We start from the raw sequence: 121,896 nt of genomic DNA, 5'->3' as shown, positions 1-121,896 counted from the left end.
GGGGGCGTGTCTTTGCCTTTAAACTCTTTTTGCAAATGCGGGCTGTGCACAGACAGACCTGAAGTAGGACCTTCTGAGCTTCGCGCAGCCGGGCTCGTGCGGACCCTTCCTTCCCGCACCCCCCTCCCCACTAGCAGCCTCCTCCCCGAAGCCACGTTCAACACGATGCATAATTGATAGTGTTAGCAGAGCGCCTCACCCTCCCTGCTATTTTTGCTTGGATCTGGGTAGATGCAAGCCCTGGTCTCCCCTGCCACCCCGCCAGTCCAACCCCAAGAAGAGAGCGCACGACCCCGCGGGGCGCGCGGGGTAGCGACGTCTGCACCCCAGCCCACCGCCGCCCCTGCGCAGCCTCTGAAGCCCCACTCTTAAAGTCTCGTTTTTTTGGTAGCTAAACCAGCGCTTGAAGCCCACGGCCCAACACGCCGACCTGTGCGCATCGCCAGGTGCGGTGCGTGCGCAGTGTCAGCCTCCGCCTCACCCTCGGGTCTTGCCAGCTACGAGAGAATGGGGCACGGGGGCTGCGGCAGACAACAGCAACCCAAAGGGATGGTTACAAAACGTCTGCTCCTCCAGACCAGTGTGGGCTGGGAACTTAAGGCCCGAGCATCTCTCTCCCTGTCCCTCCCTCACCAACGTCTTCACAGCCTCACCAGCAAACGCACCGTCAACCCCACACACTTAGCCCCCAAAGCCTCCGCGGCCCGCCACCGCCAGCATGTCTCACACCCTCACACAACAGCCGGCCTCAGCAGATTCGAATACTCGCTGTTCCCGACTCCCGCTCCCTGTCTCTGGCGAAACCCCGACATTTCTTTTAGCGACGAGGAGGTGGAGGCGCAGGAATGTCGAGGCATTTGGCTAAAACTCTCCTGCACTGCCCATTGCAGCCCTGGAGAGAGAGTTGCTGGCCAGCATCGGGAAGGGGATACAGGCTCCGGGAGAGTCCCGGAGAGCCCCCCACCTTCCCCGGTCCTTTCCGTAGACATTGAGCTCTCAGGGCACGCGCGGCCCCCAAGCCCTCACCCGGGCGGGGGGATTCTCTGGCGGTGGGTCGATGGCCCGGGTTTGGGAACTCAGAGGAGATCAATCTCCCGATTTGAGTGTTGAGCATTTTAATGAGCTGGGGAGGTGGGGAAGAGAGACGGGCACGGAGCGCGGCAGCTAGACTACGACCAGGCGTTCCGAGGATCCTTTGTAAATTAAATATGAACCCACCCGCGCACGCACACTCCGCATCCTTCCCTCTGTCCTACTCCTGCGGTCGCTGCAGGTGGCCCAGCGGGCTGAGACCAGCACCTCTCATTCGGACCAGAACTTCACTCCACCTGCCTGGGCCTGTGGTCCCCCCAGACGACGTAGGGGGAGGGCACAGGGGTGCCCTGAGAGGGATGGTGTCTTCAAGGAGGGTGGAAGGGTGAGAGTGCCTTGACTATGCAGTGGGACAGCGCGAGCGGCCCCCTAGCTCTGGGAATGAGTCCCTGCGGCTGGGCCAGGGAGTGGCGCCGCCGCCCGGTCTGCTTTGTCCGTGAAGCAAGGGGGGGGGGGGGCGTTTTGGGAACGCCGAGGGGGGCGGTTCCGCGCGCCTCGGTCCGGGAAGAGGGGTCCGGGAGGCGAGGGCCCAATAGCGAGAATGGACAGTCAGGTCCCGGAGACTTCCCTGGGCGAGGGGGAGGGGCGCCGGCCATAGAGGCGGGGACCGAAGCTCGGCCAGGGAGGCGCACAGCTTGTGGACCCTCCACCCAGTTTTCACCTTTTTTTCTGGTTCTTTTGCCTTCGTCGTGGAGGCGGACAGGTAGACAAGCGGGCGAGGGACAACTTGGAAGCGTTGATGGACTAGAAGACAGAGGCTGGGGATTAGAAGGGAGAATGGGCTCGCTCATTCTCCGCCGAGATCTTCCCAGGCCCGCAGGGACCCGCCCCGCCAGCGTCCCGGGAACCTCTGGGGCCAAGTAAGACCCCTTTTCCTTGGCTCACTTTGTCAAGGATGCAGAAGCCAGGGGAATTCGGCAGGGAGACAGGGCTCCGGGGGCTAGGAGGGCGGCTAAGGATGTGGTGGCTACCCAGATGAGGGCTCGGACTCCCGGGGGCCCCTGCGACTCCCGCCCCCTCTCCAGCAAGCGCTTTTGTTCCCCGAGCCTGCCCCGGGGGAAAGACAACCCTTACCCCCGCCTTCGACCCCGGAGCGCCCGGTGCCTGCCCTGGCAGAGTCCGCCGAGGCCTGGGGTGGGAGCCACGACTCCGGATCAGCTTCCGGGCGCAGCTAGGAGAGCACAGCACGTTTCGCCCGGCGCCGCCAGGGCGCGCAGGAGCAGGTCTGATGTCTATAATGTTAATAATGTACAGTTACTGAGGGGCTGGGGAACCGAGAGCGAACACACCACCCCCGCCGCCGCCCACGTCTTTGATCGTTAAAGAAACAGGCATCTAATCAGGTGCGTGGAAGTAGGTGAGGGGAGAAAAGGGATTCGAGGTTCTAAGCCGCCAGAGTGGGGGGGTCCCAGAATCGGAATCTGTAGAATCCGGGCTCAGGTTTTTGACCAGGCTGGCGTCCAGACCCTAGACAGACGCAGGAGCCGAGGGCTGTGGCTCCGGGCAGATTATTGCTGATTGACTTCTAACTTCGACTACTCGGACCCCGACGGTCCAGAAGGTGGGGCGGGTTGAAACCCAGTGGACCCCCCCCCTCCCCCCGCAGTCGTTTCCGCGGCTGTGAGGACGCAAGGTCTCGGTCCCAGGCCTGGTTCGTGAGCGCCCCCTGCTGGACACCGCTTGCCGGGCGCAGAGGCTGGGGCAATGGCTGCGGGAGGCTGGAGCCCCGCACCAAGCCCTGCGCTGTCCGCGGCTCTGCGGTCCAGCGGCGCAATGTTCCCGAGAGGGGGACGCTTACCCAGGTACCGAAGCTTTCCTTCTCATGCCCACGCAGTCTCCGTCCCCCGAATGTGCAACCTCCTCTCCCCTGCCCAACACAGGCACAGCCCCCGCTTCGCAGCCCATTGTGTTCCCTGCACCCAGGGCACAATAGGCACCCTCTGAATCCCCGTTGAACGAATAGTCCCTGGCGCGATCCAATGGGCTTAGTTCTCCAGGGAGGAAACCTTCCTGTATGCCTTCCTTACCAACACCCCGCACCCACCCCGGGCGGGGTGAGCGCTTTCTCTTTGAGTCCTCTAGGAGGGTTCTAGAACACAGTCCCTAAGTCTTATGACTTTGTCAGGGACCTAAAATGTCCGAGATCTGAAAAAGAAAATCTGTTGGCTCTAAGAGGGGCAAAAAAAACAAAAACAAAAAAACAACCCTGTGAGATCGGAAGTAATGTTTAATGAAAAGTTCAGGACACGTAACTTTGTGCGAACGATTCAGTTGCAACTGGCACGCGGGTGACTTAAGGGATGGGGGAAGGCTTCGGAAAGTCAGAAAGCCAGGGCCCAGATGGGCATCAAATACTCGCTGCATCGCAGCCGGTCGGGAGATAATTCCCGCAGCTGCACTCCAGCAGGATCTCCAAAACACTCCCTGCTCCCACCTTGAAGCTTTGCAGTCTGTCCGCCTGCCTCCCGACACACCTTCACACTGTGTTCCTACCTCTCTCCCCAAGAAGCTGCTTTCTTTTTCCAATTTCCAGCAGAAAGCTCACCCTTCTGGGAAACCAGTCCCTGTTTATGATAACCCCTCCCACCTTCCATCTCTCCTTCCCCCTCATACACACTCAATGGAGTGGTTAGGAGGAAAGGTTTTATCATCAGCCTCTGCCAGGTACTAGTTGTGTGACCTTGGCCAAGTTACTTAACGTCTCTGTGCCTCAGGGGGAAAAAGGGCATAAATAGAATATCTGTTTTATTAGGTTGCTGTCAATTAACGAGTCAAATAACGATTAAACGAGTCAATGCATGCAAAGCACCTAGTACCTAGCACTTAGTGCTCAGAAATTAGTTATTTTTTTTTCAACAATAGCCAGTATTAGCCATTATTACTGCCTTCCAGAGTTGGGTACAGGTATGATGAGATGTTCTGCTACAAGGCCCACATGGTTGTGTCCTGCCTCCCCCACAGGGAGAAGGACCTTGGCCCTGCCCCAATACGTCTCTCCTTACTCCCTCCCCACCTCACTCCTTACGGCGTAGGCAGCAATCGGAATTACTATTACGACTGGTAAAGATCTCTAGTCACAGATACTGAAGCTCAAATTCTCATGCTCGTAGCTGTCATCAGTGTGCCTGTTTGGAAAGAGAGACCTGCAGCTGCAGCCCTGGTGGAAGATTTTTAATTAAAACCACAATCTGTTTAAGTATTTATTGGGCTCTGTGACTTTAATTATTTTCCAGGGAAAAACAGCAACAACAAAAAATCCACATTTGCATATGGGAAGACTTGATTTCAGAGGAAAGTAGCAACCTGTGGCAGTTTGCTGGAGGCAACGGGAGGAATTTCCTGAGCTGTTCAAATGAAGCTCGACATTATTAATAATCTGGGATCCAGTCCACAACCTTCCTCCTAGTGCTTTCATGAAATTAGCTTAACGTGCTGGCAAGGCCCTTTATTGCCATCAAAATTAACGACAGCTCTTCCAGTGGCATCTCATGTAATTATCTGGGTCTGTGCTTGTCTCGCTGAAGCTGGGGAACTCCTGCCTGGAACAGGCAACACTCCTGCCTGGGAGGGGCAACATGCTTAGCTGTTCTACCCGGCCCAGGCAAGACTGGATCTCCAGAGGGGGGCGTCGGGCCACCTGCACAGTAGGGTGAAGCAGGGTAAAGGAGGCTTTCCTTCCGCAGACAACAAAATTCCCATCTTGACGTGTTTCCTCGCAGGGAGGAAAGGAAACAGGGCTGGCTTCAGGGCTGGTTGCTTCAGTGGCCCAGTGACATCAGCAGTCCTAGATTCTGTCTCTCTCCTCTACCATCCTTAACGGAGATTCTGCCTGAGACTCGTGTCCCTTGATGTCACTGGAGAGCTCCAGCAGCAGCTGAGGTGACGGACTCGTAGTGGAACAGAGAGACTTGGATTCTCTTTCTAGAAACCGCAGCCTCTCCTTGGGTCTTATCGGCACCTACTGGCTTAGGACTTCTCATCTCTGAGCCAATCAGTGGTAAAGGGGATCGAATTGGTTGGCTGAGAGTAATCATCTAGCCCTGAAGTGGATGTTGAAGAGTTGATCCCAAGATTATCGACAGGCAAGAAATCCCCTTTAAAGAAAAGTGGTGGTATGATCAGAGTAATCTACTATTGTGTCAAAATGAACTGAAATGAAACTGACCATAATTATAATCAACCATACTAGACACCATATTAGACAGTAAACCACATGAGACGCCTTATCTGGAGATTAGACCAGTCTATGTCCACCATCTGTGACTAGGATCCGGGCGCAGTGTGTGGCCAGGATTAGGGAGCTCTCTGGGGTAGGTATCCATACAAGCTAGAGAATTCTCTGCTTTCACAGAATTCTTGAAATGATAAAAATTTGTTCTTGGAAATGCCTGTGCTGGGATCCAAAGCTATTTTGGGAGCCGAGGAAGCTTGAGTCTTCAGTTGGATATTTATGAACAGGAGATGTTTATGAACTCAAAGATGTTCCTACATGACTTCCAATCCTGAGCACGTCGCCGGGTCCCATGGCAGGGAAGAGAGGCACTTTGCTGTCGAGGTGGAAGACAGGAGGAAGAATTGTCCCCAGGTCTTCTGGAGAATGTGGAGGAGCGCAAAGCTGCCAGGTTCAAGAACTCCTTGTGTGACCTTAAGCGACTCCTGTCCTCTCTCCTTCTAGGTCTCCATGCTTGCGAAGGTAGGAGGGTGGGCTGGGTGAGCTCGGAGGCCGTTCCAGTGCTGCTGATCTCTGAGACCCTGGCTCTGGGGTGCTGTGGATTTAGAAGGAGCCAGTTTGCAGGTTGAGTTGGAGCATCTAGGGGGCCTGTGCCCAGGCTTCCTGCAGGAGGAAGTCTTTGGAAAGTCTGGGAACCATTGCTTGCTTTCTTCCTCATGTCCCTGGACAGCTTCTTTGTTTTCCCTCCCACTGCACTGCACCTGCCTCATCTTTCAAGATCATCAGCACACCTGAGCCAGGAGCTAACCGCCCCCTGCCCCCCCAAACTGCTCTGCATTGCTCTGAGGGCAGGGGGAGTCCTCTGGCTACAAAACACATCTTGAAGGCCCTTCACATAGTAGGATTCAGGGTGTGTGTGTGTATGTGTGTGTGTGTGAGAGACATCATTAGAAATTAAGTCTGATCACTGCATATTTCAGGAGCCTGGTGTGTAGGCCCAGGAAGAAATGCCAAGGCTGCCAGGGGCTCCCTGACCGGTGGGGGCATGCAGAAGCAAGACACGACTCTTCTTCAGTTCTGGCCACTCCTCTGCTCTGCGACCCTCCATTCTCCATCGCCTGGTGCCATCAGGGGAGAGAGGTCACAGTAAACACGTATTCTGAGACCCTCCTGAGCTCCCCATGTGGCCCCTGTCAGAGACCACAGGGGCAGGGCTCAGGGGCGTGGGGGGCTCCTCCTCCTTCATGCTCCAGGCTGAAAGCTCCTGGAGGGTCACCCGGAGCCTTCTCATCCACTGTCCCCATCAAAGCCAGAACAGCGCAGGATGGGGCACTTGGCAGCACAGCATAAACTAAATTTCCTCCGGGGTATCTAGTCTCTCACTGTCAACAGGCTCTTCCTTTGTTTTTGGAAAAGGTTTCCTAGAAGCAGAGCTGTGACAAGGATTCATGCACAAGCCGTGATTGAGGAAATTTCTTAGCAGAAACCGGCAGGGTTCGAGAAGGGAAGTAGGAGAAGAAGAGGAAGAAGCCAAGGCAGCGTGTGATTTCAGGAAGTCTCAGCCTAGGCCTGATCCCGGGGAGTTCTAGGCATAAATCACACCTCAGAGTTTGTACTGATTTACGCAGGAAAGTTCGGTCTCCAGAGATGCACAGCAGTCAGACATTGGCTAGGGGCTGCCCCCGGGGTTGGAAATGCCAGGCACATCCCCCTCTCTGTGCCTGTGGGCAGTCAGCTCCAGCAGCCGAAGGGCAGGCCTAGGAAGAAAGCCACAGATGTGAGCTATCAGAAGCCAAGCCCACAGAAGCCAAGGGATGGGCATGCAGAAATGGGTCTGCTATGTCCTTCATTCCACAAACCAGAATCAAGCCTCCCCCATGTTGCCAGGTGCTATGCTTGGCATGGGGGCAGCCGTGAACCAGGTGGATGCCGTCCGTCTCTGCCCTCCCCCACCCAGAATGTTCAGGTCTCCTCAGGTGTGTGAACCTTGGGGCTTCTGGCATCCCAGGACAGGCTCCATCTGCTCCAGTGGGTCACCTGGGGCCAAGACTGGGTCTGTGGGCCTGCACCTGCCTCAGAGGGAGGACAGACAGGGAGCTGGCCAGCGTCACAGGGCACCAGAGCTTGGGGCCTGGGTGCAGGTCCCCTTATCCCTACCCCTTCACTTTATTGGAAGGAAGACACGCCAAGAGGGGAGTCCCAGCAGCATGCAGTTTCTCTGAGATGCCCTCCCAGGGTATTCTGGTCAAGGACAGGCCGAGCTTGGTGGCCAGCACTGGTTAAGAGGACCTTGAGACTCTCAAGCAGAGGTGGCCTCTCTGACGGCTGTTTCTGGGTGGGAAATGTGCCCCCACTCAGGTCTCCTGTACTCCGCTCCAGTGCTCTTGGGCACCAGAAGCAGAGCCCTACCAAGCCTGGGAAAGACTGAGGCTGTGCCCTCAACTGAAGCATGTCCCAATTACTAACAGCATGTCCCAGAGAAAGAGAACACCTCCTGCCAGGCAGCTGGCTGGGGCAGAGATTTGGAGGAAGGACAGCCCTCCCTCTGGTGGGTCTTGGCACATTCACTTCTGCACCCAGATGAGGCCAATTCTAATGGCCATGTCTTGGGGACAGCCAGGTACAATTCAGTATAAGGGGATCCAGAGCACGAGGCCAGGGAGTAGGGGGCTGACCCTGCTTTTCCATTGACTTTCTGTGAGACTTTGGGAAAATCTCTTGCCCTTCTTTGCCTCAGTTTCCCTTCCTGTGCCATGGGGCTAGACATCCCTCTCCACCTGCCTGTCTCAGCTGGGACAGGAGCTTAGATCAGTCACATTCTTGCTCTCAGGCCTGTCCCTACCAAACCTAAAAGGAGGAAGCATCCTTCCAGCGCAGCGACCTCCCAGGAGGGACAGCCCCCTCCCCTAGTTCTCTGCAGCGTCCTCTTTGAAGTGCTCCAAATAGGTTTTCCCTGCGTGTGAGCCAGTGAATGCCTCAGCCCCATCTCCCTGAGCCCTTATCTCCAGCCCCAGCTGGAAACTTGATGTATTTATTTGCTTCTCCCAGGACCTCTTCCGTCCAACCCACATCTCTGCTGGTGCTGCAAAAGCGACCTTCCTGCAGATGGCTGTGTCTGGTAGCCAGGTGGGGGCTGAGCAGGGAAGGGACGGCAGTAAATCCCTCCAGCCTCCAGCCTGCAGGGTGACCTCACTGTCATCACTGTTGTAGGGGTAGAGGAGACAGCTGAGGCTTGGAGAGGTGGGGACAGAAGTACCGAGAGAAGTAGTTGGGGATAGGATCTCTCAGATATTAAATGGGCTGGAATCAGGAGAGGGAGAAAGGGAGAGAAAGGGGGGAAGTGAAAGAGAGGGGATTGGTTGGGATGCCTGGGTGGCTCAGTCAGTTAAGCGTCTGTCTGGCTCAGGTCATGATCCCAGGGACCTGAGATGGAGCCCTGTGTCGGGCTCCCTGCTCAGCAGGAAGCCTGATTCTCCCTCTGCCTCTGCTGCTTCCCCTTGCTTGTGTGCTCACTCTGGCTTGCTCTCTCTCTGTCAAATGAATAAATAAAATCTTTAAAAAAAAAAAAGAGGGGATGGGGAGGTTAGGGGAGAGGGAAGGGAGGAGGGGAGGAGGGAGGGAGGAGAGGAAAAGGAAGGAAGAGGGAGGGGGAGGGCAATGGAGGGGAAAGAAAGGAGGAGAGGGAGGAGAAAAAGAGAGGGGAGGGGAGGAGGAAGGGAGGAGGAGGGGGAGGAGAGGGCAATGAAGGGAAGAAGCCCATAGGGCTTTCTGGGGGTCAGCACAGTGCCTTCTCTACAGTACTGGAGGTATAGACTTATTTTTCATTCAGCGTTGCCAATTCACAAAATTTAGTGCTTTTTGTATGTTATCTCATTAGTCCTCATCATTTCTGAAGTATGTATTATCACCCTCAATTTGCATGTGAGACCACAGAGGCTAAGTAGCTTGTCCAAGGTCACATAGGATTATGAATCAGGTCTCTCCAAAGCCTGTGTCTTAACCACCCAGCACCCTTCCCCACTTGCAAGCAGATTCAACAAGGACCCCACCACGGGCCCAGCCTCACCTGCCCTCTGCCTCCTCCTTGGCTCGTCTGATTGTAGAATCAGTCGGCTCTGGTTTCAGCCAGGCCTATATAGCTATTGAACTCCAGGAGAGAGTCTGCCAGGAAAATTCGATACCCAGGCCCTCTGTACTCAATCTGGTCAACAGTTTCAGACAATCAGACAGGTGACACTGGATTTCACCATTATGTCCTCTCACACTTGTTTGGCTGGCTAGCTTTGTGGAAAATTTCTGAGGTTAGCTAGCTAGCTTTTGTAATCTGCTTGGCTATCAAGTTTGTGATATTTATATTTATAAACTGACTTTAGCACATTCCAGGCAGCTGGTCTTTAAAGAATTCCTCAGGGCTGAGTTTAAGGAAGTTCCTTGAGCCAAGAATGAAGGAATTTTCCCTCCACTGTCAGCAAATGTGTTTTGTAAGGGTGGGTAGAGACTTCCAAACTTTCTGGTTTTTTGTTTTGTTTTGTTTTTGAGAAGGGGTGTCTCCGTTGAAATTCTAGACCCTTCTCTCAAAAGAGTCACTTCAGTCATCTGCTTTAATCAAATCTGAAGGGTCTGGAGCTGACACCTGGATTTGGATACAAAATTAAATGATGGCCCTGTCTCCATCTCTCCCCAAGCCCCAGCCTCAGCCACCAGGCTCAGCCCAGGACCAAGGCTCCAGGCAAGTGTGTCCTTACAGACTTCTGCTCCTGTTCCCTACCCCTACCCTGCAGGGGCTCCCTGCAGCCCCTTCCCACCTCATTCCCACCCAGGAACTAAGCCACGTGGAGGGGTTAATACCCCCCAAGGACTCTTCTTACTTGCATTGTAACTGGGGATGGGGCCTTACCTAAAGTCATGCATTCTCATCAGAGACAATATTACCCCATAGAGGATGAAAATAGGTTCAAGGGGTCCCACTAAGAACCTTAGATATTTCGATGGTTTCTGACCCTCCAAAGGACCACAGTACATAAACAGATATATAGTACATGTGTGTAAGGAAGAAGTAAAATGATCTCTATTTGCAGATGACACTATTTTGTATGTAGAGAATCCTAAGGAATCTACAGGGTATCTGTAGTATTCAAATTACACTGGAAGAGGGTCATGACTAGGTAAAAGTATGTCTAAAGAGCCTCCTTATGGGGGTAATAAAAATAAAAAGGTTGGAGAAGCACTGCTCTAAAAGAAAAAAAAAATAGAAGTAGTAGAAATTCAAGGGCTGGAACCAGAATGTTGGGATGTTAGCTTTCTAAGGCTTGAATTTCGCCTCTTGTGAGACCAACAGACCAGGAGGGTGCGGGAAGGAGAGGGCAGAGAGCCGCCCCCACCCCCTCCCCCAACCCACACCCCTCATGGGCGCGGCAGTGCACCTGGCAGCTGTGGCCCACAGATGGCTCCAGTCTAGACACAGGCGCCCTGCTGGGTAGACCCCAACCCTGCCACGTACAAGTTTAATGACCTTGAGCAAGGTGCGCGACCTTCCTGCTCCCCACCCCCACCCTGCGTTCATCTGCAGAAAGAGGGTGATGACGTAACCGCAGAGGGGTGCTGGCAAGACTGCAGATTACCTGTGCTCAGAAAGCGCATGGAGAAACGTTGAGAAAGCACACAGTTACCTTCCAATTGTGTCCGCTGGGGGCAGTATTCATCAGCTCGAGCTGGAGGCCCTCACTCCCGGATTGGGCGATGGTTGTGCCTCCCCACCCAGGGTTCAGTGAGCTCAGGTGGAACGCCTGCACATGCTTTTATTTTATTTTAATTTTTAAAAAGATTTTATTTATTTATTTATTTGAGAGACAGAACACGAACAGGGGGAGGGGCAAAGAGAGAGAGAGGGAGAAGCCGACTCCCCTGCTGAGCAGGGAGCCCAGTGTGGGGCTCGGACTTGGGGCTCAGACTTGGGGATCGATCCTGAGACTCTGGGATCATGACCTGAGCTGAAGGCAGATGCTTAACTGACTGAGCCACCAAGGCACCCCTGAGGGGTGCTTTTAGAAGAGGATGCTGGGGAGGGAGGCAGACCACACTCAGGGGGCCATATGAGGGGGTTCTCAGAAGCTCCTGCCCCTCCACAGTTTCATGGACTCTTCAGCTGCTAAAGTGATCTATCTGTAGCCTCAAGAGTGACTCTAATTCTGTTCCTTTTGATTCTTAACTCCATTGCTAAGCTTCATCACCAAATGTGCCCCTAAATTTTAAGATACCCCAAATCCTAACCTGAGGCTTTACCCCAACTTCTAACCCCACCCCATCCTTACCCCAGTTCTAACCTGGGCCCTGACTTTAGCTCTAACCCTCATCCTAATTCCATGGGTAGGTAACCCAGGATTTCCCCAAATTAAGTCACAAGGTTTGCTATACCTGTGTGCCTCCTGAGCTTGTGGTTACCTAATACTTGTCCTTAAATTAGGCCTTTAAATAATTCCACTTTAGCATCATTCTGAGCAACTATATTCCAGAAATCACCGTTTCGATATGCTGGTTATATTTTTTTCTAATGTTAAAATGAACACAACACGGCTAACGTTCTTGAACTGCTTCTCCACGCACCATCTACCTGAGGCTACTTCCTATACCACCCGCAGCGTGCCGGGCGCTTACGAAAAGACTGAGCGCTTCTGAGCGCTTCGGGAGCCTAAGCCCCACGCCCCTCCACTCCCCACCTACTGGAGCTGCGCCTTATCGCAGGGCCAGGCGGGGCTGCAGCGCCCCCTGCTGGCTGATTCTGAGAGCAGCTCCAGCTCGGCTCCCTTCCCTCTTGGGCCTCAGAAGGAGGCACCAGAGCAGGTAGGGCTGGCCCTGGCTGAGCTGTGTCACTGGAAGGCTGTTCTCTGCTTCAGGTACGTGAGGCTGAAATCCCCCATTTGGGTGTGCTGGGGACACAGAGCCACCCACTGCTCAGCCACTCCAAGGTCGACTCCCCTGCTCTTCTCCCTGACTCCCTTGGACCCCCACAATTGTCTGCTCTGCTCTTGTTTTTTATTCCCTGAAGCCAAGCCCATGTATATTTTTTGCTAAGAGCTAAGATCTATTAATTTCTTGTAACTTATGAAGCAATAAAACTGTCACCTTGGTTGTCTGTAAAATAAGATTTTATGTTTGTGTGGTTCTTCATATATTAAAAACCTATTTCCACATTCTCTCATTGGTTCATGCAGGAGCCTGTGAGGGAAAAATGATCGATATGATCCCATTTGACAGAGCCAGAGCCCATGCCTCAGTGAGCTTGACACACCAGACCAGTCAGAGGCTGTGGTGTGAGGACTGAAACTCAGTGTCCTGACTTCAAGCCCAGCAAGTTCATGGTTAGCTGACATGGGTGAATCTGAGATAGAATTCAAACATGAGGCACAGGGGATCTATTTGAACTTGCTCTTAGAGACTAAAACTCCAGGACTGGAATTTGGGCATCAGGGGCAGGTAGGTGGGGTTAAGGGTGGTGGCACTGATCCAGTGACATCACCAGGCTGCTCACCCAGGCTTGGGGAGGGCCAGTCCCCCGACACTGCCTGTGCCGTGGGAATCCCTGCACGTACTAACGTGGATTCCGCTGGGGACACCCTGGACAGCGGCATGTTAATTACACATCGCTAATGTCCTGGGCTCCCCTCCCCATTGTTGGGGGTTTTACCCTCTGTGACTCTGGGGACACACACAGGGGTGCAAGATTACCCAGCAGGGAGCAGAGATGACAGACACCCGTCTCTGGCTCCAGATGCCCTCTAGGGGGTAATTTGTGAAACTGGTGCTTCTTTCCCTCCATGTGCCTCTCCTTTGGGGAGATGATCCCCGACAGGCCCACCTTGGGTCTCCCTCTTTGGAATGGGGAAGCTCACATCTGTGAGGCCCCCAGCACTGAACAACAAGGGGATCTCAGCTCTGCTGAGTCCCGAAAGGATGTGACGAAGGGCAGCTCTTCCATGTCCGGGAACGTATCCTCTTCCCCAGGCAAGAGGCTGCTCGGTGGCTGCTGGGGTGGGCTGAGCAGCGCTGGATTGGTGCATCAGACTTCGAACATCCACATCTTTATTAGAGGCTGCATAAACGGAGAGAGGGCAGAGCAGCCCTTTGTTATAAAACCTGTGGTCAAGCACTCTGCAGGTAGCAAGCACGGCAGGGCTGGAAGCCAGTGGGCGCCGCGCAGGTCGGGGCGAGGCTGAGGGACGAGGATATGAGCGGTGGCCCAGGTGCTGCTTTGCACTTGCCGAGATGGTTATCACAGCTAGGCTGCGGCCCCATCAGCCTGTTCCCACGGCAGCTTCTGAGTCAATACTTGCTTTGAACTTGAATCCTATTTTCAATGCATCAGAGTTCACTGGTCGCCCAGCACTCCCACTGTGGTAGCCAGTTCCCACGCAATCCCTCAGTGCATCTGCAGGGCACCTGCTGGCTGGGGGCTGAGGTGTGGGCACGCAGACCTCACCCCTGTGAAAGCTCGGGCAATGGAGGCTGGAGGCCTGGGCTGTGTCCCGGTGGCAGAAGCCAAGGAAGAAGGAAGGGAGAGGAGCAGGACAGGGACAGTGGTTCTGCTGGTCAGAGGGAAGGCCCTGACCTGCCTCTGTTCTGCCGCTGACCTCTGGTGTGACCACAAGGCTGGGGGCCTTGGCTTGGGGCTGAAAGCTAGGGTTTAAGTTGAAAACCGTCCTGCCCACTGCCTCGGTGGCTTCGGTCCATGTCTAAAATCCCAGAATGGCAGAGCTGGACGGGAGCGCATTTAGTGGGTGGAGATGCCGGAGCTCAGGAAGGGGTCTTTTCCTAGGTCACCTTCCATGTGCCCAGTCGGGCCCAGGACTTGCTCTGCTACTCCACACTGCTGCGCTTTCGGGGAGCAGTCTATCAGAGTACTGGTTCTGAGTCTTAGCGGGTGTCAGATTCATCTGAAGGACGTGCTAAACCAGCCTGCTTGGCCCACCTCAGAGATGCTGATGCCAGAGGTCTGGGGTAGAGGCTCCCGGGGGATGCCAACGCTGCGGGTCCCTGGTGTATGTGGCACGCGGCGCTGGGTTAGAGGACATTCCTCAGTGGGGCTGAGGTGAGCAGCGCAGAGAGAGCAAAAGCCATGCTGAGAGGGGCTGGTGGCCTGAGGGCCGAAAAGCGAAGCCTGACCAAGGGGAGGTGTCCGTGCGGCCAGAAGGAAAGAAGCAAGCTTGGAAGGGTCAGACTTTGGAAGGAGGGACAGGCATGAAGCAGCAGCTTCTGTCTCTGCCGATATGAGGCTCTTTGGGGATGAAAATGCATTTTTGTTCCCAGAGCAGTGAACAGAGAGCTGGCCTTCAGACAGGCAGACGGTGGGAGAACCCAAACTCATGACAGCGGCTTGGTTTGAAAGGCACTTTGGGTACCCGTGGGGTGTTGCGGGCAGGGTCTCTGGGGGGCGTCAGCAGGTCCCCTAGGGCAGTGGCTGGGGGTCAGGGAGAGGCTGCAGGGACACTCACGGAAGTGGCAGGTTGGGTGGCTGGGGGCCACTCAGCCCAGAGGCCGGGCCTTCTTTACCCCCTGGTTTTGGCTCCTGGAGGAGAGGGGGCCAGGGCTCGAGGGAACCAACCCATGGGTGCTCCCAAGGCCTGAAAGGGGATCTGGTGGCCCCTGGGGAGTTAGGACTTGGACTTGCTTGGACTTGGAACCTTCTCTGTGGGGTTTTTAGAGAAGGGGAGTTTGGTCCCAGAGAACAGATTCCGGACCAAATGACAGCGGGGTGCTGGGGGCCAGGACCTGGGAATGCAGTGATGGGCAGTGGGTTGAGGGGGGCGCTGGCTCAGGGACCCTCTCCCCATCCCCAGAGATTCCAAGCCAGTCCGGGCTTCCTCTCAGCTCTGCTGGCACACCCTCTCTGCCAAGCTGTGGCCGGCGACAGGGGCGGCGATGCCTTCCACCTGGGCAGAGACGGGCTCCTCCGACAGGCCTCTGAAGTAGGTGCTCAGAGCCTGCAGGCTGCCGGCGCGCTGGGCAGGGGGCGACGAGGCAGGGGGCAGGCCCAGGTAGCGGCCGTACTTCCGCAGGCCCTGCTGGGGGTCGCGGCGGTGTGCGGCCAGCAGCTCGGTGAAGCTCACGTTGTGGAGGGCCAGCAGGCGGGCCTGGGCGCGGGGCAGGGCGGCCGCCCGCACCAGCGGCTGCAGGGACGCGAAGCACTGCAGGCTGCTGAAGGAGTAGACGTGCTGAGCTAGCGGGGGGCCCGGGGAGACCTCGAGGAGCCGGCACAGGTCTCGCATGGCCAGCACGGCGGCCAGGGCGCTGCGTTCGCTCATGTTTCTCGCCAGGTAGGTCTTGGCCAGGCTCTTGAGCTTGAAGCTGCTGGCCCCGGGCACCCGCTCCCGGATGAGGGGCAGCGTGGCCAGGAAGCCCGAGATGGCCTTCTGAAACTCCCACAGCCTGTTCATGTCTTCCAGGGCCCGGAAGAAGTTGGGGAGGCCGGGTCCCCACAGCTTATAGCAGGCCAGGATGGGGCAGCCCATGGAGCCCAGAAAACCAAGGAAGTGTTGCAGCCCCACCTCCAGGGAGACGGCCTTGGAGTACGTGCTGAAGAAGGCCTCTGGCTGGATGAGCACGCGGAATTCACTCTCCCGGTTCACGGCCGCCAGCTGGCTAATCTTCTGGGCTGGGCAGGAGAGAAGGGCAGGGTGAGGCCCCAGGGGCGTGGCGGGGGGGGCGGCACGGGGCGGGAGCAGCAGGAACTCTGGGGTTACTGTCCCACCACACAGACACCCCACCTTGGGGCCTGCCGGCAGGAACCACACATCAGCCTCCAAACGTAGCTCCACCCTGGCTCTCGTGGGGTCAGGGGGCAGAAGGCGAAAGCTGGCTGCTCTCCAAACACCCCCCACTCACCTGCTGGGAGTCCAGCTCCGCCCCACGCCCCTGACCCTGCCACCTGCCCCAGACTTCGCCAGTTTAGAGCCAGCTCCCTCCTGTCTGCCTTCTGTTAGCCTCACCCACCTACACTCGGGGGCCCTCTTTGTCTCGCCTGCATCCTCTGCTCCCTGCCCCAGCCTCCAATCCCATCGGTCACTGAGCCAAGACTCCTGGCCGGTCAGAGCCCTGGGACACACGGCCCACCTGCCCAATCTACTCCATTCGGAACGTGGCTCAGAGCTGCCCTGTGAGGTCTGCAAATGACTTCCCTGTCCTAGGCCTACAGCACCACTTCTGCCTGGCTGGGCTGGCCCCGTGCTGGGACTGTGCCACAGGGCAGGCCGGGCCCTCCAGGTTCCGTGAAGGGCACTGCAGGGAAGCACCACGGGGAGCTGAGGGGCTTCTGGGAGAAGGGGTCATCTTTCTCCATGATCTTGGCTGTCAGCCTCCCTGTGCGGCCCACCTGCGGAACGGGCTCTGTACTCAGAATGCTGCAGTCAGGGCTTAAGGCCTTGCGTGCATTGCTGGCCTCATCGTGGTGACTTCCCACATGGTGGTGTTTCTGTTTAGAGGTGTGTCGCCAGGGCTCTCTAAGAGAAGCGCTGGTCAGAGGTGAGCTCATGGAGGCATGTGCCTCATGCTTTCAGGCGCTGGTCGAGGCAGAAGCCTTTATTCCATCAGCCAAGTGGGACAGCAGGAGTCCCAGGGGGGATGCAGCGCTCTGCCTGCTCTCTGGGTGTGGCACTGGCCAGAGCTCTGGGCTCTCCTGGGCCCGGAACACAGCCTCTGCCTGCGCTTATTTCGGGAACTCAGAGACTAAGCTAGAAAGGGGTGGGGGTGGCCATTGGAGAACCCACTTTCACTGTCAATCTTGAGGTCAAAGAAAACCAGGGGCCTGTCTTCTGCTTGGGGGTCGGCGAGGCTCTCGTCCAGGACCCTGAGGGAGCTGGGGCCCTCCAGCTGGAGGTCACTGGACTCGCTGCTGCTGTCATCCAGCTCTCGGGAGGACTGCAACACAGAAAAACCAACAGGTCAGGGGGCCGGAGGGCGAGGGTGCGTGGTGGCAATGTGAGCATGTGCCCGTGAGCGTGTGTGTGTGTGCATGGTGTGAGTGTGGGGACACGAGCAAGCTGGTATGTTTGGGGGCATATCTGCACGCACATGAGGGAGAGCAGGGTATTGGGAAGGGGAAGGTGTGGGTCTAAGTGAGTGTGTGCATGAGGATGTGCGCACATGAGTGGATGTGTGTGTACGTGATAGCCACGTGTGAACCACGCAGTAGTGAGTAGGAGTGAGAGACTGAGATCACGCAGGCAAGTTTGTGTGTGTGTGTGTGTGTGTGAAAGCACAAGTATGGGAATGAATGCAAATGTCAAATGTGTGCATCGGGTGTGAATTTGTGAACCGGTGTTGACAACTGTGTGGGAATGTGAGCATATGTGAGTGAGTGTGCACCTGCGGGCATGGTGCTGGGGCAGGGAAGCTCAGGGAAGGGGCTGTTGCTGTGGTGGGCGGGGCTGGAGGGGTCTGCTGCTCCCTTCTCTCTCAACAGACTCAGAAGAAACACCCTGAACTTGGGACAGGAGGAAGGAGCCTCATCTCAAACCTCAGATGTTTCTCTGGAAGGGGCCAGGAGCCTGGCTCTTCTTGTCCCCATGGCCAGCCTGGGCCCCAGTGTCCTACACAGAGGGGGAGGGGAGGGCCACTCAGCCTCAGGAACGCCACGTCAACATGGATACACAGAACCCAGAAGCGAGAGCCATGGAGAGAGAAGTCTAGGGCCCGGAGGCCCTTTGTCATTTAGCATCCAGGAGCCGGCTGCTCAGAGAAGCCTCAGGCCCGGGGATCCTCTAACCTGGGCACCCAAGGCCCTGTTCTCTCCAGCACCCAGGCAAAAACAGTTCGGAAGGCCTCAGGGGTGGGAGAAGGGCTCTAACTCTGTGAGGCTCCCAAAGGGCTACGGCTGGAGGGTGGTAGAGCCTCTCCCTAAAGTGAATTGCTCAGCATCCACCAGCTGCCACACCCAGAAGGTGTCTTTGGTGGCCTGCTTAGAGCTTCCCCGGGGGATGCCACCTGCAGATGTTAGCCAGAGACCAGGAGGAAAGGACATGGCTGATGCCACAGGGCCATGTGTCACAGGGCTGGGAGTACTGCTGGGACAGAGTCCAGAGCAGACCTCGGGTCCTTCATATTTCCGGACTGCCTCTAGCAGCGTGATGATGCTGGCCTCCCCCGGGGCTATCTGAAGAACGAATGCTGGCTTCTGGCTAATGTCCCTGGCTCGGGAGAGAATGAGCACGGGTTTAGGCCCTCTTACTCTCCAGGTGAAACATTTTAACAAAACTTCAGCCAAGAGCGAAGTCATTACTAAGCACAGGTACAATGTACTGGATTTTCCTAGGAGTGCCTGATTCTTACTCTTTTTGCTTTTCATAGCCCTACCCCAGGCTCACCAACTTCCTCCCAGTCACTGATAGAAAAGACATTCACTATGAATCCACCTAGAGCTGGTGTTGCTTACAGAAGCCTGGGAGTAAGGGGATTCTACACATAAGGCCCTAATTAAAGTCTTGGTCAAATGCCTGGCATATCCGTATCCTCGATTTGGCCACGCATCAAAGGTTTATTTTGCATGCCTTGCTCTGAGTCTTCTGTCTCCCGGTCCCAGCTCCCTTTCCTCCCTGTAAGGAGCCCTCTACAGGTGTCTTCCTCCAAGTTGTTGGCTGGTGGACCAGAGACGCCACCTTCCTCCCCCGAGGGAAAAATCCAGGTGTTTTTTATCTTCAGCCTTCCAGACCTTGCTCTTGCACTTGGGCTGGTGGAAAGAGCTGGACTCCTCTTGCTGTGTCCTCTCTGGAGCTGAAGAGCTGTCCCTTTTCCCAAGTCCTCTCTGCCACCTGCTGGCATGGCACACGGAGCATTCTCTTCTTTCTTTCTCTTTTTGCTCCCAACGTAACTGCAAAAGCCTGTGCAGTGGTCCTGAGTGCCTCCACCTGTCTCCTTCCTTCTGGAATGTCTTCTCAGGCCTTAGAGCCCTGGTCACCTCTTCAGATATCCTCTTCCCAGATTTGAGCTCCCTGGAGAGCAGCAGAGCTGCGTCTTTAGGCTAGCTCCATCTTCATACCAGGGTCATTTATGATGGCCATGAGAATCTCATTTTTACGGCCTCCCACTGTCCTGGGGTCATTTTCTCTTTTATAGTGGTGCAATGTCTTTCATCCAGCTCCCTTAAAGAAAGGATCACCCCCTTCTGCCGAGCTGGTCAATGGCGGGAAGTCTGGAACTTCCAGCCCGGACTCTTCTTCCTTTCAGGTTCCTCCTCACCCTTGGGGACTCCTGTCAAGTGTAGCCAGTGCATGGGGATGATCTCGCTAGAACACCTTCCACTGAACTCCAGCCGGCCCATCCACTTAAGCGCCCTCCCTGCCTTAAATCCCAGCAACACGGCCAGGAAATACTGGCGTGCTTACGAAAGATTTTTCTAAAGACCGAGGTTTAACAAAAGGGCAATCAGCACAAGAGGCTCTGGTGCAGGATGTCCTCCTGCCCCCTCCCCACTCACGAGAGGAGCACCACTGCTGGGCTTCCGTCCACAGTCAGGGGAACTGAGTGTGCAGGTGGGGAGTGTAGAGGGATAGGAGCAGAGACCCAGACCCAACCCAGGAAAGGGCCTTTTGTTGGAAGAGGCTTGAGATCTGCTGGGAAGGGAAAAGGAACGGTGGAATGGGAAACGGAGTGGTGAAGATGAGAGTCTGCATGCACGGCCTGGAAAGCGAGAAGTGGGAAGTTCCAAGGCATTAGGGAGTGAGCATGATGGGAGCTGAAGAAAAGAGGAAGAGGACCTGAAGATGTGCTGCTGGGAGTTGGGAGTCAAACCCCCTTTAATATTCTTTACTTGGTTGGGGAGCAGGTAAATACTAGGCTTTATTTCTTTATTATACTTGGTTAATGGACTGTTTCTTTGACTGCAGAACTGTGGTCACACTGAGCCCCGGGGAGCCCACGAGGTTTTCAGGAAACACATCGAACTAAGAGACACATGTGGCCCGGCTCGTGAGCTACAGTTCACTTGTCTCCAGCAAGGATCAACTTAGCAGGGCAATTGCATTCCTAATCCACACAGCAGGCCTCCCGGTCGCACCAAGCACGCCCATAGGAAGCAGCCGGGCTGACATTTTAATCACCTTCCACAAGTCTAGGAGGTTTCTCTGGGAAGATCCAGCGTCCCCCTCTCCCCTGCTGGATCCTATCCCAGCATGTACGGGTCACCTCCGTTGAAGGCTGATACGTACACGAATCACAGACGGGCAACTGAACCTCCCAATTCGGTGGTTCTCCCCTTTTTGGCTGTGCATTAGCGGCCTCAAAAACTCCAGATGCTCGGGTTGCACCCCAGACCAGTTCAATTACAATCTCTGGGAGTGGGACCCAGGAATCTGTCACTGGAAACAACCCCCCACCTCCCCCCAAAGATTCCAGTGTGCAGCCAGGGTTGAGAACTACTGTCCTACTGATTCACTCCACGCTTGGTCAGCAGCCACTCAGACAGGAGCCAGACTCTTTGATATTTAGCATCTGGTCACCTGAAGTTGTCTACACAGTACCCACCATTCATTCTTATCAAGAGTCCCCAAGTTCCTGAGGAACCCTCTCAGCACCCAAGCTTCAACGACAGCTGCGATCAGTTTGGCAAGACGCACGCATTGCTTTTTTTTGCAGACACAAAACCCCAGCTCTTGCAAAGTCTGGAAGCCCCGAAACACCTCCCATGTATCTGTGAACCGGGCCATCCTGTCCGCTAGCCTGCGGCCCCTGCTGCCCTCCGCCCACTGCTCCGACCCCCTCTGCAGGCTGCTGCCCCTCGGGACCACGGCTTCCACCTTCTCAGACGAGCACCTGCTTCTTTTCCGATACCCACACATCAGCGGCACGGCCCCTCCCGTGGATCGGCTGTCCCCCATAGGCCTCCCTCTTCTCCTGCTGGCCACCACCGCCACTTTGGCCATGGACCGACCTCTCCTGCTTCCACGTGGTCCTGCTCCTGCCGGACACTGGGGCCAGCCGCCTGTCCAAGGGTAGGTGAGAGCATTCTATTTTTTTCTGCCTCGGACCCTAACACGGGGCTCACGGCAGAGGCACTGCTGACCTGCCTCGTGTTCAGTTGCCCACCATCAGGCCTGGCCTGACCCCTCCAACCGCCTCTGCCAGCTCACAGATCGCTCTTCCTGCACAAGCAGTCTCTCCCTGAGCCTCGACCTCCTGGCCAGGCCTGCACCAGAGCCCCCCGGCATGTCTCGCTAGATTCCAGCAACTGACACAGCAGCAACCTGGGGATGGGGGTCCCTACGCAACCCGGTACACTTGGAAAAGGTGCTCTTTTCGTAGGCCAACTTTCACACGTAGCAGGTGGGATGAAGGCTACGGAGGGGGAGTTCAGGGGTATGAAGGAGCCTGAAGCACCTTGCCAAGGAAGCCCTGCTCCCCAACCAAGTTGCTGCGGGTACCCGAAAGGGGGCACAGGAGGTGGGTGAGAAGTGCACGAAGGGGTCCTCATTGGTTTTCGTTTTAAATATATGTTTTTTAAAGTTTGGGACTCATAATGCTTAATTTAAAAAGCGCGCTGTCCGAAGAATTCCAACACAAAAGCAGTGGTCCTCCAGCTCTCCCCCAGCCCAGAGCTGGTCTCTGAAGGTGAGTGGCTGCTTCTAATCGTTTTAACTCTTCACCACCTAAAATGAGCTTCTCCCGCCTTCCTTGAATAACCTCAGACATCACCTCGCGCCTCCCTGCTGATGGCTGGGGCCAGACTGACACCCGCCCCCCAAGACTGCTGGTTTTGATGCCCGCACCCAACTCTCGTGAAGTCTGGCGAGACCACCGGCGTTGCCATCCTTTCTCAGAGTCTCCTTCCCCGGCTTCCACCTCTGCCCTGGATCAGTTCTGTTTTAGCAGGTTTCTGGGGTGGAAAGAAGTGCCCAGGGTTCAGAGGAATGTAGACTGTGGAAAGATTAAGACTGAAAATCTGACCGGCGCTGAGGAACGATTGAGAGGGGCCTCCGCTCCCGTAGCCGGGCAGATGGGGTGACGTACCGAGCAGACAGCAGACAGAGGAGTCTGAGGGATCTATGGGGCATCTGAGCACGGACTCCGGAGGCCCACAGGCTATCTATCCTGGTCTGGCTGCGGGAGTGAGCGCCCGGCATCAGCAGCCTGCGGGCATGGCTGAGGCCACAGGAAGGACACACTAGGAAGAGAAGAGGGGCTGCAGCTGGAAGAACATGGAAAAGAACAGAGGCCTGAGAGGAAGGAGGATGAGGAGTAGCAGCCGGAGCTACAGGAACCGGGGTGGGGAGGGCAGGGGTCCTCGAAGTACCTGAGAGCTCGAGGGGCAGGATGCTGTGGCCAGAGTCCCTGTGAACCAGTTCTCGGTATGGTGAGGTGCAGAGTGGGGGGCCATGGGGCTGGGGGCTGCAGTGGAATGGGGTGAAGACCCCGGAGAGGCCAGGGTGCTGGGTGTTGAAGTCACCCAGAAAGAAGGCTGGCCCTGGCTCAGGAGAGGCCCCCTGGGAGGCAAGGGTTGGAGCCTTCCCTATGTGGGGGCGGGGGGGGGAGGCAGGAAGAGGCATGAAATGATCTGGGGAAAGTGGGGTTCCCCTCAAGACCTGGAACCTCAAGGCACAGGGGACCTTACCAGATGGTGGGACCGACACAGTCCAGGAGGCACAGAAGGCCTTGACCCACCTCCCACAAGGCATGGGAGAAGAGGGGACATGGTAACCCCACCAGAGGACCCAGTTTCAGTGCAGGGGGGACACGAAACCACCTGCAAGAGAAGAGCTAAGTCCAGCAGGGAATGTGATGGTCATGGAAGAAGGGTTTGCAAGGGCAATCTTTCAACAAATATTTATTGAGCAGCCGTATCTGCCAGGTCCTGGGATCGACACAGTCCCTGCCCTCGTGGGCTTAGGTCCTGGCAGAGGCCTAGTGGAAAGCCTTGGGGTGATGGGATGGGGCAGTGGGAGGTGCAAAGGGCGACAGATGCTTCCTAGTTTTGAGCAAAGAGGCCGGGGGATGTGAGGAGCGGTGGCCCGAATCTCAGTCATGCCCTTTCCAGGAAGAGGGCTGACGTCCCCCTGCTGAGTCCATGTAGCCATTCCTTCCTGGGTCTGCTCCCTGACCACAACGCACTGAATGCCTACGGGGTGCAGGGCCTTGGGTGCAAGGGCCGGGCCAGGCCCAGCAGCAGGGTGGAGCAGGGGCCGAGTGAGTGGCCACACGGTTCCAGGAGGACGGTGGCCAGCAGCTGTAGAGGAGGGAGGTGCTCGGGGCTCTCAGAGGCCTGTCTGAGGGGGGCCGGGCTGGTGGGGGAGCCTCTGGAGGGCAAGGGAGTGGGAACACAACTGGAGAGACCTCCAGTGAGACCCGTGTCAGAATCCCTGGGGGAGATGCCTGCCCTAAGAGTCTGGGGTGCTCTGCCTCCCTTCATCCCCCCTGCTGAGAGAGGTGTCAAGCTGGGCAGCCACAGAGGAGAGAGGAAGGGCAAAAAAGTTGTTGAGCCACTGCGCTACGTTGGGGGAGCCCCGGAGGGAGCAGCCGAGGGAGCGCACTGCTCCTCGACCCCGGCGGCAGTGGCGTTGGCCCATGGCCCTCTGGAGGTGGCAGGGACCCTCCTGGGCATCGGCAGGATGGCCGGGAGGCCCCGTGGTGGCAGGGGTGGTGGCCTGGACCTTGGGGGGAGGATAAGTCCACAAGGGTTTACAATACACTTTGAGGGGCAAGCGGAAGATCCGATGAAGATGGGCGGTTCTTTGTGTTCTCCGTGGCAGGAAGCTGGTCCCGCGGCGGTGGCAGATGGCAGCGTCCTCCTGGTGACTGGCAGGCTGGCTGGGAGACTTGGCCTCAGGGACTGCAGCTTGCTCGGCGCGATGGTGGGAAGCCCAAGCCAGGGGACGGCATGCGCCAGGGGGCAGACGGGAGGCCCGGGAGAGGCGGTAAGCTCCTCGTGCTCTTGGCAGGGGGTGGGCTGGCGAGGAGTGTGGTGCAGCGGTCTCCGTGGGCTCCATGCACTTTCCAATACAGAACCTCAGACTGAGGGCTGGAAGGGACCTCAGGGGCCACCCAGTCCAACCTTTCACTCTGTTCAGATCCCCTTTGCCCCATCCTCCATTAACCAACCTCCAGGGATGGAAGGGTCGCAACCCACAAAGGTACTTGTTCCATGGGGGGACGGCTTTCACGTTCTTTCTTAGGGCGTGAGAACTCGCCTATCTGGGCCCCACACGGTACGGCCCGTGCCCTCGCGGCCCTGCACTGACCCTCACTGGTTGCAGGTAACCGGGGTACGGGCTCTTGTCCACCCTCCTCGCTGAGGACTTAGAGGCTAGAGAACATGTAAGGAAGCTCCAGACAAAGGCATTAGCTAGTCCAGAAACGAGACAGGGCTCTGGAAGGAAGCACTCTAGCAGCATTTCAGAGCACGTATGGTTACTGAAGGCGCCTGCCCTGGTACGAAGGGAGGGCTGGGGTGGTCCAGGCCCGCAGGTGGCATTTGGAGGCTGTCCTCAGGACAGCTCACAACTCACTGCCTCGCTGGAAAACTCCCCAGGCGCAGGGCAAGTCTGAGGGTCACCTGCTGTGGTTGTGTCCCCTGGGACCTGGAATGGGGGGAGGCAGGAGGCCAGGGCCGAACTTCTGGACCACTCACCGAGTTTTCAGCATCTGAGTCTTCCGAGCTGCTGATCACCACGACGCGTTCCTCTGAAACGGGGCAGAGGGGACAGCATTAGGCCCTGCTGGGTGGCCCAGTGGGTGAGGCCCAGGTGTGCTCCATTGGGAATCCCTGTGGGCGAGTAGATGGGGTGGGCCATGTGTGCCCTGCAAGGCGGGGGATGGGGACATCCACCAAGTGTGCCGGTGTGGATCTACTTATTTATTCAAAAGGGCTTTCCGTCACTGCCCACTGCGCCCTGTATGTGAGTACTTAACTCAGCTAGCAGCCCTGAATTCGGAATCTGCTCCCTGTACAGGCAGCTTGGCAAACAGCCCCTGGTTTGGAACCTTTTGCGATCCTAAAGAAGCACGTTCGTTTGTTCCAATCCTCAGCCTCATGAGCTGAGGTGTTCAAATTAAAAGATACTTTACTTGGTTAATCAAAATCTTTTGATTACCAATAGCATTGTGAGCAAGGAATGTCGGTCAGGGCTCAGTGTGCAAACAGGATCAGGGCTCAGTCTGGGACCTAGAATGAAAACAAAGGGGGCCTCTGGGTGAAGCAGATCTTGGAAGAACTGTCTTGACCATTCCAGAATTCTATTAGTTGACCGCAACTCATGTCCAAGGACTCCCTATCTGGCACTGTCAGTAAGAGATTATGTAGGACAAATGAGGTACTTGATGCAGGTGACCTCTGCAGACAAATTTGGGATGTGATAGGTGTGGACTTTCCCCAAGGTCTCTCTAGGCACATGCTAGGTACCCACCAACACACGCTCCCTGGGGACACCCGCCTTGGGCAGGGGCACAGTGCTGGGTACCCTAAGGGGGAAGGAGCTACAGAACCATGGGCTTTAGCCCCTCATGCTCCTCACACTGGAATCCCAGCAAATCACCTGGTAAACTGTATCCATTCTCACCCCCCAGGCAAACGGTGCACTTTCCCTGCCCCATTTGGGGGCAGCTGAGAGCTCGGGACACACAGGGGATGCTGCTGGCATTGGGCTCCCTGGGAGGGGTGAGGATGCAGAAGGGTCCCACCCAGCCCTTGGAGGACAGCACGCAGGCTGTAGCCTCTGCTGCCCACCCACCTCCCTACCTGCCTCCCCGGGGTTGCCGGCTGTGTGGTTGCTGTTGGGCAGAAAGACCTCGCCTCCGAAGATGGGGCTTTCAGGGCTGGAGGGCCCATCCAGGTGGGGTGGCGAGACTGCCTTGGAGGTGCTGGGCCTGGGCTGTTCGGGGGAGCTCCGGGCCAACCGTGTCTCCCTCTCCTCCTCAGACTCCATCTTGATGGCCTTCCTGGGGCACTCAGTCTGGCAGGACTTCCTCTTCTGGGGCAGGACTGTGTTGCAGACCTCCTGTGCAATGGGGAGTCACAGGGCCAGGTTAGCAGCCTTCAGGGGTGCTGGCGGGGTGGGCAGAGACGCGGACCTGGGTGGCAGGGGCCTGGGGCCCTCCCCATTTGCTCTCCACAGAGGACGCCCCCCTGGGCTACCACGCCCACGGGCTGTCTGCTGACCACCGCCTCTGCTGGCCTCTGCCTGCCTTGAGTGGCTCATGCTTACAGGGGAGGTTCCTGGCAGGGCAGCCAGGAGCGAGGGAGAGAACACAGTAGGTGCTGATTAAGGCCTGGATTCTCACCCCACCCCAACCCCGCCTGCCTAGTGGGATCTGGGCTTCCAGGAACGGAGGTGGGGGTGGGGAGAGCCTTACCTCTCTGCAGGAGGAGTCTTTGATGGAGTAGGCGTGAACCGGCACTGGGTGTACCCCGGGCACTGGCTGGACCAAGCTCATAGTTTGGGTCTCAGCCAGCCCCGGGGCCTGAGCCTGAGCCCTCTGTGTCTCCTCTGGCTGTGAAGTCCAGAAACAAGAGAGATGGAAATGAGCAGGTGGCGAGCCCAGGGTTGAGAACCCAGGCCTGGGGTCGGCCCAATCCCCAGGGCCCACTGGGGACCAGGAGTCCTCCTCACACCCTCCGTGGCTTCACCTCCTCCTGACCCTGAGGTGCTGGCATCCAGGGTCACTTCATTTCCTGGGCATCCTAACAGGGCCAGAAGGGGACTTCCGGGATCATGTGGACCAACCATGCCTTAAGGCTTGCTCAACGAGAACTCTAGGAACAGTGCTCGCTCCGGAAGGAAGCTACTCTTATACAGGTGCAAAGTTAGAATGGCGAGGAGACCCTTCCAGGGGCTTCCCTGTGACCGGCACTCTGCCCCTGGGCTTTAACTCCACTTGGGTCAGAATGGCAATTTACACACCTTGGACCCATCACTGAAAACTCCTCAGGCCTCCGTCCCCCTCTGTAAAATGGGACTACAGGCAACATCTGTCTCGCGGGAATAGGCGGATGAACTCTGCTGCGCTTGGAAGAGCAGCTGACACTTAGTAAGCACCACTGATGCCGCGGATGGTAAAGACTGTTTTTACGACTCCGCTCTGCGGGGCACAGTGCGAAGTGCTTCCTACACCCATCCCGAAAGGAAGGAGGGAGGGGCAGCTCCCAAAAAAGTTAAACACAGAATTTCCATCTGACCCAACGATGAGACTCCTAGGCAGAGGCCCGAAGGACTGAAAACATGTTCAAACGGAAACCTGCACGCGAATATTCATGGCAGTCCAAAGGTGGAAACAACCCAGATGTCTATCAACCACTGAGCGGATAAACAAAATGTGGGACAGCCATTCAGTGGAGCATTACTCAGCCATAAAAAGGGACGAAGTTCTGCACGTGCAGCTTGGATGAACCTTGCATGCTACACGAAATGAAAAGCCAGCCACAAAAGAAGACAAGTTGTATGGGTCCGTTTATATGAACTATCCGCAAGAGTTGACTGCATAGGGACAGAGAGCAGATGGGATGCTGGGGTGGGGGTGGGGGAGACGGGGGGCAGCCACAACATCTCCTTTCGGGATAATGGGAATATTTTGGAACTGGGTGGGTGGGGTGGCTGTATAAGATTGTGAGCGTACTAAATGTCACTGAACTGTACCCTCTAAGATGGTTCAAATGGGGAATTTTCCTATATGAATTTTACCACAATAAAAAAAATTATAAAGAAATAGGGACCATCCTGTGATTATTGCCAATCTATAGAGAAGGGTCAGAGGCACGAGAGGTGAAGTGACTGATTTCCCAAGGTCCTGGACCGGGGTTTGAATCTAGTGTTTCTGAAATGCAAGTTCCCTTTTCTTTAGTCACTGTCTCCCTTACACCCCTCCACACCACCTTTCTCTACGGTGCTGCATCTGCTGGACAGTTTGCTGAAAATAAGTGACAAGTGACCTGGGAGGTGTCCCTCAGGAGAGGGGAGGCCCAGACTCTGGGGCTCGCCTCCAGGGACCCTGGCCTGCTGTTCCTGCTTCCAACTCTGTGTGTGCCCAGTAGACGACCATGAGCAGGGGCCTGCAGTGGTCTGTGTAGTGAAGGAAAGGGAACCGCACACAGCTGGAGCAGGGGCAAGCAGGGGAAACCTAGCATGACCACGAGCCCCCCCAACCCCACCCCCCGTGCTGGGACGGGAACCCCCCAGGGCTGGGCTCTTAGTATCGAGTACTTTGATGTGAGATGTGGGCTTCCACATCATTTGCTATAATGGACTGACTTCCTTTCCCCCCACTTCCCTCCTGGGTTTTTTTTTTCCAACATCTTTACAGAAAGGAAGGAGAGTTGTCTCTCTGGATCAGAGCAGAGTGTATCTGGGGGAATGGGGGAGAAACAGATGATCTCCTGGGCCTCTAGGAAAGTACACAATCTCCGCTGAGTGCTCTACACCACTGGTTTTCAAACTGTAGTCTGTGACCCATTAGCGGATCATGAAAGTAAATCAGTGGGTCATGACCAGCATTTTTTAATATTACGCAGAATAGTACAGAACAGAAAATACCAGAGTACGTCCCATGTAACAAGTGTAATTTATCCTGCAAAACTTCCATTTCAGCTACAGTTATGCACGTGCATACGTATATACTGTAGACTAGATATAAAATAGTATTTCTTTACAGTGGGTAGTGGTCAAAAATTGAAACCACCTCACACCCATTAGGACGGCTATTAATGAAAACAGTGTGGGTGAGAATGTAAAGAAACTGGAGCCCACTGTTGGTGGGAACGTAGAATGGTGTAGCCAACTATGGGAAATTGCATAGTGACTTCTCAAAACATTCAAAATAGAATTACCATATGATCCAGCAATTCCACTGCTAGGTAAATTTTATGTTATGTGTATTTTATCACCCTGAAAAATTTTTTTAAAAAGCTGAAAATGTCCTTTTGTGTCTGGATCTACAAATCACTGGTAGGCGAAAGACCCTCTTTCCACGTGGGCTATGAACTCCCCACGGGTGGGCTTGGGTCCCTCTCTCTGCATCTGTCCCACCCATGACACCCTCACTCCCAGGTTAATGAAGCAGGGGACACACAGGAGGGTCTCTAAAGACAAAAAAATCATGATGACTGATTTCCAGTTGTTTTATAACTTTAAAATGTTTTATTTTTTTCATTAAAGTATTTTAACGTCATTACAAAAAGAGCTTAGAAGAAACAAAAAGAAAACGCCTCTAAGCTAGGCAGTCCTAGTCAAGCCTACTGCTATTCTTCTTATCGCCTCTGCGTGGGCACATACATGACTGCAATGAAAGTAAACCAACCATTTCAAGAGGGATCAAGTGTTGGTGCCGGAAGCCCAGCTTCTGCCTCCTAAGGCAGGGGCACGGACCCAAGAGTAGCCTTTCTCTGGGCATAGCTATAGCTGAGGACTTTCTCCTGGGACAGCCTAACCATGCCTGCCTCCCAGCCTGGCTGCAGCTGCTCCACTGCGCCCTTGGGCTCACAGTGTGAAACCTATTCCCCTCCCCCAGCTCCATTGGCCTAGCTGTCCCCTCCTCCAGCCTACTACCAAAGTGAAAGCAAGAGGCTTTGCAAAAAAGAACGTTCTTCTGATGCTCCAAGTTCAAACCGCTTAATAGCAGATAGGATGGTGAGAGGTCATGTAAAGACCAAGACCCGGCAAAATGCTGTTAATTAACCAGCGACTGGCACCTGGAAGACAGCCGAGTGCTCCGAGCTCCGTGGACCCTGGGGGCACTTTACACAATTATTCAGAGGATTTCTATGGGGACATCATTCATCCTTGCATTGTAATACCAAAACCACCTAAATATGCATTGGCAGGGAATTGGCTAAATTAAGCATGCTACATCCATTCAATACGCCACTGTGCAGATGCAAAAAGGCATCAGGAAGCTCCCTATCTACTGATAGTGTAAGAATTCCAGAGGATTCCAGAATACCTCCTTGGGTGAAGAAGCCTGGGCACAACACTCTGAATATATGGTATTATGCTACCTTTGTACAAAAAAAGAATGGAAAAACCAATTACCTGTAATCATATTTGCTTGTAATGACAAAGAAATTCTGGAAGGATATGTAAGAAATAAATAAAGATAGGTATATGGGCATAGAAGTGGAAAGATAGGGACCAGGTGGGCGTGAGACATTATGTATCCCTTTCTTTCTTTCTTTTGTTAAATCCAGGTAATGTATGCGCAGGATTGGGGCAGCAAGGTGCCACATGTAGGGTATTATGCGACAATACGGGCTATGGACAATTACAGCCTTTTTTACATTGTATAAGAAATCACTGAGATGCTGACTAATGGGAGACCTCAAACGAGGAATGCGGTAGGGAGAGATGGTACGTGAGTGTCCTCCCCACCTCAAAATAGTGATTCTCAACTGAGCTACAAATCATCATCACCTGGGGATCAGAAAAAATTTTTTTAGGTACAATTTATATACAGTGAAATGCAGAAACTGTAAGTGTACAAATCAGTGACATTTTAAAAACTGGGAGTATAGTTGACATACTTACCACTTTCTATGTTTTTACTTCTGACCATGTGATCGTATTACTTATCCAAAAAACAAAATACTTTTGTTTTTTTACTTTTTACTTTACTTTTCACTTTACTTCTCCTTTTTTACTTGTCAAGCTATATATATGGGAATGCAGTACCCAAAGCAGGTAGGAGTTGGCTTCTAGTCCTACCCCTAGCTTGCCGTGTCACGTGGCTCTGCGTTAAGTCACCCTCTCTTTGGGCCTTAACTTTAGCCTGTGCAAAAGAGGGGGTTAGACTCCACGCTCTCTCCTAGCTCTAAAACTCTCAGAGCCTAAATCCTGCCTCCTCCAGGAAGCCTGTCCAGATTGCCTCTGTATACTGCAATCTTTTTCTCCTAAAGGCCATGTATGGCAAAGCTAGGAAGGCTCACCGCCTGACCCACTACCACCAGAAGACCTGCTTTCCACGGAGGGTTGATGGGTCCAGGGCCCACATCCTTGACAGGCAGGCCCATGCAAACCTGGATGACCACAACGCCTGGTCCAAGAAGGAACTCAGGAAGCTTAGCCCAAAGCAGAGGAACCATGCATGCAAGCATCCAAGAGGGCAAGCCAAAGCAGGGCCACTGCATTTTCCCCCTGGCCAGCAATCTAAGTCAGAGCAGTCCAGAGACAGGAGTGGCTGTCTCAAGAATGAGTGAGCTTCCTCTTCGTGGAGGTGTGTGTGTGGACAGCCACAGGTAAGGGTGCTGCAAAGGGAATGCCATCATTAGAGGGCGTATGGACACCTCCCAATCCTGAGAAACTATGGTTCTTTTTTTTTTTTTTTTTTAAGATTTATTTTATTTTATTTATTTGAGAGAGCGAGAATGAGAGAGAGTACATGAGAGGGGGGAGGGTCAGAGGGAGAAGCAGGCTCCTCGCTGAGCAGGGAGCCCGATGTGGGACTCGATCCCGGGACTCCAGGATCATGACCTGAGCCGAAGGCAGTCGCTTAACCAACTGAGCCACCCAGGCGCCCGAGAAACTATGGTTCTTGCACCTATGCTGGTCCTGAAATCACACCCATGAAACCCAAGCTGCTGGGACTGAGGTCTGACTCCTGGCCCCATTCTCCTCTCCAAGAACCGCATGTGGGGAAGAGGGGAAGGCCCCTATGGTGATTCCAGGAAAAGGCTCACATGTCTGGGATGGGGTACAGGGTAAGGGAGAGGTCATCTACCACATCTGTCAGGGCCACCCACTGGTGACTGCCTTCTTCACCTCCTGTCCATCCCTTCCTGAAACCATCAAGTGCATTTAGGAGTCCAGAACCAGCCAGTTTGCCGGCCCTTCCTTTACTCCCTCCCACCGAAAGCTCCAGTCCAGCCACTCGCTATCCCTCTCAGGCACTCTCCCTCCTCTACTGCCTGCAGACATAGGGACAACGAGACTCAGTTTCCTTCCCACCACAGGGGAACCTGTCTGACCTGCTGGACCCTACCGCCTCCCCTTCACACCTGAACCCATCTCACCGGGTCAATGTCAAAACAATCCCTAGGAGTGCTGGCAGCCTCTGGGTTGGCTCGCCTGGGTACAGCTGCATCTGGAGAACAAAGAAAAGGTCACAGGCAGGTTAGGGATATCCCCGGTGAGAGGCATCTTGGATGGGACAGTGACAGAGGAAATGTCCCTGATGCTTTTCCTAGAGACTCAGGCTTCAGGGTCTCTCACAACACCGGGGTAGCTCCATGGAGGGGCTGTCATTTGGAAGGAGAGCCCCCTGACTGCAGTGAGCATGAACCCAGCCAGAGAGGAAACTGCAAACCCCAGGGGCACCCTCTGTCCATCTCCTGGCCACAACCAAGGCAAAGTGCAACCAATCCTAAGGTTGTCGTTGCTCGCTGACTTCTCTGCATACAGTGAGAGCTTCAGATACTCTTATGACCCACAGCCTGATTTCTATTACATCTAACCTAAATGTCTCATGCTTCAGAATAAAAGAGCTCCTTGCCCTGCCACTGCCCAGTTATGATACCGAAGACAAGCGGTTTAAACTCTGTGGGGTCATTTCCTGTATACGGAGTAACATTCACTGCCTAGGTGGAGAAGGCACAAATCCATATCCACTCCAGGATTATACTTTTATGAGCCCACATCCCTCAGCTCCGAGGGCAGGAGTGAGTGAGGAGCCCCCATCACTGGCCCTTGCCCAGATACCTTCAGATTCTGTTGCCACCCACCCCTTTCTCGGTAAGGGCATCCTCACACTAGTTTATCTATCAGCTGTGGGCAGCTGGTCCAGATGACAGGCCATGCTGGAGGCAAAGTATCTCCTCCACTGAGCCAGAGTGTGGTTTTGGGTAACCATCCAACCACCCCAGGGGGTTTCCTCAGCCCCCTTCTGCTCTAACCTCAGGTTCAGTTGAATTCTCTGTTGCTAGACACAGGGCTTAAGCGAACTTCCTGGAGTGGTTACCCTCTGAGGCTAAAATGATACTGGGTCTGGTTCTCTGCTTTGTATTTTCTTAACTTCTCCGAGGGTCACAAGATCACAGCTAATCCAAAGGGTCTTGCAAATTAGTACAACATGACCCCTCTGGGAGGCTGCAGACCCACGTCAGGGCCTACTCTCCTCCTCATAACCTGCACTCTAGAATCTACAATGTGAGCAACCCTAGACTTAATTTAAAAAAACCCAGGTTCCTTTCCTGTCACATGTAAATGACCTTTTTCTGCCTGTCTTGCTTGTGCAAGAGCAAAGCACAAGCCCTTAAATGGTAAAGGGGTTGGTCACGAGTGCTTACCTGCCCCCTGAGTGATGCAGGAGACCAGTTCCTGCAGGCGCACTTTGAATTCGTCGAAGCTGTCGGTGCGCACGGTAGTTTGCAGGTTCTGGGGCTCCTCCTGGCGCAGGCGGCTGAGCGCCTCACGCAAGAAGCCGTGCAGGTCCAGCACCTCCTGGTCAGAGGCGTAGCGCTTCATCCTCTCCACCAGCGAACCTCCCAGGCGGATCCGCTGCAGCACAGCTTCCAGGTGGCCCAGCTGGCCGGCGATCTCTTCATAGCTGCGCTGGTACTGCGCGTTCACCCCCTCCAGCAGCACTTGCTCCTGGGCCAGCACGTGCGCCACCAGCTGGCGCACGCGCTCGTGGATCAGCTCCTCGGTGTCTGCGCGCATGCGGCCCAGCTGGCTTACGGCTGAGCGCATGCGCGCCTGCGCCGCCCCGAAGGCGCGGTCCTGCTCCTGCAGTGCCTGCGCCATGGCGTCCAGCTCCTCCTGCCGCTGCTGGATCTCGGTGCTGATGTCGCACTTGAGCTCGCTGTGGCTGCTATCCAGAAGCGCGCACGAGCAGCACAGTGGTTTGGAGCAGCCTCGGCAGTAGATGCTGCGGATACACAAGGCCGGCCTGGTTTAGGGCTCTCCTGCTCCCCCCTCACCACTCCCCCCACCCCCGCTTTAAACTTTCGTTAATTAAACTCCTCTTCAAAAATTACAAAACTTTGAATCATGGTGTGTTTCTAGGTTCGTGCTCTTCCCAATTCAGTTTGTGGTTTGTGTGTGTTTAAGATTTTATTTATTTATTTGAGAGAGAGCGAGCACAAGCAGGGAGACCCGCAGAGGGAGAAACAAGGCTCCTCGCTGAGCAGGGAGCCCCATGGGGGGGGCTCCATCCCAGGGCTCTGGGATTATGATCTGAGCTGAAAGCAGACTTAACTGACTGAGCCACTTAGTCGCCCCTCAAGTCTGGTTATGGTGCTAGTCTCCAAACTACCAATAAAACATTAGCACATAAAAAAGTTACTAAAGTAACAACAGCTAGGCTTCTCTGTGAAACAATATACAGATACACAAAAAGTTAATCATCTCTTCACACCACTTCTGAATTTCTTTTCCCTTCCTCCGAGGAAACCAGAGGAGCATCTGGGTGTGTCCTTCCACAACTCTGTCTGCTCAAACCACTTTACACAAATAGCCGGACTATGCAGCTGCTTGCAGGATTTTAAGGACTTGATACATTTTATCCCACGCAATGCTCCCTAGAGTTTCCATAGAGTTTCCGTGGGGAGAATTAGTTATCCTCTTTTCACAGGCGGAGAAACCCAGACATTCAGAGGTTAAATAATTGGCTCAAGAATCTACAACAATTTTGGTGGGTTGATGTTTTTTCTTCAAAACAAAACAAAACAAGATCATGCTATAAATGAGATCATGAGTAATGACTTTGTAACTTCCTCCTCTAATTTAACTTTTGTTCAGGACATTCCTGGAGGTCCAATAAGTATAGATCTAATGTATTCTCTTTAATAGCGCCTTTGAATTTCACATGTACCACAACGGATCCAGTCATGCTCCTGTTAATGGACATTCCAGTGATTTCCTGTTTTTTTATTTTTAAAGATTTTATTTATTTATTTGAGGGACAGTGAGCGAGCACGAGCAGGGTGAGAGGCAGAGGGGGAAGCAGACTCCCCGCTGAGCAGGGAGGCCGATGTGGAGCTGGATCCCAGGACTCCGGGGAATCATGACCTGAGGCCAAGGCAGACACTTAATCGACTGAGCCATCGAGGCACACCAGTGATTTCCTATTTGTACATTTTTTTTTCTTTTTGCCAATATGGACAATGCTTTATGTGGCCTAACACATGGATGCTTTTGTTTCTATGAAATAGGTTACAAATAATAGGAATGTTAAATCAAAGAGTATGCATATTTTTATTTATTTAATATATTTTAGCTAGCAGACACTTCCATAGCATTTTCTATGTGTCAGACACTATTACAAGCATTTGAGAAATATCAACCCTTTTAATCCTCCTAACGCTCCAACAAAGTAGGAATTATTATATCCCCATTTTAAGGATGAGGACACTAAACAAGAGGTACAGTAACTTGTCCAAGGTCACACAATTAGTAAGTGATAGAGTCCAGAGGCAAACTATAGTAGGCAGAATAATGTACTAATTCCCAGAACCTGAGTATGTTACGTTATATGATGATAAGGACTTAGTACATGTGATTAAGTTAAGGATCCGGGATGGGAAGATTATCCTGGATTATCTGGGTGGGGTCCTTATAAGTAAAGAAGGGGAGGCAGGAAGGTGTGAGCAGGAAGATGTGATCATGGAAGCAGAGGTCCTGTGATGCTATCCTGCTGGCTTTGAAGATGGAAGGGGGCCATGAGCCAAGGAGTGCAAGCAGCGTCTAGAAGCTGGAAAAGGCAAGAAAACAGATTCTCCCCAAGAGCCTCCAGAAGGAACGTGGCCCTACTGATACCTCGATTTTATCTCTGTGAGACCCACTGCAGACTTCTGACCTCCAGAGGTATGTAATAATACATTTGTAAAAGGTTAAGCTCCTACATTTGTGGTAATTCGTTACAGCTGCAATAGGAAACTAACAGAAAACTCCAGGCAGTCTGGCTCAAGTCCCTGGTCCTGCAATGCCCCCTCTTCAAACGCTCCCAGGAAAATACTGTTAGTCACTTCCCCAGAAAGTTTGCTGTGATTTATTCTCATTAGCAGCGATAGTCAGCCCACCTGAGGCCAGGAGAAAGGATCTTAGCTGGAGCCCCTTTGGCCTCAGTTACTGAGATCAGCTTGTCCTGGAACAGCCAGTGGAGACCCTGCCAGGAAACCTGACTCCAAAACTGTGGCATCAGGCACCAGTCCTCAGCTTTGCCAGCTCTCAGCCTCCCCAAATCAACCAAGAAGGCAAGGCCTCAGAACTTGAACCTCTTGATCAAACACAGGAGACTTATTCCAGGCCAGGAGAGGTTTCCTGGAGAGTCTAGAGTGTGAGGGAAGCATGGGGGCTGCCACTGGGTCAAGAGCATTCAGCTCCTCCAGCCTGGGGAAATCTGATGTAAGTGACAGAGACCCATCACCACAAGGCGGGGCCAGGGACTGAGGTAAGTGTCAGCTGAAGCAGAGAAAAGAGCTGGGAAAACGTGGATCTGACACTGGCTCTGTGCCCTTGGCAAGTCACTTAACCTCTCTGCACCTCAGTTTTCTTATCTGTATTGACAGGGATAATCCCCAACTCATATGGGAGTGCTATAGAGGATCAAATGAGAGAAGTCCTACATAATATGAAAAGAACCAATAACTGCAGAGGGCAGCTTGGCAACAGCCATCAAAATCACAAATGCATTTATCCTCTGACCCAGCAATCCCTCTTCTACGTAGCTATTCTGTAGCTCTATCTCTAACTTACAAATAACATCTGTACAATGCAACACAGTATGTAAGAGCAAAGAACAGAAACAAGGCTAGGCAATGAGTTTCATAAATTAGGATGTACTCCATACAGTGGAATGCTATGCAGCTGTAAGAAATCGAGGAAGCTCTTTAAATGGAAAAATCTCCATGGCAAAATGAGGATAATAATAGGAGCATAAAAAGATTAAATGAATTAATATATATAAAAGGTTAGACTAGTGACTAGCATATGATGAGTGTTCAATATTTGTATTATTATAATGTATATTTTAAATAAAAAAAATTGGGGTGCCTGGGTGGCTCATTCGGTTAAGTCTGCCTTTGGCTCAGGTCATGATCTCAGGGTCCTGGGATCAAGCCCCGAATTGGGCTCCCTGCTCAGCGGGAAGCCTGCTTCTCCCTCTCTCTCTGCCCCTCCTCCTGTTCATGCTCTCTCTCTCAAATAAATAAATAAATAAATAATCTTTTAAAAATAAATAATAAAATCAATAGGATGCCACCTTGTGTAAGAATGAACAAAAGTAAAAATATATTCACATCTGGGGAGGCTCGGTGGCTCAGTCATTAAGCGTCTGCCTTCGGCTCAGGTCATGATCCCAGGGTCCTGGGATCGAGTCCCGCATCGGGCTCCCTGCTCGGCGGGAAGCCTGCTTCTCCCTCTCCCACTCCCCCTGTTTGTGTTCCTGCTCTCGCTGTCTTTCTCTCTGTCAAATAAATAAATAAAATCTTTAAAATATATATATATATTCACATTTGGTTGTATTTGAATAAAAACATCTTAGAAGGACATACAAGTTAATAAAAGTAGTATGGATGGGGCAGGGCAGAGGTGGAGTGAGACATTTCACTGTAAGCCTTTTAAATTGCTTTCATGTTTGGGGTACCTGGCTGGCTCGGTCAGTTGAGCGTGTGACTCTTGATCTCAGGATTGTGAGTTTGAGCCCCATATCGGGGGTAGAGATTACATTAAAATATTCTTTTGTTTTAATGAAATCTTTTGATTGCTTTCATGTTTGAAGCTTGTGAATGTATTACCTATTTTTAAAATGAAAGAACAGAATACTAATAAATGTGGGGAACTATATAGCATGTAGAAATAAATGGAGAACCAAATAAAACCTCCTGTCACTTTCCCTGCTTTGGACCCATGGGAGGGGCTGAGTCTGAAGTTAGCCTCCCTTCCTTAGAAAGAGTGTTTCAAGCCTGGGAGGGGTACGCTAGGGTAGTCTGGCTGGCGGGAGAGCAAGACCTTTTGGGTTGACCACAGTCTCTGCTGGGCCCTATTCCTAAGCCCTTTCTGCCCTAAATGGGGTCTCCCTAGGGAAAGTGGCCACTGCTCCCCGACGCTGGAAGCAGACAATGCGCAGCATCTCTGTGAGGTGGTTGGCCGGCATCAGAGCCCCAGCCTTCTGATAAAACTGAGGAGCAGACCATAAACTGGAGTGACCCATCGAGGGGCTGCCACCTGAGACCAGGACTGAGTTCCTTGGCCTAGGATTCCTTCACTCTTACTCAAGGAACACTCACTGAGAACCAACTGAGGGCTTGGCACTTTGTGGGAGGCAAGGTGAAGTGAGCACTTGCCCACAAGGAGCTCCATGACAAAAGCCCGAACTTAACACAGACAAAGAGAAGAATAGCTCTAAAGCAAAATGACAGTTATTTGCTCCTGGACTACTCAAAAGAATGAGCTAAACTAGCATAGAATTAATAAGAAGTTGCTGCAGAAGGTGGCTGGAATACACCAGAATTAAGAGTAGAAAATTGCTTAATTCTATCCCAGCAATTCAAACGAAGAGAAATATGGAAAAAAATTTCCATGCTCTCATTCACAAACAGCAATTTTCAAATGCTTAAAAAAAAAAAAAAAACCTCTGACATAATTCTAGCAAAAAATATACATATGGAAAAAAGACAAAACTCCATTGAGAGAGAAAGTCTAAAAAACAGAAAAATGTACCAAGGTCCCAATTGGAGAGGCTAAATATTATGAATATCAATTCTTCTCAAGTTAATATAAAGATTTAAGGCAATTTCAATCAAACTGCAGATGAGATTTTGAAACTTCACCAACTGATTCTAAATTTCACAGGATGGAAAAGATAGGATGGAATAGTTAAGAAATTTTGGGGAAATCAGTGTTAAGAAGGGGAATTTTCTCTGCCAGATAACGTAAGATAGAACTACCATTTTAAAAAGAGTATGTGGGTGGCTCAGTCGGTTAAGCGTCCAACTTGGTTTCAGCGCAGGTCATGATCTCAGGGTCGTGAGATCGAGCCCCATGGCGGGCTCTGCACTAGGCGTGGAGCCCACTTAAGATTCTCTCTCTCCCTCTGCTCCTCCCCGCAAGCCGTGTGCTCTTTCTCGCTCTCTCAAATAAATAAATAAATCTTAAAAAAAAAAAAAAAAGAGTATGTGTGGTGCTAGTCTCAGAGTAAAGAGAAAGATCAGAGAACAGACCTCATATAGGCCTTGGCATCTATAAGAATGTGATAGTTTATGGGATAAAGAAAGCATCCCACACTAAGAGACATTAAACAATTCCATTCAACAACTGGAATGGAGGAAACTGGCTACCAAGGGGCAAAAAGCAAGTTAGAGCTTGCTTCATACATCACAGTACAACACATTTCTGATGGGTTACAGAGTTAAGTATGAACCGTGGCACCATAAAGATACAATAGTTAACTATTTACTTACGATGGTAAAGACCTTATAACCACTGAAGAAATGGCAGAAATCATACACTCGACAGATAGGACTACCTAAAACTCAAAGCTACGTATCTTCTGGAAAGACATTCACAGCTTCCTATCATGAGAAAAGCAAGTTACGAAATGCTACGTGCTGTTCATTTTGTTTTAGATGATTATAGAGATTGCAAGAAGGAGAGCAAACAGTCTATATTGATGGGAGTTAGTAACTTCTTTCTCTTTCTCCCTCCCTACTTTTTCATCCATTTAGATCTTCCAAAAATTTCCATAATCACTTCGAAGTGAAGGAGCCTGGACTTTAAATAGGAGGCAATGGAGACCTCAAAAAAACATTCCATCTAGGAATTACAGAGCTCTTCGTCTTCTTCCCTGAGATGGATTGTTTCGCTTATCTGTTTATGACTGTTCAGTGAAGTGACTATGTTGTTGATATTTTAATAAAAGCCTCAACATGTTTCCTGGGTTCTCAGTCTCCCCATCCGAAAGCTGCCTGTCTAAATTGCTGTGCCAGAGGCCATGTGACAGCAGGAGGGTACGGCTTCTGGAAGTGGACAGCCTTGGGCCTGAATCTGAGCCTTTCCATTCCCAGCAACAAGGCCTTGAGTAAATGACGTTCTCTTTGTAGAGTCTGAACTTCCCCATCTATAAAATGGGGATAGGTAAGGATGCCTCTCATAGACTGTTGCAAGGACAAAGATGGGCTGGTGTATGTGAAGTCGCCCGCACGGTGCCAGGTCCACACTGGACATTCTGGAACCATGAAAGAAGGGGAGGCATTAACTACACATGTACACATGGCAGGGACAGCCCTTCTATTGGTGCGTGACCCTCTCAACCCCAAACAGTGAGGAAACATCACACTGAGTCCCACTGCGGTCAGGCCACCCCAGGGTAGCCACACCCCACCGAGACCAGAGCGGCATGCCACTCCTGCTGTTCTAGGAAACAGGGGAGCTCGGACCCGCACAAAGCAAAAATCCTATGAAGGTGGGACCTGTGGGAGAGAGCTGGCCCCAGAGCAGGACTCCAGGGCAGGGCCCGGCTTTGCTGAATGGCAACTGAAAAACTCCCTCCTTTACCACCCTCCCTCCACTAGAATGGCGGGGAGCTTTCACTTTGGTGGAGTAGGAAAAGGAGCAGCCTCCTTTGGAGACTCAAATGATTAGCTAGAGGGCAAGTAAAGAGACCCATCAGTCATTTACACAGGAGTATGAATGCATTTAATGAGACTGGTTTCCTGTGCTCTGCTGGGGAACAGAGCTGAGGAAAGATTTCTGAAGCCGGGAGAGGAGCTGGGTAATTGCGGAGCCTGGGATACTGACAGTGAAAGCATTATTCCTGATGACCTCCCCTCCTCCAACCATTCATTGGTTGAGAAGGTGGTGGCAGAGAAGGGAGAACCTGACGGCTCAGAGAGGAAGATACTAGAAAAGAAGCAGCAGGGAAAGATGAGAGGAGAAAGTCTTGTCTGTTTCACACTATCATCTTATGCCGATCTCACACCCAAGAATGACGAAGAGGAAGTTTGTGCTTTTCCTTCCCTACTTGTTTCTAGGCAGTCCCTGCTCCCAAGTCGGAGGGCTGGCACATCCATGGTAGACAGTGTTCCGAGAGGCCACATCACTACCATTGAAAGGCCACTCAAGCCAGAGACCAGGGGACTACCCCCCCCCAACTTCAACAGCTCATCATTAATTTTTGTTGATTCCTTTCAGTTACTTAAAAAAAAAGATTATTAAACACCAACAATATGCAGGCACGGCGCTAGGATATAAAGGCGCTTAGATGTAAAGGTTGAATCCCGGTTCCTAAATTTGTCCCATCAGTTCCCATTGCTACCACCTTTGTTCTTGCCTCAGTCACAACTTATCTCCTTTGCGCTGTCCCCTAAGGCCTCCCTGCCTCTGGTCGCTCCAATCAACCCTTCCCAGTGCCACCAACATGATATTTCTAAAATGTGACGATCATCAAACACTGAGATGACCACAGTGATGCTCCTCACAAGTATACTCAAAACAGTATCAAGTGCGGGCGCCTGGGTGGCTCAGTTGGTTAAGCGACTGCCTTCGGCTCAGGTCATGATCCTGGAGTCCCTGGATCGAGTCCCGCATCGGGCTCCCTGCTCGGCAGGGAGTCTGCTTCTCCCTCTGACCCTCCCCCCTCTCATGTGCTCTCTCTCTCATTCTCTCTGTCTCAAATAAATAAATAAATAAATAAATAACAAAAAAAAAACCAGTATCAAGTGCAAGACACTTTTAAAGCATCACATGAGTTGTATGTTAATAAAGGAGATTTAATTGTTGGAACACTGTTAGATAACTTGGGGGAATTCACTGAGTTTTATAACAATGCACTACAATTATACAGTATTGAATACTAGTGAACATTGATGAAACAGGAATTTATGTGCCAGGAAATGTTGCAAGACAAAGGTTTATCACATAGACAAGTACAGTGATCGCCAAACTATTTAAATCTGATCTAATTTGGGGTGCCTGGGTGGCTTAGTCAGTTGGGCATCCAATGCTTGGTTTCAGCTCAGATCATGGCTCAGGGTAGTGAGATCTAGCCCTGCCATTGGGCTCAGCCTCTTCCTCTGCCCCTCTCCCTGCATGCATACACTCTCTCGCGAGTGCTCACTCTCTCACAAATAAATAAATACATCTTTATATCTGATCTAATTTCAGTAAAGGAGATGGAAAGCTAAAACAATTAATTAAAGCCATGAATGAGAAAAACATTATCTGATGATTAAGTTAACAATAACTTAACACTGTATTAGTTAGGTGACATATGGTATAACAAGGCAGCTCCTCTACTTAGCCATACCAATCTTGAAATACTTTTCCAACTCCAACAGCTTTGGGAGAACAAATCCAAATTGTAAAAGATGCCAAAGCAGGAATTTGTTCAAAGACTAAAGTATATCATTAAATGTTAATAGAATCTGGTAAAATAGAAAACAGGCAGTAACTCCTTATGTGCAGCAAACAATTTTGATAGTCTCACGTACTTTTATCACAATGTGTACAAAATGATTTTATGTAACTCTGAATGTATACTGTGGTTCTGATCCTCATTACTGATTCAATGATCATTAAATAAATCAGTTCCCCCCCAAATTATAGTAATACTGTTAAGATTATGAATTGGAAAAACCTGGAAATAATAAATTAAAAATTGTAATACTAATGGTGATAGAGGAAAATGAGGAAAAGGAAGAGGAAAAAAGAGGAAGAGTAAGAAAATTTCACTGAAATAAAAACGCTTTTATTATTATTATTATTTTATTTTCTAAGATTTTATTTACTTATTTGAGAGAGAGAGAGGGAGAGAGAGAGAGTGATGCACGGGCAGGGGGAGGAGCAGAGGGAAAGGGAAGGGGGAAAGAATCCTAAGCAGACTCCATGCTGATTCGGAGCCCGACGTGGGGCTTGATCTCTCCACCCTGAGATCATGACCTGAACTGAAATGAAGAGTCAGATGCTTAACTGACTGAGCCACCCAGGCCCTCTGAAATAAACAGAATTTTTAGATTGAAGGAGCCTGCCAGGTTCCAGAATAATTTGATACAAAATGCTCAACACCAAGACAGTTTGGTTAAATTAATAAACTTCAAGAATGAAAATGTCTTTAGGTATCAAGACAGAAAAAGCAAATAAATTTGGCCTCAGGCCTCTCCTCATGAACATTTGACACTGGAAGACAATGCAGCAGTCTACAAAATTCTACAGGCAACAGTGTGATCCAGGTACATTATACCTAGCGAAGGTATCATTCAAGTAGAAGAGCAACTGATAGACATTTTCAATATCAAGAGACTCTAGGAATTTAGACTGCTTATTGACAACATCCATCCAATTAAGAGCTGAATCAAAATAAAGGATTTGCAAGAAGGAATGCCAAAGTACAAGGGCCAGGGCCATGCATGAGAGCCATCTTAACATAGAACCAAGATAGGTAGATGGATGGGCACCTGGGTGGCTCAGTTGGTTAAGCGACTGCCTTCGGCTCAGGTCATGATCCTGGAGTCCCTGGATCAAGTCCCGCATCGGGCTCCCTGCTCGGGAGGGAGTCTGCTTCTCCCTCTGACCCTCCCCGCTCTCATTCTCTCTGTCAAATAAATAAATAAAATCTTTAAAAAAAAAAAAAAGATAGGTAAATGGGAGTGGGCCATCCTGATCTTCTTCAGCAGAGACTCCATTACTACTGTCTAAAATGGAAGTGTTTCATTAAAAACAAATATAATGACTCCAAACTCTTAATGTATTAGCAGTAGTTTTTTTTTTTTGCTTTTTTTGTTTTTTTGCTTACTCAGATATTTTAGGAAACATTTTAGGATGAAGAAATATTTCTTTGAAGTTTAGTTAGTCCAATTTTACATCAGTATCTTTTGCTTTTGTTAAAGTCAAGGGAAATTAGGGGCGCCTGGGTGGCTCAGTTGTTAAGCATCTGCCTTCAGCTCAGGTCATGATCCCAGGGTCCTGGAATCTAGCCCTGCATCGGGCTCCCTGTTCGGTGGGAAGCCTGCTTCTCCCTCTCCCACTCCCCCTGCTTGTGTTTCCTCTCTCACTGTGTCTCTCTGTCAAATAAATAAATAAAATCTTTAAAAAAAAAAGTCAAGGGAAATTAAATTTATTATTGCTTAAATAGCATGCTTCCTTTCAATAATCCACTTCTGAGGGAAAAAACACTCTGCGTTCTAAACAAGCAACTTGCAGAATCCTTTTTTGCACTTCAGCCTGGTTGTGAGTTGAGGACTGCCTGAATGTAGGCCAGCAGTGCCAGGAAATGTACACATAGTTTGCGGTCAGGAACCCGTGCATCCATTCGGGCCTTGGCTCGGACAAGATCCCTATTTGGGTTAACTCCCGTTAATGCACTGGCCTCTTGCCTCATTTCTACAGTGGGAACGGTTCTCTCTTCCTCAATAATCTTTCAAGAAGGTATGAGAATTAAGATGACAACCCAGGAAAAACAGCTCAAAAGACAGGAACGTACTGTTATATTAACAATATATGTATTAACTCCAACCAGAAGAGCCCATTCTCTGCCCACATAGGAAAAGGGAAAGCTTTCTGTTGGAAAGGGACTGCCCAGGTGCCAAGGGGTTGGGGAGCTTCACTTGAGGCTGGCTTCAAACCTGTCCCCTGCACAGACAGGTGGCTGATCCAATCAGAAACACACTCAGACTAGGCTTAGAGTTCGGGAAGAGATTCTTGCTCCTTCCCGCTGGATTTGAGGATGAGGGTGCGTACAAGGGCCTCTGGAGGGGCTGTAATCATCTGGCAAGCAATAGGGAGAAAGCCTTCTGTGAATGGAGCTGACTTGGAGGAAAGCCACATCCCAAGAAATACAGAGAAAATAGGGCCTGGTGCCACAATTTGAATATCTAATCAAGTAGGGTCAGAAGCCAGCCACAACCTTATTCACTTTATTTTTTTTTATTATTATGTTATGTTAATCACCATACATTACATCATTAGTTTTTGATGTAGTGTTCCATTCACTTCTTACAGAAGCCAGTCATTCATTTTTGCTTAAGATAAAAATCTGTTACTGATTTACACATTTGTTTCAGTTGTAACTCATACAGACGACACTCCTCAACGTACAGCTCTCATGTCCCTTTACCCACACATTCAACCAAATCTAACTTCGAGCTCCACCGCCCCCCCGCACCCCACCTGCCACCAGGAAATGAAAAGCAGTTGCTCTTGGCGATGAAAACAAGTCCCCTGGGTGAGTTCATAGAAAAACCTGGAAATGGATTATTTGACTGTACCCTAACTCTGGCAGTAGCCTTCCTCCTGTCCATGTGGTGCTCCTGGGCCAGCTCTCAATCCCAGTAAGATCATCAATCCCCAGGGAGAGGCAATTTACTGGTAACTTCTACAGAGGGTACCAAGAAGGCCCCAGGAAGGCCAGCCAGACACCTGCAGTGCAAACTTTCAGGAGGCATTTGCTTGGTTCATGAGGTCAAGGGGGCTCCTTAGGGTTGGCCCCTGTGGCATGTGGCCTTCCTCCCGAGCCCTGACCCTCAGTGGGCCCATCAGGATGTCTTTTCCATTCTCTTCTCGTTAGCAGCCCTTCCTTGCCACCAGCTCCACCGCTGCATGCTGTCTGCCTCTGCCCTGAACCTCCCCCTGGGCTGTCCAGCCTGCTTCTCCCTGACCTCTTGTGAATCATGCCATCTTCCGGTCTTAGGAATTCTATCCCCAGTTTATGATCTCATCACACCTTTCAAACTGGATTAATAGGTCTTTTGTTTTTTTCCACTCAACTAATTCAAATGCTTTCTGGCTACAAAGCTTTGATGGACTAATTCCCTTACTCCATCCCAGGCAGAATCCACCTTGAGCACAGAGCCCTGTGTGGGGCTCAAGCCCACAACCCCAAGATCACGACCTGAGCCAAAACCAAGAGTCAGACGCTCAACCAACTGAGCCACCCAGAAGCCCTTCTGTGTAGGATTTTTAGGCAATATGGTCAGGTTTTTGAAGCCATCCACATCGCCAAGCTTTGGGATCTGACACCCAGATATGGGTCTCAGCACCACCTGCTGTCCTAGACCCATAATACTCTTGGGTGGAAGGCACTCCCCAGCACTCCCAAATAGGCTGGCAGCCACCTTGACCTCCAGGTCAGGCAGGCCCTGGGAGTGTGAGATTTGGGCCTTTTCCCCAGCCTTCCATCTCTGCATTCTTGCAGGCCTCACCCCCACCTGGACCATGGCCTCCATCTCCTAATGGGGCTCCCTTTTCTCTGGTGCAGATTCTTTGCTTCAGTCTCTGCTGGGTACATATACCCAACAGTATGGTGGTCAATCTCTTCAAATTCTTTGTGGAATGGGGTGAAATGTAAATAAGCATGCAGCCAAACAATCATACGGGCCTCCGGTCTCCCAAATTTACCCACTTCACAGAACCACAGTGCAGAGAGAGAATCTGATCCTCCCACCCTCTGCCTTAACACCCACCAATGGCTTCCAACAGAGCCCCCCCTTGGGTCCCCATCAAAGTATGTTCTATAGGCCATTCACTGGTAAAACAAGGACTGCACGAAAAAGGAGCAAGCTGAGAACATTCTATGTCTCAGAAATGATAGGATCGAGTCCTAACTCCAAGTCCCCCATGTCTGACTCCAGCTCCCCCTTTCGGCCCCTGCCTTCAGGCATCCCCTTTACTTGCAATTCCTGAAATGCAGCAGACTAGTGCTTCTGCCTTTGTAGCTGCTGCCTGGCCCACCCCACCCTGCCCCTGATGCCATTTCTCCTTTTTTACGCATCAGGCTAAAGGTGACACCCTCTTGGAAGCTGCCTTCCCCAGCCAATGCCTTTTCTAAGACGACTTGCTTTTGCACCTGCGCTCCTCCTCCCTTCTGCCCTTAACAAATGACAGAGCACAGACAGCGAGGTGAGCCCTGTGCCGAGCAGGGACAGAGGTAGAGGACAGTGTGAAATTACCCAAGCTCAGGGTGAACAGGTTTCCTGTTGGCACTTTACAGCCTTGACTGTTAGTTGCAGATCTGGTTCTTTTACCAGACTGTGACCTCATAGAGCACCAGGCCTGTGTCTGTTCATAGTTATACCCTAGTGCCTAGTGGACGGCCTGCCACATAGGAGGAAGCAGGCTGGAAAAACGTACTCCATGGAAGTGGCGATCAATGCCAATGGCCCCAAGGCAGACACCGCCAGGCTGAGTTCTAAGTCTAAAGCCACCTCTGGTGCTGCTCCCCACCCTGAGTCCTAAATCAGCCCAGCGTTTAAAGGATGAAGTGGTTTATTACTGCACCGTGACCTGAAGAAAGCTGTGGGTTATTTATGGCACTGAAGTTTTGTGCAGAAAACAGAAGTTGAGGGTATCCAGTAACCACTGGCAAACTGTGAAACAATGTGAATTGTGTCTGTGTATGATTTTTTTTTTTAAAAATGTTATTTTATTTTTTTACTTAGTGAGAGAGAGAGTGTGCAAGCGTGGGTGGGGTAGGGGAGGGGCAGAGGGAAAAGGAGAGAATGCCAGGCAGAATCCACCTTGAGCACAGAGCCCTATGTGGGGCTCAAGCCCACGATCCCAAGATCACGACCTGAGCCAAAACCAAGAGTCAGACGCTGAGCCACCCAGAAGCCCCTCTGTGTAGGATTTTTAGGCAATATGGTCAGGTTTTTGAAGCCATCCACATTGCTCAAGGGACTGGAATCCTGCCCTCTTGGCTGGACCAGCCTTGCCCATTGTACCTAGAGAGAAACCCACCCCAACCCCTACGTCAAACCACTTGTAAGCTACTAACGTCTTGTTTAGAAATAAGAAAGGGGACGACATCATTTAGGTATAAAAGGGATTTTTAAGAACTCAGGATGAACTGGAAAATTTTCCAGAAAATCTGACTCAAGACCCATAACAGACCAATACCAGGGAGAAAATCTACTCTTCAAAAAAAGCACCAGTTTCAGATAGTTTTTCAAGAAACTTCTATAAACCCAAACTACGTATGTTCTTTAGCTGTTCTAGAGCAGAGCAGAGAAATTATAGGAATAGGAATTTAACGTTGACTCAGTACTTAATATGTACCAGGCACTGTGCTAAGCAATTTGTGTGTGTGTGTGTGTGTGTGTGTGTGTGTCTGTGTATACCATGTTCAAAAAAGCTTACAAATTCACGGAAAGATATTAGTATAAAATGGGTCAAAAACCTTGAAAGAAATCATACGTATTCATAAAAATCGATCACATTTATAAATATAGATAATAGCCTAAATAAAACAGGGTTGAATGGAATCTAGCTATGAATTAAAATAATAGTATATCAGGACCAAATACGGTTTTTCCTCCTGGGAATTAAAAAAATGGCTCAACATAAAGAAACACTGCTATATAATTCATCACACTGAAAGGTAAAAGGACACCTTCATAGAACCCCAAAGAACACCCATTCCTGAGTTAAAAATAAAACAAAGTAGCAGCCACAGAAAACTCTTAAGCTGGAAGTGGGAGGCAACTTTCTGAATGTGATTTTGTAGTTACCTAAGGAAGCTAATAATAAACAGCATAGTAAATAAGAAAAACTCTCATGAAAGCTAGGAGTAAGATACAATTGTCTTCTTTTCTTTTTTTTTTTTTCTTTTCTTTTCTTTTTTTTAAAGTTGCCTTTTCTAACCACTTCCTCTCACTCTTCAATAGTGTTCTGACAGTCCTAGCTAACAAAACAAAGCTACAAGGAGGTAATATGTGTAAATCCTGGAGAGAAAAAAAGTTTTTATTCTTTGCAGATGACACGATTTGTTTACCTAGAAAATCCAAAAGAATCAATTGGAAAAACTTACAAGAATAAAAGAGCTCAATCAGATGGCTGATATAATAAATTAGGAGGATTAAAGGATGTTAATGATAACCAGCTAGAAATGGTAATGGAAAAGGTTTTATTCACAGGGTCATTAAATACTATAAATTTAACTATAATTTGAAAGTTCAAGAGGTATGTCCATAAAACTATAAAACTCAAAAGATATAATCAGAGATGAGGACAACTCTCCCCAGATTTAATACAGTTTCAATCAAAATCTCAATGAATACGTAAGTTCTGAAATTGCATCAACTCTAAGAACATAAGAAAAGCAAAAGCACTTCTGAAGAAGAATGGGAATTTGCCCTTCGGAATTCCCTATGGCAGTAAGGATTAGCGTAGGAATAGTCAGATCATCAGCACAGAACAGATATTTACAAACATACCCGTGATTACTTGGGTATTTAGTACAGGATGAAAAGGGCATTTGAGATGAAGGCAAGAGTGGATTATCCAATAAAAGTTGTTGAGAGAACCAGCTTTCAATTTGGAGAGAAAAGCAAAGTGAGGAATCCTACTTTATACCACAAAGAAAAATAAATTCCGTATGAATTAAAGATTCAATTATAAACATAAAACCATGAGATTGTTAAAACAAAATATAGGAAAAGTATTTTTAACATTGGCCTGGGGAAAAAAAATCTTTCCTAGCATGATCGAAGCAGGATAGCATACAGGAAGAGACTGATGAACTGGATTCTATAAAACGAAACACTTAAACACAATCCCTCATAGGAAATGAAATGACAAAGGTCAACAGGAGAAAACGTTTGGACGGTTGGCTCTTGAAATTAGAGACTGATTTCTTGAAGAAAAAAACCAAACAGGCGAAGGACCTAAATAGGCAATTCACAAATGAAGAAAAAAAACAATGGCCAATAAACATCTAAAAAGCCACTAAATCTGAATATTAACAACAAACGAGAAAATCCAAATTCTAATGTCTGTCTGTTGAGGAATCTGCCAGAAAGGCATTCTGGTAGAGCACGTGGTGAAAGTCCCAGCCGGAAGCAAGCCACAGGAAGCAAGCCACAGGAAGCAAGCCACAGGAAGCAAGCCTTACTGAGCTTTAGCAGGAGTGCAGTTCTGAGTGTGTCCCCAATGGGCAAAGAATACCTTAGCTACGCAGATCCCCAAGCGGCACTGCTAAGAATCTTACAGGAGCAATCTATTGAGAGCAGGAAGAGGTCATGTAAGTATGCTCCCTTTTTGGCTAAAAGGGGGAAAATTAGAATTTATAAGACTATATACCCCTACCTGTGCATATATTCACAAAGAAACTCTGGAGACATTAAAAACTGGTAACAATGGTCAACGGTGGATGGATGGGGGGGGGGGAGGGAGAAGTGGTAGGAATTAAGCAGATGGGGACAAAGTGAAATGGAGACTTTGCCCCCTCTCTTTATAAATTGTGTAATTTTTTGAACCATACAAATGTATTATCAAAAATATTGAATTAAAATCCTGTGCTGTTTAATAAAAATAAGTTTTAATTGGATTCAATTGCTTTTTTTTTTCCAAATAGACATTCCAAGATACTACGGTGTTATGGTTTTGACTTTTCAGACAGAAACTACCTGCATCTCATTGAGAAGCTAACTGTACACCCACACTCCATGGCCAGGAAATGGAAAATTCCACTGTAAGACTTTCTAAAGGGCAGTTTGGTAACATGTATCAAAGTGTAAAATTTTCATACCCCTGAATTGCAATGCCATTTCCAAAATTTACCCTGAAGAAATGACTGGATAAGTGTGTAAAGATGATTCTGCAGCATTATTTATTACAGGGGGAAACTGTTTAGGATTACTATCCATTTGCATGGGATAACATAAACCGTGGTCATGGCCCCAGATGCTGCCGGTCTGCGGACCACACTCTGAATTGCAAGACCCTAGAAGCTCCTTATCCCACGTTCCCAGCTGCATGACTCTTTGGATCTCTGCTCCTCGCACCTTCCACCCGGCTCTCAGATGTGCCACCCCACCCTGGGCCGGCGGGCTCACCTCGTCAGCATAGGGGTGCGGTGGTTGGGATTGGAGCAGAAGATGTTGTTGGACTTGCGCGTGCCGTCTAGGAACTCCCGCACCGACTGGCTGCGGAGCTCCGCCAGGGGCCGGGCCTCATGCTTGAGGAACCACTGGTGCGCCTCGAAGCACTTGGCACAGATGAGCTGCTCGCACTCGAAACACCAGAAGTCCGCAGGTTCTTTGCAGCGGGTGCAAATGGCCTGCGCGTCCACGATCTGCCTGTACACGGACAGGCGCCGCTGTAGACTCTCGAAGAAGACGTTATCCAGGGCCAGCGAGTCAGTGCCTAGGGGCCCGGGCACCTGGCAGATCGGGCACCGCATGCCCGGCGCCTCCAGGCATCCTGAGCACAGCGTGTGCAAACAAGGCAGCAGCTTGGGGCACTTGGCTTCGACCTGGCAGCCCTGGCAGCGCAGGAACTGGAACTCCTCCTCCATGGCTTGCTGGGGGACCAAAGAGGTGCGGGTGAGGCCTGAAATCCAGGAGCCCCCACCCACCAGACCCACTCCTGTGGCTGGAGGCTGGAGTGGGACTCCAATATTCCATTCTGCGCAGTCTTTGGACGATAGAAAACCCAGGCTTACCAGGACCACACTCCCCCACTTACTCAGGCCTTCCTGCTCTCACTCCACAAGGACCCGAGCATCAACTTCCCCTAAGACAAGAGTACTGGGCCCTGAGATCCCCGGATGGATAGGATAAATCCCTGCCTTCATGGGACTCAGTTTAGAAAGGAGATCCATTAAGTGTGTCTTATATAACATCATATAAAGTGCTTAATGTGGTTTGGTGGCTCCTCAAAAAGTTAAACACAGGACTACCATATAACCCAGCAATTTCATTCCTAGATATATTTCCCAAAATAACGGAAAACAAGTACCCAAACAGATACTTGTACACCCATGTTCATAGCACTGTTATGCACAATAGCCAAAAGGTAGAAATAACCCAAGTGTCCATCAATAGATGAATGGATAAACAAAAGTGGTCTACGTGTTCAAGGGACTATCATTCAGCTTTAAAAAGGAAGGAAGGGGGGCCTGGTTGGCTCAGCTGGTGGAGCATGTGACTCTTGATCTCGGGCTTGTGAGTTCAAGCCCCACGTTGGGTGTAGGTTACTTAAAAATAAAGTCTTTACCAATAAATAAATAAATAAATGAATAAATGAACGAACGAATGGATAAATAAATAAAATGAAAAGGAAGGGCATTCTCATACACGCTATGAGAACCTTGAAGACATTTATGCTAAGCAAAATAAGCCAAACACAAAAGGATAAATATTGCATGGTCTGCTTATATGAAATCTAGACTAGGCAAATCCATAGCAACAAAAAGTAGTTTGGAGGTTACCAGGAGCTGGGACAAGGGGGTAATAAGGAGCTACCGCCTAAGGAGTAAAGTTTCTGTTGGGGGTGATAAAAAAAAATTCCAGAAATGGTGGTGACGGTTACCCAACGTTGTGAATATAGTTAATGCCACTGACATGTACACTTAAAAATGGTTAAGTTTTGGGGGGCCTGGCTGGCTCAGTCAGTGAAGCATGCAACTCTTGATCGCAGGAAGTTCGAGCCCCACACTGGGAGTAGAGATTACTTACAAAAAATAAAATCTTCAAAAACATGGTAAGGGTAAGTTTTATGTTATGGATATTTTATAGCAAAAAAAAAAGTGCTTAATACAGTACCTGGCACATGAGGAGTGTTCATAATTAAGTAATATTACTCCTAGTTCTAATAATGCAAATAATAAAAGTTACTGCAAGATGGTACTTTCATGAAGGGGAGCCAAAGGGCCTGGGAGAACATAGAGCAAATGATGTAAGTAATTCCTTTGCGGGAGGGCAGCTGGGGAGTTTTCCGGGAGCGGACTGAGGAGGAGGACCTAGTAAGCCCTTGTGCTCAAAGCGGGGAGGGGTGGGGGGCTGGGCACGCAGGGTGTTCCAAGAGAAGGATCCTGGAGGTATCCTAGTGGAGAAACCACCACAGAAGCTCTGAGGCCTTAGCCAAGGCACTTCTCTCATCTGGGCCAGTTTCCCGCTTTCTGATCTGGGAACTTGGGTTTTGGTTTTCCACACCTGGGACATCCCCCTGGCTCCGGGCCTGCGCAATAGGGCTACTCCCGCCATTCTCCCTAATCTGTGCACCTTCATCTGAGGCAAGGGCTTAGGGGGCGAGTCGCCAGGATGGACAGAAGAGTCCAGTCCCAAGTGTCACGGACCCTCAGCGTCCTGCCCCCTGTTCGTGGAGAATCCCAGCCGGGAGAGGCTCCCCTAACTCATCCTGTTGCCCTTTTCTACTCTCACGTACCCCTCCCTACCCCAGCCAAGAGGGTCAGGACCCAATGTCTGGTTTTCTCTCTGTGTCACTCTTTAAGGTACTTGGTCAAGTTGCCCTCTCCCTTCCCACCTCTCCCCGCACCGTAGCAAATCAACAAAGCCTAAATCCCATCTCCCCAAACCCAGTAGTACCTCCGCAGGGCTGTGGCTGGGGCTGGGCTGATGGCCTTCGGAGACGGACTCCGGGGGAGGCATGGTGGGCGTGTGGGGCAGTGCGGGGTCTTGCTGGGGACCCGAGGATCCGGCGGGCGCAGGCTCCTGCTGCATGGATCACAGAACAGTTTCGATTCTCGGTTTTGAGCTTGAGAGGCGGGAGGGGAAGCGGAACGAGATCGGCGCCAGACGCCAGGGTCGGCCCAGCCCGTGCGAAAGGGGCGGTGCCCGCTCAGGGCCCGCCTCCCGAGAGGAAGTGAGACAGAGCGGAGGGGCGGTTCTAGGGGCGGAGAGGCCGGCGGTGGGCTTTGAAGACACGCCCAGAGCCGGAGGGAGGAGTGGGAGGAGACAGGACGCTCAGGTGACCTGGGGGTAAAGGGACCGTGGCGGAGCAGAGCAGGAGGGAGGCAGCGGCCGCCCTCGGCTTTGAGCCCGGCCACAGAGATGAGGCACAGGTGGCCCTGCTTTGGAAGAACTCCAGATCTAATAATGGAAGAGCAGTTACCCAGAGGTTTTCACACAGTAGAGGGACTGGCTGGAAAGGAGATCCTCAGCTGGGACTTGAAGGAACTTGGGGTGGGGCGGGGAGCGTTTGGACCAGCATGTGCAAAGGCCTGGAGGTTTGAAACAGGAGAGTCTGTTTAGGAACTAGTTTTCGTTATTTTCCGATTTAAGAGGGGACCCATGAGCGGGATCAGGGCTAAGGAGATGGACCAGTTCTGTGGGTGACAGAGAATGAGTTTAGAACCCAGAAACATGACCCAACATGCATGCTGAGACGGTCACTCTGACAACCTAGGACAGGTGGCCTGGTCCAGGACAATGGCTGTGGGATGCAGAGGAGGGATCTGAGTCAGAGACACTGGGAGGACACTGAGTGGAGATGAGAACAAGACGATGCCTTGGGTGACAGTTGGAGAGGCTGGTGAGTCTGAGGCAGAGGGTTCAGGGAGGGAAGGGGGAGAGCTGGTGAGCAGGTATGAAGACAGTGAGGAGAGAGCAAGTTAGCTCTTGGCCAAAGGAGAAGCATGTCAGCTCCCAGCTGGTGAGGGGAGAAAGCACAACTCCAGGCAGCTTCACTGGGCCAAAGGCCCTGGCTTCAAACAGCAAACCATCCCAACCACTGTGCTAACTCCCAGGTACAATTCTGAGTTCAGTTCTGTCTTGGAGCAGACTAGGGATGGTGATGGGACCTTGCTCTTGTAAAGCTTATCGTCTGGGCTGTGTGCGGGAAGGGAATGGCAGGGAGAGCCAACTTCCCAGGACTGTGTGAGGCCTCAGGGGCCTTACCCTATCCTCCAGCCTGATCAGTACCCTTAGGGCTTTAGAATCAGGCCATCAAACTAGGAAAAGCCAAAGATGGTGAGTAGCCCCTGCAGAAGGGACCTGGAAGAGTCACACCTGGGGGTGTTATGGGTCTGAGGAGGCAGGGCTGGCATGTGGCTGAGACAAGGAAAGCTTTATTAATTTCTTTGCTCACTTTGAAAGACACCCTGCCCCAACTCCATGTTGAAAATCAATGCTTCTCAAAGTAAATTTACCATTTGCATTTAGATTTTCTCAAGCCATGGAGAGGCAAGTTACCTCTAGGTCAAGTTACCTCTGGATCAAGGGGTGTGCTGTTTCTGGACCTTTGTGATACTCTGGAGGGCCTGCTCAGGGATGCTCTGTGCTATCCCCTCCTTCCTCACCCTGCTGTGCTCCCTGAGGTCTGCACATGAAATTTCTCTTTTTGTGCCAAAGTTCAGGCCCTCCCGCCCCACCTTGACCGCAGTGAGGCTGGCTGCGGGTTCATTCAACAAATAAGTATTGAGATCCACTCTGTGCCAGGCTTGTGGGGCTGTGGGGACACAAGGAGGGATAATTTGCTGACAGTGCCCAGGAGAAACCCTAATTCTAGATAAGACATCCCAACACTCCCACCCCAGTATGTGAGCTTGCAGCGGGAGTGCTGAGAAGGCTGGTATCATTTCCTTGATTCTGGAGGAAATTCGGCTCCTGAAAACCCACTCACAAAGCTCACTTTGCCATCCAGCTCCTTTTCCAAGGCCAGGCGGAGCAGGGAGGCACGACTCCTGCGGGCTCGGTCCTCCTGGGGCAGGGGGCGCTGTGGGATGGCGGGAGCCGGCCCGGCTAGCCACCGCCTCCTGCGCCCGTGGCCAGTGAGACCGGAAGCGGCGGCCGGCAGGGGCGGGCCGGGTAGCGGCCGGCTTCTCTGGCCCGGCAGCGCCGGGGGGCGCGAGGTGCGCCCCTGCCAAGAGCCATGCTCGGCAGGTCCGGGTACCGGGCGCTGCCCCTGGGGGACTTTGACCGTTTCCAGCAGTCGAGCTTCGGCTTCCTGGGCTCGCAGAAGGGCTGCTTGTCCCCGGAGCGGGGCGGCGTGGGGCCGGGGGCCGGTGAGTGGCCGCCCAGCACAGCGGACCCGGGGCGGGGACCGGCTGGTACCCTCAGGAGTCAGTTGGTCTGGCGCCCTCGCACCCTAAGAGGCATCGAGAGTGGCTACGATGTGGAGAAGGGCCTGGACCGGGCGTTGAGATGCTAACGCTCATCCGCCGTCCCTAGGGCTACTGGGCTCCTGGCCCGGAGCTCTCCCATCTTCTAACAGGCCTCATCCCCTCATTTCTCCTCTCGGCTCGTATCAGCCCTTTAAGCCTGGGAAAGGATTTCAAATTCCCATTTTGAAGATTTATTTATTTGAGAGAGGGGGAGGGAGGGAGGGCGGGTGGAGGGACAGAGGGAGAGAATCTCAAGCAGATGGGGCCAGATTTCAGGGAGTGAGATCACAACCTGAGCAGAAACCTACAGTCGGCAGATTCACCGATTGGGCCATCCAGGAGACCCCTCAAATTCCCATTTTGACCAGAAAGAACCCAGAGTCTAGGCATGGGAGGTCACCACCGCCCTAAGGGCGCTTGGCCACAGAGAAATGGCAGAATCTTCATCCTAGGAGTACTTCTAGATGCCTGAAGCTTAAGCATCTGCCTGTGTCCTGGTGGATGTGGGCAGGCCCTCAGCTGCCTGTTTTGTCAGCTTTGGTCATCTCTTGCTCCAGAGCCTTGAGGGATCCCTTGGCCCCCAGGCCAGAGCCCACATGCCTCAGTCTGACAAGCAACCTCTGGAGGATTTGGTCTTTCCTGACCTTCCTGTAATGACAACCGACCCTCTCCAAGGCTTCCTTTCCTGCAGGGGCCACAGGGGTCAGAGCCAGACAGGAAATGTCCTGGGGCTTGGAGAGCCCAGAGGGCATGGAGTTCCTGGGAGGACTGAGCAAAAGCTCCTGTCTGCTTCCTGCCCAGGCTTGGGAGGGGAAAGAGAGCAGAGGATAACCATGCTAGATTCTGGGGCTTTCTAAGCTCCACTTTCATCCTGGGCTCTTGGTTCTCCAGGGGCCAGGACCTCTGTCTCAGATGAGCCTCATCTTCCTAGTTCCCACCTCCTACCCCAAGCCACTTCAAGTAAAGCATTTGATAGTCCTTAGGGCATTTAAAGGGGTCGGTGAGTTGTGAGCTAGGGAAGAACTTCTTCACCCTCACCGGTTCCTATTGAGCCATTAATGCTTTATCCCTTTAGGCTAAGGCATTATCTCCAAAAGGATGCCCTGAAAGCACACTTCTGGGGGTGATGGTAGAGGAGGAATGTGTTTTACCACCAGCATTCAGTTCAACCCAGCACAGTGTTTACAGATGCCCGGGTGCTCCTGGCTCCCATACCTGGGAGACACTATATATCAGACAAGAGAATTGATCCACATACCCGGCGAGGACAGCATCACATGGATTGGCTTCTCAAATCTAATGGCTGTTGCCTAGCAGAGACTCGGCCCTGTGGAGGTGGGACTTGAGGCAGATTAGTTTTGATGTATGGGAGGAGGGAACATGCTTAACTAGCATCTGGCTAAAGACAGGAATTAGGCAAGGAGGCAACAGAGAGCCCTGAGAGAGACGAGCCGCTTAAGGGGGAGGTGGGCAAAAGGTGCACTTGACCAACTTCACTCAGCTTGCTGCTGTCCTGCCAGAACCAGTTGGCGTTCCTTGACTGCCTCTGCTCTCTTGTCCCCAGATGCGCCTCAGAGCTGGCCCTCCTACTTCTGCCACAGCCTCATCAGTTTCCTGGGGTTCTTGCTGCTGATGATCACCTTTCCCATTTCTGGCTGGTTTGCCTTGAAGGTAAGGCTGGCTGGGTCAGACTCCAGGGGGACTGGGCCCCACTCTCCATCCTCTGTCCCCTTCCCCTAAATATCACATTATCACACCCCAATGAAATGGGCTGGTCCAGGATTATTCATTCGTATTTTAGATGAGGAAACAGTACTGGGAGCCAGTGAGTGGTAAACAAGCCTTCCCAAACTCCCAAGTCCTGGGGTGTGGACACTGGCTTTAAGGTGCACACAGATATCTTTGCCACACCTTCCTTTCTCTGGGTTAGGCTAAAATTTGAACTGAAAACTACTCCACTTGGCCCAGCAGCAGGTAATGAGTAATAGGAATTCAGGCCTGGTTTTTAGCAAGGGCTGGTGCAGAGGGGAAAGCCACGAGCTATACTTAAGGATCATATCTGAGAGCTGCAGTGAAGGTGAAAGCCCAGGCAGGCCTTGCCCTTTGTGTGGCCCTCGGCAACAGTCAACTTTCTAGAAAGCCTTTGGGTTTGGTGTGGTCTAGAAGGAAGTCTTTAGAAGGTACTAAATCCTAGTCCTAAAAGTGCCACTGAAACAAATACTGTCTGACCTTGGGCAAGTCACCCTCTCTGGGCCTTCATTTCTCAATTTGGACCTATTTACTTCTAAAGTTGGCAAAGTCCTTTGCTTGGGGTTGGAACTGCATTCAGAACTGCATTCAATTCTTGCCTGTTTCACTCAGGGCCTGTGTGATTTTTGAGCACATCATTTAACCTCTCAGAGCCTTGGTTTTCTCTTTTAAAAAGATCTAAGGATAGCTGACACTGACCAAGGCAAAGGAGAGAAAGGGGTGGGGGGTACCTGAGCAGACGCCATTGTCAGCCTAGGCCCAGTACTTTACCCTTTCCCTTACCCTCATGAACAGATTGTGCCCACCTATGAGCGGATGATCGTGTTTCGACTGGGCCGGATCCGCACCCCTCAAGGGCCTGGCATGGTTCTACTCTTGCCCTTCATTGACTCCTTTCAGCGGGTGGATTTGAGGACACGAGCTTTCAATGTCCCTCCCTGCAAGGTGAGGAACTTTTCAGCTCCCCCAGACAGAGGGAGCGGAGCCTTGTGCAGAGTGATTGTGGGAGCCAGTACCTTGGTGTATGAGTAGCCATCAGGGGTAGGGTGGCGGAAGAAACCAGAAAGTTGAGGATGGAGGCAGGGAGGACATCCTTGCTCAATGTACCTAATGACAGGCACTTGGGGACATGATTTTCCCCTTGAGGAGCTAGGTACCAGGAGGGTGGGTCAAGTTAGGTGGTCTTGGTGGGCCTGACCTCCCTGCAGCACCAGCCCCTTGAGTGTCTCCTCTTTCACGACCTTCCCTAACAGTTGGCCTCTAAGGATGGGGCTGTGCTGTCCGTGGGGGCCGATGTCCAGTTCCGCATCTGGGATCCGGTACTGTCTGTGATGACTGTGAAGGACCTGAACATGGCCACGCGCATGACGGCCCAGAATGCCATGACCAAGGCCCTGCTCAAGAGGCCTCTGCGGGAGATCCAGATGGAGAAGCTCAAGATCAGCGACCAGCTCCTGGTAGGCAGCTCCTCACATGGTAGAGGTCAGTGGTGGGTCCTGGGCTTGGCTCTGCCTGCCAGGGCACTTTGAGCAAAGCACCAGATTGCTCTGGGCCTCAGTTTACCATATGTTCCAGCCTTGGAAGAGCCTGCGGTCTGGGTGGGACTGAGGAACGGAAGATGGGTGCAGCCCATAGTGGTCTTGGGCAAGCCTGTCTTGGAGAGGCACAGGGGCCCTGAGAGAGGAGTGGCCTGACCGAGATTCTGAGGTCCTGCCTAACTGCTGGGGTTTCACCCTTCACTGCTTTGCAGGCGTTGCCATGACAACGCTGGGCCTCACAGGCAGGGGGGTGGGTGAAAGGAGCAGGGGCCCTCCTGGCACAGTCACCTTCTGGGGAATTCCGTGCTCCACAGGGCAGCATGTGCATTTTGGGGGCTTTGTGTTCCTTATTTAGAACAAAACAAAGTGACACAAGGGCATTTCGACCTTTTTCCTGCCTCTCCACCTGGAATAATTACACCAGAACTCCCCTTGCATCCCTTCTGTGACAGGATAGGGTGGAAATGTGGCATGTGTCACCTGAGGCAGCCTGTCCCCTGCTCCCCATGCTCACCTTGGGCTTTCTCCCATGTCCTAGTGGACCCTGAGTGAGGTTTCCCCTTAGTCCCCTTGGCTCTGTTTTCCCCTGGGGACCTGGGGTTCAAGGACGGGAGGGATGGGGTAATGCCAGTCCCGGAGGTCCCAGTCCCCTCCGGAAGTGAACCAACCCCGTGGAGGAAACTGCCGAGGAGATGGTACTGTGCTCGTGACGCTAGCTCTCACGTGCTGAGCATTTTAGAGTTTACAAGTCCTTTCGCTGCCCACGTGTATCCGCTTTACATTTTGCTGCGAGAGGGCCGATATTATGGTTTTATTTTGGAGGGAGGAAACTAAGGACTGAGAAGTTATTTGTCACCCCCCAAGAACCATGGTCAAGGGCAGAGCTGGCCCAGTGGCAGATCACCTGCCCTCCCACCCCCTTACCCCTCAATCCAGCGCTCCATCTTCTACAATTGATAGCAAATTGATAACTTTTATTTATGAAACCACATTCCATTTTAGTGTCCTTTTCAGAGGAGAAAGCTGATCTCAGCCTTATTGCTGTCAGGGGCGGGTCGGGGAAGAAACCAGAACACCAGGCGTGTTGTGCAACGGAACTGAGAGAGGCAGTTTGGGGGAAGTCAGTCCCACACCAGGATGTTAGTCGTTTAGGGCCTGTTGCCCACATGGAGTTGGCGCCTGGTAGAGTGGGGTCAGTGCCTGTGGTTACAGCGAGTTCTCGGGAACACCAGCCTGCCTCCCAGAAGCCCCGGGTCAGGTGTACATTTCTCATTCTCACTCCCCTTTCTGCCTTCGCTTCCCTGGAGGGACACACACTCCGCACTCTCCCTTGCTGGACCCTCCTTAGCTGCTTACTCTTCCCCCAGGCCCGTTGCTTCCGTTCACTGCCCGCCCCACACCACATCCCCCTGCTGCAGCCTGGCCTCTTCCTCCTTGGGCGTGGCAAACACTCCAGGACAGGAACCGTCTCAGCTCCTCCAGCGTCACCCCTTCAACCTCCTCGCCATCTGCGCTGTTTGCCCCGCCTCACTGCAAGCGGTGCTTCCTCCGAGGCTCCTCCCTGCGTGAGCATGGGCGCAGGCTCCCTCTGCACCCCAGCCCCTGACAGCTCTCCCCCACCTCTCCTCGCCTCTCCCTGGCCCTGCCCGCCCCTGTCCTCAGTCTAGGCTTCCTCCAGACTCCTAAGACAGCAGTGTGACCTCCCTCCTGCTAGCTCCCTCACTTCTCAGTCCTATGCTTGCTTCACCTCGTGGGAGCCTCTGACTCTGTGCACCCTCCTCCCCCCGCCCCCCCTTCTCTCTCTCTCGGATCCTCTGCTTCCCTTGGCTTCCGTTATTCCACTTCAGCTTTTCCTCCTTCTAGCTCACTCCTGGTTACTCCTTGCTCTCCTGCCCTTCAGTTTCCAAGTTTCCGTCAATGGCGTCTTCTTGTCTGGGACCGCCCGGGAAGGCTCATCCGGCCAGGCCTCGTGCTGCCTCTGGACACTGATTGTTTACAACCCTCTGCTCCGGCCCCACTCCTGTGACCTGGACCCCATTTATCCAACCGCCTGGTGGACAGTTGCTGTTGCATAGACACCTCGAGCTGATTATGTTAAAAAAAAAAAGTCCTCTTCCCTCCCCTAGCCACGCCCAAGTGTGTGTCTCCCCGCGTGCTCAGGACCCATGCGGAGCCCACACCAGAGAGCCAGCCCCGCTCCGCCCTCCGTCACTGCACAGTCAGGCAGCCAGCGCACTCACTGCTTGTTTCCCCGGGGTCTTGCTCCAGCTTCATACAGTTGACAGAGTTGTGCTCCGTCCTCTGTGTGTTTTGGCTTCACAGCCTCCTCTCTGTCTGACACCAGATCCGCCTCATTTCTGCTTGCCCTTTGAAACGATGGCCCACGTGGTCTCCATGTCTCCACCCTCAGCCCCCTTCAATCCAGTGTCCACAGAGCAGCCAGGAGGATCTTCCCAATGAGCAAGTCTGCTCTCACCCCCCTGCTAAACTCCTCTCCGAGGCTCCTCGTGTGTCAGAATAAATCCGAGTGAGCCGGAGCCACCCACATCTGAGCCCTCAGCTGTCTCCAGTCTCCCAACCCACACATGAGGGTCTAGCTAAATGGAACGGTGGTTACTCTCACTTCCCCAGACATTCCAGGTTGTCTGGGCTTTTGTACTTGCTGTTTCCATTGACTGAAAGAGTCCTTGTGGGGTTCCTGGACCCAATTCCAGTGTGGTGAAGGGGGGTTTCCACACACACAACACCACGCAATTTTCAGACACCAGTAGGGTATCCCGAGAATTCAACTCAATTCTGACACTGTCTACCCAGAGACAGCATCAGATCCCATGGGTTAAGGTCTCAGTCCCACAAGACTGCTCCCCATCCCTTACTAAAGATGCCAGTCACAAGCCCCAGGCTGTTGACCTATGCTTCTGACAAACCAGCTCCAGATTGGGGGTTACAGCGACCTCCCTGGGTTTTTTTGCTAGAGCAGCTCACAGAACTCTGGGAAACACTTATGCTTACCAGTTTACTAAAGGATATGATAAAAGGTAAGAATCAACAGCCAGACAAAGAGATACAGAGGGCAAGGTCGGGGGAAGTGGCACAGAGCTTCCATGTCCTCCCCAGGCACCCCTCTTGTGTTCCCCTGTCTGGAAGCTCTGGAACCCAGTCGTTCTAGGAATTTTATGGAGGCTTCTTTGCATACTGAGGATCAAGTCATTGGTCATTGCTTGGGGTGGGACTGAAAGTTCCAATTCTCCCATCACATAGTTGGTCCTTCTGGCAGCCAACCCCCACCCTTGAGTGGGATCCAAAAATCACCTTTCTTATCATCATAAAAGACCCCTTTATCACTCTCCTCACAGGCAATTCCAAGGGTTGTAGGAGCTAGGAGTCAGGAACAAAGACAAATATATAGAAGTATATTTTATCAGTTAAATGATCAAATGTGTATTTCTTTTTTTTTTTATAAAGATTTTATTTATTTGACAGAAAGAGACAGCGAGAGAGGGAACACAAGCAGGGGAAGTGGGAGAGGGAGAAGCAGGCTTCCCGCCGAGAAGGGAGCCCGATGTGGGGCTCGATCCCAGGACCCTGGGATCATGACCTGAGCCGAAGGCAGACGCTTAACGACTGAGCCACCCAGGCACCCCCAAATGCCTAGTTCTTATAAATCACAACACCGCAGTCTTCCTTCCTGCTCTACTCTTTGGCTGGGATGACTCCGCTCCTCCCGGCGTCACTGCCCGCTCCCTGGACCTCCAGGGGGTCAGGCCTGGTTCTAGTTGCTCACGCCAGCTGCCAGGTTGTAATCGTCCTCTGCCTGCATTCCCCAGGAGGGAGCCTGGCCCGGAGCGGGGGGGGGGGGTGCGGGGCGTGGCACCTCCAGCCCGAAGAAGGTGCTCCCAGAATGGCTTTTCGATTTAATTCCATTTCTCCACACATTGTTTGCCAGCTGGAAATCAATGATGTGACCAGGGCCTGGGGGCTGGAGGTGGACCGAGTGGAGCTAGCAGTGGAGGCCGTGCTCCAGCCACCCCAGGACAGCCCAGCGGGGCCCAGCTTGGACAGCACCCTCCAGCAGCTGGCCCTCCACTTCCTAGGAGGAGGCCTGTCCTCCGTGGCGGGAGGTGCCTCAGCCCCAGGGTCAGGTGAGAAGCCCCGGGAAGAAGGGGAGGTGCTCCCAGGGTGCTTGGCTCCATGTCCTGCGCATGCTCAGCTTTGCTCCCCGTTGCCTTAACTGAGCCGAGCGCCTTTGAGCGGTGCACACCTGCCCAGCTGCTCAGGCCTCCCCCACTGCTGGAGCCGACGGGAGCTAAGGCAGTAAAAAGAGCCCAGCTGTCTGAATGCGTAGAGGCCTTTGGGAGCCTCCGTGGGAGGAAGGGACAGCACCCAGAGTGTGAAAGCTGAAGGGCTGCTTCTTAGCCGAGGAGGAAGTCCAACTCAGGCCTGAAGGGCATATAAGAGGGAGCTGCCATGAGACGTGCAGAAGTCACAATGAGCCCGACCTAGGCAGCACACTGACCTTCTTCTCTCTGCTTCCTTCCCCAACTCCGTTGGCCACCCCCAGCAGACACCTTGGAGATGGTCAGCGAAGCTGAACAGCCTGCCCCTCACGTTGGTGCTGGGCCCAGCCCAAAGCAGCCCATGGCCGAGGGCCTGCTGACTGCCCTGCAGCCCTTCCTGTCGGAGGCCCTGGTCAGCCAGGTCGGGGCCTGCTACCAGTTCAATGTCATCCTGCCCAGTGGTACCCAGAGCATCTACTTCCTCGACCTCACTACAGGTGCCCCCGCCTTCCCTGCCCCCGCCTTCCCAGCGAGGTTGCTTGTAGCCAACCCCACCACCCCTGTGGTCCTTTTTAAAACTGCTCTCTGCTCCTACAGCGGTTTAGAGGGAACCCCTAGCAGTCAGGGGCTCAGGCAGCATGTGCAGACAATGACAGTCCGGGCCTTTGTCTCCCTGCCCTGTCCCCATGAGCATGATGACTCTGACGACCGAGTTCCCTACAGCCAGAGTCCCGCACACAGTGCAGGCCTACTGCATGCCAGGCTCTGTGCTGAGCACGTGCAGTGCGTGATCTCACCTACTTCTCACTGCGAGCCTCTGATTGAGGGATGACCGTCCTCCCCATTTCACCAATTTGGAAACTGAGGCCCTGAGTGGTCACACAGCCAATACGACTTGAACTCCGGGAATTAGAACCTGAACACTGAATTATTACTTTCCACCCCTCCCAGTGGGACATGCTGCATAGCCATCCCCACTACTAATGCTCCATCTTTCTTTCCCTCCACAGGGCACGGGAGGGTAGGCCACGGGGTGCCTGACGGCCTCCCGGATGTGGTGGTGGAGATGGCGGAGGCAGACCTGCGGGCCCTTCTGTGCAGGGAGCTGCGGCCCCTGGGGGCCTACATGAGTGGGCGGCTAAAGGTGAAGGGTGACCTGGCTGTGGCCATGAAGCTGGAGGCTGTCCTCAGGGCCCTGAAGTAGCAGCTTTGGCTGACTGTCCATAGCCCAGCCCCAAGTCTGGCATCAAGCCAGGGGGGGCATCTTGGAGGAGGAGGCACTGGTGCCACACCTTGGATTGTTGAGGCCCTGAGAAGTTCGAGGCTCAGCCAGGAGCCAATGAATGGAGGCTGGGCAGACACCAGAGGCTGGGAGACACTGAGTCAGGCCACCTGGCCCTTCTCACCTAGAGTGCTTCTCTGGACAAGCCTTTGCCCATCCCGGTCCCCGGCTGACTGCCCCGCCCCGAGCCGGGTACACGGAGTGATGACAAGAGGGCCAGGCCCGCTCCGCTCTGCTGGCTAACTGACTGCAGAGGCAGGGCCCGCAGGAACAGCCTGACCGCAGCGGGTTTGGTCCCAGCGCGAGGGAGCCAAGCATGTGGCTCAGGTCCCAGCTCAAGTGGGGATCAGAGAGGGTGAGTGGGGGAGAAGGAAGGCAGCCACCAAGGAGAGTCACTGCAGGGCAGGGATTCGGGGATGGAGCTGGGCCTGCCTTCCTGGTTGTCGTCTAGGCCCAAGCCAGTGTGCAGGGGGGATGGAAAAGCGTGGGGCCTTCTCCACCTCTGGCCCTGCTCCTGAAGATGTCTTGACGACTCATCTACCAGCTCTGTCTTGCATGCCTGACGGGCTGGGGCCCAGGGCAGCATGTAGGAGAGCCCTGTTCCTGTGCTTTTTACCAGAGGTTTGCAAACCACCAATAAATGTGCTGTTTACAATGTATTGAAGAGAAGTGGGGGCACGGGCTTGGGTTGGGGGGTTCCCGAGGCCATGCCCTTACTGCCACCTGGGGAAGGACGAGGGCTGGGAGGCTGACACACCCTTAATATATGCGTGTAAATCACCCACAGTTCCCCTTCCTGCCAGGGATTTCAGAGACCCTGGGGCAGGTGTGGGCTCTTCCGTTCCTCTTTGGGGTAGAAGTTCGCCAGGAAAGAGAGGTATGGGTGTGTCTGGGCTGGTCCTGCAGACACCCTCCCGAGGGGCAGGGTGGGGGGTCTGATCACGTTCAGCAGAGGAGTCAGGGCTGCTGTCAGCTCCCTGTCTTCCCCCCCCCCCCCCCGCCGGGGTCCCTGTTTCTCCCCCAGCAGAGGGGAAGGAAACAGAAGGAATTGGGCCTGGAGGCCCGGCCCGGGGGGCTTTAGCCCTGGGAGCCCGGCCCGGCTTTCTGCTCCAGTGCTCCAGCCCAAACCCCAGGGACCCCAGGGAAGGGGCCTTTTACTTCTTCAGCCCTAAGAAATGAATCTCACTTCCTGGAAAGGCTTGTGAAAAAAGAAACCCACAGAAATCAGGACCTCCCCTCTGCGAAACAGCCCTGGGCTTGTCCTCTGGCACCAGGCTGTTCCCCTCGGGGCCTCACCAGCCCCCCTGGCACCAGGCCCCATCTGGTTTTCCCCTTTGTTCCTGCCAGTGCTTGCCTTTTCCCTCCTCTGGTAAGTCCTCCTAGTGTGGACTGCGTGGCCTTGGGGTTCAGGTTTCAGCTCCAGGGTCCCCACCTTGGAGGGCCAGAGCCCCGGCCAGCTGCCCCCCCAGCTCTGCCCTCAGCCAGAGGCTGCCTTCCCTGCAGTCTCTCCCGCCCCCACCAGCCACTCTCCCCCGCCACCCTCGAAGCCTAGTGGGGCACGGTCCTCTGCTCTCCACTGGGCCCCCCTCTACATTGGGGCTGTCGCCATTCCTTGCATCAGTGCCTGTCCTTCCTGCCGGACTGTGAACTTCATATATGAGCTGTTCCTTTCTCCACGGCAGCACGCAGCGTACCGGGAGTTTACGGGAAAGCCCCACGTCTTACTCGTGAAAGCTTAGAAGAAATCGAAACTGAGATTATCTTTGTGGTTGTGGGAGGATCAACATAACATTTACAGGAAACTGAATCTTCTGGATGTCTATATAGGTGGGGAGTAAGGCCTACCACTAATTCCCCGTGTTGAGGGGCACTCATTCCTTGGTGAGGCCAGCACCCTAGGAAAGGGAGCCCAAGGGTTCAAGGGCCCCTGGGCTTCGAGGTCTGAGAAGGCCTTGCAGTCAGCTGGGGAAGGCAAGGGGCACTTAACAGCGGTAGGGAGGGAGGGAGAGGGTGTCAATCAGAGGAGGCTTCCCTGAGGAGGTGATGCCCTTATGCCCTTGCAGCCACAGGGCAGGGTGATGAGAGAAGAAAAGAGACGGGGCAAAGCATGCCACAGAGGGGACAGCCCCTGCGAGGACAGAGCTGGAAAAGGCAGCTGAGTGGCTTCTGATTTCAGGAACTGGAACCTGAAGTATGGGGGGGCGCGTGTGGATTTGGGGGAGAGGGGATAGAAAGAGTAACGCTGTACCATATACGTGCCTGCACTGAACTAGACTTGCTATATATCATTTTTTTCCCTCGAGATAACCTTACGAATAATGATAAGTAAAATGCTCACATTGACATGTGTAATGTATTATTTTGATGTTATTTTAAAAATAAGTAAATTTTGAATAGCTGGTACAGTCACATCCTTCAAATTTTTTTAAAGATTAAAAAGGCATACTATTAAAACTGTCCCTAATATTCCTGACTCCATCCACGTAGTTCCCACACCTTCCTCCAAACAAGTATCCACTGATATTAGTTTGTTGGTTATTCCAGAAGTTTTTTTTTTTTTTTATGCATATACAAGAAAATCCAAATATATATCCTCTGGACTTTTTAAAATACAAATGGAAACATAGAAAATATAATGTTGCTTTATTCACATTACACCTTGAGGATCTTTCCGTAACAGCATGCACAGACTTTTCCCACTGCGTTTTGTAGTTCCATAGGCTTCTATTGTTCAGATGTATCGTAATTTATTTAACCTGTCTGCATTGATGGACATTTAGATTATTTGGGGGGTTTTGCTATTTCAAACAATGCTGTAGTAATAACCTTTAGCATACACTACTTCGCCTGTGCTTGAGCTTACCTGTAGGATAAAATTCCAGAAGAGAAATGGCTAGGTTAAAACATTTGTAATTTAGGGGCGCCTGGGTGGCGCAGTCGTTAAGCGTCTGCCTTCGGCTCAGGTCATGGTCCCAGGGTCCTGGGATTGAGCCCTGCATCGGGCTCCCTGCTCCACGGGAAGCCTGCTTCTCCCTCTCCCACTCCCCCTGCTTGTGTTCCTGCTCTCATTGTCTCTCTGTCAAATAAATAAATAAATAAATCTCTAAAAACCAAAAAAACCAACACTTGTAATTTAACAAATATTGCCCAAATTCCCTCTTTAAGGGGTTATTCCAATTTACACTCCCATCATTAGTGATTAAGAGTGTGCTTTTCCTCACAGCCATGCCAACACAGGGTGTTATTAAACTTTTGGAGTTTTTGACAATCTGGTAAGTGAAAAATTGCATCTCAGTGTAGGGTTTTTACTATTATTGTCCAACTGTTTATTGCTCTTTAACTTAGATTTTCAAAGCGCAGGGTTTTTGCTGTCTTCCTCCAGCATTTACTTTTGTTTTTTTTTTTACTTTTTACTTTTTTTTTCATACCACAATGAAATGCAGTCATTGTAAATGTAGTGCTTGATGTGTTCTGACAAATGTGAACACCGTGTAACAATCAGCCAACACAGTCAAGATACAGAACATTGCCATCAACTCACAAACTTCCCCCATGTCCCTTCCCTGGCCCCAGGCCGCCACTGATCTGCTCTTCCATTGCTATGAATTAAATTTCACTTTTCTAGAACTTCATCTCCTCCTATCAAGGTTTTAAAATGCTTTCTCTTGTCTAATTGCATTGGCTGGCATGGAGGTGGGCACTTTGAAGAAGGAAGTGAGAGTTAAGATCCAGTAGGAAGGGAGAAAGAGTAGGGGTGGGGAGGGAGAGAAGGGAATGGGACCTGAGCCTGATGGAGGGATTAGCTGTGGACAAATGGAGTGACCCCTTACCCCAGAGAAAGGAGGAGGAAATAAGGATGGGGTAGATATCTGGGCGAAGGTAAAAATCTGTAGTCCACCCCACCCGGGGGCCCTATCCAACACATGGGTAGGAGTGGTTGGTGGGAAGATCTCAGTCACTGGGTCACTCACTCAAGGCCCTGTTTTAGCCCTGGTGGGGCCCCCAAAATCTTGAAATGAGAATGATGAAGAGGTGGCCTTGGGGAGATTTGTGTACGGGAGGGATGGGAGCTGAGAGGAGAGCACTTCTGGCTCTTTCTGGTGAGTGGTTTTTGGAAGGGAAGAGAGGGGAAGGGAGGGAAGGGGGAAGGGAGGGGAGAGGGAGGAGGCAGAGGATAAAAGGGGCTCACCTACCACAGTCATCCTCTGTTGGGAGCTTCCCCTACACTGGGACTCTGACTTGCCTTCACTGACTTTTCACTGACTTTCCTAGAGCCTGGCAAAGCGTCTGCCATATAATAGTCACCAGCAACTGTTTTGTTTTGTTTTTTAAATTTTATTTATTTGAGAGAGAGAGCAAGGTGGGGGAGGGGCAGAGGGAGAAGCAGGCTTCCCACCCAGCTGGGGCTGGACCCAGGACCCTGGGATCAGGACCTGAGCCAAAGGCAGCCGCTTAACCGACTGAGCCACCCAGGCGCCCCCGTAGCAACTGGTTTTTAAAACTAACTTGTTGAATGAGGTGGAGGAGTATTAGATTTGTTAGGAAGATGGAGGTAGATGACAGAAAGAGAGAGATGGGGGAGGAGACAGAGACAGAAAGACATAGGGAAAGGGGACGGGAGCAGGGAGAGACAACACAGCTGGGAGACTGCGAAGGTGAGGGAGCGGGAGTGAAACTTCTGTGCCTACCACGTGGTGGAAGCAAAGTCATGCTGCTCACCCCGGAGGGGCCAGAGGCACCTGGAGACGGAGAAGCAGCCTGGGGAGGGCACCCGGGGGCCTCCTAACTAGGTCTCCTCAGGCATGAGCTTGTGGCACCACCTGGTGGCGATTTGGGGGATTGCTGTTTCCCTAGTTCCAGAAGCCATCCAGGGAGACAGTGGAACAACCTGAGTGGTGAGCAAGTGAAGAGGGGACCAGAGCCTGGGAAACGTATACCTTGCCTGACCATTCTCTCTCTCTCTCTCTCTCTCTCTCTCACACACACACACCCTGTGTGTACCCAGCCCAGGGTGGGCTTGTCGGTGATAGTGGGGAGGGAGGGGGGATGGGAAGAGGAAGGCGGGAGGACTTGGCCAGGAGAAACTGGGGAGGTTGACTAGTATGACCAGAAAACTGCAGAGCATAGAGTTAAATCTGTAAAATGGGGCTAATTGTATCAAAGGTCATTTTAAGACCTTCCTAGGATGAAGTACTATTACTTTTGGAAGTTCCTCACCAAATCAATTATTAAGACACAGAATTACTACATTAAATATAACACATTACTGTAAAATAATATGAAGTGATTTTTGTAAATCTGCCTTGGAAATTATTTGGCTAAGAGTAATTCGTTTACAGTATAATTATCTGTGAGTTCTCAGTGCTCTTGGGTATTCATTTGCATTCTTTTTTTTTTTTAAAGATTTTATTTATTTATTTGACAGAGAGAGACACAGCGAGAGAGGGAACACAAGCAGGGGGAGTGGGAGAGGGAGAAGCAGGCCTCCTGTGGAGCAGGGAGCCCGATGCGGGGCTCGATCCCAGGACCCTGGGATCACGACCTGAGCGGAAGGCAGACGCTTAACAACTGAGCCACCCAGGTGCCCCTCATTTGCATTCTTGAAGTGCTCACAGAGTTTTAAAAAAATTCTAATCTACAAATTATTTCCAAATATAATGAAATTCTTATGAACACTACATTTAATAATTAAAGACGTTGACACAGAATTAATGACATAAATTAACAATTGATGACATTTTGTAGACATTTCATTAAATATTTATTAATTTGGGTTATTGTATAGTTTTTGCATTTTGGAACCAGGCCTCTTCTTGGGCTTTAAACTTTCATGTAAGTCTCTGAGGAGCTCTGGGACTTGGTACTGTTTCCCTGGGACTACCTTACTTGGGCAGGAAGTGGCCCTGATAACACCCTCCACAGGAGCACTTTAAAGAATAAAAATGGGATAATATATTAATGCACTTGGCATAGTGTGAAGTAAACTCCAAGCATCTGGTAAAAAGTAGTAGATGTTATTAAATACATCTGCACACACATACTCATGTATGAGTTCACTCATTCATTCAAAAATATTGTATTGGGCACTCACTCTGTGCTGGACAAGGCAATGTTCTAGGTGCTGGGATAGAAGTCAAGTCACCAACCCGAGCTTGCATCCTCGTGAAATTCCCACTCTAGTTGGGAGTGCTAGATATAAACAATAAGCATGAAAAATAAGAAAGTCACAGTATGTGAAAGGTCCTAAGTGCCTTGGGAGAGGGCGTGGCATGTTCTGGAACAGCAAGGTGGCCAGTGTGGCTGGAGTGGAGGGTGCGGGAGAGAAGGAGACTAGAGGGGGAAAATGGGGCCAGGTCATGTGGGGCCTCAGAGGCCATTGTGAGGACTCTGTGCAATGGGGACCTGCTGGAGAATTCTAGCAGAGGAATGTGAGAGACTGAATATACAAGCTGACAATGGCCAGGCTACATATAAAAAGAGAACACTGACTTGCACCTGCAGCGACCTGCCCAGGGAACTACCCCCTTTTTTCTACAATAACCAGCCTAGGAAGCCAGCCTGCTGTGCGTCAGGTTTGTGGGAAGACAGACCTCTATCTCTAGTGACGATCCAGGAAGCCAAACAATAACTTCTGTAACAATTGGCCCCAAATGGTCAATAACTGACAGGTTCCCCACTTTTGGTCCCTCCTCCTAACTTAGATTCAACCAGAAAAAAGCCAAATAGGCACTCCTAACCCATCACACAGGATGTTCCGCTTCTAGTCAGCCCACCTACAGCTCCCCTGTGCCAACAGCCTCCCATGGGGGCACACCTGAAGCCTCCCCATTTTCCGCCACAAAGCCTTCCCACGCCTCTGCCTGCCTTTGAGCCTCTGCCAAAACACAAGTGACAGGGGCTGACTCCCTGCCAAAGCAAGCTTCCGATAAATAGCCTTTGCTTTCTCATGTGGTTGGTCTTCATTTATTTCTATAAATGACAGAAATTGCCTTCCATTTTAGAAGCTGCTATTTTTTGAGAATAGACTGAATGTAAAATCAGGAAGACCCAGTAAGAGGCCATTGCAATAATCCAGGCAAGAGATGATAGTGGCTTGGATCTACCTGGTAACAGGGCAGGTGACTGAAAGGGGGTGGATTCTGGGTATATGCATTTTTTTTTTTAAAGATTTTTATTTATTTGAGAGAGACAGAGAGCATGAGCAGGGAGGAGGGGTAAAGGGAGAGGGAGAAGCACACTCCCCTGCCAAGCAGGGATTCCAACGTGGGACTCAATCCCAGGACCCTGAGATCATGACCTGAGCCGAAGGCAGACACTTTACCGACTGAGCCACCCAGGTGCCCTGAGAATATGTATTTTAAATTTTTTTATTTTGAAATAATTCTAGAGTCACAGGAGGGTGAAAGGAACACACAAAGAAGTCCTGTGCACCTCTCCCCCAGCTCCCCTCCCCAGCTCCCATAACCCTAGCACAGTAGCAACACCAAGGAATTGACACTGGCATCATCTAGTTTACTCAGATGTCACTGGTTATATGTGCACTCACTTGTGTGTGTGTTTGTGTGTAGTTCTACTCAATTTTTGTCACATGTGAGCCCGGAGTAACCACCACAACAATCAAGACACTCGACTGTACCACGGCCATGAGGTCCCTTGGGTCACCCCTTTTTAGCCACAACCCTCCCCTCCCGTTCCTAACCTCCGGCAGTCACCAATCTGCAGCTCTGTAACTGTGTTCCCTACAATTGTCACATACATGGGATCAAGCAGTGTGTGTTCTGAGATTGGCTTTCCCACGCTGCATAATTTCCTGGCAATTCATCCAAGTCATCGCCTGCATCACTGGCTCATTCCCCTTTGCTGCCGAGTAGCACTCCATGCATGGATGTGGTGTGGTATGTTGACCCATTCACCTTTTGAGGGACATCTGGGTAGGTTCCAGGTTGGGGCTATTACAAATAAAGCTGCTTAGGAACAAGTGAGCTCAAGTGGACAAGTCCCTCCATGAAAATAAGTCTTCATTCTTCTGGGCTAAATGCAATTGCTGGGCCCTTGGTAAGTCCATTTTTAGTTTTGAAAGGAATTTTCAAAGCTAGAACAAACAGTACAATCCATAAAAGAAAAACATGATTATATTGGCTTTCACCAAAATCAAAAGGAACTTTTTTGAAGACAGAGCCACAGGATCACCCGACAGATGAGATGTGGGTTTGAGAGAAAAGACAGGAGTTGGGGAAGGTTTGGAAGGAACAAATACACTTAGAGCAGTGCCGGGACATGGTAAGGGCTCACATCAGCTAGACAGCAGCTATGCAAGTGACAGCAAACAACTGCACAAAGTCTGGGGAAATGAGAAAACTCGTGAGACACTGCAGACCACGGGCACCAGGGAGTCCCTCAGGGGGCAGCCTTTGACTATCTGCATGTATCAAAAGTCAAAGAGGGGAGTCCCGCCTTCTCTGGAGATGCAGAAAGACACAAGATAATGCCACTCCCATTCTAACAAGAAAAAGCCAGGTAATCTACAAACTGCAAGTTTTAAAACCCACCAGAGAGCTGAGGTTGTTGTGAGCAACCAAGAGATCTGAGTTCCAGAGAGTGACAAGGACCTCTTAGGAAAGACAGGACAAACGGCTCGCCTTGAGAGCTCATGTGGGGGGCAAGAGGGAGTTGCCCCCCCCTTTCCCAGGAGGAAGACTGGAGGCAGAGTGGGAGGAGCAGGAGAGGGGAGAGACCGCCCCCCCCACACGTGCAGGAGGTTATTGGCTGCTGCTGGAGGGCAGTCCCTGCGACTCACCTGTTTCTCAAGGAGGTTCTCTCAAACCCCTCGGGTGGGGGCAGTCGACTCTGGTCCCACGGCTGCTGGAGGAGAGGCAGAAACTAAGATCCTCTGCTGCTGGGGAAGGATAAAGGTCAAACGCCGCCGCTTGCCCTTGTGGGAGGTGCAGACCTACCACCAAGGTAGGGTTTTGTCTAAAACCCACTAAAAGTCACAAGGTGAAGGTCAGAAACACTGCCAGGCCCACCCTCTGCGTCGCAGGTGCACAGTTCTGTGAGGCTGGGCCCGTAGAACGGAGAAACAGTAATAGCAGTCTACCACTAGGGGGAGAGTAAGAGCACTCAGAGGGACGAGGCAGGCAGGGACCTCTGAAGGCTGAGGCTGGAACAGCAACAGCGCCCCCACCCCGGCCCCTCCGTGAACCCCAGGCTGCCAAGAAACCCACTTTAAATATAAAGACCTCGGTAGGCTCTAAGTAAAAGAATGAAAAATAGACATGCCATGCAAACACCAATCCAAAGAAAGATCAAGTGCCTAGACTAACAAGACACAAAGGAGACTTCGGAACAGAGAATACTTTTAGGAATAGAAAGGGACAACACAGAATGATAAAGAGGTCAAGTTCATCAAGAGGAAAACCAACCTCAGGGTGGAGAACAGACCCCCAGGATAATTGCAGCTGATAGAACTGAAAGGAGACATAGACACATCCTTGTCTCAATACTTCAAAGAACGAGCGCGTAGACAGAAACTCAGTCTGGATGTGTAACTCGAATAACACAGTTAACTGACTAAACCCGACTGACATTTATAGGACACTCCACCCAACAACAGTGGGATACACATTCTTTTCGAAGCACATGGAACTGCCCCAACATTGATCATATTCTGAGCCATAAAACAAATCGCAACAACTTAAAAATGATTAAAATCATACAAGGATATTCTCTCATCATAATAAAATTAAACTATAAATCAATGACAGAGATATTGGGAAAATTCACAAATATTTGAAAATAAACAATATACTTTTAAGTAACTCATAATTCAAAGAAGAAACCATGAGACTAATTAGAAATACTGTCATTAAATAAAATAACACAACCTAGAAAAATTTAAAGCAGTGCTTAGAGGGAAATGACAGCATTGCAAGTTTATATCAGAGAATAAAGGAGAATATCTTGGCGACCTTATTTAGGTAGAGATTTCTTAGCTAGAACAAACAGTACAATCCATAAAAGAAAAACATGATTATATTAGCTTTCACCAAAATTAAAAACTTCTGCTTTTCCGAAGGTACTAGGAAGAAAATGAAAATACAAACTCCAGATTGGGAGAAAATATTTACAAAAACACGTAACTGATAAAGAACCTGTGTCCAGAATAGATAAAGAAGTCTCCCGACTCGATAATAAGACAGGCAGACCATTTAAAAATGGGCAAAGGATTTAAAGAGAGACTTCATCAAAGTTGAGGTATGATGGAAATATGTACATGAACAGATTCTCACCATTATCCATCATTAGGGCATGGCAAATTAAAAACATAATGAAATGCCACTGAGTACCTACGAGAATGGCTTACAAAAAACGACAGCCCAAAGTTCTGGCAGTAACCACTTTGTGGAGCAATAACCACTTTGGACAACAGTTTGGCAGGTCCTTGTACAGTTAAACATGCACTTATCATATGACTCAGTCATCTCATTCCTAGATGTTTACCAAGAAAAATGAAGACGTATGTCCACTCAAAGATCTGTTTGTGAATGATGACAGCAGTTTTCTTCATAATGGCGCCAAACTGGAAGTGACCCAAATATTCATCTCTGGTAAGGGAAAAAAAAAAAAAAACCCTGTGGTCCCTATGATGGGATACTACTCTGCAAGAGAAAGGAACAAGCTATTGATACATGTGACAACAGGGATGAATTTCAAAAGCATTCCGTTAAGTCAAAGACAACAGATACAAAAGGTCATGCACTATATGATTCCATTTATATAAGAGTCTAGAAAAAGCAAACTATAGGGGCAGAAAGCACATTCGTGGTGGCCAGGGGCTGGAGGTGGGGCTAGAAAATTGGCCACACAGAAGCATGAGAGAACATTTAAGGGTGATGGAAATATTTTACATCTTGATTGTGGGCTTTTCTTTCTTTTTTTTTTTTACAACTGCACATACTCGTCAAAACTTATCAAGCTGTACACCTAAACTGGGTGAATTTCACTGTATGCCAACTGTTCTTTAATATATCTGAATTAGTTTAAAAGTGAAAGAGACAGTTACTGTGAATCCGAAGCGAAGTGGTCCTTGATGTCATGTATCCTGGAAACAGAGTCCTGTCCCCTCTGGTGGCATCCAGGGGACAGTGACAGTCTGCTTTCTGGCTGCGAAGCTCCCAGACGGCTGGGACCCTAGACGGAGGCCAAGGCCCCCATCTCTTGTCTGGCACGGGTGCACCGTCAGCTGGATAAAGTCCCTTGGGCCCAGGATTTGGTTGCCCAGGTCACCACACCGCAGGCACTGTCTCCGCGTTTCGGGGGGTGGGGGGTACGTATATTGATACCGCAAAGAGGGAATTCCTTCAGGACATGATTATTTAATCAGATGTTACCAAGCCCAGCAGGGAGAGGGCAGAGGATGTAACCTATTTAAAAGCAAACAAGCAAAGACTTAAGAACTTCTAAAAGAAAAAGAAATGACAAGTTGTCAACCTCACGGGGTATTCCAGCTGACCACAAGTTTCCAGCAAGTAGCAGTGACTCAAGTTGTAGCCTTTTTGTATCGTTGCAAACTTTGCACACTCTCTCTGCATCCTGAGAGGGGCACTTAAGACTGGAAGGGAGTGTCATGTCCCTTTCCTTTGGACCCAGATAGCAGGGTCCAGTTTAGCCCCACCATAGATCAGGGGTATGGGAAGGCATGCCACACAGTGGGTATTGGATGATTGTGGGCAACGCTGACTGCATTAGAGAACATGATAAAACAGGGTTCCGTTTGCTGGTCTTTTATCCAGGACTTTTGTATCCACTGCCAAGAGTAAAATTGGTCTGTGGTTATCATCATGAGGGCGGGTGGGGTGATACGGTTCTCTTTGTTAGATTTGGGTGTCAGGATTATGTTAGCTTCATAAGATCAACTCAGCAGCATAACATCAATCTGTAAGTTTCCCCTATATGCTCTGGAAAAGTTCAGCATAGAAATGACCTGCTCCCCCAGTTTGAAATAACTCATCCTAATAGTCTTTACATGTGATGTCTTTTTTAGAGATGATAACTTTTTTAAAAGATTTTATTTATTTATTTATTTATTTGAGAGAGAGAGAGAGAGAGAGAGAGAGAGAGAGAGAGCACAAACAGGGGGAGAGGCAGAGGGAGAGGGAGAAACAGGCTCTCTGTTAAGTAGGGAGCCCGACGCGGGACTCAATTCCAGGACCCTGGGATCATGATCTGAGCTGAAGGCAGACGCTTAACTGACTGATCCACCCAGGGACCCCTAGAGATGATAACTTTGAAAAATTTCTTCTGTGATTATTGGTCTTTCGCTCATTGAGTCAATCTTGGCACTTTACAAATATATTCCTAGAATGCTATGATTTAATGTTGAAACACTAACTTATAAGCATGGAGTTGTACATACTACTCTCTTAAATTTCAAAAATAATCGCCATGTGTTACTATTCCCTTTCTAATCTCATATTTTGTATTACTATTTTTCTTGACTAGCGTAGCTGAGGGCTTGTCTATTTTAATTCGTTCCTACCTTCCCTGCCCATAAAGAACAATCTAAGTATGAATTATACTGCTTCTAAGAGGAATTTTGCCTCTCCCCTCCCAGCCATTTTTTGAACTGCTGTTTCCAGGAGTCATGATTCCAGGGAGATGCAGAGGAAGGAGATGAAGGTTTGAACAGTGGTCAGGCTGTCCTTCCAAGCACAGGCATATGGCTTTCTGTCTGGTCCCAGATGCCTTGGAGGATCTCGTGGAAGCCACACCCCTGTCTCCAGAAATTTGCTTGTGTTTGAATCCTGGCTCTCCTATTTACTAACTGGGGGAAGTGGGGCAAGCCACATGGCCCCATGGTCTCTCTTTGCCGCAGCTACCCCATCTGCAAAATGGGAATAATAATAGCGCTGCCTTCATAGGGTCTTTGTGAGGATTAAAGGTGAATGTTTGTATAGCATTTAGGGCGGAGCCTGGCACATGGCTGTGTTCAAGAAGTTAGCTTTCATTGGCATCATTCCTGGTGTTCTCCTGCAGGGTCTTTTCCCCCTCCCCCCCCGAGAAGGTACTAGTGCTTCCCCACCCCAAGGGCCAGATCTGAAGTGGCTTCGTGAACCGAGGCACACTGTGGGGGTGACGGAACGTTGCCCCAAAGAGGAAGAGGAAAGGAGGGAGGAATTGGGGAGGGCATGGTGGAAGCCGGCAGAGGTAGGAGGCTGGGAGAGCTTCCCCTGGACTGGAGAGATGGGGCTGTGCCTCCCCTGGTAGCAAGGACAGTGTCCCGCTCTGGGCAGCGCCCTGAGGATGTAGTCACCCTCACAGTGTAGTCACACTGCTGCGTGGTGTCCTTGCGCCGCCCCACGGAGTTCGGCCGCGGGGCCAGCGTGCAGTGCCTGGAGTGGACTGAAGACCACAGGGTCCCTCGCTGTTGTTCTGGGCCTTTAAAAACCCCTAGGGTAAACCAACTAGTAGCGTGCGGCTCGAAGCAGGTTAAATGTGATTTCGAAGAATAAAAAAAAAAAAGAAAAAAGACGTGATTTCACATAGCCAGGGAATGTGGAAACCCAAATATATACCAGCTTCCCCTGCCTTCTGTATTTTGAGTTTCTCTGTGAAAGCTTTTTCAGGACCTTCTCATTCTCAGAAAGTTCTGCTCCAATGTCCAGGGTGATGTGCGTCACCCATGGGCTCCAGTGAGGGTCCGGGGGTGTGGGCAGCACCCCTCCTTCTCCCTGGCCAGCTGGTGCCAACCCTGCCCCCGGGCACCATCTGCATGACTCAATCTGGGGGATGGCCGGGGGGCTTAGGGGGAGGTGTGTGGCACTTTCCAGCAAGTGCTGTGGTTCAGTTTGTACCCGGATGCAGCCATAGTGAGGAGCCGCCGGGGAGCCCAGGCCTGGGTGCGGCCACAAGGCGCAGAGGCAGTGGTTGGATAGCTGGGGAGGCTTTGGCCTCTTGTCTTGAGCAGGAAGGGGAGGAGAGGCCTGGCAGGAGCTGGGAAGCAGGGCTCCCCACCCCAGGCTGCAGGGCAGGTGCTATCACCCTCACTCAGTCTGGAATCTTCGGGGCCCGCGGGAACCTCCGTCAGGAGGCTGGCCTGACCGGTAGCATCAGGGGTGAGGTGGGCCTGTGGGTCAGGGTGGGTGCTGCGGGATCAGGCGGAGGGACCTCCAATGCGGAGGGGTAGGGGCAGGGCCCTGTGTTCCCGGTGTCTTTAGGGTCACACTTCAGAGGCTTTGTTGTCATGAAATCTGTAAATATCTCACAGGCCCCCACCCCCGGCCAAGCAGTCTACTCAAGTGCTCGCTTAAGGGTCAATCCTACGGATCAAGAAGCTCCTCGCCTAAAAGTCAGGAACGATGTGGGCCCGCTCGGCCGCTCACGCTAGTTCTCAGATGCTTCCATGACCCAGGCCTAAGTAGCTTCTCAAAAAAGGCGGGGTTTTTGTGGAGTCAGGGAGCCAGGAGGGGTCATGTTTTCTCCCAGACCCTACGCAGCAGGCACAGACCCCACGCAGCAGGCACAGACCCCACTGCCGCTCTGGGGAGGGGGCAGGCGTGGAATTCGGTGCTTAGGTGGCAGGGGAGGGCAGAGGACCGAGGCTGTGGCCAGGAATGCTGCGGGACCTGGGTCTGAGTGGTCCTTTCACCAGAGACCCCGGCCCTGCCCCCCTCCCCTGCCCAAGGCCCACTGTGAGGCTTTCTGAAGGTTCCAGCTGCAGCCTGGTTTGGCATCTGATGCCCCCACTTCAAGCCTCTGTCTGGAGGACCCCCCAAGCCCAGTGATGCCCCAGGCCCTCCGCAGGCTGCCGTCTCTCCCCTGGCTGCCATGCTCTCCGTCCTGCAGCAGAGCCCTGACCTGTCGCCACACAGCCTGGGCTTTGCATGTCACCGCTCCTCTCCCTCCCCTCTCATCTCTTCTGCCCAATTCTCTGGAAGATGAGGAGCAGCACAGGGGCCCAAGGCGCCCCGTCCCTCGGGGCACAGATGGGGAGACTGAGGCCCAGCGGCCGGGAGAGTTAGGACCACAGCCAGGTCCCCTGCCACTTGCATGGTGTCTGTTCTCCCTGTCCTTCCTGCTTCCAGCCACGCTTTCCCCAAATTATTAGTACTTCACAGATTCTGTGGCCTAGACCTATGAGGAGGCTGACAGGAGGCCTGTTGCCCCCCGAGATGTTTCTCACAGCATGGTCTGAGAGGTGGTGAGCTTCTCCACCCGGGGCCTGAGCAAGCCTGGGGCGGAGGGTATTGGGCAGGTGTCTGAGAGGCCCTTTGTGACCTAGATGGCACATGAGTGCCCAGACGCGCTGGTGGAGGCCCTCTGGGTCTGTGAGCCCTGGAGCGAGGTGCTGAGTCGGGCGTGGCGATGGCTCGCCCACCAGGCCTCTCTTCTTCCCCCACAAGGTCCTGTATGGGGCTGAGTGCCCAGCTCAGGGGGGCACACAGGACCAAGAGGGACTCTCTGTGTGGCACCGAGGACCTCACTGACCAGTCCAACCCCGTACTGTTTGCTCGGAATGTGAAGGATTCCAGGGAATCACTCTTTCTTGGTTCAGGCAGGGAAGGTGATCCCGCTCCTCCTGCTGGTGCTGCTCCCCCACCCTCTGGCCCCTGAGCGCTGTGCCTCCCAGGAGGCTTCCTTGAGCTGAAGGCACGGATACTGCCCCCGAAAACACTGGCACACACCTAGCATGTGGCCCTGGCCCGCGGCTGAGCACGGGCTCCAGCACCGGGTCTGTCTTGGATTCACCTGGGCCCTCAGACAGGCTCCCATTCTGGGCTTCAACTGTCTGGCCTGGGAACTGGGGACTTTTGACTCGACCTCCTAGGGTCCTTCTTGTCTGAGACCTCCCTTGCTCACTCTGGGGGCACCCAGAAGGGAGGGGGGTGGGGCTGGAATTGGGACAGCATCTCTGGGGGCACACATGGGCAAGGCCACAGCAGAATGGGGAGCCCTGGATGACAGGCTCCTGCCCACACTCCTCAGTCCTTCAAGCAGTCCTTCTCCAGCGCCTCATGGAGGGCGGCAGGGTCTCAGCACCTATCCCGTGCCAGGAAAGCGTTGAATCCCAGCACGACTCAGTGAGGGAAGGTGCGAGGCTGTGGCCAGGCTTCATTCCATCCTGCTGACTGGGCTAGGGAGTGGCCCCAGGACCCTTCTGGAGGAACTGCTTGGCTCCAAGAAGCCCTGCCTTTCCGCCCCGTTGCTGCCGGGGGCCCCAAGGCATGAAGAGCGTGAGAACCAAAGTGAGGTGGAGGGCTGGGCAACCCCCCTGCCGCTCCCCCGGTGCCTGCCCCTGTCACAGCGGCTCACTGGCTCTGTGTCAGCATGTGAACCAGGCACAAGGGCATTCCCATTTTACGGATGGGGAAACCGAGGCCCAGAACAGGACTTGCCCAAAGTCACATAACCAGTGAACAAGGAGAATTGGCCTTGGCCCCTAGAGCTCTGATTCTTAGACCAAGTGCCTTGCCCGTTCTCACTAGTGTTAATCCCCAAGGAAGGAAGGGGCAGGTGGGTGCAGAGATACCCTAAGGGCTCATGCTAGGGGAGGAGGAGAGGCGCCCTCCTTCTGCTTCTTCCTGCCCCGACCCAGTGTCTGGGACCTTGGGGATACCACGGCCAGGGCAGGAGAGGGAGGGCCGGCGGCCACGGGGTCTCCCTCCACCTCCCACTCCCACCCCCTTCAGCCTGAGCCAAGTAGATTCTTGTCCCTTCCCTTCCTCGGAGACGCCACCTGCCTACGGAAGGCTCTCCCTTTTCTCAGTCTCACTAGGCGTGGTGAACACCCTCCCCCCTTCCCTGTGCCCGGCATTCAGTAGGTACTCAGTATTCGAGTACGGCAGTGGGTGGCTGGTAGAGTGAGCGATGGTGTGAGAAAGGGAGGGGGTGAGAGTGTGAGGCTGCAGGAAGAAGGGAGGCGGAGGAGGGGGACCCTGAGCAGGGGTGAGTGGGCTAGAGCTGCCCCCACCCCGGCACCAGGGTCCCACCCTCAGGGATGTGGGCCCCTTGCCACACAGTGGGCTTGGCCTTGGGATAAACCCACAGGGTTTCCACATTGGGCTGGATGCCTTCTTGGTCAAGCTGCGGTCCTGACAGGTGGTGGCTGTCCTTGCCACATTCTGCTAGGGGAAGGAGGAAGCCCGAGGACGTCCCCTGAGCCCGACCTCGCTCTGGCCAGCCCAGTCGGCAGGCCACAGTGCAGAACCACAGAGTAGAAAAACCTTGTTTTATTCAGCCCAGGCCTGGGCAATCTTGCTCTGTGATATGGCCAAAATATAAAAAATAAAAACCAACAACCGACAAAATACCATTGTCGAGAAGAGTTAAGTACAAAATTGGGCCTGGCATCCGGAATCCCTGTGGTTTCGGTCTGCGTTTGCTCCCTGAGGCCGGCAGGGAGGGATGCCTGTGGCTTCCAGCTGCCCCTGCCTGTGGGGTGGGGGGGCCAGGTCAGTCCTGGCAGGAGGCTTCCTGGGGAGCCTGGCCGGCTTTGGGAAGTGGGGAGATTGGCCGCCTGTCCATCCTCTGCGAGATCAGGATCTAAGGAAAGAAAGCGAGCAGGTCAACGGTAGCTGCGGGGCAGGCCCCTCACTCAGCTGTGTGCCCCGCGGAGGCCCAGATCCCACGAGGGAGGGAGGGCAGGCGCGGTGGAACCCTCAGCCCCAGCCTCCAGAAGACGGGTGTCTGGGCCTCCCCCACCCACACAGGGGCCGTCTCAGCACCCCCCGCCCCCCACCGCCCTGAGTTCCACAGTGTTCTCTAGGCCATCAGTAGAGATGCTACTGTCTGGGAACACTGTCTTGTTTTTTCTAACAAAGTGCTTTTTAAAAAAGCCTCCTTCCTCCTCTTCTGAAACATGACCGAAAGCCACAGGCGTCAGTCCCGTGGCCTTTCTGGGAACACTGTGTCCGGCTTCCTGTGTGCTGGCCCGGCCGCCTGCCTGTGGTCAGGGTACCAGAGACGCTCTAATAAGACTTGAGTCTTTCCAAGCACTTATGTAAAGGGCTTGGAAAGAAGGGCCTCCGCCTTCCCTGGCCCGCAGGCCCCCGGGGAAGCCGGAGGGGGGCACGGGGCTGCTTCTCCGTCTGCCGTGTTGAGGGGCCTAGCTCATGGCATGGCCGGGAAATGGGATGCTATTTTAATCCACCCTTCCCAGCGGCAGGCAGGACAAGAGAGGGATGTAGGCTCCCTGGTTCCCTGCACACCCCTTGGCCGCCTTTTTTTCTTGCGTGCCCTTTCCTTCCTTCCTCTGTCTCCTTCCATGGAATTGCTTCCCAGAAACCCTCTACCATTTAGGTGACCCCTGAATTGGGAATGGCTGAATGAGACAGGACCTGAGGGAGGAGGAGGTCAGAAACCCAGGCCTACGAAAGAGCCAAGGTGCCAAGGATGGGGCAGGAGTCAGTTGTTTTAAACATACTCTGTGACCTGGACAATTCTGACCAAATTCAATTTATGAGGAATCTAATCTCTATACTGAACTAGAGGCTGCTATTCTCATTTTTAATATACACAGGGTGGTGGGGGTGGCGGTGGTGGTGGTGGGGTGTGTGTGTGTGTGTGTGTGTGAACGGTTAGCTTAGTGGCTGCAGCTAAAGGGTCCTGACTCTGATCACACGCTGAGCCTTAATCTCGGTCACACACTGAGCCCTGAGCCTGGTCACACACTGAGCCCTAATCCTGGACACACACTGAGCCCTGACCCTGGTCACACACTGAGCCCTGAGCCTGGTCACACACTGAGCCCTAATCCTGGGCACACACTGAGCCCTGAGCCTGGTCACAGGCTAAACTTCATACCTGTCAATCATTAATAAGCATGTGCTTTTATCTCTGGGCCTTGAAATCTCTGCCATTTGTCCCCCAGCTGATGGACTAAAGTTCTAGGACTACTCCTGTTTTATTTTGTTTTTGTTTTAATGGAAAAGAGTTGCTTTGAGCTGATCAAACATTTTAAATTCCCATGAAGCGGGGTGGGGTTTCTTGGTGAGTTCGTAAGCAGAAGGTACCTCTGCAAAGTACTTCACATGGGGAATCAGGAGCCAGACTGAAGACAGACAGCCTAGAGCAGTGGCAACTGAGCCCCTGTCCCGGAGCCATGTGCCAAAGGCCTGGGCCAGAGTCCTTCAGCTTCTGGTATACCTGGGCCCAGATGGCAGCTCATCCCAACCAGCATCAGTTCTAATCTGGGACTGTTTCGTTGAATCCACTCGCCACAGACACTGTTGGTCACGCAGCTGCCATTCACAGGGCACGGCTGGGAAGGTTCTCCAACACCAGACATCAGGCCTTTCACTCTTTTAATCTCACAAGCCTACCTAGGAAGGGGCCTCTTTTGTAGTTGAGAAAAGTAGTTCAGAGAGGTGAGGCGACCTGCCCTATGTCACAGACAGACTCCCCCCCCCCCAAGTATGCCGCTTCCTGCTGCTGGTTCCCCCTTGGGAGAGCTTAGGGAGCCGCATAATCTGGCCCCAGATCAACAGCCTGCGGCTGGAGCCCCACCACGAGCACTCAGCTCGGGGTGGGCATGGATGAGGCTCCTCCCGCGCAGCCGTGTTTGGCTAGGAAGGTGACCCAGAGCGCAGGCACCTTGTGTGGTTCACATGGCCCCCGCCTGTTCCCCGGGGAGGACAGGGGCCGGGGCAGCACTTACTGGACAATTTTGCAGTTTGTTGTAGAAACATAGCGACCTGTGTAGTGGATGTTGCATCTCACCACGTTGTTGGTGAAGTCAGACTCCAGCACAATGTACTTTGGGTTCACGTGGACCTGAGGAAGAAGGGGAACAGAAGGGAAAGGGATCTGGTCGGGGGGCTGCATTTCACCTGGTCACCAGGGAAGGTGGTGGAGATGCACACAGACAGACATGGAGGGGACAGAGAGGAGGAGAAAGACCACTTGAGACCAAGAGCTATGGAGACAGAGATCCAGTGACGCAGAGACACGGAGAGATGCAGAGAGGGAAGAAGAGACAGCTCGTGGTCGAAGAAAACATCACCAGGTCACTCTTACTGGAAGATGGGAAGCTGCCCCAGAGCCAGAGCCCAGGCCAGGGGGGCCCTGCGTGGGGTGCTCAGGGTCGGAGAGCCTGAATCACTGCCCCAGGGATCACAGCAGTGAATGAGGGGCCGAGCAGGGATCCCGGGCCTAGTCTCCTGAGTCCGAGGCTGGCACCCTTTGACCACACATGTCCGTCGAGATGACCCATGCAAGGGCTGTCCGCTGCCAGGTGGCATCTCCCGCCCTGGACCCGGGGATGCCTGACACTAAGGGGATGGCCCAGGCATAAGCTGTGCCTTTTGTCTGCAGAAGACCTGTCGGGACACAAGGAGGCCTTCTGAATGTTGGATTAACTGGCTGCACTGGGGTAGGCTACACCCAGATTTACAGTTGCAGAACATCTAAGAACATGTTACTTTTAAATCCTTTACACTCCCCCAGGGCAGGAAGTGTGCATTACTGATGTGGTTTGAATCCCAGTGCCTGGAACTCAGAGGGGCCTTTGTACACATGTGGTGAGTGGATGAACACGGGAAGGAGAAGACCCCTGACAACCCTGGCCCCTGGCTGAGTCTGAGCAGAGGGGCCGCCGAGCCTGCTGGGAGGTGCTGGGGATGGGGCCGTAACCAGAGGCTCCCAAGTTGCTGTGTTCCAAATGCAGCCTTCCCAGCAGGCCGCGTTCATGCGGCTCAGAGCGCCTCCCAAGCCGGTCTTCCCTGCTCACTGCTCCGTCTCCTGCTCTTGGGTGTGGAGCAGCGGGTCCAGGGGCAGAATGGTTCCCCGCCCTTGCTTCGCAGCTACATGGAGGAGGCCACGACGCCCCGGGCCCTGCGCAGCCTGCATGGACGTACCACACTGGGCTGTGTGTCCTTGACAGGCTTTTCTACTCGCTCCCACCCCACCCCAAGGGAAGTGGCACTGGAGCAAGCATACACTGGAGAAGGGGGTCAGGCCAGACGGGACTCTTGGTCCCAGGGGCCCTTGGCTTTGTGGGGGTCCCTGTGAGGAGCGCCAGGTCCCTCTCAGAGCACGGCAGCGTCCTCCTGCGGAGGGCGCAAAGCCTCCCGTCTGCAGACAGGGGGTCCACCGCATAGCTCTCCAAGTCCTCTGTCCCCCAGGGAAGACCACCTCTAGCATCGCCACACCTGGGCCCAAGGTTCCTTGTCTTTATGGAAAGGGAGCCTCTGCCTGCTTGAGGCTAAGACCCTCCAACGGGCAGAGGACACCTCCGCGTGATGGCCAGGACGTGACGGCCCCCGGCTCCGCAGCCGGGGACGAGGGGATGCCCTTGAGGCCGAAGCGCACCCCAGAGGCAGGGACACGGAGCGGGGGCGGCAGGTAGGAGGGAGCGCCCCAGACCAGGAGGCCCACCTTGAGGATGTAGTTCCCGGGCTGCACGTCGGTTATATCAATCCACTGGCAGTCGATGTCCGCGTTGTAAGTGTCATAGCAGCCGGGGCTCAGGCCCTGGGGAAAGGGACAGGAGTAAAGGCTGGGGTGCTGGGCACTCCTCAGAGCCACCCAGTGCCACTCCAGCAGTCTGGGCCCCTCCTTCCTCCCTTCTAGAGCCCGCTGGGTGGATGGACCAGACAGAAAATAGGGAGGCGTAACAGCCAGGTGGGAGGGACTGAAGGAGGGGGATGCCTGGAGAGTCGGATGGAGGAACAGATGAAGAGACAGACGGGCAGGATAGATAGACACTCTATAGGTGGCTGGACAGACTGACAGGAAGGCGAATTTGGGTGGACAAACAGGCAAAGGAACACCATGCCATCTAGACTTTGTTGGAATGTTCCTTTCTTTCTAGGGGCAGACACGCCTGGGAGCGATGCAGGAAGGGACCCCGTGGTGACCTGATGACGGGTGAGAAGACCCGTGCTCCCACCGAGCGGAGCGGCCAGGAGCCCGTACTCCTGGGTCCCCGCCCTGGCCCTCTCGCCCGGCCGGACCTGTGTGTGAGAGGTGCACGCGTAGCGCTTGAGGTTGCCAAAGTCACAGGTGCTGTCCTCCAGGCAGAAGCTGGCCTTGTGGCCCTCAGCCACCTTCTTGCCTGTGGCTGCATCCAGCAGGTCATAGTGGCTGAACTCATCCATGCTGTGGTAATGTCTGGGGTCAAAGGACAGGAGGAGGAGAGAGAAGGGGGCCTAGTCACCGCTGGGCTTCCTGAGACGGTCCAGCCTCCTGACCAATCCTGTGTCCCCCAGGGCCGTGTCTCTGGGGCTCCCCTCCTAGCCAGATCACCCTAGAGAGCACCTCCTTGGGACTCCTCACTTCCTTGTTGGGCTCCCACCTGGACTAGCCTGCCATGGGCCATTCCCTGTATTCTAGACATTTCCGTCCCTTAAGACCGATCCTCTTCCAGTCGAGTTTAGCTAAAGAGCCCTTGCCCTGGGGGTGGATCCATGGCAGGCCCTCCCACCAGCACCAGCTCCTCCCGGGGCACTAACTGGGGGGAGGAGCTCAGGCACCGAGGGGGCGCCCACCCCCGCCTGCTGGGGTTGGGGGGTGTGGGGGCGTGGGGGGCGGGGCACTCACTGGTGGCAGCTGTGCCACTCCCACGTGTGCCGTGGCCGGTTCGGGAGGAAGTCCGCGGTGCCCTGGTTCTTCACGCGCTGGGGGAAGCGTAGCAGCACCCGCACGTCATAGTCGGTGGCCTCGGGGGTGTAGGCTGTGCTGCAGGGACAGGTGAAGAGACGGGCGTGGGGCTGGGTCCCGCGGCAGCAACACCCGGAATGGGCCGACTTGTCCCTGAAGATCCTCTCCACTGACTCCCCGTCCTGTGGCTGCGGCTCAGGCCTCTCCCCAACTCTCGTGAGCACACGGGCTGGGCGGTCCCCTCCTTTCTGGCTTCCAGCACGTGGCCGGCAGCTACCAAGGAAGCCTTTCTCAAGTGGCATCAGGCCTAACAAGGACAATCACACCTGCAGGTGACTCTCTGCTGGGGGCAGCCTCGGGGAGGGGGGGGGCATATCAAAATCTTTGGAGGGCTTTTTAAAAGGGGCCCTATCCAGGAGATTCTAGTAAGTGCACAGAGCCCTGATTGTTGACCAAAGTACGTCACGTCTCAGGTATGGGCCTAAGAAACGAGCTCGGGCTCTTCCGTGTCAAAGCCATTTCACTTTCCTGATCCTGTCTGGCCTGCGGCTCCCCCACACATCCTGGGGTTCCAGCTCCAAACACTGTTTCTCCAGCAGACTTCACTCCTGTTAATCTATACTGTTGCCCATGCTGTTCGTTTGACCCAGAACTCACCCGGCCTCCTAGGCCTCCTAGGAGGGAACTCAGGTTCCCTCCTCCAGGAAGTCTGCCTTGATTGCCGCACTTAGAGGCCCCTTGACTGCCTGTGAGCTCTAACAGCACCTCCTACGGCCCAGCCTGATCCCACAGGCCCCTTGAGCTAGGTCGGGGTGACTAGGCCACCTTTCCCCGACTGCGCGGCTGACGGGCCAGCGACCTGCCCTGTTCTGTTTGGGGAGCACGAGTCTGCTGCAGACCGCCGGCTCACAATTTACTTGCTGACCCCTAATTCCCAACCGAGACGGACTTTGTGAGAAGAGAAGGGGCGCGAGAGAGGAATGAGGGGCAGCAGCGCGGGGAGAGAGACAGACAGACAGACACACACTCGTGCGTGCGCGCCTGCGCAGGGGCTGACCGAGGCTCCGCCCTTCCCTGGAGGACTGCTGACAGCTGTCCTGGCCGGCCTCAGGGGCACTTCCCTGGCACTCAGGAAGGTCTGGGTCCCGAAGCCAGAGGCAGGAGGCGGCCAGCTGTAGGGATTAGCTCGCTCTCTGAGAGGATGTCTGCACAACAGGCGGTGCAGGCTTCTGTCGGCCAGGACGTGAGGCCCTTGGCCTTGTCTGGCAGAGGCTTGGAATCCGTCTGTGTCTGGGCTGGAACAAAACCTCCGCCTTCCCTCTGTTCAGTTCAATCCTGCCCTTCTGTTCAGCTCAGCCCACCGTGGGAACCCATCAGGGCCTAGGTTCGAGGCCCAGCTTGGCCACAGACCCGCGCTGAGACTTGGAGCGAGTCCCTTCCTGGTCCGGGTTCGGCAGCATCTGTGCCCCGGTAGCGCTCTGCGGCCTGTACTTCCCACGATCCCGAGCGCCCCGCCGCCCCAGCTTCAGTTCTGCCGGCTCTCTAGGTCTGTGCCCCACGCCCCGCTGCCTCGGCTGCCTGGCCCCGGCCAGCCTTTCCTCCTCGCACCTCCCCCTGACAGCTCCGGCCCGAGAGCCGCTCCCACCCACTCTCCTCCCACTCTCTGCGGCTGGGTCCTGTCATCCTGCGGACCAGGACACGGACCGGGCTGCCGGCTCCCCAGCCCGTCTGGGAGCTCGGGTCTGGGCCCGCAGGATGCTCCGTGAAGATGGGGCGATCATTTGGCTTTGACCCCAACTCCTCAAAACTCAGCCTCGGTGGACTGCCATGGAGGCTCTGACGTGCTCCCTGCTGGAGGGACTGTAGCGGGAACGTGATCAGGATGCTCTCTTCCCAGGGACAACTGACGAGACCAGACCTAATGCGCAGGCCGACTGAGTGGTACAGTGGACCCCCTTATCCGTGGTCTCGCTTTCCGTGGTTTTGGTTACCCACGATCAAAGGCAAGACATTCTGGGCCAAGGAAGCAGTGAGCAAAGTTACATTCTGGTGCAAGTGCCTTATCTTGTTATGGATAGATCACGCCTTGCGCGTGAGCTACCCTGAGGGGCGGGAGCTCCTTAACTGGGAAAATGCTGAGATTCCAAAGGGCTTCCCAGATACTTAAGAGTAAAAGTAAATAAAGAATTCAAATACAAAAACAAAAACAAAAACAAAAAAGGCAGCAAGTAATTAAGAAAAACAGGTGCTCTCCAACATAGAGGGATGTCAATAGACGAGGCAGGACGATGTCATCTTTAATTCTTTCAGCACAGGGGGATGTCCCCGAAGCGCATGTATTTGAACAGAATATTCACGGTTAATACATTCAGAAGCGAGCTCTGCAGGAAGCAGAATCACCCAGGAATAAGGGAGAGCTAGCTGGGCTCCCATTCCTCGGACTTGCAAACTGGTCTCCTTGCCCTTTCTCTCCACTGCCACACATAACTGAGGCCTCTTTGTCACCGTGCTCCCTGCCCCAGCTGGAGAGCCAACCTGTCCTCCGTGGGGACGGTTCCGCACTCCTGCCCTCTATCCTGAAGGCTATTCCCCCACTGGGGGGAATTCCCTGTGTCCTTGTGGGAGCACCTTCTCATGGGGCAGCTCAGAGCGGGAAGGTTCTAGTACCTCTTTGCTCCTCAGTTGCCTGACTGGAAGAACACATACCCTCAGTGCCATGGCAAAGGTCCTTGTATCGTGACCCATACAGAAATGCTCGCTTGTCCCCTTCCCCTCCTGGCTCCCTGGGGGCAGGCGAGACTCACAGACGAAGAGGTCCGGGTCCTGAGAGGTTCAGGGGCTTGACCAGGGTCATTCGGCTTGTGGGCAGCCTGGCTGGCATGAGCACGGGCTCTGGGTGACTCCCAGAGACTGTCTCCACGTTCCACACTTCAGCCTTGGCCCCTTACCTGGCCAGACACTTCTCCTCCGCGGCACAGCGCAGTGAGTACAGATGGGCTCTCTGCACGTAAGTGGAGGCTTGCACGTAGTTGGGGTCCGGGACCAAGTCAGGGAGACCTGGCGATGGAGTGGGAGAGATGGAGGAGGGGCGTCAGGCTGGCCACGGCTAATGCCCAGAGACCTCCCCAGCCCCAACCGCCCTTTACCATTCTCCTTCCTCTACACAGGCTGTCGCCTCTTCCAAGAAGCTTCCTAACCTGAGCTAGGGGTGTGATTGGAACGATTCCCTCTGGGCTCAGGTGTGGGCCGGGGACGTCAGGGAACGGGGGCTCACTTCTGGAGCTCCGTGCTGTGGGAGCCTCTGAGACCCCCTGGAAGAGCTGGAACAGGAGCGAGGTCTGGGAGGCAGGATGGAGTCTGGTGAGCCAGAGAACAGGGTAAGGGTACACTTGGCAGGGCAAGCCGCACGAACAGGGGCCTGGAGGCAGGACTGAGTGAACCAAGCAATTTCCTGACAGAGGCACTCCCTCCATGTCCTTGTTCGCCAGGCCTCTGGACACCAGCCCCCAGATGCCCTCTGCAGCCAGCATTCTTCCTGAATCACCAAGAGAGCCCTGGGCTCTGGCCCCAAGTGGCTCCCAGAAAGCCACGGGCAGAGCCAGGTGAGTATTGGCTGGCACAAGCAGGGTGGGCAGGAAGGGAAGGGCAAGCGGGAAAACACACCCGTAGAGTGGGCTGCTGACAGGGCAGGATTCTCGGCCTGGGCACCTAGCCCGACCTTCTCAGGATTTCTTTCTTCTTGCCATCGGCCCCCAGACCTAACCGCACCCTCGCCTGTCTGCATCCTCTGGCCTGCAACCTGAGGGGCCTGGCTGCTTCCCCTGCAGGGCCCAGGGGAAGTCTGGAGTCTGCTCAGACCCCGTGATCACTTGCTCCCGGGACATGCTAGAGCCAGGGGCCTGTCCATCGGGCACTTCCCCCACCTCCGTGCCTGCGGTGGTCCCGGGCAGCGAGTGCAGGAGTGGTGGGGCACAGGGCGGGCTGGGAGGGGGGCAGAGGACTCCAGAGCCCTGGGCTCTCCCCCAGCTTGGCCAGCGACTTCAGGGTGAGGGAGCCTGGGGCCTCTCTGTCCCCTCGCCCTCAGGCTCCCGGGATTCTGGCAGTTAAGCGAGGACAGGAGGTTACAGGTTGCTCTGGACTTTCTTCCAAGCCCTGTGCTCTTGGGGGGCAAGTAAGGTGCGGGTGCTTGAGGCACACAGACAGCAGTCCAGCTCCTCTGGCCAGCCTTCAGGTTCCGAAGGTGAGGCAGACCCTCACACACCCATCCCTTGGGCTCCGGGATCCCAGCCCGGCTCACCCTGGGCCTGGGCCTCACGCGGGAGCCTGGTCCCGGCAGCCGGTATGATCTCACCTACTCGGAATGAAGAGGAAGCTTGGAGCACGAGGGTGGGTGAGGATGAGGTGGCTCCTGGCTGAGGGGGGCCGTCTTGGCCAGCCGAGGTCCCATTACTCAAGCTCCAGGAATGCCTGCAGTCATTTCCCCGGGGATCCTTGGGCCCTCAAAGCTAGGGCCCACCTCGCTGCCAAGCCACTTCTCACCCTCTGGTACCCGGAAACCTCTGGTGGGGGGAGGTGAGGAAGACAGGAGTGGTCCCCTTCCCTATCATCAAAGTGCCTTTCCCGCAGCAGCATGTGGGGGTGGGTTCGCTGGGCCTGAAGCCTCGTGAGACCCAGTATTTGGCACCAGATGGCCTGCCTCCCCCACCCCAGGCCCGGTTTCAATAAACAATGCACAGATGGCTCCTCAAAGCTTTTCTGGCCCGACGCTTCCTCTCTAGGCCATTCCAGGAGCTGGCTCTGCAGTCCAGGGAAGTTCGAAGAGCCAGCTGAGTAAGAGGCCAGAGGTATTAAGGGCCAGTGAGGGCTGGTGCCCCTCCCGGCCTATGACTGAGCCCCAACCCTGGTCCTGTACCGAGTCCAAACACACTGAGGTTGGATACTGTCAACAACTCTGAACCTCAAACTCATTGTTTGTCCCCAGACTATGTACTAAAAAACTCTGTACTTAAAAGTTTTTAAGGAATTGCTTTGACATCATGAATCCTTTTTATTGTAACTGTGTGGGTGGGTTTTGTTTTATTTTGTTTTGTAAGTTCCAAAGCCACGGGGGAGGGGCATCTGCAGCACCTACATGTGGGGATTTGGGAGGAAGACTACGGACAGACACCTCAGAACTGCTCCTCACAATCTGAGCCCTGGCCCTGGCCCTAGATGACCACCTTCCTCTTACTGTTGATGAATCTCAGGTTCACAGGTACCTCCTGCTCCAGGAAGTCCTCCCTGACTGGCAGTGCTATTCCAGGTCGCGCGTAGGTCTGTCCCACCACTAGATCCGTCTTGATCTACAATTAGATTTTGTTGTATTTACCTGGGTCTACTCCCCTCCAGACTCTGCACTCTCTGAGGGCAGGGACTAGGTCCCACTCACCCCGTTAGCAGGCAACCTACCATGCTTTGGGGCTGACTGCTTGTCCCATCACACTGGCCTCTGCCAGGCAAGTTTCTTTAATGATTAGTGGCTTAATGTTTTACTGTCCCAGTGATTGAGGGTGCTCTGCACCCTGTCCCCCGCAAGACACCAGGGCACATGGAGGTGCTGGAGGGACCAAGGCTCAGAGAGGGCTATGAATTTGCCCATGGTTGTAGAGTGAGTGGGGGCAGCCCTAGGAGAAGCTCCCCACCCCCTCCCAGGACTCCACTTACTACTCTTTTTATAAAAATGAGCTTTTTGGAAGTATAATCTAATCACAGAAATGCAGACTTAAGGTTTACAGTTTGATAAATTTTGACAAATGGTGCAACGGTGTGACTACGGCCGTCATCAAGCTCTGCATTGTTTCCATCATCCCTGAAAGTTCCCTCCTGTTCCTTCCCATTAATGCCCCTTACCTCCTCCACCACCCCAAGCAACCATTACTCTGTTTTCTAATCACTGTAGAGAGTTATGCCTTTTCTAGACCCTAAATGGAATCACTCCTACCATTATTTTATTTTCTTTGTTCTGTATCTCTGGCCATCACAGAGGTCCTGTGTCTCTCCTAACTGGCTCCCCCTGGCCATGCTCCACCTCTGTCACACTGGGGGAAGCTGCTGGAAAAGAGAGTAGCCTCGGAGTTCAGGCTGGGTTCCCCTACCCCGGTCAGAGGAGGGGACCCCCTGCAGAGGTCCCTGGGCACTGCAGGCCCCTCCCTCAGCTAGAACAATGCCTCCTTCTCCACCTGCGCTCCTATGAGGTATTCCATTAGCTTCCATGAGCAGTGGGCCCCCAGGCTTGGGCTCTCAGCCCCAGGGGGCTGGGACTTGGAGGGCACCCTGTGTTGTTAGAAGCAGGGGAGGAGGGGCGTCTGGGTGGCTCAGTCGTTGGGCGTCTGCCTTCAGCTCAGGTCGTGATCCCAGAGTCCTGGGATCGAGCCCCGCATCGGGCTCCCTGCTCGGCGGGAAGCCTGCTTCTCCCTCTCCCACTGCTTCTGTTCCCTCTCTCGCTGTGTCTCTCTGTCAAATAAATAAATAAAATCTTAAAAAAAAAAAAAAAGCAGGGGAGGAAAGGCGTGAGCAGGGGCTTATGGATGGAGGGATAGGGGATTGGTTTGCTGTTTCTGGCTTAGGGGGTCCAACCAGGCCCTCCAGGCAAGATGGCCCATGTTGCCTGAAGTGCAGCTACAGCGGGACCATGTGCCCACCCCCCACCCCAAGAAGTGTACGGAAGATCCTTGAGAGAGGGTAAGGCTTACTCAGCAGGGAGAAGCCTCAGTCATGGAGATGTCATTTTGAGGAGGGGCTGGAATCTTTTATCCAGAAAATATGGAATCATCCAGCCCTGGGACCTGGCACTGGAGACTCTATATAAAGTGGGTTCCAATGAGAACATCTCCCAGAGACCCCCATTTGTCTAAATGCAAACACTGAATTAATTATAATTCTCACGTCAGAGCAAACTAACCATTATCGCTGGTCTGGGCAAGGCTCCTCTCTTGGAATAACATTTTTTTTTTTTTTGACCATCATCATCACCCGACCCTCCGACAGATATCCTTGAACATTTGTACCTCTATATAAAATCCGCAGTGTGTTGGAGGTAGGCATGCATTCTTGAAGTATATAAGTGATACTTTCTTAGAATCTCATTCCATTTCTTGATTTTTCAGTCAACATATGAACTTTTAAGGTCTATCTAGCTCATGATTTGTCATGGCTAAATAGGAATCCACAGTGTGCGCCCTCCATGGCTAATACAGCCAGTCTTCTTGTGTTGGGCCCCCAAGGTGGGGCCAACCACAGAGAGTCCAGGTGTATGGTTTGCTCAGGCTACCCAAGGAGTCCCTGGTCACCATCAGCATCCCGCCTTCCCCTCCCAGGAGGGAGACAGGAGCCTTGCTGCTTACCCTCCCTCCGTCACAGACTTTCTGTGGGAACTGGGGCTGGCCTGCCCCCTCTTCAGGCCCCACTGCCTCCACTTCTCCAGCTCTGTCCTCTATCCCACTTAAGGCCTGGAAGAGCTCTGGGCCAGGCCCCTGTGGGCACTGTTCCCCAGAAGCAAAGTGCTGACCATGGGGTTTGGGCCCACAGGGACCCAGGCTGCAGTCTGGGCCAGGGTTGGAGGGACACTGAGGCAGAGGGCAGTAAAGGCCCTTGGGAAGGCTGAAGCCAGGCTGCTCTGCTGGGGAGGGGTGGGTGTAAGTGAATCGGGTCCCAAGGCCATTCTGCAGGCAGCCTTGGAGGGGGCCCCATCAGACCCTCCAGGGCAGGCAAGACCCAGAGCCCAGGATAAGGACCTTCTGCATTCTGCATTCCTGCTCCATCCCTGGAGCTTCCTCTGAGGAGGGGCAGATCCAGGCCCCTTCATAAGGCGCTCAGGACTAGGCTGCCATGCTCCCACCCCAGGCTGGCCCACATGTCAGCCTGCGGGAACCTGAGGCCTGTCTCCCTCTTCTTCCCTGGCAGGACCTGGCTGGGGCCTTCTCTGGGAAGGACTCCAGAAGGCAAGTTTGCCATTTCCTTCAATCCCCTGGTGTATCAACCCTTCCCTTTTCTTAGGCTCAGTTTCCCCATCTGGATGATGGAGAGACTACACTAACCTGCCTGTGAGCAGTAGGCAGTTCGGCAGTTCGACGGCTCCAAAAACACTTGGGAGATGATTTTCAGGAGCTCCTCAGTCTCTTCCCCAGCCTCGGGCAAGAGCCCAAGACCTCTTACAACCTCTACAGACAATACTTTAGCAGCCAGGAAATTCTCCCACTGTCTGACCTAAATCCTTCCTGCTTCAGAAGAACTCTGGTCCCTCCTGCTCAGCGGCTCCTGGAGGCCGCCCAGTGCAGAGGGCCTGTGGTTACGTTCCTGTCACTTGCCCACACCTCACCTGTTCCCCTCTTGGCTTCCCCCTTTCTGTGGGTTCCATAAACCTCGGCTCCTTTGAACTTTTTCCTCCCCAGGCCTCCTGCTCACAAGCAGATGAAGGAAAGTGGAATGCAAAATCGCCCTAATCTCTTGAGCCCGGGGCTGGGGGATAAACAAGGTCCAGCAGGAACTGGTCAGCGGGCTGTGAGATATGTGTGGGGCGGGATGTTTTGGCTCAGCAGCCAGACTCCAGAGGAGCCCTTAGGTAGGGAAAGCCACGAGCTCACAGAGCTGGGCCTTGCATAAAGATGAGCCGGCAGGGCCTCCAGGGGGGGAGCTGGCCGCTCTGAGCCCTATGAAATCATCATCTCATAATCAGGACATTCAATTGTCAGGGCTGGCCCGGTGGGGCCGCACCTGTGTGACCAGCAGGTTGGCAAGGGGGCTGCGGGATTCGCTACGTCCTGCCATGAAGGGGCAGTCCCAGCCTAGGCAAAGGAGCTGTGATAGCCATAAGGCCAGGCCCAGAACCCGCAGGGGCTCCCCACCGCCTACAGAATCGGGCCCAGACTTCTCAGGGTGCAGCTAAGGCCTTCTGTGGCCTGGCCTTAATGGAGCCTTCCAGATCGCATAGCCCTAAGGCTCAGGAGGCAGCTCCCTCGCACCCCGGCCTCTGACGCCATGGTGCCTTGTCTTGGAATTTTGCGCGCACACACACAACCTTGCAGGGATTCACAGTCTTTAGGCCCCCAAGCCTACCTTGTCAGTCCTGACCACCCCTCCGCCAGCACACGTCTGCTGCCCCCTCTCAACGGGTAGAGACAGTCCAGGGGCAGTGACCGCCTCACCCCCTTGTGTGGCAGGGCCCAGCTCCAAGAAGGGGACCTGTGTGAGTGTTTGCTTAGTTCAGTGACTGCCCGGGATGCAGGCTGGGGCTGAGCTGGGAGCAGGCTGACGTTAACTTTGGGGAGGTCAGCTACCTTCTGCTCTGGCCAAGCCGGTCTGCTGCCTCCTTGCACACCACACTCTCTCACACTCTTCCCTGCTGTGAACACAGGCCCCTGCTGCCCCTGGTGCCCTCCACTCCCCTGCAGGCCTGCAGGGGTGCCCCCTGCCCCTACCTCCAGAAGCCTTTGTGGATGCTTCTGTCCCCTGGGTCTCTCCCTGCCCCACAGACCCTTCACAGTGACTCGAACTTTCATCTTTCTTACAAAACCTGCTCAGCCTACTGCCTTCCCATCTCAGCTCATGGCAGCTTCATCCTTCCAGATGCACAGGCTACAGACCTTCGTGTTAATGCCTGACCCCACATCCAGCCCATCGGGAAATCCCATGAGCTCCATCTCCAGACTAGATCCCGAATCTGACCTCCCCCCAACTCTGATGTTAGCACCCTGCCTGGTGCCATCACCCCTGCCTGCATCTCTCTATCAGCCTCACCTGAGTCTCCTGCCTGCCTCCCCACTGCACATCCCAGCATAGTGGTCAGCGACCCCGTTTAAATGTCACTGCTCAGCTCAAAGCCTGCGGTAGCTCCCTAATGCAGGGAGAGTAAAAGCCCAAGTCCTCCCAGGGGCCTCCACGGTCCTGCTGCTTCTCTGGCCAGCCTCCTCTCACGCCCCTGACTCCCATCCTGCTCTGCTCTAAACAGACTGGAGCACACTTGAAACCCCCAGGGAATCCCTGCCTCAGGGCCTTTGCATGGGCTGTTTCCCCTTTCTGGAATGCTCTTCCTGATCCCAGCATGCATCACTCATTTGCCTCCTTTCTCTCTGCTCAAATGTCACCTTCAGGAGGCCTACCTTCACCACCTTTGCAACCTGCTCCTCCCCCCTCCCCACCCACACCAGATCTTAGTTATCTCTACTTTCCCACATTCTATTACCACATCCCTACCACACCCCACAACCTTACCGCATTCTATTATTTCCCTATTTATCATGTTTATGCAGGAAAATATGTCCGCAAAGGCAAGGGTTTTGTGTCTTTCTTTTCGCTAAGGAATACTCAGCTCTAGACGCGCCCAGCATGCAGTAAGGCACTCAGTAATAGTTTCTGAATGGATGAATCTCCTCAGAGGAGAGCCTTGCAAGATCACGTGTGCGCGCGCGCAAAATTCCAAGCCCTGGGGGTGGGGGGGACTGGCCTTTGCCTGCTGCCCAGCTGTGGGCCCAGGTGTCTGCGCACAGCAGGTGGGGGCAGGAGAGACCCGTGAGAGGGTGGTGCGCTTGGGCACGTGCATCCTGTGGCCTGGTTTCTGGCCAGCGGGCTGAGACCTCGGCGAGGACAGGCCTGGGTCTGGCGCACCCCTAACTGCTCTGTGCACAGCTCGGGGCCAGCACCTGTGGGCCCTGGGAGCACAGGGGCAAACAGCTGCAGGGGCTGGTGGCATCTGTCTGCCTGAGCAGACTGCATTATCAAGCAAAGGCTGGGACTGATTCCAGAAGTCCTTTCTTTTGAAAAAGGATTAGTTTTGGGGTTGGACAACCCATGGTTGCTGTCGGTCTACAAGCAGGAGGAACGGGGGCTTGTCTCCTGAGGCTTTGATAGCAAAGGCCTCCGGGACCTTGCCTTCCCCACCTGAATCCCTTCCTGCTCTGATGTTCTGACACCAGCCCATTTCCAGGTGACGCTGAAATGCCCGGTTCCTGAGTGCTCGTCAGCAAGGCGGAGAGGGACCCAGGCCCAACCCCGGCCCTGTAATTCTGAATCCATACAGAAAGGCCCTCTGGGTCCAGCTGCCTGTGGTGAGGAGGCTGTTAGGTCAGAGCAGGGGAGGGGACCAGACCCAGCCTCTCCTTCCGGCCGCCGAGCCGACTGCTGCCCCACAGGAATGCCCGGCACGGGAATTGGAAGCAGGTGTGGGCTGCCTGGGCGGACCACCCGCCTCCTCCCCTCCCCCCGCCCCTTCCTCTCTTGCCATTCCAGCACTGCCCTGGGGAGTTTTCCATGTGTTCTTGGCTTGGACAGGAGTGGGGTGGACTCAGGCTGGGACTACTGGCAGTGTGAGTATGTGAGTGTGTGAGTGTGTGTGTGCACGCTTGAGCCTTCAGAGCTGAGAGGACATTGAGATGGGCACCCCTGGGGTTAGGAGAGAAGGGAGGAGGCGAGACACTCCTAAGGCCCTAATGATCCCCCACCCTGCTCAGCTACCACCCAAAGGCCTATGGGGCCTGCGAACTCAAGGCAAAAGTCCAAATTTGGGTTTTCCAGGGTTTTAGACCTGAGAGAAACAAGGAGATAGCTTTCCCTGAGGGGTAGGCGTGGAGAGGCTTGGGCGGTCCAGCAGGGCAGAGGGGCAGCCTGGCTCCCAGCCTGGCCTCCGATGTCCTGAGACCTCAGATGAGTCACTGAGCTTCTCTAGCCTCGGGCTCCTGGTCCGCACCACGGGGGTGATGATACTCTCTACCTCCCGGGGTTGCTGGGGCCACTAAATGAGAAAACGAAAATCCAGTGCTTAGCTTTGTGTCTGGGGCACAGTGTTTGAGAAATAGCAGCTTCTATGATTGTTATTTAAAATAGGAGCCATCTCTTTTTGCAGGGATGGTCCAGCTTGAGACCAGGGGAGAGAGGATGTGGCCTTGCAACCGGATGATAACAGAGGAGACAGGAAGTCTGCCTGAGATGAGGCTGCTCGGGACACAACTTGTTCGTTCTGACACTAGTGACCTTTGCCGAACGGGGGAGCAGGAAGAGGACCCAGGTCCCTCTGTCTCCACAGCTCGTCTGACCCCTCACGACAGCTTCCTCAGCCTGAACGCTCCATTTCTTTCTGAAGGAGCTCCCAAGACAGCCTCAGGGAAGGAGAAAGGAAGGCTGAGCTGTGATTCTGGCTCTGCCAGTCACCAGTGATGTGACCTGGACAAGCCACTTACCCTCTGAGAGCCTCAGTTTGCTCATCTGCTAAATGGGGAAGATAAATAATACCTAGGGTTGCCCTGAGCATTAATGGACTCTAATCATAAAGCTCCAGGAAGTGTAGAAGACACCGAGAAAGCACGATATAAGTGCTTGTGACGTAAGCGTTCTGGAGTCTGGAGTGAGAATGGCAAGTCTTCGCAAACACCACACCAGGAAGGGACTCTGCTTCCAAAACCTTGCAGATCCGCTGTCCTGACTCAGCCTGTCACAACCTGTGCCTGGAACATAGTGGACAGGCAAATATCTGAAGGAATGAATAAATGAGGTGTGCAGGAGAGGCAAGAATACATCAAGTTGAACAAAATTATGTCTGGTGGTTAAGAACTCAGGATGGGGGTTCATGCAGACTCACAACCTGGTTTCACGACTAAGAGGCTGTGTGAACATCAGCAGATGAGCCTGTCGCCTTATCTATGAGATGGGACGAAGAACGGTACCAGGCTCGTGGGGTTGCTACGATAATTAAGGGTTGTGATGCGTAAAGTGCCCACAAATGCTAGTGTCATTCTCCCTCCCCTGGCTGCAGCTGGAGAAACTGAGGCCCAGAGAGCTGCTGGAGGAGGCCGAGGTGCTTGGCCTGCCCCACCTGGCTTGCAGGTGGAGTGTGGGTCTTCCTAGGGTCATCTGGGTGCGGCGCAGAGATGACAGGCTCGGTCTGAGTTCCAGCTCGGCCGCGCCAGCTGGGAGGCCTCCCTAGATCTCTGCTTTCTCAACTGTGCCAGAGGACTACCACCCCCACCTCTCCAGGAGGCTGTGAGGGTGAGTGACAGTGCACATTTCAGCCACCCTGCTCACGGGGGTGCTCTTCAGCAGATGGCCAGGTGGTTATTATCATCCCCTCCTTAGGGCTCGAACTCTGGATGCTTTTTGGGTAGAGGCCAGCTTCTGTCCTTCCCTGCATCTACTCCAAGCTCTGTGGAGGTAGGGAGGTGACCTGGAGAAGGGGAGGCAAGGGTGGGGGGTTGGCCTGGGCGTAGGGATGGGGACAGGGAGCCAGGACTGCTCTCAGGGACGAAGGGGTCCTGTCTGGCTTCTTGAGTGCGGGAGGTTAGATGGAGAGGGGAGTACGCTAGGAATACCTCTGGGTGTACAAGGAGGTGAGACTTCTAGGCCGGGGCAGCCCGGTTCCCAGGAGTCTGTGGGGTGTGAGGCAGGGAGAAGGAAAGGAAGGAGGCGCCTCTGCTTTTGGAACGGTAGGCTAAGGCATTTATTTTGTCCTGAAAGCCTTCAGGAACCACAGCATGTTCTTGAGCAGGAGAATAATATAGTCAGCACTCCAGGGCTTTATCTGCCCCACGTGTAGAGGGACTGGCCAGGGAGAGGCTGGGAGCAGGGGACCAGGGAGGAGGCAGCCAGAGCTTCCTCCTGGGCTGATTGGCCATGTGAGGACAGGGGTGGAGGACCATGCCAGACAAAGCTGGCGCAGCCATCAGCGAGGCCCCGGGAGAATGGCCAGGGAGGCTGCTCCGTGTTGCTTCCACAGGGTTGCCAGGGCCGGTGAAGCTGGCCGGGGCTGGAAGGGGGAGCCCTGGGGGAAGAGCTGTGGTCTTCAGAGACCTGGAGTTACCTTAGTTGGTCCAAAGACCACCAGCTCAGAAAAGCTGAAGCTGGGCGCGGGGGGGGGGGGGGGGGGGGGGGGGGGGGGGGGGGGCAGGAGCAGGGATAGGAGGCCGGGAAGGGAGGGCCTGACCATGGTGGAGGGAGAGGCGCCGTGCAGGGGACACAGCGAGGCCTGGGAAGCTGCCGGCCCCCCTCCAGGCGTCTGCACGGATTTGCTGAGAGCCAGGCAAAGTATGTGCCCCTCTCTGGGCCTCTGTTTCCTGGTCTTCTCTCCAGTTACAAGTTGCAGAGTTGGAGACAATGGGATTGCAGGAGGTCTGGGCAGCCCCAGCCCTGGGTGGGAGGGAAGAGGGTGCGGGCGCCAGAGGAATAAACCGGGCTCTGGACAGACGCTTGGAAAGTGCCCAAACATGGAGGGACGTGGGCGGAGCGCACATGTGTTTGGTGTTGTGAGGACACATCCACGCCCACACACACACAGCCTGCCAGCACCCAGCCTCAGACCCCTGGGTGTGTGGCCAGGAGGAATGAGGTCAGTCCCAGAGAATCTGCCTGGACTCCCACACCAGGCCTGGGGGTCTGATCTCAAGCACAAGGCTTGGCCTTCTCCTAACTGGGATTTTCCATGGTCTGGGCCTAGCAGGGTGGGAAGGGGGAGTCAATGATGGGGGAGAAGGTACTGCTCCTTCCCTGGTCTCTCTGTGAGCCCCAAACTAGCCTGCGCTCCCACACGCCCTCCCATCCCCACACCAATTCCCCCCCACCCATGACTAGGGGAAGGAGCACCTGGAGGGGGCCGATGGCCATCACTTGCAGCAATGCACAGGTACCTCCTCCTCTGGGAAGTCCTCCCTGAACCCCTAGCCCCTGACCGGGGAGGCCCCTCACCTGGGATCCCCTAGTTCATGCCTCTAATGCCTGCCCAATCACAGCACGGACGCGTCCCCTTTGCCATGCCTCCTCCAGAGCAGGGGCCGGATGTGATGCTTACCAGCACACTTTTAACCCCAGACGAACTGTGGGGCTCAGGGGCAAGACCAGAGACTCTGATAAGCACCAAGTACCGCCGCTCTGCACATGGCCTGGCCCTGGCTGGTCGCCTCGGAACTTCAGGAACTGTCAGGCCCAACAGGGGCCCTGGAAAACCCACTGGCTTGGCTCACAGACGCTGAGTCCCGGGCCTAGCTCTGCCAGCAGAGCTGTAGCATTGGCCGCCTCTGATTTCTCCCATGCCCAGGAGTGGGGCACTTCCGGAGGAGTCCCAGTCTGAGGTCGTGGATCCTCAGAAAGCCACCTCGAAAGCTTAGCACCCTATAAGGTGGGATGCCCCCTCCTCCAAGGAGCTCTAGGAGCAGATGATGCCCAGCTTAGAGCACCCTGCTGCCAGGCTGTAGCAAGTCTCAGTGAGGACCCGATGTGGGTGAGGCCACGGTGGGCAGGAGGACACATCCTTCATCGCATCACAGAAGGGGCCCCCATCCGGCTCCTCTCCCGAGGCCCCTGCAGGTTCTCCAAGTGGGATTCAGCACCCAACTTGAGTGCTCTGCCGTGGATGTGGGGCAGCGGGTGCTACCAGTGGGGACACTCCTCTCCCCTAGCCTTGGACTCCAGCAGCCCTGAGGGAGACAGAAACCCTCCCCCCACCCCCCACCCCCCGCAGCAGCCTCTCACCCAGGTCGGTGTGGCTGGAGACAAGGCAGCAGGCCCTGAGCTGACAGCGGCAGAGAAGCAAAGTCTGGGGCTGTTGTGCCTTTGCCCCGGGCCCTGCGGGCCTCAGCCCTCACCTGGCAAGCCTGGCCGGGCGACCTTGGTGGGGAGCAGAGAACTGGGGCACTGACTGCAGCCTGGAGGGACTGAACGGAAAACCTTGACTGCAGCTGACTTTGGACTTGCAGATACAGAGGCAGAAAGGGGAATTCTAGGACAGCAGAGGGTGGGCTGATAGCCATCTAGCCTTGGCCAGGGCCCTAGTGGGCTCTCACCACAGTAGCCCGCCTGCTAACAGCATGTGTGGAGTTGTCCGTCTCAAGGAGGAAAAGCTGCCCCTTCGCTGTGTTCTCATGTACAGATGGCTTGGGCCTTCCCAAGATCGGGTCATATCTTTGCGGGCCCCCTCCCACCAGAAAATGACAGAGGGAGAGATGTCTACAGCTCCCCCCTGGGGCTCTCCCCCAGGGCCAGCACCTCAGTGAGCTGAGTGAAATGAGGGAGGCACTGGCCTGGGCGCCAGAAAACTCAATAACCAGAAGTAGTATTTGCAGCAGTACTTTTAAAAATCAAAATCAGTGCCACACCTCCAGGGGCATGCCCTAAGGCCTTTCCGACCCTGAAGACCCAGGTTTCTGACGCTGATGCTCCCTGCTTCACCCTGTGGGGTCGGCCTAGGGGCACCTCCAGGGGTGGAAGACTCGCCCTGCTGAAATGAGGGAGGGGCAGGAAGAAGGTCTCTTTCCCTTGGTCCCCAGATGACCCAAACCAGGTCTGGAAGGTGCCTCCTCGCCAAGCCCAGCCAGTCCCTCCCTCCCCGACCTCTCCAGCCAGGGTCAGAGCCCAGGCCTGCCTGGCCAAATCCCGCCACCAACGGTGCGTGGACCTGGGGAGGCTGGGAGGTGGGACGCACGGTGGCTGTCGAGGCGGGTGGGGGAATTCCTCACTCAGCTCGGGGGAGGCCCACGGACGGCCGTGGCCGTGGCCGCGAGCCGGAGGGCGGCTGGCGGGGCGCGGGACGGTACTCACCGCGGCCGTTCTGGTTGGGCCGGTACACGCTGCCCACGCTGACGCGGCCCTGCTGCGCGCCGCCGCGCTCCCCACCTGGCGGGGGCGCGTCCGAGCTGCGCACGGGCAGGTAGGGCGGCTCCAGCACGCGGAAGGGGGGCTGCGGCTCCACGGCCCGCGGCGGGACGTAGGCCTCGGGCGGCACGTTGGCGTACGGCGGGTACCAGCCGAGGCGGGGGTCGGCGGCGTAGCTGCCGCCGCCGGCGGGCGGCGCGTCGGGGCCCGGCTCCGGGGGGGGCCTGCTCGAAGCCGGCGGTGCCCTCGTGGTACAGGCTGTGCGAGTAGCGGCGGTCCAGGCCGTCGGCGGGCTGCGGCGGCGGCGGCGGCGCGTAGGGCCTCTCCGGGGCCGGGTAGAAGGTCTGCGGCGGGTACTCGGGCTGCTCCTCGCCGCCGCCGTACTCCTCGTAGCGCGCGCGCGGCTGGAAGGGGTAGACGACCCCGGCCGAGGCCACGGCCGCCGCCCCCGCGCTACCGCCGCCGCCGCGGTAGTACACGTAGCCCTGGTCGTAGGTCCGCGACGCGGGGTCGTAGGTCTCATACTGGCTGACGAAGGGCGCCTGCGGGTAGGGGAACTGCTGCGGGAAGGAGGGCGGCTGGCGGTAGGTGGTGGCGAAGGCCGAGACCGAGGAGGCGGAGCCCCCGTGTCGTTGCTGGGAGACGGAGGTGCGGACCCGGGCCATGCCTGTGCTGTCCCCGACGGCCACCTCGCGCCAGTTGTCGGGCACCTGGCCGAAGCCGAACGGGTGCCGCGCCTGGCCGCGCACGGTGTCCGAGCCGACGCGCCCGGGCAGGGGCAGCGACGGGGCCTGCCGACGCCGGAGGCCTCCTGGGCTGCGCCGCCGCGGGGCCTGGGGAGCGCCGGCCAGCAGCACCCGGGAGCTACTGTCGGTGCCCTGCGGCCCGGCCGGCAGGTACTCTGGGCCCGAGTTGAGCAGGCTGTACACCTGCCCGTTGTTCTCCCACTGAATCAGCTGCCGCCAGCGCCCCGGGTCCGAGCCCTGCCCCGGCCGCGCCTCCTGCTCCTGCACCAGGACGCAGAGGCAGGCGCCCCACACCAGGGCCCCCAGCTGCCAGCCAGCTCGGGCTAGAGCCATGGTGGCCCCTCTGCAGAGGCCTGGTGGACCGAGAGGCTCTCAGGAGTGTACTCCTGTGCGTGCTTCTCTTCCCACGGCCTCGAGGACAGGACGGCTCCTTGCCTGCCCCAGCTCTAGCTTTGTCCATGCTGGCCTTGTCCCGAGCGGGACGGCTCCTCCGATGACAGCATTTCGAGGCCAAGGGGTCAGGGCAGGGCAGGGGCGGTGCCCAGGGCTGCACGAGGCTCTCTGCAGGGCACCGGACAGGCAGGACTGCCTGGGGGCCTTACATGGCCAGCCCGGTACTCGCTGGCCGCTGGGCTGGCGCTTTCCCACTCTGAATGAATAAGCAACAGGCTGGGAGCGTTGGGAGGTTTCGGGCAGCCTGGTCCGCCTGCTGGGGCCTCCTCCGCGGGGCCCTACGGCCCGCCGGGTTTTAGCTATGTTGCCGGTCCCACAGCTGCTGTGCTCCCTCAGTCCCTGGAGCTTCCAGCCAAGCCGCAGACCTGCCTCTGAGGAAGGGAAAGAAGCAGGGAGTAGAAGGGGCCTCTGGGGGTGCAGGCAGAACACGGCTGGGGTGTCAGCACCCCTATGGCCATTTCAGCTTTGGACCCAGCACCCCTGGTCTCACCTTACTGTCTTCTCTGGGCTTGGATGAGCCCCAGCCTCTCCCCAGGACCCCCTGAGCTCCCCTTCTGCAAAGCCAGTGCCAAGAGACACCCTTCTTGTTGGTGGGCCTCCTTGGGGGAGATGCTAAACCTGATTCTGGACCCCAGGGGCACCTCAGTTCCTTAGGCCTGAGTACGAAAGGGCTGGAACTTCAGCTTTTTCCCCTCTTGGCACACCTCTTGGCCTTACTCTCCCAAATCTGTAGAATGGGGTTATGCCCTTGTGCTGAATAGAACTTTTGAAATCATGGGAGAGGTCAGCTTCTTATGCATCACATCACGGAGGTTTCTGCTCTGCGTCTCTTGAATCATAGTAGCCTGGCCATAACCTGAGTATGCCCGTGAGTAAAATGCGACCCAGGGGCTGTCTTTGATATGGCATGGGAGGCTCAAGCGCTGTCAGCATAGAACAGCAGAAAGGGGCATCCAGAAGAGCTAGGCCTCGTCCTGGTGCCGTGACTGGGTGATCTTGGGCAAGCCCCTTCACTCTGATCCAGTTGCCACATCTGATCAATGGAGGATTAGACTAGATGGTCCCCAAGAGTGCTTTGGGAGTTTCTCTGTCCTCTCTGAGGAAGGCAGAGATAGGAAGGGTGCCAGAAGTGTGAACATCTTGGCATCTAAGAAGTCACCCTCTGAATGCCTCCCCTGGGCTGCCTTCTCCCACCTTGCTCGTGAACTGGTGGGCAGAAATTTCCTTCCTGTGCTTATACACCAAGTAGAAAGACCTTGCCCTTAGTTTGGCCCCTGCAGATTCCCCTCTACTTTGGAAACTCCTGGAGCCCAACTGGGAGAACACAGCTAGAGTGGACGTTCCTCGGGGACCCTGGAGCCCCAGCCCTCACCCCTGCCAGCCAGCATTTGTTCACCCATTGCACTGTGCCTCAGGATGAGGCTTGATTCAGGTGACTGTCCACCCTCATAATCCAGCCGGCAACCATTCAGCACGGGGCCCTCAGCTGCCCCATGTGGGGTTAGGTTTCAGACTCCAGGCAGGACTCCTGCAAGGAGTGACTGGTTTTCTCCCCCACCCCACCCCCCCTTAAAGCTTGATGCAGAGTCAGGCTCACGGAGGGGGAGGGCTGGAGGGCCGGGACCTGGAGGGTTAAGCCTCCCCTGCCTCCTGCCTGCCCCCTGCAGTGCTGGCCCCAGCTGCTTCGAATCCCTGGGGTCCTGTAGGGCCCTCCCGCCAGCCAGATGGGCAGCAGCGCCAGGAGAGGAGGAGGAGAAGTGGAAACAGGCCTCAGGGTACCCCCTGTCAGGGAGGGGAAGGGAGGAGGAAGGATGGGGGGAGGACAGAGACTGGCCGCCAGGTAGGGGAGCCCCAGTGGCTGAGAGTGGAGAAGGGGGGGAGCCGTCTTCCGAGAGCCAGGGAGCCTGGCGAGGGCAGGGGCTGCCTCAGGGCTTTGGGGCTGTGGGGGGATCGGGGCACAGGCTACCCTGCTCAGCTGGCCTTGGCCTCAGAGCCAGCTCTTGGCGTGAAACCCTACCCAGGCCTGGTTCCTGCTCCTCTTTCCTTTTTTCTTAATAAGGTCAGATCAGAGTGAGTCAGAGGAGCCAAGCTTCCTGTTAGGCTCCGAGTAAGCTCTGCTCTGCTCAGAGCTTGCACCTCTGCAGGTTCCCCGGGTCAGAGCCATGGCCCCTGCCGTCCGGAGAGCCGGGGTCCCGAGGCTGACCCTGCCAGGGGCCTGGCCTGGCCCTCAGCCATTCCCTGGGGAAGTCTGGTGCCCTCTCAGAGCTTCGGTCTTCATCTGTGTCTTGGGGCTGATAACACGTTTATCATGGTAAATTTGGGAGGATGAAATGGGAAGATAATGAAAAGTGCCCGGCACAGTGCCAGGCACGTGACACTATCTTCCCTCCTCGGGCCGGTACTGGGAGTGGGGGGGGGGGAGGTGGGGCTCCTCGCCCACGGGTGCTCCTCCGACCCCCATTTTCTCTGTCCCTTTCCTGTTTGGATCTGTCTCCAGCATCCTTCCTAGTCCAGGGGGAGCCTTGTGCAGGGGGGCCGAGCACCACCCCCTTCTTTCCTCCTCTTCACTCCCTCCCTCAACTTCCTTCTCCCTTCCTGTCTGCACCTCTGTGAGCCCAGGGCAGCCTGCCCAGCTCCCCCTCTGCAGACACAGGGCCAGGCCTTGCCTCGGTAGCTGGAGGTGTCCTCGCATCCTCCGACTGCAACCTTCAGAGTGGTGGTCTGAGAGAGGCCTGGCCAGGCCGCAGAGGGTGCAGAGCTTGGCTCAAGAGAGGCCCTTGAGTCACCAGGTTGGGCTGGGCCTGAGCTGTCTGGACACGAGGGGGTGGCGTGGGGGCTCCTCTCTAGGCCTTGTCCTTACAGGCTGGGATTCACACCCACATTTTTAAGATCTTGCCATATGGTTGAGGCTTGTTGCCAGTCCCTGGCACCAGGAACCAGGCTCAAGGGACCTCGGAGGGCCAGCGATCTAGGGTTGAAAGCTTGCCGATAGCGCATGACTTTGTTAAGACCTACTGTTTGCTGGGATCTGGGCTGGGCTGCTCTGTTGCTGGGGCTCTCATGGAGCAGTTCGTGTCCCGTGACCCTGTGATGGAACTCCAGGTTCTGGAAAATCCATGCAGGAGTGAGGAAGCATCAGGCCTGACCAGCAGAGGGTTTGGGGAGCAGAGGAGGGACTGAGTGTGGGACTCCTCACTATTCTGTAGAGGGAAGGACCAGGAGGCCCACTGGGGGTCTGAATGTTTCTGCAATGGCGGGGTTGGGGGGGAGGGGGGGCGGTGAGGGGGGGTGTTGGGAGGTGGTAGGGATGAGGCAGGCTCCCATGCTCCTGTCCTGGGTCTCCCCCTCTTCCGTGTGATCACTGGCTGCTGAACCCAAGCCCTGGCACCTGGGTGGGCAGCTGAGGAAAGGGCATTGATGGGATTTGTGTTGAATTGGGAATGGAAGCTCCAGCCCAGCCAGCCTTGAACTGTGTACCCCGGCAGTGCTTCTGGAAAGGGGACTGAAGGAAGTGCTGAATGAGGAGGCCTGGTGAGCTGGCACAGAATTTGCTGACTCTGCAGGGAGAGGACCACCGAGTGACCACTGCCAGCTGAGGCCCGTGCTGTCCCCTCCCGGCAGCAACATCTGGTGCAATGGTTGGGGAGGCAGGGGGGCTTTGGTCCCCAGAGCTAAGCCAAGGGAGGGGCCCTGGAGGGGACTGCAGCCCTTTGGTTTGGAGTGTCTATCTTCAGGGCTGGGACTCTGGAGAAGTCCGGAAGTGGGGGAGGGGAGGTCAGGACCCTTTTCAAGGGATGGATTGGGGGGGAGGGGAGGGGAGGAACCCACCCTTCTCTAGGACCCAGAGGAATTCGGTGGCTCTAGCTGCCTCCCACTCTGCTTTCCCTCCCAGCTCTCTGCTACCCACCACCCCTGCCCACCGTGGTTCCTTGGGGAATTGGAAATACCAGAGCTGAAATAACAGTCTGGGCACCAAGGCAAGTCTCCACCGCTCCACGGAAGCAGGAAGCCCCCTTGGTCCCCTCGGTCCCCCTCAGCCACCAGCCTGACCAGCTTCTCCCTTTCCTGACTCCCCCCCCCACCCCCCCACCCCCAAAGGCAGGAGTGGCTGGGGCCTGCTGAATGGAAACCTGCCCTGGTCCCACCCCCAACCCCTCCAACCTGGGGCCCAGAACTGCTAGAGGCCGAGCTGATCCTCAGTACAGGAAAGAAGAGAGGGGACCTCATCCCAGGGCCTTCCTCAGTGGAGGGATTGTGCCAAAGCTGTTGGCTGGGGCCTGCTGTGTGGAGAGCCCCTTCTGTCCAGGTTGGGGGGCAGGTGGACCTCAGCCAGCATGCAGTGGGGAGAAGGAGGGAACAGAGTCCCCTGCCCAAAGGGGAAAGCTGACAAGACCCAGCAGCCTGCCAGTCCCTGGGGCTACAGCCCTGTAAACCCTGAGGAGGGAAACTGAGGAAGCCAGCCCAGTGATGCTAATAACATCCTGGCAGGGGTAAAGGAAGCCTGTCTCTCCTATTTCCCTGCCCCTGTATCTTTAACTTTCATTTGGGTATATCACTGTGTTTCTCTAGCTTTTGTTTCTTTTTCTCAACCCCCCCCACCCATCTCGTCATTCACTCATTCATCTCCATGTCCCTCCATTTCTGTGGCTAGCAGTCTCTTCCATCTGTTTGTTCTTTCACATGGCTTACCCACTCTGTCTCTACTGCCAGTGTTTCTCCCAACTATTTCTTCATTTGTCTGCACATTCAGTCAGCATGTCCTCTGCGTGCCTGGGCTGGTGGCGGGGGTGACACCTGGCCGGTCCCCCAAAGAGCTTGCGGTCTGGCGAGGGCAACACAATAGGCAAGACGAGAGTGATGAGCCCTGAGTGGAGGTGGGGACGTTGTGCCAACTCTCTGTGACCTTTGAGAGAATTTCTGTCTGTCCATCATCCGACCATGATCCCTGTCCGTGCGTGACCCTATCCTTGAGTGCGTCACCTTTATGAGGTGGCTTGCTTTCTGTAGGGCACTTGCCCTCTGCTCATTTCCCTCTGGTGGGGGCGGCAGTGGCGCTGAAGGGCCAGTGTTCTGGGGCAGGTGGCCACGGGCCAAGGAGGGAGCAGGGCCCTGGGGACAGCCCTGACAGCAGTGTCTGCTCCCGGGCTGCCAGGGGCTCGGGTGCGCTTCGAAACACTGAGCCTGACACTTGGGCTTCTACTCAAAGGGTGTGGTTTTGCAGGCAGTTCTGCTAAGATGAGATGCTGGTCATGGGTATGGATTAAGCTCCTACTGTATGCCATAGCACCGGACAAAATAAGGTTCTTCACTGATGGTATTTCCTGTAGTTTAGTGTGTGTGACCCCCCTCCCCCCACCCCCACCCCCGGGAGTCCCCCAGGGGTTCAGTTTTGCCCACCTGGGTCCTGGAAGGGGGGGGCACAGGGTATGAAAAAGGAGTGGAGACAAGATACCAGCAATCTCTCCCTTACATATTCTATAGCTTTTTATTTCAGCTTACAAAAGAAACATGTCAATTACAGGAAATTTAGAATGTAGACTAATAAAAAAACAAGGTATTCTGTAATGTAGAGAAAACTACTCTCTCCGGCTTTTCCCCCCTCTTTAAAAAATTGAGATCATACTGCATATGTTGTCTTACAACCTGCTTTGTTTACGTACTAATATTTGTTGACCATTTAGGGCAACTGTCAAGACTTGCTTCCCTTTTCAGTATTCACATTGATCACTGGAGCTCCTACTTGCCCAGAAGAAGAGGTGGTCAAGCCTTCATTGCCTCTGGATGCCCTCTGGGTAGGAGCCTGGGGGAGGGGGGGCTAGCTCCAGCCTCCACCCCTCCCCTGTTAAGCCCTCACCCCCTTCAGGACTGATCCTGGACCCTGAGGCTAGAGTCAGGTTCACTGACTTCAGTTCAGTGAACCTTCAGGTTCACTCGGGCAGGATGAACTCCGCTCTAAGTGGGGATGTCCTGAGCTGTGGGTGAAGATGGCAGGTGGAGTGGTAGTGGTCGCCTTAATTTCTCTCTGCCCAGGAGGCCAGCCACTTCCTTCCTTCGCTCCCCATGGAGCAGGTGGTGGCTACCAGCCTTACACGCCTACATAACCAAGAGGGAGTCCGGGGCCCCCAGAAGACCTGCCCTGCAGACATTTTTGTGTTCCCCAGGAGAAGCACCTGGCAACTTAAACTTTTAAAAATAACTTTAACATTTTTTAGTATAATATATACACAGAAAAGTACGCAAAGTGTACAGTTTGATGAAGGATCCTGAAGTGAGCATACCCATGGAACTACCACCTCGATCAAGAAATGGAACATTCCAGCAGCTGGTCACTGCTAACAGGAAGCAGGGAGCTCCTTGAAGTTCTGCCTATGTCAGCACTTGGCCGCATCTAGAACTATTTTCTTCAACACGATCTTTAATGACTGAATTACGTGGATAAATCATAATTTAATAACCTCCCTTTGTTGGTTTCATTTTACTTTCTTAGCTCTTCTAAATGATGCTGTAATAAGCACCCTTGCACACGAATCTTTGTGTCTGCTCTGCTATGTACTAGCCTCAGAGGGCCTGGGGTTGGTTCCAGCCCTTATCTGTGAGCTGCACGACTCACTCTGCCTTTTTTCTTTCTATAAAATGGGAAGAATGGTAAGGATTTAAATGAGGGGATGTGTCAGGTGTGTTTAGTACACAGTCCCGTGCTTACAAACACTCAATAAGCAGTAGGCATTATGAGCACCTTAGCTTAATTTGTTAGAAGTTGGATTTCTGGGGGTGCCTGGGTGGCTCAGTCGCTGAGCGTCTGCCTTGGGCTCAGGTCATGGTCCCAGGGTCCTGGGATCAAGCCCCACATCGGGCTCCCTGCTCTGCGGGAAGCCTGCTTCTCCCTCTCCCACTCCCCCTGCTTGTGTTCCCTCTCTCACTGTCTCTCTCTCTGTCAAATAAATAAAAAACATTAAAAAAAAAAAAGTTGGATTTCTGGAGAAAGGGTTTGAATATTTCTAAGGTTTTGACGCAGGTTACTCAGCTGCTTCCAGAAAGGTGGTCTCCATTTACCTGCCCAGAATGCCCTGGCTCTTATCACCACTGTGTACTATCTTCTTAAAAGAACATTAAACATGGGGTAGGGTTAAAAACCGTCAATGTGTCTTTTTTTTTTTTAGCTGCATTTCTTTGATTACCTGTGAGAGTGAGCCTTTTCTCTTTTGTGTTTGTTGACCTTCCATATGGTTTCCCTGCCTCTACCTTTGTACACAAGTCTATTCTAGGACGTAGCCAAAATGGCCCTTTTAAGACATAAGTCAAAATTTCTCTCTTCTGCTTAAAACCCAGCAGTGGTTCCCCATTTCCCCAGGAATAAAAGCCAAAGCCCTCTTAGTGGCCTCCAGGGTCCTCACCAATTGGACCCTTGCTCTCCCTGCCCCAGCCACACAGGCCACCCCTCTGTCCCTCCAGCACCCCACCCCACCCCACCCCCCACAGCGCTCTGAACTTGAGCTTTGCTCAACTGTCACCTGCTCAATGAGGCCCCAATCCTTCACTCCTGATCTCCTTACTTTTCTTTTTCTTTTATCCATAGTACTTTTTTTTTTTTAAAGATTTTATTTATTTGACAGAGAGAGATACAGCAAGAGAGGGAACACAAGCAGCGGGAGTGGGAGAGGGAGAGGGAGAAGCAGGCTTCCCGTGGAGCAGGGAGCCCGATGCGGGGCTCGATCCCAGGACCCCGGGATCATGACCTGAGCCGAAGGCAGATGCTTAACGACTGAGCCACCCAAGCGCCCTATCCATAGTACTTCTAAAATACAATTTACTTCTTTGTTTGCTGCCTGTCTCTCCCCCTAGAATGTAAGCTCCACAAGGGTAGGCACCTTTGTCTTGGTCACTGTGGTGTCACAAGTACCTAGAACTGTGTCTGGCGGGCATGAGGCACTCGGTGAATATTTATTGACTAAATGAATAAATGGTGAATTTCCCGGTCATATTTTATGACTATTTTCTATCGTCACATTCATCTGTTTAGTCTGAAGTTGTAGTATATTTAGCTCCTTTCCATGTATAACTCTTTGTCACATCTTGTACAGTACATTTTTGAAGTTTGTCATTTGCATTAATATTTTTTATACTTTACTGATGTGCCAAAGTGCCTCATTTTTAAGCTGTCAAATTATTCATTTCCCCTTATGATCTCAGACTTTGTTGTGTGACCTTTACCTTCACCAAGCATATATACATTATCAATTAAAATTTCTTTCATGATTTTGTGATTTCACTTTTTTAAAAAAGATTATTTTAGAGAGTTGTGTGTGTGCATAGGGGGGAGGGGCAGAAGGAGAGAGAGAGAATCTCAATTAGCCTCCCTGCTGAGCGCTGAGCCCCTCATTCTCGGTGGGGCTCAATCTCAGCCCTGAGATCATGACCTGAGCCGAAATCAAGAGTGGGCTGCTTAACTGACTGAGCACCCCCGCCAAGGCGCCCCCATGATTTCATTTTTTAACTCTTTAACCTATTTATTTATTTATTTATTTATTTATTTATTTGACAGAGAGAGAGACAGCAAGAGAGGGAACACAAGCAGGGGGAGTAGGAGAGGGAGAAGCAGGCTTCCCACCGAACAGGGAGCCCGATGCGGGACTTGATCCCAGGACCCTGGGATCATGACCTGAGCCGAAGGCAGACGCTTAACGACTGAGCCACCCAGGCAACCTATTTAGTCTTGGTGTGTGGTGAAAAGTAAAAACATAACTTTAAAACAAATTAAGCAACTATCCCAATATGGATCATAAATGAATCAGTCATTTTCTAGTCATCTAAAAGGCCATTAATCATATACTGAAGATATTTTGTGTTTGGACTTTCTGTTCTGTCCCATTGGCCTGTCAGATCATTCTAACACTGATATTGCCCATTTTAATAATCGTGACAGTTCCCTTTATTATTTTTAAACTATGTTTTGCTCTTGTCATTTATATGAATTCTAGATTTTTTTTTTTTTGGCCAAGATAAACAAAATCAAAACAATACTTCTGGGAATTGGAATTGGATTAAACTTATAGATTAATTTAGTGACAAACAACTTTACACCATTGAGTGTTTCCAACCAGGAACATGGTGTATCTTTCTATTATGAAGGTCTCTTTTATTGTTATTCTTGAGTGAGGTTTTGTGTTATAGATGAGTGTGTTTTGTGCTTCTTTTCATGAAATGCAGAAATTGTGTCTGTGGTGGGCAGCTTCTGAAATGGCTCGCAGCGTTCCCTGGAAGTCCTCATTCGTATGATCCCCTCCCCTTGTCTGTGGGCTGGACCCAGTGACTGGCTTCTAATGAATAGAATGTGGCAAAAAGTGATGGGATGTTACTTCTGTGATTATAAGAAACTGTGACTTTTGTCTTGCTAGAACTCTCTCTGGCCCTCTTACTTGCCTGCTCTGATGAAACCAGCTGCCACGTTGTGAGCCACCTTATGGGAAGCCCACATGGCAAAGAACTGAGGGTGACTTCTGGCCAACAATTAGGAAGGAACTGAGGCCCTCAGCCCATCAACCCATGAGGAACGGACTCCTGCCTGCAACCATGTGGGTGGGCTTCTCCAGGTGAATCTTCGGATGAGACCACAGCCTTGGCTAAGAACTTGATTGTAGCCTGGTGGGAGACCCTGAGACAGAGAACTCAGCTAAGGCACACCAGGTTCCTGACCCACAGAAACTGAGAGGGTAATGTTTTAAACCACTACGCTTTGGGGTAATCTGTTACGTGGCAATGGATAGCTAATATAGCATCTTCTGTTGTGTGCATCATGCTTTCTAACAGGTTAGTAGGAAGTAGAAAAGACTAACTTTTCTGTAGTTATTTTATAACTGGCCGCTTTCCTAAAATCTTCTATTCTGATAATTTTGTATTTTCCTAGTTTTTCTAAGAAGACCATCGTATTTACAAATATGTTATAATTTGTTTTCTCTCTCTCTCTTTTTTTTTTTTGGTCTAACTGCATTAGCTAGGATTGCCTTGTCTCCATATTTAATGAGAATGCGTCTTGACTTCCACTCTTTTGGTATTGCCTGTGGGTTTGAGAGTTAGTATTTTTTATCATGTGAAATAAGTACACTTCAATTTCCAGTTCACTAGAGCTTTTTAAAAGAAAATCAGGAAATGGATGTTGACATTTACCAAACATCTATTCAGCATGTGAAATGATCTTTTTCTTCTCTGACCTATTGCTGTGGTTAATCAGCTTACTGCGTTTTCGATAGAGCATCATCCATGCATTCCAGGAATGTTTACTCATGGTGTATTCTTTTAATATATTGTTGGACTTACTTTTGACTTAATCTGATTAAACTTTTATTAGGACTTTACATCTCTATAAATGAGACGAGTGTTATGACTCATTCATGCATTCCATCTTTCTTTGGTGCCAGTCGTTGTATTTTAATACCAGGGTTATTCTCCTCTACAAACATTCGAGAAGTGTGTGAGTCAGGGTCCCGGCATGAAACATTCTCCCAAAACGGTTTAGATAAAGAGACTTGAATGAAGGGACTACCTACAGAAGTGTGAATAAGGGGAAGGCAACAGACAAGGGATGGTGAGGCACCTGGAGACTAGCAGTGACCGGGAACCATTACCATGCCCAGGACCACAGGGACAGGGGAGGAACCCATGTGTCTAGAGTACAGAGAGAGCTGGAACCGAGGCTGGGAACATTAGTGCCTAGAGAGAGGGCACTAAAGTAGGGAGGGAGCAGGAAGGGTATACCATACACTCCTCTCCTCCCACCCTCCAGTCTCCTGCCCATGCCTCCTGTTGTCAGAACCCAGCCAGAAGCTGGCAGACCAGGGAGCCTCTGGGATGAATGCAGTTTGTGGGGGTCAGCCCCCTGGGGCATGGGATGAGGCAGGGAAGGATGTGGTTTCTGTCTCATGACTGGACCCTGATGGATTTGTACAGAGCCATGTGTCTAACAGCTTTTAAATATTTACTTCCAGGTCTTTCATACAACTTCCTCATACAAAATTTTTTTTTTTTGGTTCACTATGATTTTGCTTCTCTCCTGCTTGCTAAAAGTGCATGGCTGAGTATTTTTCCCCCATGGAAGGTAGAGCTGCACATGATATGTGTCCTAAGTTCTGGTGTGTAGGAAAGTCTTTTTCTCTTGTCTTCATGCAAGAACGCACCTGGTAAATTGTTTCAAGTTTAGGTCATAACTGTGACCTCTCAAAATGCTGTAGAAGTGTGGTTCCCAATGTGTATTCCATTGAGCACTCATCTGACTGCATGGGTTTTATTGGGTTCATTGAGTTTCATTGAGTTCATGGGTTTCAAGGGTTTCATTGTCAAATAAATTTGAAAAACTGTACTTGCTAATCTTGCTAAGTTAACAACATGTGCAAACACTTTAAAAGCCCTGAGAAAGCCTCAGTCTGGGATTTTGTCTTTTTTTTTTTTTGCTTCATTCAGCATTTCTCAAGTTTGTTTTATGGCAGAAGCTCTTTTCTCCAACAGAAGCACTTCCCAACATTCCAGGGAATCTCTCTTCCAATTATACATTTTCAGAAATATTGTAGATGCTCCCTGCATCTTACCCTCTCCATGGGTGCTTAGAGGATATTTCTTTACCCTTAAAATGGACAAAATCCTGCATGGTATTTCCAAGGATGCCTTTGTTTTTACTAATTTGACTTGGATAAGAGGGAACCTTTTAACTTTATAAGCTCAGGCTTTTCATCAGCCTTTCTACTTTGATTCTTGCTTTTGTATGGTTTCTTTTTTTTTTAAGATTTTGTTTATTTATTTGACAGAGACAGAGACAGCGAGAGCAGGAACACAAGCAGGGGGAGTGGGAGAGGGAGAAGCAGGCTTCCCGCTGAGCAGGGAGCCTGATGTGGGACTCGATCCCAGGACTCTGGGATCATGACCTGAGCCGAAGGCAGCCGCTTAACGACTGAGCCACCCAGGCACCCCATGTATGATTTCTTCTTTGCACTTCAGTGTCTGTTATGTTCTCTCCCATTGTTTTTATCCTTTTGGGCTTTTCCTCTGTATCCTCAAAGAACTACTATCTTCCACATCTATGGATTCGATTTTCTGTAGTTTCAGTTCTGTTCTTTACCATCAAAATGCAGTTTTGAATTCTGCTGCTCTTTTTTCGTTTCTTTATAGCCTCCCCCCCGCCCCGCCCCCTGGTTTACTTTTGATTTCCCCCTGCTTCTCAACCAGCAAGCTTTTTGTTTCGTTCTTTCCATCTTGTTTCTGACTCTCCTTTCTTAGAGTTCACATTTGAATTAAATGAATCAAGTACAAAGCGGATGTGGCCTGAAAGTTACTTATATTTTTGTGATAAACCTTTTTCAACAGAATTATTTTTCTCTGCCTTTTGAGGGACACCATCTTTTCCCTTCATGATACAGAATCTTTCTAAAGACTGTGTTTGCAAGCATGTATTTACATGTGGGTGTGTGCTTGCGGGTGTGTGTTTGCTTTTACTCCTCTTTAAAAAATGAGTATTTTGTGAAATTTTATTATTTTCCCCAAAACAGGATGCAAAGGAGGAGATTCTCTTTAGCTCACCATCCACCTGGATGTTTTTCCAATTGTCCCATCATAATTTAGGCTGAAGAACTGGTTAATGCAAATTCACATCACCAGGTGGCTGTGAACACAAGTTGTCTGTGATGTATGTCCCCCCAACTCATTGCCTGAGTCGACCCGTGGGTTTCACTGGCTCCAGGGTGTGTGTGTGTGTGTGTGTGTGTGTGTGTGTGTGTTGTGTGCACACACACGCTGTTTTCTCCACTCAGGTCAAGGCTTCCAAGGGCCATTACAAGCTCAGGGATCTAGTTGAGGGAAAGGGGTGGGCATTGGCAGGGGGCAGGCCCAATAGGGAACTTTGTGCCCTGAGGCAAGCTGTATGTCATGCTCCTCCTCTAGGTAACTGACAAAGCCATGGCAAGACTTGTGCCCACCCTGTCGGGACAGGAGAGGTGAGGCATCAGGGAGACACTGATCCAGGGAGGAGCTCCCCCCAGTTATCTACTTGATCTAGTAACTATGGGCACCCCAAGACCTCTCAGTGAGCTCCTCCCAAGTGCTGTTGATCCCCAGCACTGATACATCTTCCAAATGACATACTGTCTGCAAGCCCCATGCTTCCCACCCACCCTCCGAATTCAGGGACAGTCAGCAAATGCTGTCAGCATCTCATCTACTTGCTTCTCATGAGGGAAGTTTTTGCTTTCTCAGAAAGTGGAATTGTGATCCAGTCCTTGGGGGTCTCCCTTCAATCTGGATCTTGCCCATTTTCCACAGATCACAGGCATTCCTAGAGCGGGAATACGCCTCCCCTGGCTTCCAGGCCAACACAGGTTTTCCCTTCTTTATATTCATCTGATCAATTCAGCTGGGATCTGGGCAGGAGGAAAGGCTTGCACCAGCATAACAGGATGTTGCGTGGGACTTTTCCTTCTGTTGTGGAATGCAGCTAAGACCCAAAACTGAGTACAAAAAACACAAGGGACCCTGTGTCCCTACACTCAGAGAGTGAGCAGCGGAGCTATATCATCTCCCTTTGGCAGGGCTCGCAAGGGGGTTGCGCTGGCCCCTCTCCCATCAACCACCACCACGGCCTCCCACAGGGAGTGCAAGGGGCAGGGATGGGGGAGGTCATCTGCCATGTAGGGAGTGCAGTGTTTATGTCAGAGGCTACTCTCTTCCTTCTTCAGGGGAGGGCTGCTTTTTCTCCCTGAAGTCACAGGGAATTTTGAGTAAGGCAGACCAGCCCATCATAGCCCAGGTGGGTGTCTGTGGACTCTGAACCTTCTGAGTAGGGAAAGGGAAATAGGAGATAGACGGCAGGTGGAGGGAGCCGTGCGTGCTGGCTGAGCTCAAGCCCTCACACACGCTGGTGCCCAGCCCAGGGGGACCTCGTCCAGGGCTTCAAAGGATGCCTTCACAGGTCCTCCTGGGGGAGCCAGCTTTTGAATAACGGATGAGTCAGAGGGGCCACAGAAGCAGTGACGATCCACCCAGGAGAGGACAGTCTTGTGAGATTTGCTTCCATATCCCTCTCCTTGCCCCCCGGTCCCAGGGATCCCCAGAAGAGAGAGTGGGAGGATGGGTGTAGCCGGATTCCCCTTGCTCTGGGCCATGCCGCTGAGGGTCAGCGCTGTGTCTGAGCAGAGGTGGGGATGCCTGGAGGGGGTAAGCAGGAACCGGTCTCGGTTCTGGTTATGGAAACTAGGCTGTCCCAGTAGATGAAGAGGGCAGGTGTTGTGTCCTGCAGCCATCACTGAGAGCCCTGCCATCCAGCAGGAGAGGGGATTTCAGCTGGGCCGAGGGCGGTGAGGAGGGTGGCGGTTAGAAGGCAGTTTTATACCTCAATACATCGAGACTCAAAGAAATGTGTTACACTTGAACAAAATCTTTCTTAAAAGCAAAAGGGGAAAACCCAGCTTGGGAACGTTTTAGGGTAGGGCAGGTACAGAAGCGTGGGATGGGAGCGTCTATGAGTGAGGAGGGAGAGAGGCGGCCATGAGCAGGGGACTGAGAGGCCGGAGGAGCACGTCCTTGCCCTTTTGCTTTCGACAGAAGCCCCATTCACACCAGCTTCTGCAGAAAGTGGGATTTATTGGAAAGATCCCAAAGCATCTCACAGAGTCTAAGTAAGAGTCCAAGAGTTGAGCAGGAGGAGGGGCCGGGCCGCAGGTGGTGGCATCAGGAACTGGGGGTCTGTGAGCCCCAGGGCCTTTGCATGCCCTCATGTTTTACTCGCCCTGCAGGTCAGCCTTGCTATCCCCTCACGCAGACTGGTCTTCTCACAGGGCAGAAAATGTGACCACTGACAGCTTCCAAGGATCATGACTTGGAGGTTCTGCCGCAAGACAGGACTGCCTCTCGTGGCCCCAGAGGAGGCCTGGCCCATCAGCCTGGCCCAGCGAGGGCCACTCCGCAGACAAGTGGTGAAGGGCCATCCCAGGGGAAAGAGGGTTGGTGTCCATCAGGCGGTAGCTGCTGGTCTTTCTGGCAGGAATCTGACGGTCTGATGCTGGCCTCCTGCAAACATGTGGCTCCCACTGCGGAGGTTCTGAGAACACTGTGCCCTCAGCCCTCAGGAGACCCACGGCGAGGGAAATGACCGTAGTGACAATAGTTCACATTTATTGTGCACCTACTATGTGCCAGGCCCTGGGCTGTGCTCCGTACGAAATTTCACTTCATCCTCACAGAAACTGTATTTATCTCCACCCATTTCGGGGATGAGCATGCGGCAGCTTGGAGAGGGTAGGGGCCAAGGGGCCAAGGTCACACGGCCAGTGAGGGGCTGTCCTGGCACTCTGCCTGTATCTATCTGGCTCCCAAGCCCGGCTTCTTCACCATCAAGCTCTCCTGCCTCCAAGATGGAGCGTCTGGGCTTTAGCATTTGCAGAGAAGGAAGAAGAGTCTTTCTGGTCTGGGGTGTAGTTCTGTCATGTGGACTTTTACAGCCTGGGACCATCCCTGGGGCCTGGCTGTGTCACCATGAGCTCCCAGAGGGTTGTTTTGAGCATCTGAGATGACTCTATGGTAAACCCCTGCTGCGGTCGGTGGAGTGGCTACGTAGCCCGATCCTCCCTCCTGGCAGCTTTCAGGGCAGAAGGGGCCCAGCTTCTGGTTTTCCCTCCTCCTCCACTAGATGGAGGGGAGTCCTTGTCCCTGTCCCCACGGTTTGCTACATAGGCTCTATCTAGCTGGGTCCCCTGTGGACTGCAGGCAGCACGATCCACAGCAGAGGGCGCCAGAGCCTCTTCACACACCCAGGCCCCCGGCCTGGCCCAGGAGGGGAGAACTGAGAGGCAGGCAGGCAGGCAGGATGGGTCTGTGTGCTCCCTGCCCATTCCTCCTGCCTCAGTGGGTCTGAGGTCCATGCACCTGCACCCTGAGCTGACAGACAGATGTGCACATGCCCTCGTGTGTGTGTGTGTGTGTGTGTGTGCGCGCGCGCGCGTGCACGTGTGTGGCAGTTGGGGGGTGGTAGCGGTGGTGGATTCTTCCAGGAACCACATCTGACAGCCCCTGCAGTGTCAAGGAAGGTCAGAGTCAGGGCATAGGCACAGATACTGATTTTAGCCACTGATTTTACAGATCCTAGGAAATCCCCATTTTCTGGGCAGGCATTTCAATTCTAGTTTCTGTCCTACTGTGGGACAGGCAAAGAATGACTTCTGCATGAAGGGAGGTTACCAACCCTCCAGGTCTTGGCCAGGTAGGGTCTTGGCTATCAGCTTATGCCTGTCATCCTGGTTAACCATCCCAACAGTCCCGTGAGCCAGGAGTTGTTAGCTTCACTGTACAGCTGAGGATGATGAAAGCTCAGAGAGGTTAAGTAACTTGTCTGAGGTCACACACCCAGGAAGTGGTAAAGCTAAGATTTGAACCATAGTCTCTCTGATTCCAAAGTACATGCTGGTTTCACATCTTTGAAACTGGATTTCTCAGACTTGTGTTTCCCCCACATGCAGACCCCACCAGAAATGGGCTTGAGAGCAGCCCAGTGAAGTTCAGGAGTAGCATCTGGCTCATGGCTGGAATGGCTGAGCTGAGGAATGGAAGCTAATGGACGGTTTGTGGCCAGTTTCTAGGAGCCAAGGAGTAAGGGACTATATTTAGCTGTTTGCTGTGGGCTAGTCAGCTG

At 53.2% G+C, this 121,896-nt stretch overlaps 3 protein-coding genes across 13 annotated transcripts; 1 reads left to right on the top strand and 2 right to left on the bottom strand.

The window, feature by feature from the left end:
• Nucleotides 1-13,242: 13,242 nt before the first annotated feature.
• On the bottom strand, nt 13,243-53,689 carry PML (PML nuclear body scaffold). 7 transcript variants are annotated; one of them, XM_044918410.1, is made up of 9 exons: nt 53,462-53,689; nt 50,979-51,441; nt 33,504-34,084; nt 32,232-32,302; nt 26,591-26,728; nt 25,977-26,235; nt 24,870-24,922; nt 17,023-17,173; nt 13,243-15,911 (listed from the first exon to the last, which is right to left on the bottom strand). In XM_044918410.1, the coding sequence occupies exons 1-9, from the start codon at nt 53,604-53,606 to the stop codon at nt 15,124-15,126; spliced, it is 2,649 nt and encodes an 882-aa protein (XP_044774345.1). In that variant the 5' UTR covers nt 53,607-53,689; the 3' UTR covers nt 13,243-15,123. The 7 variants fall into 7 exon arrangements, with proteins under 7 accessions (XP_044774345.1, XP_021549759.1, XP_044774346.1 ...); XM_021694084.1 differs by having other exon boundaries at nt 50,979-51,445; nt 53,472-53,689; XM_021694086.1 differs by lacking the exons at nt 13,243-15,911; nt 17,023-17,173 and adding an exon at nt 23,084-24,231 and having other exon boundaries at nt 33,504-33,827; nt 33,885-34,084; nt 50,979-51,445; nt 53,472-53,689.
• A 1,990-nt stretch (nt 53,690-55,679) lies between these two features.
• On the top strand, nt 55,680-65,483 carry STOML1 (stomatin like 1). Of its 5 annotated transcripts, none has more exons than XM_021693947.1 (7): nt 55,680-55,888; nt 57,552-57,658; nt 58,532-58,681; nt 58,990-59,193; nt 63,221-63,416; nt 63,839-64,048; nt 64,562-65,483. In XM_021693947.1, exons 1-7 carry the CDS (start codon nt 55,756-55,758, stop codon nt 64,753-64,755), a joined length of 1,194 nt encoding a protein of 397 aa, XP_021549622.1. In that variant the 5' UTR covers nt 55,680-55,755; the 3' UTR covers nt 64,756-65,483. The 5 variants fall into 5 exon arrangements, with proteins under 5 accessions (XP_021549622.1, XP_021549621.1, XP_021549624.1 ...); XM_021693946.1 differs by having other exon boundaries at nt 63,836-64,048; XM_021693949.1 differs by lacking the exon at nt 58,532-58,681.
• Nucleotides 65,484-84,483: 19,000 nt separating this feature from the next.
• Nucleotides 84,484-105,236, bottom strand: LOXL1 (lysyl oxidase like 1). The gene is given in 7 exon segments (XM_021693766.2): nt 84,484-84,603; nt 86,206-86,301; nt 86,784-86,940; nt 87,370-87,507; nt 90,378-90,486; nt 103,981-104,254; nt 104,256-105,236. Coding segments are annotated over 7 exon segments (1,752 nt in total). The 5' UTR covers nt 105,114-105,236.
• Nucleotides 105,237-121,896: the final 16,660 nt, after the last annotated feature.

This window comes from Neomonachus schauinslandi, chromosome 9, assembly GCF_002201575.2.
Source record: "Neomonachus schauinslandi chromosome 9, ASM220157v2, whole genome shotgun sequence".
NCBI lineage: Eukaryota > Metazoa > Chordata > Mammalia > Carnivora > Phocidae > Neomonachus > Neomonachus schauinslandi.
The sequence above is the reverse complement of the archived record's forward strand: the minus strand, read 5'-3'. Positions and strand labels throughout refer to the sequence as shown.

Excerpts from the sequence above, each read along its gene's own strand:
- PML (XM_044918410.1), bottom strand. The coding sequence starts at position 53,606 with ATGCAGCAGGAGCCTGCGCCCGCCGGATCCTCGGGTCCCCAGCAAGAC. Across the intron at positions 26,236-26,590 it reads AAGACTCCTCCTGCAGAGAG|GAGGTCTGCAACACAGTCCT; the intron begins GTAAGGCTCTCC and ends CCCATTGCACAG. Across the intron at positions 24,923-25,976 it reads CGGCAACCCCGGGGAGGCAG|AGGAACGCGTCGTGGTGATC; the intron begins GTAGGGAGGTGG and ends GCCCCGTTTCAG.
- STOML1 (XM_021693946.1), top strand. The coding sequence starts at position 55,756 with ATGCTCGGCAGGTCCGGGTACCGGGCGCTGCCCCTGGGGGACTTTGAC. Across the intron at positions 58,682-58,989 it reads TCAATGTCCCTCCCTGCAAG|TTGGCCTCTAAGGATGGGGC; the intron begins GTGAGGAACTTT and ends CTTCCCTAACAG. Across the intron at positions 63,417-63,835 it reads TGCCTCAGCCCCAGGGTCAG|CAGACACCTTGGAGATGGTC; the intron begins GTGAGAAGCCCC and ends GGCCACCCCCAG.